Below are 144,179 nucleotides of genomic sequence, written 5' to 3'. Positions count from 1 at the left end.
GATTATATTGTCAGATTTTCATGTGTTGGAACATTCCTGCATCTCTGGGATAAAACCTACTTGATCATGGCGGATGATCTTTTTGGTGTTTTCTTGGATTTAGTTTGTGAGTATTTTTGGAGTATGTTTGCATCGATATTCATGGAGAAAATTGGTCTGTAATTCTCTTTCTTAGTTGAGTCTTTGTTTTGGTTTGGATATCAGGGTAACTGTGGCCTCATAAAATTAATTTAGAAATGTTCCTTCTGTTTCTAGCTTGTGGAATAATTTGAGGGCTATTAGTATTTCTTCTTCTTTGGAAGTCTGGTAGAATTCTGTTCTAAAGCCATCTGGCTCTGGGTTTTTTTGGGGGGACTTTTAATAACTCTTTCTATTTTCTTGGGGGTTATAGGTCTATTTAAGTTGCTCATCTGATTGTGATTTAACTTTGGTAAGTGGTATCTATCAAGAAAATTGTCCATTTTGTTAGAATTTCTAATTTTGTGGAGTACAGATTTTTTTGACATATGCCCTCATAGGTCTAAGGATTTCCTTAGTGTCTTTTGTTATATGCCTTTTTTTGTTTCTGGTTTTGTTGACTTGGATATTCTCTCTCTCTGCCTTTAGTTAGTTTGGTAAGGGTTTGACTATCTTGTTGATTTCTCGAAGAACCAATTCTTTATTTCAATGATTCTTTTCTTTGTTTCTGCTTTATAGATTTCTGCCCTCCATTTGATTATTCCGTGTCATCTACTCCTCCTGGGAATGCTTGATTCTTTTTGTTTTCTAGAGTTTTCTGGTGTGCTGTTAGGTAGCTAGTATGAGATCTCTCTTAATTCTTTAAGTAGCACTTAGAGCTATGAACTTTTCTTTTAGCACTGTTTTCTTTGTGCCCCATAAGTTTGGGTGTGTTATTGAATTCTAGGGAGCCTTTATTTGTTTATTCCTAACACAGTGTTGATTCTGTAGTGGGTTGTTCAGTTTCCATGCATTTGTAGGCTTTCTGTTGTTTCTGTTATTGTTTAAATCTAACTTGAACACATGGTGGTCTGATAAGGTACAGGGGCTCATTTCAATTATTTTGTATCTGTTGAGACTTCCTTTGTGACTGAATACATGGACAATTTTGGAGAATGTTCTGTGAGGTATTGGGAAGAAGCTGTGTTCTTTTTGTGTTTGGGAGAAATATTCAGTAGATCTTTGTTAGATCCATTAGAGTCATAATGTCTGTTAACTCAATTATTTCTGTTTAAGTTTCATCACAATGACCTGTTCATTGGTAAGAATGGGGTATTGAAGTCTCTCGCAATTACTGTGTGAGATTACATGTGTGATTTACATTTCAATAATGTTTCTTTTGCAAATGTAGGTGTCCTTGCATTTGGGGCATAGGCGTTAAGAACTGCAAAGTCCTCATGGTAGATTTTTTTTCTTGATGACTATAAAATGTTCTTTTCCATCTCTTGATTAATTTTGTTCGGAAGTTTATTTCATTAGATATTAGAATGGCTATATAAACTTCTTAGGTTCATTTGCTTGATTATTTTTTCTAACTCTATACACTGAGGTAATATATATCTTTGATGTTTAAGTGTGTTTCTTGTATGCAGAAGAAGGATGGTTCAAGTTTTCATATTCATTATGTTAGCCTATGTCTTTTTATTGGAGAATTGAGCCCACTAATATTGAGAGATATTAATGACCAATGATTGTTCATTCCTGGTATTTTGATGGTGGTGGTGGTGGTAATGCGTGTGTGTGTGTGTGTGTGTGTGTGTGTGTGTGTGTGTGTGTGTGTGTATGTTTCCCATTTTTGGGGCTTTGCTCATGTGAGGTTATTTATTGCCTGCTTTTTCAGGGGTGTAATTAACTTACTTAGCTTGGAATTTTTCTTCTAGTATCTTCTGTATGGCTGGGTTTCTGGATAGATATTGTTTAAATTTGACATTGTCACAAAGTATCTTGCTTTCTCTATTTATGGTAATTGAAAGTTTTGTTGGGTATAGCAGTTACCAGGATCTTCTGGCTTTTAGAATCTCCATTGAGAAGTCAGGTGTAATTCTAATAAGTCTGCCTTTATGGGTTATTTGGCCTTTTTCCTTTGCAAGTTTTAGTATTCTTTCTTGTGTATGCTTAATGTTTTGACTATTACGTTGTATGGAAACATTTTCTCTGGCCCAATGTATTTGGTATTCTGTAAGCTTCTTTTATCTTTATAGATGTGTCCTTCTTTAATTTAGGACGAGTTTCTTCTGTGATTTTGTTGAATATGTTTTCTGGGCCTTTTTGAGCTAGGGTTCTTCTCTTTCTTCAATTTCTATTGTTCTTAAGTTTGGTCTTTTCATAGATTCCTAGAAATTTTGTATTGAGAAGTTTTTTAGATTTTATATTTTCTTTGGCCAATGAACCTGTCTTCTATTGTATCTTCGACACCTGGGATTCTCTCTCCTGTCTCTTGTATTCTGTTAGTAATACTTTCATTTGTAGTTCCTGTTTGCTGACTCAGATTTTCCATTTCTAGAATTTTCTCTGGATTTGTTGTGGTTTGTTGTTACTGTTTTTGTTTTCTCGTTGCTTGCTTGCTTGCTTCTATTTCCGTTTTCAGGTCTTGAACAGTTTCCTTCATTTGAGTGTTTGTTTTTTCTTGGCTTTCTTGGCATTCCTTATGGGATTTATTAATTTCTACCAATTTTTTGTTTGTCTTTTCCGCAATAAGGATTTTTTAAATTTTCCTCTTTAAGACCTTTTATTATCTTCACAAAGTTGATTTTAAGATAATTTTTATTTTGCTTCAGGTCTTGTTTTAGTAGAATATCTAGGTTTTGGTGGTGCTGGATTGCCCTTTCTGTTACTGATTGTTTTCTTACAGTAGCATTTAGGCATCAGAGTTTGAGACAGTTCTAGGTTTGGGTGTTGGTTCCCGAATATGTTTTTGTTGGATGGGTATTTTGTTCCTTGATTTCTGTTTCTTCTTTAGTCTTCTGACCTAAGTGCCCAGGGTATCTGGTGACTAGTGAGACTTCAGGTCTATTAGGATGTCTCCAGTGAGGTTTTTGCACCCTGTAAGACCTATGGAGTTGTGGGTAACAACATTGTGTCTGTAGTTCCAAGTATATCTGTGTTCTCTGGGGTTCTGGGTACCTGCCTGAACTCTGGAGTTCATAGTAGGTCATGGCCTCCAGTACAGCTGAAGTTTTCTGCAGATACTGTATGCTGGGATATGGAACTCGGGTGGGGTGCATTTGGGGACTGTTGTGCCAGCTTTAGAAAATATTAGCTGTTTGGGGGCAGTGTTTGACCTTGGGTCCCTAGAATTGGCTTGGAATCAGGTAAAGCAGAAGTTTTCTGCTGAAATTGTGAACTGAAATATGGAGCCCAGGGGAAGGTGTCCAGTCTAAGGGCTGTTTGACAGGATGTAGGGATTGCTAGCAGGTGGTAGATGATGCCTTACCTAGGGACCTTGCTTCCAGTAAAGGGATTGGAGGTGTGGAGTATCTTGTAATCTCTTTAAGCTCATCATGCCCCATGAATGTCTGTCTGTTAATTGTGTCTTTCCTGAAAACCCTTAGTTTATCTGCGATAGCAGGCTCATATCTCACAGTCTTTGCTCTGCACCACAGGACATATATAAATATATAAAATATTGGAAATATATAATATATATTTCTAATAATTTATTAATATGCCTGGTGAATGCACTAATAGACCAATAATGCCACATACATTTCATCATTAAATATCCTTACTCTTCACTCTTATTTTTTTTTGGGGGGGGGGGGTTTGAGACAGAGTTTCTCTGTGGCTTTTTTGGAGCCGGTCCTGGAACTAGCTCTTGTAGACCAGGCTGGCCTCGAACTCACAGAGATCCTTCTGCCTCTGCCTCCCGAGTGCTGGGATTAAAGGCGTGCGCCACCACCACCCGGCTTACTCTTCACTCTTACACACAATTTCTTGCTCAACATCTTCACAGAATGTTTCAAGTCCTTAAAATACCGAACCAAGATGATTGGGCCCCATTTTTTTATTCAATAGATGATAGATAAATGATAGGTAGATAGGTAGGTAGATGATTAGTCAGACACAGACAGACAGACAGACAGACAGACAGACAGACAGACAGACAGACAGATAGATGATAGATAAGAAGACAAACCGATGAAAGATTACAGATAAATGACAGAAAGATTGATTATAGATAAGTAGATGATAGATACTCTCTTGAGACAGGTTTTCTCTGTGAGACAGTCCTGGCTGTCCTGGAACTCACTCTGTAGACCAGGCTGGCCTCCAGCTCACAGATATCCAACTGCCTTTGTTACCTGAGTAGTGGGATTAAAGGCCTGCACCTGCCCCACCCTTGTCCAGCCTTGGTCATGGTCTCTTACCACAGAAATAGAAAGCCTAAGATAGGTCCCCTATAGCACAAGTTCATAGAGTTATCTTGAACAGCACCTATTTTGTACCATCTGTACTATCAAGGAAAATGTCATTCCAGGAACCTTCTTCATCATTATCCTCCCACACACAACACATTATGTGAAGATTGACAATGAGTATGAATTTGTTGAATAGACACCTGGGATGCAATTTATACATGTTCAGTATCTCTCCATCTTCAAAGCTTCGACATATCCCTTTAAAGCTGGGTGTTGGCTTGTTTACTGTGGTTCGGGGAAAGGAGCAGTCCAAAGGTTGCGCATGCGCTAGGCAAGTACTTACCCTGGAGCTTCCCTCACACACTGAACGCCTGAAAAATGCTCTACCTGACTGAAACAGAGCTATGAGAAGAATCGGCAGCTCTGAGTCTTCCAAGCTCTAAAGCACAGCTTTCATTTTTGATTCACCTATGGGAACGATTTGCTTTAGATTCAGTCCTTTCGAACATGAACACAGCAACCGGCTCGTGGTTCAGGGACCCAGGTGGCAGCTCTACCAGTTGCTTAAGAGATTCATTTGAGTTGTGAAGTCAGAACAATAAACACGAGACTCAACCACCTAGAGGCCAACTGAGATCAAAATTCAATTTATAACCCAAAGTACAATTTGTTATTGTGATCAGTAGAGACAGTGGATTTTTCTCAGGGCGGCCGGAGTCAGAGTAGCTTAGAGTTAGAGTTTACCAATATCCCAAATCTTGAATCATCTCCCTCTCAGGTCACGTCTGTTGAGTGTATTTTCACTGCCTTGAGTCTTGCAGTTCTGTTGCTTTTTGTTAGCATCCCCATTGCATTCTGTTCACACAGAGACCAGCCCCTCCACAAAATGTCTGGGTAGCCAGATCTAGAAGGTATTTTAGATGCATGACCTGAAAGGTAAGCAGTCTATTTTGGTCACAGAGTCAAAACAATAACATTTGGTACTTGAACATGTTTATGTGAATGTTAACCCCTAAAAGAGCATCACCCTTAGAATGTAGTATCTCTGTGCATGGCGCTTAACTGATCATTGGTATGAAGGAGCATCGGCTCTTTAGAATGTTTTCTCCAAAAGGACAGCTTGTCACATCCATTGTGCATAAATCCTGGACAAAGAATAGGTTGGCCACATTAAGGACTATTTGTCTGCAAAGCTAGTAAGTACTCAAAGATCCCTTGCCTAAGGCCGGGGGAAGATTGACTGCACACACAGGGCTATTACTGCTGAATCCAATTTTAAAGGGTGTAACTCAAATCTGAGCTCAACCCCCTGTCACAGTGACGCTTTCCAGGGGTGGGGCACAGTGTTTTCTATAATGGGACCAGAAAGGACTATTGTACCATGACTTCTTTCAGTGATGAGGCTGATGACTACCAAAGATTCCTGCATATCAGAGCATAAAAAACCTGGGTTTGCCTTGAGGATCCTGTGGTGACCATAGCAAATGTGTCACCTGCCTGTGGGTGTGTAGGTAATGCTAGATGGTAGATGCTACCCTGTAATGGGCTCATCCTCTGTGCCATCAGGGAAGCCACTTCAACAGAAATATCTACCACTAGGGTAAGAACAGGAAATCAAATCTTATCCAAAACTGTGCCCTTCTCTCGACCAAAGACTTTGGTGAAAGACATCTTCCAGACCTCTTGGGATCAAATAAAGGGAAGAAGTTTAAATGTTATTCACCTTACAGGACATCCTTGTCTTCTGAACTACATCATTTAAAGGACTCCTGGGAACGCAACCTTCTTATCCAAAGCTCACCTCTAGTCAAGAACTAAACCATGATCAGACTCCTTCCCTTCACTCGGGCTAACACTTCCACTGCAGAATCTCAAAAAATCTAGCCCCTTTGTAAAGCTTGACACTGATATATGCCCAAGGTCAATTGTGCCTAGAAACCACTATTATTCTTACACAGAACTCCCAATTTTGTCATAAAAGAAAAGACTCTTTCCTGCTAGCTTTTACACTGCTAGTGACTCTCTTTGACACGTTGGGATCTGCCCCCTGGTTAAACGCCTGACGGTGACAGGGTAAATGTAAAGCGGTTTTGAGATGAACTGATTTTTCCCTTCCACAGTTGGCCCCCATGTTAATTTATTTACCTATCACTGTGATAAAGCACTCAATTAAGAAATAAGGGTATAAAGATTTATTTCTGCCCAGGATATAAGGAGATGTAGAAGGCATACTGGCAGGTGGCTCCGTGGTAGCCAGAATGTGAATCTGGGGATTATTAGCTCTTCAGTTCTTAGTAGTACAGAAAGGAAAGAGAGAGAGAGAGAGAGAGAGAGAGAGAGAGAGAGAGAGAGAGAGAGAGAGAGAGAGAGAGAGAGAGAGAGAGGAGGGCGGGTAGAAAGGCCAGAGTATAATCCCTAAGAGTAATCATGCAGTAGCTCACCTTCTCTATGTAGATGCTACTTCATGACGTTTCCATTTGAAGAAGCAAAATCAGCTGAGGACCAAGTGTCCAAACCATTTCACATTTAAGCAATACCTCTTTTGGTTATATACCCAAAGGATGCTTAATCATACCACAAGGACATGTTTTCAACTATGATCATAGCAGCACTATTTTTAAAAGCCAGAACCCAGAAACAATCTAAATGCCCCTTGACCAAAGAATGAATAAGGAAGATGTGATACATTTACACAATTGAGTACTACACAGTAGAAAAAAAATAACACCTTGAAATTTGCAGGCAAATGGATGAAGCTAGAAAACATCCTATTGAGTGAGGTAGACCAGACCCAGAAAGACAAATATCATATGTACTCACTCATAAGTGGCTTTTAGATATAAGAAAAAAAAAGCCTACAATTCATAATCCCAGAGAACCTAGACAACAAACAAAAAGGAGCCTAAGAGAGACATTCATGGATCTAATCTACATGGAAAGTAGAAAAAGACAAGATCTTCTGAGTAAATTTGGAGTGCGGGGTTCATAAGAGAGGGTAGAAGGGGAGGGGGAAAGAAAGAAGGGGCGAGGAGAAAAATATATAGCTCATAGCTCAATAAAAACCAAAACAGAAAATGCAAAAAAATGAAGAAAGAAAGAAAAAAGAGAAAAGAACTCTCTACAAAATAGAAACACAGCCTTCAAGCAAGAAAATAGACCCATCAAAGAAGGGGGCACACATTCTGATGCTCCAAAGAATACATATAAACTTAAAGATGAGCTCTCCAACAAAAAAAGACAAGTGATTTTGGATTTGTAGCTTTGTAATCTTTCTTTCGTGAGAAACTGTCCACGTGACATCCCTGAACACTGCTGGTAAGAAACAATGCAGTTGGCTTCTCAGAGACATGAAGCCTAGCTCAGCAATGGGGAGAAGGGCCATGAATCTAAGGCACCCTCAGTTTCTGGAATCTCTCATAGCTTCTGGTTCTGACATGCAGGATCCCTCACATCTGTAGAAATTGTCACTTTTATGTGAGAGAACCAGCAGGATGCAGATTAATTTGACAACACTGCCATTAATCTCTGAGGAAGATTTTAAACCATGCAGACTTCTGAAGCAGCAGAGAGAATGGATATTCCTAGGGCTGTCAGAGTTGCTGAAGTTTGGTCTTTGCCACACTGAAGAACTTTGGGATAAACCTATCTCCCATCTTTTCACTTGTCCATGGTACCCAGGATATCCTCCTGAAATCCTATACACGGTCACGACAGTGGCAACTTTCCCAAATGCTTCGCCTTAAATGAGTATTTAATTCCACAGGGGCCTTTTATTTTAGAGACCATGAACTTCATTTAATCTTCCCCTTCCCCACCACATGTACGGTTTCCAGAGACATGCCCACAAAGAGTGACAGTGTCACTGAGTACCTCTCCAGCCCGAAAATCAGTTCCTCATCCCCACATCTCACACCAGTTTTCCTAAGGCTTCAATACTTAGATGCACAACCCAGCTACTAGTGTTTGCATCCGAGAGGTGTATAACCCAAACCTGATATAACCGAGAGAAAAGAGTGAATTGTAGCAGAGCTGTTAGTTAGCTCACAGAATTTGTAGAAAATACAGGGACAAGAACAAAGGTAGGTCGGACTGCGGGGAAGCTCTGTACTTAGAGCTCCATAAAATAAATTCTACACTTAGCGCCTTCAACCAGCTTCCAGCTCCGTCTGCTGTGGATTCTACTGTTTCTCTGGATAATTTCCTTTCTCTCCCCAGATGGAACCATCTTGCTGCCAAGCCAAGACTATGTGCCTGTGACCTCACTGTCTAAGTGGAGAAAAGCAGCGCATGGGATCTGTTCGTGCTTATCCGCGACACCCTGCCTCCTGCCAAGACTTGAATACCCTGGGTGGGAAAGGCGTTCCAATGCCAAATGGTTTAACAGCATCACAACCGCAGTCAACAGACAGGCGCTGAATGCTTTCAGGGGAAATTTTTAGAGTGTCCAAAAAGAAAGCGAGATCCCATACAGAGAGAGAAGATTGAATTAAGTGAAGAAAAAAATGGCAGTAAACAGACTAATCTTTGAAGGAATTTTGTATTGATGGAAGGCTTAGTAGCTTGGAAGATGATGCAGGTGTAGAGGTAATGTTGTCTTTTCCATTGTAATGACTAAATGCAAGTCAATGGGAGTATTCATTTAAGGAAAAAGTTTAACTCTGCTGTCATTAAGGGGATAAACTAATGAATGAATGCATGTAGGTAAAATTAAGAGCAATGCATGTAGATCAAAGAGTGACTTTCCCCTTAGAATAGGACAAAAGGAAAGATGAATAAAGCAAAGAGAGGGGGCAGGTATTCGTTGCTTACTAAAGGTAGTGGGGACACCTGTATCTTTCTACCTTAATAGGCTATTTTAGGCTTAGGTGCCCAACGTTCAAAGAATGAAGCAGAATTTTAAATAAAAAAAAGGAAGGAAGGAAGGAAGGAAGGAAGGAAGGAAGGAAGGAAGGAAGGAAGGAAGGAAAACCTGGATGACTGGAAAACATTAAGAACCTCTACTATAAAAAGTGATAATAAACTAGGCATGAATAAAGGATCCAGTGGGAATGGAGAACCACTTCCCATCTGACTGCCTAAAAGCATGTAATAATAGTCACTAACATTGGGCTGATAGATTTTTCCAGTAGTAAAAAACCAGTATTCTTTCTACCCAGCTACCCGGCCTCTAGAAATCACCTCCCTACAATGTGATTATACACACAACAGATGCAAGAGCAGCTGTAGCCACGTACTCAGACACCTAAGATACAGCCCCCCACACACATTGTAGTTCCCATGATGAGGCACTTTTGACAGGTTATAAATGAGTTACAAATAAACCGCCTATTGCAGCCTCATCTGTGCTTTTGTGGTATCTTTGATGCTTGCTCAAGGAATCAGAATTTAATCACCCATTAAGAGTGCAGAACAGGCCTCGGATTCACCTCTGTCTTCTGAGGTTTGTCCCTTTTGCCGAGACTCTTCCAGATGCATTTCGGTAATGACACTCTATCTAGCTTCTGAGATCAACAGCCTGGGCTCAATCTGCTATAGGAATCTTCCCAGAAGAAAGGGATGTTTCATCACGCACAGTCATTCATCCTAGCCCGCACTCTCCTGCTTCTGATCTTCCACTGTTAAAAGCATAACACACTGGAGGAAGATTGTGCTATATTTCATGAGTGCTCCGTGCCGCCACCAAGGGACACTTCCATCTGTTATTCGCTCTCAGCTTTGCCTACTGATAAAACAGGAAGGACAGCTTGCTGATGGGCTCTTTGAAGCAAATGGCTCCGCTCATTCCTGCAATTAATGTTTGTAAATTATTTTCACAGTAGTCAGCAGGTAGGGTACCACAATTTCAAGATTAGTTTCAATAAATCAAGAGCCTGCCTTCTTTCTGAGAGGGCCTCCATTACAATGAGACTCATGGTTAGAGGCATGCTCTAGCCGTGATGAAAATTGCTGTGTGTAATTGAATACTCTCATTAATTCTGTCAATTATCATTCCCGCGTGGGAAGATCCAAAGGTTGTATGTTGGGTTGTTGAAATTTCATTTAGTCTGTAGTATGTACTGTTCACAGAATCTGGTATTTAGGGCACTTCAAAATTTCCCGGTAAATTAATGGTCCTTTGACAGCTATAGTGTGAGATGCTCATGACAACAAAGCAAACAATTTGGATTTTTTTCCCCAGGATTACTCTGTTGTTTCAATCATAAATCATTTTTAGAGCAGAGAAATAATTATATATTGTAGAGCCCTTACACTATTTTAAGAGGATTTTCTCTAGACCAATAGTATAAACCTTTTTTTCTAAATTGAAAAACTCTTTGATTTCAAATTCCATTTTTAATTTATTGACTCAGAAATCTTTGATTTAATTTTGACCCTAGTTTTGTGGTTTGTTTTTTAAAAATGATTGTTTCCCTATGTGCTGTGATGGTCTATTTTCAAGATAGAAAAATGGCCATACAACATACTTTAAGATGGCCCCTCTTCAAGTTGTAAACAAGGGATTTGAACTTAACAAACAACATCTCTCCTTTCAGAGTTGAAGCATAGGAAAGAGAAGGATGAATTCTCAAGATGACCCAGGTAGAAAGAGGCCACCGACCAAGACAGGGGACAGTAGAGAACTGATAAAAGCCTAAGGTGGCAACCACCTCCTCACCTGGGACTGAAGTCAGCTAAGAACTTGAACTCCTATCAAGAGAAAAGATGAAGGGAAAGATACCAAGACATCCCATAGCAAAAAGAATCACACCTTCACCTAAAGCAACTGAGTATGTCTTAATGAGGGGAAAGGCAGAGAATTACAGAAAGGTGTGGAAGGAAAATCCAGCCTGAAGCTGAATCATAGGAGCATGACCTTGCTCAGACAACAATTTGGGGGCCTTCGGAATCGTGTGAGCGCTCTGCAGCCATTCACTGTGTTTCACAGTAGTTCATGAAAGCCTTGGCCTGTGCCTCTGTGTTCGCAATACTGTGAGAGTAAACCAGAAAGCATGCCAGACATTAAAGACTAAACTAGATGTGTGAGAGATCACACACAAATGTTAAAGATTAATAGAGTTTCTTATTTTTTTAAAAAAACTCAGCTGTCTTTCAATGAGACAATCATCTTCTGAGAGAAGACTGTCCACACTACTACAGAGTATGAATAAAACATCCAGAGAGGCTTTCCTTTTCACCAAATCAGTCTCTGGGTGGTTTTTTTTTTTTTTAATTTTTATTCATTTTTACATACCAACTAAGTTCTCCCTCCCTCCCCTCTTCCGCTCCTTCCTTACCTCCCCACAACCCTCCTCCATCCACTCCTCAGGAAGGGTAAGGCCGGCCAAAGGGAGTCAACAAAGCCTGGCACATTCAGCTGAGGCAGGACCAAGTCCCTCTCCTCTGCATAGGCAGGACTTCTGGGCAGAGAGAGGAAGAGGAGATAATAGAGGTGGATGGGAAGTGACAATAGAAAAATCTTACGTATAGAACAGAGGAAAGGTAACCGAGCCATGTGATACAACATCGATTAATAAAAACAGGTTAATTAAGTTATAAGAGCTAGTTAGAAAAAAAGCCTAAGCTAAGGCCACGCTTTCATAATTAATAAGTCTCAGGGCTGTTATTTGTGAGCTGGTAGTCCAAAGGAAAGTCTGAGTACACACACACACACACATACACACATACACACGAACATACACACAAACACACACACACACACACACACACACACACACCCCACTGGATAAGTGAGTGAAAGAATGAATGAATAAATAAGATGGAGAAGCAACTGACTGAGTTAAGACACCCATTGTGGACCTTTGACCTCCACATACATGCTCACTCTCTTACACACGAACACATACACAAATGAAAATGTAACACTAAAGTTAGATCTAAGAAAATAACACAGAATTGAAAGAATACTGGCCATTCTTCCAGTCTTCAAAGCAAGCACTATCACTGGCTTCATGCAAATTTTTATGCCACCCTTCTTATGGCCCTAGTCATGACAACCTGCCCTAGCATGAGTCATGTAATACAGTGTAGAAACAGATCCATGTACTCAGTACATGGGTCAAATCACACCACTGCCTTTTCTTCCAGAGCTGGGTCCTTTGATTACTCCTGCATTTAATGATTCAACTTTAGGAAGAAAAACATGTTCTTTTTCCTTTGAAGAAACTAAATATCTGTTTGTAGAGAACTAAAACAATCGAAGCATCTTCTGTGTTATTTTCCCAAGAAAGTCGGTGTTTATGGGGGACTGGGAAGACACAATTGCCAGCGACAATTTACAGGGATTTTTTTTTTTCTTTTAACAGGGAATTTAAAAGAGTTTCTAGCACTTGATCTTAGAGTTTTCATTTTCTTTTTCTTTTTTTTTTTCTTTTCTTTTTTTTTTTTTTTGGTTTTTCGAGACAGGGTTTCTCTGTGGCTTTGGAGCCTGTCCTGGAACTAGCTCTTGTAGACCAGGCTGGTCTCGAACTCACAGAGACCCGCCTGCCTCTGCCTCCCGAGTGCTGGGATTAAAGGCGTGTGCCACCACCGCCCGGCGAGTTTTCATTTTCTAATGAAGACGCAGGAAAGTGGGCAGCATGGGCTGGTACGTAGGAAGAAACCAAGTTCTTCAGTGAGAGAAACAGCACGGTCTGTAAATGACAAAGGAATAGAATAGAATACATTGAAACTATCACAAGCCTGGTGCTTAATACCAGCACATGCCCTTAATACCAGCATTCAGGAGGCAGAGGTAGGTGGAACTTTGTGAGTTCCAGAACAGCTGGTCTACAAAGTGAGTTTTAGAATAGCCAGGGCTACACAGAGAAACCCTATCTTGAGAAACAAACAAAAGAAAAAAATAAAATAAACAACTATCTCTAATTTGTATGGGTAGTTTTCTTCATTGAACCTTCCCAACAAGTAATTATTACAATGATAATTTTGTTCTAAGTGTTTTGAAAATGCAGATCTCAGAGTCAATGTTGTATGCATTTCCACAAGCATAAAACAGGCATATATAATCTATTATATGATAATATAGATTCTGCCTCCTTTCCTTGGCATATTAAAATTAGAATTCTTTACTCAAAATTAACATTCTGTACTCAAAATATTTAATGCCTCCTCATTTCATTAATAGAGGTATTCAATTAAGTTGAAACTTGTATAAATATGTGTGTGTGTGTGTGTGTGTGTGTGTGTGTGTGTGTGTGTGTGTATCCCCCCATGCTGGTTTAGAACCACCAACCTAAATAAATAGAGGCAGTAAGTAAGATGGTTCAGTGTGTAAAATCTCTGTGGCATTCGTGTTTCTATATTTACATTCACAGAGAGAGAGAAAGAAGCTCATAAAGCAATAAAATGAAAATTTTAAATTAAATACAAACATCAAAAAATTTACATCATGATATTCCACAGAGACTTCTGAAGTAAACCAACCAATCCACCAATCCACTCTTGTTTTGCTATTGACTTGGACAAGAAGCTGCTTGTCACCACCTGATAAATATTTAGGAAAAAAAGCTACCTACATGGTTCAGATTACATATCACATCTTAGTTAACACATTTGGGCTCATGAATGTCACTTTGACTAGCTCAATACTAGTCCCCACTCTGCAGCTATCTTGGGGCTAGTTGTCAATCACTCGGCATAGTTGTTTGCAATTCAAAGAATGATAATGCTTCTCCATTTAAGAAGGCAAGAACTTGATGATCAGAACTGTACAATTTGGGTAACCTCAAAATTAAAATTAAGAATTTCATCTTTTATTATTATGATAACATTATCATAAAATTATTGTCTTTTAAGAATTCTTTTAAACTTGTTAAGAATCTTTAAAATCCTGGCTATTCGAGTGGCCAATGAACAGTGATGAGTAAGGACAAACTTTTTTTCTTTTCTTGTCAACATTTATATAGTAAATGGTGATGTGCAGTAAAATAATCCCCCAGTAGGTTATCACAGTATTCCCATAATTATTGTTTTCAATGTTTCCTCGTGCTTTTAGAAAGGATGTTGGCAAACATAACTAAAGCTGGTTTGTAAAATAACTGCATGTGTTACGCATCTACTGTGTGCTGTATTGTGATGGAAATTCTTCCTATGTTTGAAAAGGTACCCTAATCTAGATATGTTTTAGAGGCTATCTGATCCTCAGTTTATACATGCTAGGGAGACATTGCCAAATGTACTTTCAAGGTAAGTAAAATGAAGTTCAGAAAGATTAATAACTTCTTCTTGGTTAAGGGCAAGAGCCACAATTTACAAGTCTCATTCATATTGACTCTTTTGGGGAGGATGTTATTTGGCTTCCATGTACTGATTACAGACCATCGTTGAGGAACATGAGGGCAAAAATTCAAGGATGATCAGAGGCAGGACTAGGAGGAAAGCTGCTTACTGACTTTCACAGCTCCCCTTTTTACACACCCAGGCTCACGTGCCTAGGAATGGTCGTGCCCACAGTGGGCAGGGTCCTCCAACATAAATCAGGAATCAAGAAAATGCCCCACCACAGGCCAATCTTATGGAAGCTGTTCTTTAATTGAACTTTCCTTTTCCCAGGTGACTCTAGTTTGTATCAGTGTGAAAAACCTGACCACACAGAGTGTTAATGATCTATGATGTTGGTTCTCACTGTGCAGCAGAGTCTCCTAGAGGACTCTTCCAACATACATTGCTGGGCCTTATCCTCTAGAGTTTCAAACTCATTAGGTCTAGGAGGAGGTTTAAGAATGTGGAGTTCTGTTACTCAAGTGAAATCTTTGCAGCTGATCCTGGGACTCACACTTTGGAAACCATTGTTCTAAGGTTTTATTGACTTTTTAAAAAGTGTATTTTGTCTTTAATGTGTATGAGAATACCTGTGTGGACAAACGCACATGTGTGTGTAGTGCGCATGTAGTCCAGAAGAGGGTGCCAAGTTCTCTAGTGCTGGAGTTAGAGGTTGTTATGCGCTACCAGACCATATAGTGCTGACATCCAAACTTGGGTCTTCTGCAGGAGTAGTGTGCCCTCCTAACTTCTAAGCCATCTCTCCAGCCCCCCACCCCTTGACTATTTCTGAAACTATTCATTTTTATGAGTTTTAGCTATTGGAGTTTGTAAATAAAAATTAGTTTGTAAGAGTTGACATGCATAAACTTGAGGGTGACAGGATCTATCAGTTTAAGAACCATAGGGAAACAATGTTTAAAGTCTGAGATTAAATTCTTGAATCCGACTTCTTATTTCAAAATATGATTGACTATTTTCCTCCTGCTCAATTCTCACTGGAATGGCAGATGATACATGGAGAATCTGTAGCCTAGTCCCAAATGGCTAGGGGACAAAAGCTGCTTTCATGTCATTTCTGGGCAGAAGCTGAAAAGCCAGAAAAATCACTAGAGAAATTTGCTCGGGTGAGTTTTTTTTTTTTTTTTTCCAGTTCAATTCTATTCTCCCTCGAGGTTCCAACAAACTTCAGATAATCATCTTGAACTTGGTGACGAACCAAACTCAGATTAAGACTGTGGCTTCTCAGAGGGTCAGCCCTTCCATTTAGAATAAGGCACAGCTTAAAGTGACAAGCCAAATGGGGTCAAATGTTCAATGCTTGGTGAAAGACTCAGCTGTCGTATTGAAACAATGTTGACAAGATGGCAGGCTTTAAAATAAATCCCCGTGGAGGCTATTGATATCATTCTTGCCTTCCCTTCTGTCTCCTAGCCAGCTGCTTTCTACAGTGCTGCCAATCATGCCCAGTGCTTGCTAGAAGCAGCAAGGACTGTACAATATGTGCCTGTGCTGGCTCCAGAAACAGAAGCTCGCCCTGGGCGTGCATAGAAGGTGACAATCTTGATTCCTCAGTAAAAGAGGAAGTGAGCTGATAGACATCTACACAAACAATCAGGCAGGTACAGTCACCACAGTCCTTACTTGTCAACAGCTAACCCTTCTGGCTCAATGTCATTGAATAAAGTGACATTTGGTCACTGTGATGTGTGAAGCAATCCATCCATGTGTGACAAATAGTTTGAAGATGTTGAATAATTTCAGTTTGGCAACATGGTCAGATTTATCTGGAAAGCAGGAGGTTATGAATCATGAAGAGTTGAGCTTAGAGAGATGGCTCAGTTCATCAACCATTTGCCTGGCAAGCATAGGACCCAAGTTCAATTCCTTATATTTGTGTGAAAAGTTGGGTTGTGGTGGTGCACACCTCTAGTACCAGCACTAGATTGGTAGACTGGAAAATATCCGAGGTAAACATGGATAGCTTAGAACAAATCAGAGGGTTCAAAATTCTTTGTCTTCAGTAACACTGAGTCAAAAGTGTTAACTACTGGTGAGTGATAGCCATGGTGACTATAGCTGTCCATGACTATTTGGTCAGATACGTGTCACCTCACTTTGTCTGTACTGAGGAATCTAGAAAGTAGACTAATTGGCAAGTTAAAATTAAGAGACCAATTAAGGGTCACTAAGATGCATCAGAGGGTAAGGATGCCTGGCACCAAGCCTGAAGATATTAGTTCAATACCTGGAACCCACATGATAGAAAGAAAACTAACTCCATCACAATGTCCTTCAACTTCCACATGTGCGCCATGACATTCTTGCTTACATACGTGCAGATATACAAGCACACAAAATAAATTGATAAAAAATATAAAAACAATGTTTAAAGGTGGCCAACTAAGAGACCCTGTCTCAAAAAAAAAAGATGAATCCTAAGGCTACCCTCTGTTTTCTCCCCACATACACATACCATAACAAACAAGATGACAAGAGTTTAGAAACATATGTCAGCTAATCCTTAGAAGCAACGTCATCATCTGGTATGCACTTAGCTCAGCCCAAAGCATGACTCCACTAAAGCTTTGGACTTCATATCTCTGCCAACTGATGTTACCTGTTCAACTGACTCCCAGAACACTCGGTAAATAAATGCTTTCATATGTAACATATATGTGAAGGGGATTTCACAAGAGATTAGCATTTGAACTGATGAGCCAAGTAGGTAGCTAAACATATTCAATGAGGGTAGCATCAATTTTGGACCATTCAATGATAGTATCATCAACCAGAGGGTCCCTCAAAAGAACAGAAAAATGGAGTAAGGTTGAGTTACCTCTCCACCCAACTGCTGAGTTAATATATGGATCAACTATGTCTAATGCTCCTGTCAATATGGCCTGAAATTAAAACTATCAGCTGTCGGTCTCTCATATTGTTAAATAATAGACAAGCTTTCCTGGGTCTCTAGTGTGCAGACAGCAGATCACGGAGCTATTTGATGTATATAATCAAGTGAGTATTTTCCTTATATAAATTTTATTATATGTGTTTGATATATGTATATGTTATTGGTTCTGCTTCCCTGGAGAACTCCAACTAATACAATGATCCTTCAATGTACGTGAAGCATAATCAATGACACATTGAGATGTATCCATGCCTGCTGTGAAGAAAATTAGCTTTGGGATACACTGTTCCTGTTTCAAATTATGCCTTTTCCTGTAAATGTAATATGGGATACTAATAATGTTATAGGTATAAATTGAGGTTGGGATTATTTTCAGTGGCTTGGCTCACATTGTGTTTGCCTTTGAAATCTGCATAGCTTCTGGTCCTTAATGAATAATTTCTGGCTTGAGTCTCAAGGGAATTACTGGGGTGGATTATACTTTGGGGTGAGATATTAATTTGAAAAGCTATAAGTACCATAGACAGCAACAATATGGGGGCTCTAATGAGAGTTCACGTCCGCAAGGTATAGTGGGATTCCCTTTCTAGAGGTATCATAGGAGGGAGATTTCTTGCCATGTGATTGATGAGTAGCATAGGGCTTAGGTCTGCCAGGCTGTTCCTGGTATCCAGAGTGGGTAGAAGGGAACCTTCACTGTGGAGGAAGAAGTATGCCACTCTGGGGATGTGAAGGAAGGGAGGAGAATCTAACTGAGGTGCAACCATTAGAAGGGTAAGGACACAACATTACAGGCTGTCTTCTGATGTCGACAAGTCTGGCAAATTAATATCTGTGATTTCCTTGGCATATGATTGGGCATTTCTTTTTATTTTAATCAGAAGCTGTAAGAAAGAATCTGTAGCAGGTAGATGTGAACGAAGCAGCAATCCCGTCTGGATTCTAACAATCATCCCATGTATATTTTAGTTGCAATACTCTGAAGTTAGTATATATAAAAAGTTAGTATATATAAGATGATGATAACCAGGTACTATGGCTTTTTATAATAAAGTCCTCCAAATCCACATGTATAGGCTTGATTCCCAAAGTGGCTGGATTGGTTGGAATATGGGACTTTAAAAGGTGAGGCTGTATGGATGGTTCTTGGATGCATGCCTTAGTGGGATCTCTCTCTCTCTCTCTCTCTCTCTCTCTCTCTCCTCTCAAGTTCTTACTATGAAGCATACTCCAATTACAAAGGGTTTCCTTCAAAGAAATAACAAATGAGGATTCCCAATCTTGACCCAGACCTTCAGAACTTTGAGACAGAGTAAAAACCTCTCCTCTTCATACACTATGTCAGATATTTTACTATAGCTATGTTGATGTAGGATTCCCCTCTGAATGTTGTGAGAACTTTTTATTACCATTGATCAATAAAGAAGAATATTTGGGCCTATGACAGGGCAGAATAAAGTCAGAAGGGGAATCCAAAAAGAGATATAGAGAGAAAGTAGGCAGAGTCAAGGAGGTACCATGTAGCTGTCGAAGGAGACAGACCATGGAACCTCACCAGTAAATCATGAGCCTCATGGTAAAATAAAAAATAATAGGAATGGATTAATTTAAGATGTCAGAGTTAGTTAATAAGAAGCCTAAGCAATAGGCCAGGTTGGTGTAGGAGTTCCTTCTGTTTGTGTGTTGCTTTCATTGGCTAATCAATAAAGAAACTGCCTTGGCCTAGCTGATATAGGGGCAGAACTTAGGTAGGCGGAGAAAACAGAACTAAATGCTGGGAGGAAGAAGGGCAGTGTGAGAGAAGCCATGGATCCTCTGCCTCAGACAGACACGAGTTAGAATCTTGCTGGTAAGCCACAGCCATGTGGTGATACACAGATTAATGGAGATGGGTTAAACTAATATGTAAGAGTTAGTCAATAAGAAGTTAGAGCTAATGACCAAGCAGTGTTTTAATTAATACAGATTCTGTGTGGTTATTTTGGGTGTAAGCTAGCTGGGTGGCTGGGACAAACACGGAGCCCTCTCCTTGTAATACCAAGCAGTGTTTTAATTAATATAGTTTCTGTGTGATTATTTCAGGTCTGGGCAGCTGTGAAACTAACAAGCAGTCTCTGCCAACAAAATGGTGTGCCAACGTGGGCCAGCTACATCCACATAAAACCTGAGAGAGCTTGGAAAGGAATTCTAGACACACACACACACAAAAGAGTTAAGCACAGCTTCATGGTCGCAACATTTTCTCGGGTGGGCTCTGTTTGCTAGAAGCAAATCAAGGCATGATTCCTTTAAGAGAAGGTTTCCTGACTCAGTGGTAGCAACAGAAACTGTTCAGCTCCTTTAAGAAGTCTTTCTTGTTCATGAGAGCTGCACAAACACTTCTGTTTTTTTCTGGAGACCGAGTACTTGAATGGTGTTTGTGGCAGTGTGTTGCAAGTTATTTGGTGGCAGCATGGGCCAATTGCTTCTCTGAGTTGAGGTGGTGAGTTTGGCTCTCACCTGGTGGCCCCAGAGCTGGCAGTAAACATACCTCCACAAAACTGAAAGGCTGAGAGAGACAGAGCCAGCATCCAGGGCTGCTGCCAACTGCTAACCATTTTAAAAGCACTCTTGGTCAGAAAATGATTATAGATATGCAATAAAGACATATTCAAACAGAAATAAACTGAACATTTCAAAAGATGGGATGGTCCTTCAGGTTTCCTGCCTCATAGAAGAAACTGCCAGACATTCTGCAGGATACAGAAGAAAGTGACTGACAAACTGCCAATAGAAGTGAACAGTCCTTCAAATTTCCTGCTTCATGGAAAAGTCTGTCAGATACTATGGACTGTAGGCTCCCCAATGTTAACGAAAAACTTTGGGTGACTATGCAGGCAGCAAGATGTCTCTGTCAATTCTAGAGTTTTCAAAGTTACTAACAATGTACTTTCTGTTAACTTAAGTAATATAATATCCATTAGGGATCCTTGAAAAGATGAAGAAAGATAGTTATAGTTTTCCTTGGTTATGATAAAGGATAAATTTGATATAAAACTTTAGATTCACAAAGACAGGATAGATGATAGAGTATTTTCCTTAATTTGTCAAATGAAAATGGACTAAACATTTTAACTACAATTCTTGCTAGATACCTATTTTTATATGTAATTTTACTATGTTAAAGTTAAAAACCTTCCTTTTCATTTACACAGAAAGGGGGAGGTAATGTGGGATTCCCCTCTGTATGCTGTGAATATGTCTTATTGATATTGGTTAATAAAAAATCTTCTTTGGGCCTATGACTGGGCAGAATAAAGTCAGGCAGGAAATCTGAACAGAGATATCAAGAGAAAGTAGGCAGAGTCAAGGAGATGCCATGTAGCTGCTCAAGAAGACAGACACCATGGAATCTTACCAGTAAACTACGAGTCTCGTGGCAAAATATAAAATAATAGGAATAGATTAATTTAAGATATGAGAGTTAGTTAATAAGAAGTTTAAGAAATAAGCCAAGCAGTTTTTTAATTACCATAGTTTCTATGTAATTATTTTGGATCTAGGCAGCTGGGAAATGAATGAGCAGTCTCCTACTACACTATGTGAATCCAACTAATTTACCAATTAATGGCCTTGTTATACTCCAGAGCTGGGGAATGATTGAGTACAAATGGCAATTTTTTTCAGACGGAAAAGATGGTGAACTACTTGTCTTATATTTGTATTTATAAAGCCAAAATGGTGATATTTGGTCATACAGTTTCTCAGAAGTTTGTCATTGCATTACTGGCATCATTATCCAAGAGTTATTATTAAATGCCCTGAGAATAGAGTTCTAGAAAAATCTCATCTTGAGGCTAGTCATCTCTGTATGAATCTGGGAATATTAAAGCCAATTAAAAGATTAGCGTGTGGGGAGGGACCCTAAGACGATTTGATTCAGTTGTTCATTACACTGTGACACTTTTTTTCAGAAGCTACACCAAAGACTAGCAGAACAGATGACCACTCCTGCCCTGGCTTTATCTGTTAGCCTTATAGGTTTGGCTTTTTTTAGGAGAACAGCATTTTGCTTCTAGCAAGGCAATGAAAAGAATCTGTAGCTCCTGTTACTTGATTAGGTTGCGACTGCTGATCTAGATTCAGGTCAGAGGTGCAGTCTTCCTGCTCAGTGAGGTTCGAATGGATCACATGCTTTCAAAAGAGCTCAACTCTGTTTCCTGCTGCTGTTTTTTCCAGCATCACCCATGTCCTCTTTTCTTGCTGAATGGCCCCCTCATGTTTCCCAGCTTAAGTCCATGGATCTCTTTTGGAATCCAAGCCTCTTTCATCCCTGCATACACCAACTGTATGACTGTGGGAGGAGCCACAGTCATAACCAGGGATAAGCACTCATCTTAGGGTCACCATTGTTATTGTTGTGAGAACAATGACATCACCTGCCTGTATTTTATGCATATTATATTTGATGACTGCTCGTTAGGATGTATATGAACTCACTGGATTCCAGTCAGTCTTAACATACTGATTATGTGTGTGGACATCCAAAGTGAGTTCGAACTCTGCACTTTTAGACGCACTGCTTTGTGCTCATCTACCTGTACCTAAGTACGCAGGATTTCCCTCCCAGAGTAGATTTAAGTGTTGAAATCATGTACTATGTTTCCTGGCACTTTTGTATTCCCCTTGTACCTAACAGACATGTGTATGGCAAACAATCTAAAACTCGCTGGCTAGTGAAGCTAGAAATAAAACTAACACCCTTAACCTCAGGGCCCAGAGGCAAAGAGCAAAGAGCAGAGAGAAGATAGCAACAGCAGATAAACCACAGGAGGGCTGCAGCCTTGCATGACCTCCCTGCTGCGCTTGCTGCTAATGATCAGATCTTCCTTCTGGAACTTTCTGTTCCCTTTGTTTTATGTATCATGGCTCTTTTCTTACCTCTTTGAACTTTCCTGCTAAGTGGCATTTTGTGGTTTTGCTGACCCCCTGAAGATTTTCATGTGTTTCCTACAATTTCTCATGACATTTCTTTCTTTCTTCCTCTCTGCTTGAAACACTCATCTTCCAAGATTCAGTTCAAATAAAATTTCCTATTTTAAAGGAATCCAGGTTGGAATTATTTGTTTCTTTCATATAAAGTTTCTTTTGCCCTATTTTTTTTTAACATAACCCAGTTCCCTTTCTTATCAACTAATTTTATGTGTGTACTCCCAAAGATATTTATACATAAATAAGCGGAGATAAGCATATTTTTCCCTCTGCTTTAATGCAAATGATAGGGTATGATCAACCATGTTCTATACATTTCTGTTTTCACTTAATTATATGTTTGGGGGGGGGGGGATGTTTCAGTGTCATTCCCTGACAGCCATGTAGTTCTCTACTGGAGCATAACAGCATGTTTTATTTAATCACTTTGTGGCTAATGCAACTCAGATGGTTTCTAAATTTTACTATTATAAGGATGAAATTAAGAGCGCTGCACGCATGCCACCTTGAAAATGTGTAATAGTATGCCTCCAGAATAAATTAAAATTTTTACTTTTAGGTATGACATTTTAATAAACTTTCAATCGCTCTTCATACATGTTCTACTAATTTTCAAGCAATGTTGCTACCAAACCTGAAACTATCTTATGGTTCCAAAGCCAATATTCAGAAAAGGAGAGCAAATAGGAAAGCAATCTGTGGTATTCATGGCTGAACACCCAGAGAAGACAAGACTTCTCAACAAAGACAAGTATAAGGAGCTCAGATACCTGAAAAGGGCACTTTTTACGGGAAAAGAACAGACGTACAGAGGACTGCAAAGGAAGCTGTATGAAGAGTCTAACGTGCAGGCCGTGGTTGGGTCTGCTTGTTTTCTTTTTTTATGTGTGTTTCAGTTTTGATTTATTTCTCTTCATGTGTATGGGTGTGTCTGCTTTTCTCTACATGTCCATGTGCATGCAGGTACCCAACAAGGCCACAGAAAAGGGTGAGATTCTGTGAACTGGAGTAACAAATAGTGGCGAGCTGACTTTTGGATGTGGATGCTGGAAATTGCTCCCAGATCCTCTGGAAGAGCAGCAAGTACTCTTTCTTAACTGCTGAGCCAACTGTCCAGTGTGTGTGTGTGTGTGTGTGTGTGTGTGTGTGTGTGTGTGTGTTCTTGTTGTTGTCCTGCTTTTCTGCCCGTTAAACCTCATAGAAATGTTGACTCCTTGTGTTGGCTGGTGCATGGGACTAGAGTAAGGAAGCCGCTGTGCTCTCTGATGCTTCCTTGGAGCCATCACATCTTGGGTTTTGTAACATTAGAGAAAGATGAATTCGTAGTTAACAGTTGTCTGTTTTGTCTGTTTGGTTTTGTCTTTTTTGTTTGTTTCTGCTGTTGTTTGGGTTTTTGTTTTTGTGAGAAGCTCACTGCTACATAGCTGAGGTTGACCTTGAGATCTGCCTGTCTCCACTACTGAGTACCGGGATTAACAATTTACATCTTGGTTATTTTAGTGTAGCTCCTCCTCAGAGTTAAAAGAGGCTGGGAAAAGCCAATGGACACTCCACAAAGGGGTGGACACTGCTCAGGCATGAGATAGCTTATCCACCCCCCCACCCAAGCTATTGTCCCCATTGGTACACGAAACAGGAGTCCACCAATCTAAGTAAGGAAAAGTTTCTACTTTCATATAATTGTCCTTTTATGATTGAGGTTAAGAGTCGTTGAAGTTATACATGTCTCATTTTACTAAAGTATCTGTTTTATCATCACTTTTGTTCTGTAAGATAATTGGTTCTGTGCATTTAAAGGAAACTTTGCAGATGGAGAAGTTAGATGTTGCTGCTATTGTTGGTATAGAAGGGCAGGCTTCCTAGTGTGAGCTTTCGGGTTTGGAGCTCTTCTTATCATAATCATCCTCATTCTCTAGCTGTGGTGGAGTAGGAAAGTTAGCTTCCTTTTTAAAATTCATTTATGTAATTTTTTAAAACAATCTTTTTTGATTTTCTATACCAATCCCAGTTCCTACTCTCTCCCCTCCTCCTGCCTGCTCCCTCCACCTTCCCCCCACCTCACTCCTATCCACTCCTCAGAGAGAGTAAGACATCCCATGTGGAGTCAATAAAGTCTGGTACATCACTTGAGGCGGAAACAATGCCCTCCCATCTGTATCTAGGCTAAGCACGGAATCCTTCCATAAGAGTATGGGCTCCAAAATGCCAGTTCAAGCACTAGGGATAAATCCTAGTCCCACTACCAGTGGCCCCACAGACTGCCTAAGCCACAACACTGTCACCCACATTCAGTTGGCCTAATTTGGACTCCTACAGATTCCCCAGCTGTCAGCCTGGAGTCAGTAAGCTCCCACTAGCTCAGGTCAGCTGTTTCTCTGGGTTTTTCCACCATGGTCTTGACCCCTTTGCTCATATAATCGCTCCCGCTCTTCAGCTGGAGCTCAGGTAGGGTCAGCGCTTAGCTGAAGATCTCTGCATCTGCTTTCATCAGTTGCTGAATGAAGTTTCTATGATGTCAATTAAGGTAGTCATCAATCTAATTACAGGGAAAGGCCAGTTCAGACACCCTGAGGAGTTAGGTTTCTATGTCCTTTGTGTTTAGAAACTGAAACTCTGTGTAGGAAATGATGCATGAGTAAGAGAAACAAAGGAGTTCAGCTCTATTAGCTCATGTATTTTCTTAGGTACATAGGAGAATCCAGGAAGTGTGTGTAGACTCTAGACTTATTCTCAAAGAAAAAAATTAAACTTTTGTCTTAAATAGCATTGTTCTCTGAAACAAAGAAAGGATTGAGGGAAATGCCAGGAAGACTTAGGTGGCTAGGGCATTCGTGCCTTAGACAAAGGCAGGCTCCTTTCCACAGATCAAAGATTACCCCTTCTGCAGTTTGTCATCCTTGGAAGGTTCAGAGAGCAGTAACTTTATAAAAAGAAAATTCCAAAGATGGAGAGATGGCTCAGTTCGTAAGTGCCATGGTGCAAGCATGAGCACCTGAGTTTTGATCCCCTACACTCCTGTAAAAGTCAACGCCTGTAAACCAACACAGAGAAGCCAGACACAGGAGGATCCTTCGGCTTGCTGTTCAATCACTCTAGCTGAATCGGTGAGCTCCAGGTTCATTGAGAGACTCTGTTTCCAAATAATAGCAATGATGTTGTTGTTAATGATGATGACGTGGAGAAAGATTAAAGAAGGCAGTTGACATCAGCCTCTGGCCTCTACACTCACACATATTCAGGCACCCGCACTCAAAGGAACACGCACACAGCCACACAAACACACACACACACACACACACACACACACACACACAGGAGATTTCCTCTGTAGATATTAATTTCTCTTAAAAATAGGTAACTTTCCAGATATACCCCAACTGTAGCTGTTTCTCAAAATAATCAATATACTCTAGAGGTATATCTCCGAGTAGCATATTCTGTTCTGCTTTGGGGTATACTGCATCCTGAGTTCTATCATGGTCTACAAGCTGTTATTTTATTACAGAACTTATCATAGTATGTCACAATTGTTAGTGGATTTGCTATTCTACTTTGAAAAACTCAAGAAATGGTATCATCTTGTTCAGCTGTTGATGCCTTTCGTGCATTAACGTGATGCCAGGTGTTAAACATGACAATACTCAACTATCTTTCAATGATTTGTAGTTTTTCTATTTTTCTTTGGATCTTAAACTGTTGATGCATTGATATTGTTCTGGGAGATTTGAGGTCAGAGTCTGGGCCCTGACCACTCATCCTCAACAGGCCAATTTAAAAAAAATGAGTAATAGTTATAAAACAGGAATATAATTGATTTGGTGAGATGATTGGTACAGTGCAGTCATAATGAGGAGAGAAACAAATAACAGAGTCCAGAAACTCCCGAGTCTATCTTGGGCAGTAGGATGAGGTTGAGGCTTAATCAGAGGGTCAAGCTGCTCTGTCCACCACCGTCGTATTGGTGGGGTCTGACAAGTTATCAGATTGTGCTGTGAGAAGTCAGGTTTCTCCTCTAGGGGGCACCACAGTCCCCATTGTTTACTTTCTCAGCATAAGACTTCTGGGAAATCCCAATTTCTTAGACTGCATTTTTTAAAAGTCAGATAGCCAGAGGAAGAGCAAGTGTCTTTTTAGAATATCTTCATTCCTGCCAGAATGGCTACAAAGTGATTCCTTTGGTTCCAGCAGATCCCACAGATAATCATGGCCACCTTATTAATATCTAACTCTTCTACTGGGACTCAGAAAACAATATACCCAAAACAGTGTTGTTTGGGTCCACTTTTTGTGTTGAGACAAAAAAAGTTGAGCTTCTGAGTTCAGGTTCTGTCTTCTTGTTTCTGACATCTCTTTCTTCCCCAAGCCATGATGAGAACCTTTCTTTAAACTTAATGTCTTAGCTGACTAAATGCCAGGAGCATTCCCTCCTATCTTCCTATAACTGTCACCAGTTCTAAACTCTTCTTCCCCACCATAAATTTGGGCACTGTATGTGTTTTACCGATCTGGCTTTTCTATTAGTCTTCTATTTGTCAGTCTCCTGTGCATAGACCCATGATAAATTCCTATGCCTTTCTCCTGTTATGCTGTCTAACATCTGTTTGTACCAAAGAGTAGAGGAGAAAATTTAACTTCTTCATAGCTCCATTTCACCCATTTTGAAGATATTCAAATGATGAATAATTTAGATCAGAATATGATTGGGAGACCAAAAAGGGCCACCCCAAACATATCTCTTTTGAATAAGTTATTTTGAATATCAAGCATAAGCTTGAACTCTATCAACCTCTGAAGATTTACTTTATTTACTTTTATCTCTGAGAAGCTCCCATAAATACATGAGGAATAAATAGTAATGAACTTCTATTTTTCCTTCATACATCAATCTATATTTTATTGTGGGACATTCTGGCTGAGAATTCTGAGAGGATAGATACCAAAATAATTTTTATTCTATAACTAACAAAATTTTTTGACAGATTAATTTTTATTTACAGCATAAGTTCTTAAATTTCTTTAAGAAAGAGAACACAGGAAAATATAGTTGTGGGGAGTATATAGGCGGGGTTATATAGGTGTGGGGCAGATAGGGGTGTGTGGAAAGTTTATGTGGAGGAATATAGGTGTGTGGGGATGTGGGAGTTTGGAGGATGTGTACATGGATATATATGTGTGTGTGTTTATATGCATATGTATGTATATATACTTCTGTGTATCTTCATGTGTATGGGGAAGCGAACTAACATAAACCATTTAAAGGTTAGTTTCTTTTTTAATCTATAAAAGAATTAACTACAAAATAAAGCCTTCTATAAGACAGTCAAGAGTTGGTGCCAACATCCACACCTGAAAGCTGTCTATATATAATAGCTTTAAAGTAAGTCAGAAACCTGCCCAAGAGCAGTCAGTATAACTTTTGTGTGCTCTTTAGTTTCCTTTTGTACATACTCTATAAAACATTGGTAGGGCATCTCTCAAAAAGAAAATGTAAACATCAAGTATCCTAGGACATTAGCCTATTATGCTATTACTTCTCAAGTGTTTCCGCTTTAGCATGAGAACAAAGCGGTTTCTGAGCTTTCATAGCTACATTCATGGCCAGGAGGATTATGGAATCCCAGTTTACATGTCCGTCTATAATTTTCAGCTTTCTCTTTGCCTCAGGTCTTGCAGAAAAGCCGAGATAGTGTCTTGCTTTGTTTGGTCTTGAGGTCTCTGCCTACACACAATTGTGTAAAAGCAATGTACCATGACTCCCCTCCTCTTTTAGTTACTGATGGCTGCACAAAAAGTAAACATGTCTCCGACTGTGCTCTATAGCAACCAAATGTGCCGGGGCAAGGACCACTTTTCAAGTAAATGAAATAAAACGTATGGGAAGAAACTAGGAACTCTTGTCAAAATTATTCCACTGTGAAATTAGTTACATTCCACAAGAAAATATAATCATGCCAGGGGTGGCTTTTTTTCAGTGACTCTCACATAAACTGCAGCTGGGAAGAATTCCTAGTGTTCAGCTTCATCAGCTGTCAGTGCCATTGGCTACCTAGACTCATTCATATTTGATTATTTTCAGTCCACTGCCATTTCTATACAGCCCTGGTGGATATTTCTTTGGTTCATTGAATCAAACATTCTCATCAGTCTGTGATTGCGTTGCTGTTATCCCTGCTATAATTAACACAGCAACAAATTTAAAAAATATATATTACTTAAAGTCACTGGTGTAGAGTTCACTTCCAAACAGAATACACATTTAAAAAAAATAAGATTATCCGCTAGAGAGCTGCCAAATGTACTGTAAACTGGAAGAATTTCAGAGTCCTTTAAACACTTGGCTAGACGCTAGCTAAAGCGCCTCTATGCTGTCAACAAAGTATGAAACTCAGAGATTTGTTTCAACTTCCATCTAGTCCCTGCCAGTTCAAAGGAAAGACTTCCAAGGAGTGAGTTCAGAGTCCCAGTTTGAATGGCGCCGTCTACTTTCTTTGTCAAAAGTAATACACCTCCCTCTGAAAGATGTTTGAGCCCTTTCTAAACATGACATTCTAAAAAGTACTGTGAGAAGCTTTCCCAACTTCCAGCATCAGTTTTCTTCTTCACGAAGCCCTCCTCACATACTCAGAGCTGTGGATGGCACCATGGGAAGACAAAACAGTAGTTAGCCCCAATCCATATTTTTCTTATAACAATATGTTATGGGAAACTCCCTTGCAGATGTGTGTATATATACAGTAGTAACAGAGGAAAGGGGGTGGGGGTGGATGCAGACAGTAAACCCGCTGAAAAACTTGTCAAATACCCATTTCTAATCAAATCAAATGATATTTTCTGAGCCTGTCAAATACCGCTACAAGATGAGGCTAGAATATCTTTCAAGTCTATGTTTTACCAATTTCCTGTATGTTTCTCAAATTTTTAGTAATTGCTAAATTACTAAAATTTAATTTAATTTAATTGCTCACTGTTCCTGACCACCCCCATCCACAAGGTTGCCTTCCAACCCTGTGCTCTGGTCCCCTGGCTTAGCAGAGAATTGGGCCCTGCACTCAGCACCTCTGATGGAATGGATGTTAGTTAAGTGGCTAACCCTGACGGGCATCACAGGAGTAGAAACAGAGAAGCTTCCCTCTAATCTAACTGTATCAACTGGGGAATGGGAGGGGGGGAGTACTGGGGTGGACCTGAGGGAAGGATCTGCACCACATTCATATCACTGATGAGAAAAATTATGCCAAGAATGTAAGTTAGCAGCGCACTTCAGCGAAAGAGTACAGACCTAAGCAAAGAACTCTCAACAGTTTTTAAGACTCCCATAATGCAGTCGAGGAGACAGAAAGGGAAGAGGCGTGGATAGATTAGTAGCGTCTGAACCACCATCTGAGGGTGTGCAGAAGGGAGAAGTGAAATGACTTCTAACAGCAACTCCTCTGGTGGGCAAGAGTGAAATCAAAGACAGGAGGGGACCAGACGACAACCATGTGCTTAGACCCACAAAACGTTGTTCACATGGAGTGCCCTTGTCTTCCAGGTCCAACTCCATCAGTTTCTACAAAGCCCCTCAGATATCAATTCTTCTTCGAAATCTTTTCTTATCCCATCAAAAGAGCCCAGACTTTCCTCTTCCGCAAGTCATCCAACAGTGCTGGTACTTCTTGACGGCTTTCCTTAATACATGGTGGGTTACGTCATTTGTGCCAGGCCTTCGCTGCAGCATCTTCATTCTATTTCGTGGACGTGCTATCTTAATATTGCTGCAACCATTACATATTGTGGCATATAACTGCCTCTCAACAAATATGGCTACTATGATTTTAACATCTGGAGAAAGCAAGTATTTCCACACTCTGTTGATGGGGGAAAAAGAGGTGCCAAGGTCCAAATACATTCCTTGGATGCTCTCCCAGTTAGCCAATACTGTTAGTCATTCTCCAATATGTTCAATAGAGATAACTCAATTTGCTCGGCTTATATTGAATATTTACTTGCAATCCCCCTTGACCTAGTCAGTGAATGTGATAATTTATAATGATAAATTTATTCACCATCATCCCAAGTCATGTAAGGAATGTTGGATACACAATACCACAAAACAACAAGTAAAACAAAATTGTCTATTTCCCCCTCAAGTGTTCCTGGCACAACCAGGAGAACGTCTTACCCTACCAAAAATTATTGACACCGAGGTTAATTGACTTTCTAGTTAGATTAAAATACAGCTCATTTCCATAGTGGATTTAGCAATCTTTTCTTGCTATCTTAACCATGAATTAAACATACCATTTTGGAAGTATATATTGGAATATGTAAGCAATCTAATTTCATGGTAGGATACACAGGAAAATCAGTATTAAAAGTAAAATATTTCTTGAATGTTCTTTTTCTTAACTAGTGAGAAAAGTAAGGGATACATTTTCAGTCCAATCTACTAGAAATTGTGAAATGCATTTTATGATCTAATATTAAGTTTGACTCTATTTTCTGGTTAATTCTCATTTCTCCAATTTCTTAAAGATTGGAACCCTAAAAGCTTATTTGAGTACTTAAAAGGCAAGCATTGAATAAATATAAATATAAAATAGCAGTAATAAGCATAAAAACTCAATCAATCTGTTTTTTGGGATATTTCAATATCCTAAGGTTAAATATTTTACATGGTAATATAATACTAGCCAAAGAGGAAAAAAAATGACTGATTTTTGTCTCCTGAAAGTAAAATGATTTCAAAACTAAATGAGTATTCAAGGAAAATCTGTATTTATAGGTCCCTCGTTTTATTCTTTAACATCAAGGCAAGCCATTTACTTTCACCTCTCGTTTTCTTTTGTGAAAGGCATAGTAAATAAAACTCTCATTTGAGCATCCGCCTCACTTGGCAATTCTGTAATAAAGTAAAAAGGTGAGGAAGTCTGGTTTACAAACACCTCTTAATATTTACAGAGCGATACGAGTATAAAAACCCAGAGTGCTCCCATTCATTAAGGATGCTAGTCTCCAAGGCCACAGAAATGCATCAAGGAAATAAACCACCAACATGATTCATGGTGGGCCATTCAGTGCTCAACAGACTCTCCTTGAAACCCCACTTTCAAGTGCATGGTTCTTTCTTTAAATATGTGGAAAACTCAGAGTTTAAAGCTCCAAATTATTGCAAAATCTTAATCTGTTTTCTTTTTGGCAGTGATATTATGAGATACATTTATACACATATAAATTATTTAGGGTTTTTTTTTTGAGGGGAGATATTGAGACAGGATTTCTCTATGCAACATGTCCTGGATGTCTAGAAACTTGCTCTGTAGATCAGGCTGACTTCAAACTCACAGAGATCTGCCTACCTCTGCTAGGATTAAAGGCATGTGCCACCACCGCATGGCTAATTATTGAGTTTTTATTGACATCATTTCATTTCTAATTAGAATGTACCAAAATTAGCATTTTAACTGAAATTTAACGAGAATTAATTAGTTTATGATAAATATGAAGTTTCAAGAACGTCTTCTTTTTAATGTGTGGCTCTTTCTATGAAGTTATTTATGAAATGAAGTCAGTGGTACTACTGACTCACGTGAAGTCACTTGCTGTACGATCAGAGAGCATCGAAGTGATTCCTGAAGTGAGGAAAGTGACATCTTGTGTAAGATTCATCTCATAGGTGACCCCATTCTGCTCTGCCACCTTGCTGGAATGGGAAGAGGTTAACAGTCTACTAATGTAGGACGTACAGGTCACAGTTATCCACAAAAGGGATTATATCCCTTCATGTCTGGATGCAATGGCTCTCAGAATAGAAGCTTCTTTAAGAAACCAGTTAGTTCCTCAAGATTCTGAATCTGTCATTGAGCTTGAACAAATATGTCAAAGTCCTGCTTTCTGGCTTCTGATGGCAGCTATGGTCAGGACCCAGGTTCCGACAGGAACAATTGGGCACCTGAAGAGTCTGATTTCTGTTTCGTAGGCTTATTACTTCAGCACAAAACGTCGTTCGCTCCCTTGGGGTCTTTGACATTCTGCTCAATTAGACTTCTGAATGAAGTGAGAGCAACAAGTGGAGACACCAGTGAGGGGACACAGAGTCACAAACACACTTAGGGGGTCACCTTTTCACTCCAGTTCTCTCGCTTGTAATAATTATTTTCTCTTATGTGTATGAGTATTCTGCATGTATGTATACAGCCACGTGCATCATGTATGTGCCTGGTGCCTGCAGAAGTAAAAAGAGAACATCAGATTCCCTGGATCCACAGTTTCAGATGGGTGTGGGTACTGGGAACTGAATCTGAGGCTTTTGAAAGAGCCACCACTCCAAAATTCTGGTCGTTTTTAATTAAAGGTTATAATGTCATCTGTACTCACAGTAAGATCAGAAAAGATATTTCTAAATACCAAGGTTAGAACTTACCACATGGAGGAACTAATTATGATCGGCCATGAAAAATGAATATTGAAGAGATGAACGCATCCATCCCTGTGGGTTCATTTCCAACTGCAAACATATTCTTCAAACTGTTTGCATCCCAGGACCTTGAAGAAATGTGGTCTCATTCCAGCTCTAGAATTACCCTGGTTATGCATTGGGTTTGAAAACACAACAGGTCACACCATGAGGGTGGACTGTGCCAATTCTTTCCCACGTTTCAGGTTTAATATTTTTATTTATGTTTTCTTTGATTGCTAAATATTAAACATAGATATGTACCATAGGACAATATTTGGTCAATGACAGACCTCAAATATTGTGGTATTCCCATAGAATTACAATAACTGGAGTCCCCAAAGTTCAATGACATTGTGTACATGGCAACAGGTGTCACAACACATTCCTTGAGTCTGTAATGATGCAGAAGTAAATGGCCCACCCACTGGCAGCTGAATAGAAACACAGTAGTAGAATTACATATAGCAATGTCTGATAACAGTAACAATTTATTGTGCTTAGGGTTGTTGTATTTCCTATATATTGTTTTTCATAATTTCAGAGTGTACTGTTTCTTCTAAAACAAAAGAAGTTAACTATAATACAGCCTTAGCTTCTGTGGGTTCATAAATGCAAAAGCTATGTCATGTCAGAAAACAGCAAATAAAGCTCTCTCTCTCTCTCTCTCTCTCTCTCTCTCTCTCTCTCTCTCTCTCTCTCTCTCTCTCTCTCTCTCTCTCTCTCTCCCTCTCTCTCTCTCGGGTTTCTGTGTAACTTTGGAGCCTGTCCTGTCACTCACTCTGTAAACCTGGCTGACCTCTAACTCACAGAGATCTGCCTGCCTCTGCCTTCCCAAGTGCTGGGATTAATAGGTGTGTACCACCAATGTCCAGTGCTATTTATGTTTCTAAGACCATTTTTTTAGTCTTCTAAAAATGTTCATTAAGCCAATGAGTACATGTAGCGCTGTGATAGATTTTTATTATAAAAATATTGAGAATTTAATGCATACATTTGAGGATCTCGGGATTTTTCTAAAATCCTCAGTGAAAGCATATAACAGCTAGGAAGCTGTAAGTGCGCGAGAAGAGGTGAATGTGTCTGAGGAGGTGTGTGGTAGAAGGGCAGCCAATCAGGAAAAACAGAAGACAATTTGTGGAATAGGCCATCCTGGAAAGGGTCTTATAAATATCATTGCGTCCCCGACTTGGTATATATCCAAAGAAATCCTAATAGGGACATAAGAAATATCGACACTCTCGTGTTTTTCATCCACAAAAGCTAAAATATAGAAGTGACTAAGGTGGCCACAAATAGATGAACAGACCCAGCAATATACTTGGTGAACTCAATGGAAGTCCGTGTACTGAATTCAGCCATAAAGAAGAAATTGAATCATACACCCTAACATAAATACACATAGGGAAATAAGTAAAGGAAGAAGGCACATATCGGGTGATCCCACTTAAGCAGAAATCTACAATGCTGATCACAAGGATATGGAGTTGAAGAATACCAGAGGCATTGGAGTGGGGTAGAGAAAAAAGAAATTTGACCTAAAAGCATAAAATCTAGCCCACCCTGTAAGTATAAGCTTTAGTGGTCTATTGTCCTGCCTAATTACTTCCTAATTGCCACAAGGTAGTAAACATTTTACAGTGCTAGAAGAGTAGACCCTTAGCATTCAACAATAAATTAGTAAATAAGTGATGGATTGTCCAGGTGATATGCGTGTTATTCGGTCTTGATGTTATTTTCCTTTATAAAACATACACATAAATCAATGCATTTCCTTATAGCCCATAAACATACATAATTGTTATTTATTGATTTAACAACAAATTTTTAAAACTGTGATTATGTGAATTAATGTGTAAGTTTATGTGTGATTAACCTGTGGAATACAATGATTCACTGTCTTTCCTCACCAAGAGCGGGCACATTTAGGACTGGATTTACATCCTGTACTCTTGCACCGGTTCACAGACTTTATTTCATAACCTTGTGAGTTGATTGATCAGATTCCTGATCACCATGGATTGATGTTATCCCTGTTTTTGTATTTTTTATACTAAATGACAGAATCTCTGTAAACATCCTTTGTTGTGGGTTATATTTCCCAACAATTTTTTCATACCTCAATCTCACCTGGGGAATTTATAAATTCAGTGAAATGGACTCTCAAGAGGACAGAAGAATCAGAAATGTGTAGTGATGAGCTGCGAGCAGGCCTGCTTTTCGTCCCGCCCAGCTCCTGGCCGCCTGGCTAGATTATGCCCCGAAATAACAACACACAAACTATATTCATTTAAACACTGCCTGGCCCATTAGTTTCAGCCTCTTACTCACATCTTGACTAACCCATATCGAATAATCTGCGTAACACCACAAAGTGGTGTCTTACCGGGAAAGATTCAGCATGTCTAACCTGGTGGCTGGCTTCATGGCAACTGTCTGAGCCATCTACCTCACTTCCTTCTTCCTGTTCTGTCTACTCCACCCACCTAAGGGCTGACCTATTAAATGGGTCAAGGCAGTTTTTTATTAATGAATGAAATCAACACAAACAGAAGACTCTCCCACATCAGACATGGCCCATCCAACTTGGTTTCTTTTATTCTTTATGACAGGTGGTTGAAATAAACATTAAGAGAATCTATGTGGCACAAACCTAGAAGAAAGATCTCACAATGGTGTAGGAAATCCTTCTGTATACGTGTTGTTTTTATTAGTTAATGAATAAAGAATCTGTTTCAGCCTGTGGTAGAACAGTATAGAGCTAGGTGGGAAAACTAAACTAAATGCTGGGAGAAAGAAAACAGAGTTTGGGAGACATTGTGTAGACCCACCAGAGACAGACGCAGGGAATGGAACTTTACCTGGTAAGCCACAGCCACATGGTGACACACAAAATAATGGAAATGGGTTAATTTAAAATGTAAAAGTAAACCAGAAATACGCTTAAGCTATTGGCCAAACAGTATTGCAAATAATATAGTTTCTGTGTTTTTATTGTGGGACTAGGCAGACAGAAAGCTATGCCAACATCACAAAGTCCCCCAAATCACCAAGACAGTGGCCTGTTTCTTCAGTGCAAAGGAACACATGGTGTCCTTTCTATCTTCTTTCCTGAGCTTTTCTTATCTGTAAAACAGTCAAACCATTGGCACCTGCCTAGGCTGAATTTATAGCCATGAACTTGTCAATCTTGTCCCCCTGGACAGAACTCAGTTGTCTAGGTTACTGAATGGAAACAAGGATGTGTACAAGCCAAGGTGAGGTACAGACTGACATTGCTTCTGCTGTGGGATTTTTAGCAATGGGAATCAGGAGAAATCAAACAACCTCCATGTGGTCCACATTCATCACCCTCTCCTTCTCAGACAGCTCTCTCTACAATAACTTCAACAGACAAATTGATGCTATATGTAAGCCATTGCTTACATTTTTGTTTTTCCCAAACACACCTTATTTCTAACCCTTTACCTGTCTAAGAAACAGGATGGCAGAATGGCCACCAACCTACTAGAACATTGGCTCTACCTTCTTCAGTAGCTGACCAAAAGGTTGGTAGTAACTCACTCCCAATATCCTCTTTCAGGAACTCAAGGAAGGAACATTCCACCACTTTCAAAGAAAGGCGATTTTCCTGTGATTTCAAATATATGAAAAGAAAAATCTTTCTTGCAACATTGGCAGTAAACTGTACAAACAATAAATTGTTCTGAAGATTGATTATGCTCCCAAGTGTTCCCTTGGCCATTAATCAACAGCATCAGCAACTTACTACATTACCTGTCATAAGCAAGTAAGTGAAAAAAAAAAAAAAAGAAGGAAAAAGAAAAACCAACAAACACAGCTAAATTTGCCAGTAATTTTTTCAGGTAGTCTAAAGAATTCCCTGAAAATGGAAAGCAAAGCAGGTCCTAGATAAAACAAAAACCTGGGCACTCCCACTCCCGTTTTTATTAAGGTATCAGCAGAGCTTGATTTTCAATTGTAAATTTTATGATAGACTTTGGCTCCCAATGTGTTTTGGTTTTAAAAGATGTAGGATTTGCTATGTGCAAGCACAGTCTGTGGTTGCTATCATCCTCCACTGCTGTTATGTGTCTTTGAGAAAAAAAATATACCTTATTTCTCTATTTTTATATACCATCTTTCTGTTTTATAGGAATAAATTTAAGCTGAATATGTAATCTAGTCTCTTTAGCAAGCATTTCAATTACTACAAAGTTTATATGAGAGTAGTTGGATGTAACATGAGAAAACAAAATGTTTCAGTATAGTCAAATAAAGCTGGTCTCTCTCTAGCCAGAGGTTGTCCTTGCTCCCTGCTGCTTGTCTTCACAGGTTTTTGGACTTTTCAAAGTTCAATAGCAATGAGTATTCCTTCATTATGGGGATGCAGTAACCTGTATTTTGTCATTTCCCTCTAACAGCATGGTCTCTGGGGAGGTTAGAAGCTATTCAGCTTCTTGAGATGATGCCACAAAAAATTGGACATGCTAAAAGAGATGTCAATAGGCCATTTGTAAGATCAAAATGCTTTAATGTACAAAACCTGTTCAATGGCTGAAATTTAAAAAAAAAAAAAAAGAGCCTCTGAAGAAGGAATACGCACAGCAAAAGAAACACTGGTTGTTTCCTTTTGTTAGTAAACTTAGCCTACTGAAGCTTTCTTCTGATAAACAAATGAACGTGAGAAGTATAAGTCTTTAATAATAGCCTTCAATAGTTATTTAGCAGTAATTAAAATAAAACCATGATGAAATAAGATATATTATTTGAGTCCTTGAATAAGTTCTCATCTTTTCCCACAATCTTTGACCAACTTTCTTGTAGTAATAGTGTCTTTGCGACAAGAACACATTCATGCAAGTGTATGATGTGGGAAGTCCTTCTGTATACGTGTTGCTTTCGTTGGCTGATGAATAAAGCTGTTTTGACCAATGGCTTATCAGAGTAAAGCCAGGCAAGAAATCAAAACAGATTTATAGAGAGAGAGTAGGCAGAGTCAAAGAGACACCATGCCAGAAACATTACAGGTAAAGATGCCAGAACATTACAGGTAAGTCACAGCCTTGTGGCAATACATAGATTAATAGAATGTGCTAATTTAACATGCGAGACCTAGCTCGAAATACGCCTGATCCATTGGCCAAACAGTGTCATAATCAATATAGTTTTTGTGTGATTATTCTAGTCTGGGCAGCCAGGAAATGAAAGCACATTCTCTATCTACAAATGGTGCCCTAAAGTTTGGCAAGAATTTCTACATAAAGCCTGAGATAGCTTTAAAAAAAATAAGGATTCTAGAGAAAAAAAGAACAAAGTCAAGCACAGCTTCTTGATAGCAGCATTGTCTCGGGTGAGCTCTGTTTGTTAGAGGCAAATAGAGGCTCAACTCCTTTAACAGACACTTCCTGAGTCAGTGTTAGTGGCAAAAACATTGCAGCTTTCTTCTAAGGCTCTGCCACCAAACACTTAAATGGTGTTTATGAAGATCCAGCAGCAGGCTTCTTGGTGGTGGCATGGACCTTGAAACTTCACAGAGTTGTGTCGATAAACATGGCTCTCACCAGTACCTCTGCTATGAAGCTAGACTCTCAGAAAGCTAAGGAATAGGTGAAGCCAGCTGCCAAAGCTGCAGTTTTAATCCTAACCATGCTGTTTAGCAGATTAAAAACTCATGTGCTCAGAAAAAAAAGATGTTCAGTAAAGACAAATTCAGATGGAAATAAAAAAATAAAAATAAAATTTAAAAAGCCCTCTAAATAGTTTACAGTGTGTTTAAAAATATACTTAGGCTTGGGAGAAAAGAAAAAAAAGATAGAGAGAATCCTTTAAAAAAAAAAAAAGAATTAGAGTAGCCTGGTGTGGTGGCACACACCTTTAATCCCAGCACTTGGGAGGCAGAGGCAGGTAGATTTCTATGAGTTCAAGGACATCCTGGTCTAAAGAGTGAGATCTAAGACAGCAAAAGATACACAAATAAAACTTGTCTCACAAAACTTAAAATTAAAAAAATAAAAGTAAAAGAAATAGAGCTAAAAGAAAAGCCTCATAAAGATAGAAACTACCCAGAATCTGGATTATATATATTACTGTATTTTCTTTGAACATTTTGACTGTGAATGACCTAACTACAGAGAGACATTTCATTGTACAGGCTGCTAAACTAAGCCAACATACATATTTTAAAAGTATCTTGGCTTCAAAATTTGAGTCTAATGCTATGTTACTTTCAAAAGGAGGTTCTGCTTTTGTTTCCATAGAAGATGTGGATTTCTTCCAGGCTAATATGGCTTGATGGAACAAGACCCCCCAAAAGGTCTCCATGAACCCTAAAAATACTTTGCACAACAAACAGCAGGAAGCATCTTGGAGAAAACTATGCTCAAATTTCCAAAATGAATGCTTATTTTCATTTAAAAGAGGTAGATTATAAATGGTTAATGTTTACAGTCAATCTCTTATAAATGGTTAATGGTTATAGTCAATCTCTTTCCAAAAAAGAAAGGGGATGATATGATAGAAAAAATGAATACCTTGGTATGGACTTTGGTTTGCTAATACAAATTTAAGGTCAGTTTTGTTATCTGTTTATTTTTACTTTTGTTTAAGGTATTATGTTTATACTTATACAACTCATTTTAAAATGAAATGTATAATTAAAATTATGGATTAATAGACAGTCATCTATAATAGTCAAACCTTTAGTCATATTAATTAGGTTTTCTAGATGTACAGATATATATTTCAAATGGATGGGTATTCTTCGAATCTTTCAAAGACTATAGAATATGGAATTTAACATTTTTTTAAAACTTAGACTTTTCTTGACAGTGAGACATGTCTGCTTCTGGTGACACCAATTACTTCAGAGATGTTGATGGGCATCGAAGAAACTCATTATGGAATTTTCCTTCAGTGAGACAAGGATAGTCATTTGGGCAAGAAACTGTTCCTGCCTGGACTCTTAATGGTTTGCTGTATGAACTGGACATCCAGGACCCACAGAAAAATGACTGCTGAACTTTCTATAAGACAGGATGGTCCTTCAGGGTTCCTGTTTTACAAAAGAAACTGTCAGACATTCTGCAGGAAACAGAAGAAGGCAACTGAAAAATTTTGCCAATACAAGGCAGAACAGATCTTCAAATTTCATGCTTCACTGAAAAGACTGCCAGATATTATAGGTCTATAGACTTAATATGGATGCCCCAATATTACAAAAGAACTTTGGGTGAATGTCCAAACAGCGAGATATCTGTCATTTCTAGAGCTTTAGAAGTTGCTTACAATGCACTTCCTGTTTACTTAGGTAATATATCGCTCTAGGATCTTTGATGGAGTTGAAGACTAGATAGCTATGATTATAGTTTTTCTTAGTTATGACACAAGGTAAATTATACGTAAAACTTTAGATGCACAAAGGTAGAATAGATGATAGAGTGTTTTCCTTAATTTGTCAAATGTAAATGGACTAAATATTGTAAGTTTAATTCTTACTTAATAACTGTTTTGCATATGTAATTTTAGTATGTTACACTTAAAGTCTTCCTTTTTAATTAGACAGAAATGTGGAGATGATGTGGAATGTCCTTCTATCTATGTGTACTTTTATTGGTTGATGAATAAAGCTGTTTGGGCATTGGCTTAGCAAAGTAAAGCCAAGAAGGAAATCCAAACCGAGCTATAGAAAGAGTAAGCAGAGCCAAGGAGATGTCATGTAGCTGCTGAAGGAAAAATATGCCAGAACATTATCAGTAAGCCACAGTCTCATGGCAATACATAGATTAATAGGATGTGTTAATTTAAGATGTAAGAGCTAGCTAGGAATATGCCTGAGCCATTGGCCAAATAGTGTTGGAATTAATATAGTTTCTGTGTGATTATTCAGGTCTGGGAATTTGAGAAATGAAAGCACTGTCTCCATTTACAAGTATGGGCTCCTGCTTCAAGTCCTATGCATGCCTGGGTTCCTCCCTGTACAGGACACCACCTGAGCATGCATGATTCTTCACAGTTAATTTTCTCATCTCAAAACTTTCCAGACATTGACTTTCACTGTGGCCCCACATTTATTGTAGTCTAATTTCACTTAAAAGTTCTCTTTTATTCCTGCAGAATTATAGTGGCTCTTCTGCTAAAACCTGGCAGATACGATAGCTTTAAGTAGCAAATTGACCCTTAATTACTTTCAATCTTTTGAGCTTCACTGTACTTTAAAATTCCACAATAAACTAGACAAATGCAGCATCACTGCTAATCTATACATCTATTCTTCACCAGAAAAAAAAAATACCAAAGTCTCAAACCCTGCCTTCTGGGGTGGAGGGCAGGGTGGATGAGATATATTTATCCTGTCAATAAGAAAATAGAATTTTAGGAGAAAGAGACATGTTTCAGGGCAGTTCTCCCTCTAAGACCACTACTGAAACTATTCCAGAAGAAGACAAAAAGGGCAAAGAGAATGATTGGCAGGTAACTGCCCAGGACTCATTAGGGATTTTCAAATCCAGTCTTTTTCTCCTAGGAAAATTTATATTCAAACACAGAAAGTAATAAAAAAAAAGCTGCACAGTAGGAAGAAAAGATTTCACTATACATATAAGTATACATATGAAATAGCTACAGATTAAAAATAAGCTGTGTTTGACCATCCAAAAGTTAAGCAACACTGGAAGCATGCTTACTACTGGAGCGAGAGAAGACTTGACCAAGAACTCCCCTGAAAGACAAGACCTAACCACTCTGTCCTGCTTCCCTGGTTCACTTTCAAATGCTCACATGCACATGCTTACATTCAAACAATTGTCAACAATCATCTGAACTCTTTTTCATTCCCCTTACTTTGTAAATCACATTTATTTCATAACGTTAAACTCAAAGCAGCTGAAATCCCCTGACAGAAGAATCGAACAAGTCCAAATTGATCTCTTAAGTGGATCAATAGAAACTTAACCGAAATGGATTGGGGATTTTATCAAACTTGATGTAGTAGAACACTAATAAAATCACTTCCAATTCACACATATGGAGTTAAATTCTCCACACAAATTGATCTGATTACTAAGGATGAATGGTCACCTTTAATAATGGATTAAGGTGGTAAAGAATTCTTTCTCTGCACAGAAATGCTTTCCCTTTTTAAACTCAAGAAGAAACCTTTCTCTTTTTGACTTCCACGAAACTGTATTCACATCTTACATGGTCAGATCTGAATTTAGAACCATATCAACTTTTAAAATTTGGCTCAACTTGGAAGTGTTTTCAAGAGAGAATTTTGGAGCAGCTAAAGAAGCTATGGGACTTGTCTTGTCTTAGGAAATGATGTTATCCCTAAAAGCTACTTGTAAAAGAATATAAGTAATAAGAAATGTGTTAATATAACAGAAAACTGCCTATTGGAAGTGTTTGCTTTGCCTATTCTATGTTGATTAATTTGATAATTCATGTGTGTGGTTTTGAATATGGCATATATTACAATTTCTCAGTATTCCCCCCCCAAAGAATTTATACATGAAAAATTCCTGATCATTTTGACACTATGTTGGTGTAAAGATTTAACCACGGTAATGAATTAAGGCTGAGGACTGCATTTCTTCAAGAAAGAAAACCTCTATCTGCTCCTTCTCCCTTTGAAATATCAGAAGACTCCATCTCTTCAACATTCAACTACTGTGTCATTTGTGGCTGCAGAATCTACAAGCAAGCTTCACTTCTCCAATGGAGACCAAGAGTATTCTGGGCTATCTTCTCACTCAGATTCTGAGATATCTTCTAGACCCTGGGCTAATGAATGCATTTTAATGCAAGCCATTAAGAATCTTTTCCTTCCAGGGATCATTCTCTGTGATGTCATTGCTCTCTGAGTCTTTGATTTTTCTCTCTCTTAATCTTACCTCTGCTAAGGAAATAGGCCCCAACATTGAAGGTTCCTCTGTCCAAGGAAATATCTAAAATAAGAAGTCAAGGTTGAGCATAAGTCTGTGTTTCCAATGAAAGCAAGGCCCTCCAAATCAACAAGGAACAATGCACATATGAACTCACAGACACTGAGGGAGTATGTGCAGGCAGACAAGGGTCTGCAGCAGATGGGGTCCTAAAACTGAAAGATGTACACACATGCCTCTATTCTGAACGCAAAAGCAATCTCTAGTTGCAAATAACATTGCAAATACAAATTTAGTTTTCTCAGAGGGAGTCTCTTGGGGAACAAAACTACTTTTAATTAAGGGTAGGCTACATACCCAGCAGTAGAAGACTACAGAAAACAGACTCAAGAGCACCGTTGGCAGTTCCTTGTTTTGTAATGTTGTAACAGGACTTCTTCCCTTCTGTTTGTTTGTTTTGTCGTATTCCAAAATGTTAGCTTTTATTTTCTCTTATATTTTAAATAACTATCCCATAGAAGTCTGGTTGCTTTCTAATGAGAGATAGAAAGGAGGTGGATCCAAATGGGAGCAGAGGTAGAAAGAAACTAGGAGGAACAGAGAGAAGGAATACTATAATTGTCAGTTGTGCGTTGAATTAGGAATGTTTAAACATTGTTGTACCTTGTCAAAGGAAGAGCACAATAGAGTCATGTAGACTTGCTGTTGTTGTTTGTTTTATGACACAGAGTTTCATGATACAGGGCTATGTAGCCCTGGCTGTCATGAATTCACTCGGTAGACAAGGTTGACTTCAAACTCAGAGATCCTCCTGCCTTTACCTCTAAAGTGCTTGGAATAAAAGTGTGTTCCACCACTGTTTAGACTCCTCCCTCCCCACAGTATTTTCAGTACTGTTTTCAAATGTTCCCCATTCTTTCAGCTCAGGGTGACTCTGGAATTTTTCCCTGGAATGTGGTCTTTAGAAACAACTACGGCACTTTCTTTTGCGTTAGTTTCTCTGTTCATCCTCACCCAGAACTGCACAATATAGTTGACTGGTTCAGCGTAGATTCCAAACAGCTGTGACTCCATGGAACTAATATCACTAGATAGTTATACTCACACCTTTCTACCTGAGAACTATGAGACATAGAAGTGATAAGCTTTTCTACAGACTCTAAAATGGTTTCAAGCTATTCCCAGCTTCAGTAAAAGCTGTCTCTTCTAGTCAGTGTCTTCATTATTTTCTCCTATTGTATTTTAAATAACTACAAAAGTGGTTAAAAATTACTGTAAAATAAATATTTAGAAAACCTGGAAAGTTAGAAAAAATAAGTAAAATCTCAAATTCTCAAACCCATTTATAAATCTGCAAATATTATCACTCATATCTTTAAAAGTATGTAATCTTTGCCTAAGATGAACATTTGGAAATGGGGAGTTAAATAAGAAATCTTTATTTACTTTTAAACTCAATCACAAATAATTTTTAAGTTTTTTGGTTTATTTTTGCTTGTTTTGACAATCATAAATGGGAAAATAGAAGGTAAAAAACAAGACAAAAATAGGCTAGAGAATACATTTAAGAAGTTCAATGGAATGGGTCCTCGGTCGTTGCCTCAAAAGATAACTGGTTCTATTCTTAGTACCAGAAAGGATGGAGAAGAGAAAGTAGGTAAACATAAATGGTCCCCAGGATCTATGAGAAAGAGAATGGATGGTTCAGACTACAGCTACCGCCAGACCACTCTAGCTCAGAGAATGCCTTTTAGACATGGATCATGTGACATCTGCAACTTGGAACGATAGCTCCCAGATCTCATTCAAGAAAGGTACCACCATCTTTCCTCAGGAAGAAGTCACGAGATTTTTTTTTTTTTTTTTTGGTTTTTCGAGACAGGGTTTCTCTGTAGCTTTTTTAGAGCCTGTCCTGGAACTAGCTCTTGTAGACCAGGCTGACTTCTAACTCACAGAGATCCGGCTGCCTCTGCCTCCCGAGTGCTGGGATTAAAGGCGTGCGCCACCACCACCCCGCGAAGTCACGAGATTTTTGTAGGGAAATAATATGAACTTCTGAAAGAGGCAAAAATTATACTGCAAGATGACAGAATGGTAGATTAATTTCTGAACTTCAGGCACTGTAAGAGTAACTGACTGCACAAACATCTGGAGATGGGCATGGTGAAGTGGAGCCTTGGTGGACATAACCCGGTGTGACCAAGGGGAGAGTGAAAGCTGAAAGTGGTTGTTTCTTTGAAGATCAAATACACTTCCTTAGTTGGGTGGTAGCACACGCCTTAATCCCAGCACTTGGAAGGCAGAGGCAACTGGATCTCTGGGAGTTTGAGGCCAGACTGATCTACAGAGTGGGTTTCAAGACAGCCAAAGATACACAGAGAAACCCTGTCTCAAAACAAAACAAACAAACAAAAACAAACAAACAAAAAAAACCCACAACAAAACAAAACAAGATATAATTACTCCCCTACCTTTGGGACAGATGTTCTACATCTTGCTCTGCGAAGTTTGCAAGTTCATGTCCAACAGGTAAAAATGTAATGTGGATCAAATATGAGTTTATAGAGGCTTTGAGCACTCACTTGGTCTGTGTCTCTTCTGCAATGACAAAATCCCAGCTGTAATGGCTCAGTCACTTGAAGTAGGGATTAACTTGTAGGGACTAACGAAGGAGAAGAGCCAGAGCTAATACCTGAGAACATTCATATGAGAGAAACACTTGTCATCATAAGTCAATATGATTTTAGGGCCTTTCACCAACAATGTGGCAAAACCTGTTCAGCCAAATCTCCACTTGCCAAAGTTTTCACCGACTGATGGGAAAGATGATGCCAACAAAATGAGCCTCCTAGAGTTGCAAGGACCACACTATAAAAGAGAGTAGAGAGAGATAGTTTGCTATGCGAGGTTGAAAAGTGAATGTCAGGAAGCTATAATGCAGAAGCTCAGTGTATGTTTTCTCACCTGATTCATATTTTAAACTTCACAAATTATTATTTTATACCTTTTCTGATTTATTATTTCTTATTATTTATTGTTGTACCACTGGCAATTAATTTATCTCCTATTAAATCTTCCCTGTCAATGAAACTATAAAAGTTAACTTCACTCTGATAATCAAGTTTTTGATGCATCATCTTAAAAGCTTAGTTGGCTATAAATTTGACTGTTTTAAGGTAACATTTTGTATCACCCTTTGAATTAGCTGGAAACTTGATTATTTTCTGTGGATATCCTTCTGTATTTACTATGGTAGATTGCACAGAGCTAGTAGTAATTATACTAGCCAACTGAAAGTGTATCATAAATATATTTTATCTGACTCTTAAAGTCTTAACTGACAGGAGACAGAATAAATTATGAATGGTAATTGCATAAATATTTACATTCTATATGTAAGAAATCAAAGTCTAGCATGTGCACTTCATTTTATTCTACTTTTGACATAGATGGCCAGGCTTCAGAGTTCATTAGAAAACAGTGAAAGAAAATGTCACAAGCCAATATTTTAATACACCCAAATTCATTCCTTTCCTTTCCCAAGAAAGGAAACTATTAAGTGCGATGTGACCAGTCAAGATAATGACCATCTTAGTCATTGTCCTATTGCTTCAAAGAGACAACATGACCATGGCAACTGTTAAAAGAGAAAATTTTCAATTTGTGTCTTGATTACATTTTCAGAGGCTTAGATAATTACCATTAAGGCAGGAAGCATGTTGGCAGGCAGGATATCAGAGAAGTAGTTAAGAATTACATCCTGCTCAGCAGGCAGAGGGAGACGGGACCTGGCATGAACTTTTGGGACAGCAAAACTCACCCCACAATGACACATTTCCTCCACCAGGGCCTCACCTTCTAATCTTTCTAGTCTTATCAATGATTTCCACTCTCTGGGGACTAACATATGAGCCTATGTGGGCCTGTCTCATTCAAAGCACCACACTGACCTAATTGTGAAAAATATTAGGAATTAAAGAAAAATAAAAGCATGCATAATTCATCTATACATGATAGATTATCATGCATTTCATCTAGATAATTATGAAAAGAGGTACAGGGGAGAAATCTTAACATCACTCCAATTGTCTTCTCTGCAATATAGCTAAATTCCAAATTTACAATGATTATATATGTATAGAGTTTGGAGAGTAGTTAAGAAAATAGCCAAATTCTGGCTTGAGCAATGAGATAAATACTCATATGATTCTATATAGAGAGAGAACAGTGGAGAGACTTGAACTGAAAGGGGAGAGTCTCATAGAAAGATGGAAGCCAGAAGAAAAATCAGACATGGGAGCTGACATGTATATATTTGTTTGTGTGCCTGTAAGTGCAGGGGTAACGTCCTACACTTACCAAGTCAGTCGGAGCAGTGCTAATACCATTTATTAACTTGTTCCATTCTGTGATTTAAATTTCCAAGAGAAGAGAAAAGCAAAGGAGAAATCGGAAAATGTTTTACCAAGACAGTGAAGTAGTGAAAATAAATGCTTACACAATAACATGCTTTTACTCATTTGGAGTAAGTGCCGGCCATTAAATATAGTCAAAACAGACACCACCGTGCTGTGAATTACAAGGTCGTAAACATCCCTTTAACTGGTATTTGACTTGTTAGAGTGTAATGGTGGGTGGAGAGAAGTATCACAATAAATAATAGAAGACAAATTCTAGGCCTGTCAGCAAGGATTTCCTATGTGTTATTTTCACTTAACCATGGAAGGAAATGACAAAGGCTTGGATAGAGTGAAAGTCAGCTTAATTAAATTGTTATACAGCTCAGCAATAGTGAATCTAACCCATTTTCCACACAAGACAAATTTAAGCCAAATCTCAGCCCTGTGTTTTGGGGATGAAAACTTAGTCAGAGATCCTTCTTGCATAGTATTTTTTTCTATTAAAAGGGTCAAAATCCTCCTGTCATGAACTTTTTGCATTTTTCTCAATGCCAGAGTTGTCTGCAAAGTCCCTTAATATTTATTGGATTTGCTCCGTGGTGAAGATGTGTTAGGGGTTAACATGGACTTAGTCATGCTGAAGTTTTGAGTGCAGCAATAAATCTAAAGCAAATAAATACTATGAACTCCTGAAGGTTGGGAGGCCTTCAGACGAGCTCACCTGCCTTTACCTTCTAAAGATGAAGCTATTAGAATTGGAGTTGATCCAAATTTATGCTGTCATCGTAAAATCAAAGCATGTCAAAGACAGTCTTACATTCATTTCTCCAGTTCAATGGCTGTCTATAAATGAACACGCTTTAAGAAATTCTGTGGTTAATGGATTAATACCTCTTACCATATAACGATAGTTCTGTTTTTATGTCAGACACCCTATCATACACTAACAGCCTAAAAATTCAAATTCATCTTTCCTATACATCTTAGGGGCATAGCTATATGGCTTGAGTTGCAAATTCTAAAATAGAAAAAAAATCCAATTGTTATTCCACCATTGCTTTAATTCCAAAGACCAGCTAGAGCTCTGCCATCCTTGCAGGTGCATTAAAAAATGTTTCATGGGAAATGAACACACTCCCCACATGGCCTTGCTCGTTTTCTAGTTCAGTAATGCTGTTGAATGTGTCTATTCACATAAATGGAATATTTTGGCAAGATGTCCAGCTTTCTCCCATTTCTTACAGTCTCTGTGTGTCTGTGTATTCTACCCTTCTCCCCTCCCATATTCTTCTTCCTTTCTCAGGATCAAACAAATTGCTTTCTTACTTTCATATCTGACATCTCTGCCATATTTCACTAGAATAGTCTAACTGGAAATAAAGTCTTTCTTCTAGTTTGCAGCACCCAGTGCAAGCTCTAATCTCTAGGGCGGGAGTTTTCAACAGCAGCTTCTGAGATAACTAAATGATCTATATTCCTCTCATGCACACAATAGACACAAGGCATGTGTGGTATCTGAGCGTTGGAAATGTGGGCTAGGGCAAAGAAACACTGAATTTTTAACAATTTAAATTTAAAGACATTATTGAAGACATCCCAAGTGGTCAGGCATAAATATATGTACATATGGGCAACACTAAAGGAACTCAGCAGATGTATTTATAAAATATATATAAACACAATAATAATTAAAGAATAAAAGGCTATGAATATGAGAGGAAGGGACAATGTAAGTGCAGTTGGAGGAGGAAAGGAATGAGAAATCATGCAAATATAGTACTAATATATAAAATTCTCAAAATAAATAGGCATGAATGTAGATGGGAGGCTACTAGTTAGAAGATGAAAAGGATTAATGGCAGTGGATAAGAAATGATAATGGGGTGAATGTGGTCAAAACAGACTAGGTATATAAAAAACAAAGTCACTGCCCCTGAACATAAAATATCTTTCCTCTACTAGGTACTAAGTACTTACTTAATACCTTAATAGCCAGAGCTTATTTGCAATCAAACCATTAAACTTGCCTCCGTAGGATTCATTTTCTCTGTATGAATTATGAAACCACACACAAGCACACCATTTTTGTAGTATCTATTCAAAGTATTTCATAGGTAAAATTCTGTCCTTTCTACATAGAATCACTGTTATTTCTCAATAAGTCAATAACTAGGAGGCTTATCTTGATAAGAAGACTTGAAAAGCCTCACTTGTGCCCATCCCCCGGAGGTATTTCATAGATAAAGAAAGAGAAGTGAATCGAGAACCTAGTGTTTGACTATTTTTTTGATGTGAGAAACCATGTTCACAGATGTTAGGTTGAAGCAACCACTATTAGACTATAATGGGGAAAATGTGTTTCTGATTGTCATTCAAGATAGAGCTCACTGTTTGGTCCAAGTCCATCCATCATAAAGGAGCCCTTAAAATGAAATCTTAATATTCAATGCAAATCATCTATGTTACAGAGTTCTGCAGTTTTAATGTTGCAAAGACTATCCTTGTATGTATAAACTATATGTCATATCCCCAAGGCAGAATGTAAGACAATTATTTCCTTACAGACTATATACTGAGACAATGTTTTAGATATTGTCTTAGTTTGATTTCCATTACTAAGGGGGAGGTCCCGGTAGATGCTTTGGTCTATAGGGAAAGATTCGTGGAAATTAAGAAGGAAATTCTGTTCAGCATGACTTAGTTAGCCAATGCTGATTCAAACTTATAGAGTCTAACCCAGAGTAGTTTATTTCTGACATGTTTAAGCATAATACAGCTTTGAAAAGAGTTTCTTCATGCCAATTATCACAACAAAGCTTTAGGCATGACTACATCAGATCCCTTTAGCAAAGAACCTGTAATCTCCATAATAATAGGTTCTATTGACTGACAATGCTTAGGATAAGTGTCTAAGGAGGGAAACCTGGAATAAACCTAATAGTAGACTTTGCAAAAGTACATGAGACCTCTTTCATAAGAATGGGTTCTATTTACTGAGAAACAATGCTCAAAAGTCTGAGGGATTCAGATGAGGCAAGAGATCTCCAGGTTATTAACAACATCCACTCCTAACTTTCTGGGTGGAAAACAGGTGTGAATTCCTTCTGCTGATGAGAAAGGCCTGAGTGTTTAACATTCCTAGTTTCCCCAGTGTTTATCAGTTTGCATGAGGACCTCATGCCCTCTAGATATTGCTGTGATAAACACATGACCTCAGGCAACTTGGGAAAGAATCTGTTTATTCCATCTTACAGATTATAGTCTATTATGAAGGGAAACCAGGGCAGGAACTCAAAGTAAGACCCTGAAGGCAGGAACTGAAGCAGAGGCCATGGAGGAATGCTGTCTACTGACTTGCTCCTAAGGCTTGCTCCGCCTTATTTTTATACATCCCAGAGCCACATGCCCCATCTACGGAGGGCTGGGCCCACCCACATCACACCCACGTCAATCATCAATCAAGAAAATGCCCCCACAGACTTATCAATAGCCCAATTTAATGGAGGCAATTGATATTTCTCAATTGATATTCATTCCCTCTTCAAATATATGTCTAGGTTTGTATAAATTGACAAAACCAACCACCACAGTCATATTGTATTAAATTAAAATTTTCTTAAATTAATTGTCATCCATTTATCTTGATTTTAAATATGATTGGCAGAACACTTAAAGTGTATGCTTGGTTTATATTTTGTGGGTCACTTAGAACAGTAGCGCAAAGACTCATCTTACAAGCCAATTGAATGTCTCTTTATGGTTCATTTCAATTCCTAGCTATTCTATTTTATGGAATTTTTTCAGATATCTGCTCTTTATACACACAGTATTGGTTTTGTTTCAGCTCAACTTAAACTTCAGAAATCTTGACTGGGGGGATAGCTCAGTGGGTTAAATGCTGTCTACACAATGGATCCAGAACCCAGGTAGCGTTAGGTGTGGTCACGCCCATCTGCAATTTTGCTGCTTTTGCTGCATGCTGAGAAGAGGTGGAAGCAGCAGGATTGCTGGCCAGCTGGCCTAATGGTGGAAGATAAGGACTAGTGGCAGAATTTGTCCTCTGACCTCCACATGTGTGTTCAGGTCCATGGGTGCTCTAATCCATTTGCATTTGCACTCACACATCACAGACGCACAGACACACACATACCACACACACACACACACACACACACACACACACAAAGACTTTAAAAAGAAATTATCATAGATACATAGATACCTTTACCATTGACAGTGAACAGAAGGCAGAGTCATGAAAGCTTCCTCCTCTTTGGTTGCCACTCTCCCTCTACCTCCCGCTCCTCAGGAACATACCGCCTCTCCTCCCACACTTACTAAACTCCCTCTGTGAGTCTGTGGTTGACATCTGCCTCTCTCTTCCGAAGACAGACAGGTTTCTCTTTGTAAGAGAGTCTGATGAATAAAATTTCTTTTGCATTTTTATGCTTGTGATACAATAATGAAAGCTTTGAAACATGTTCAGGGTCTAGAGAAGTGAAAACCCAGATGAACTAGGAATGCCATGGCAGTGAAGTGGGTGCTCGCCACTGAGGGATGACTGTCCAGGGTCATCAGAAGCGCATCTTTGTGGTCGTGGTCACACTGTGCTCTAGCTCAGTGAGAAGGACCGTTTGTCACTCATTCCACATCAAATTACCTGAACAAGAAGTTTTCAAAATGTAAATACAGTTTTGATAGAAAACTCAGCAATTAGACAGAGTGCCATCAAAATACATAATGATAACCCCAAAACAGAATACCCTTCACATTTCTAAGAGATTGCTCTTATTCTTCTCTGCTGTTATCAAATGTAGTTATCCCAAGGGGGACTTTAGGAAGCCTGGTATCAAATCACTTCTCTGGCCTTACCTGTCTAGATCCTCACTCCCTACTGCCCCAATATCACAGTCCTCAGGTGTAATCATTGTGATCATTGGATGGCACCACCATCTTTGATGGCGGTGAAACTAAATACCAGCAAGTGATTTTTGTTGCTTCAGCTGTTTTTTGGTTTTGCATTTACGTTCCATCTTACTCATCTAGCACCACGTATGTAAATTACTAAACCCACCCAGATTTTTTTTTTCAGCTCATGCTTTTTGATAGATATCATATTGGTCCATCAAAGATCTCTGCACTCTCATCCCCTAAGACTATTAGTGTGTTGCTCTGCAGATGCAAATGATTGAGTTCGAGCCATTGAGATGCGGTGTCTTTGAGGTCCAGGTGGGTGAGCACAACTTGGGATGACTCCGACGGTCGTTGGAAGAGAGGAAGAAGAGTTAGTCAGTGAACGGGGCTGCGACCACATAAACAGGCCAGAGTGATGCAAGACTGAGGCCGTGAGCCAAGGAATGGAGAGACTGGAAAAATAGCCAGCAAACAGAAGAAACAAGTCCACTGAAACACTGATTCTAGCCCGTGGGCTTACTTCAGACTTCTGACCCCCAGAATTGCAAGAGAGTAAATCTGTACTGTCTCAAGTCATTTAACAGATGGTAATTTAGTATCAAGGCAATAAGAAGGGAATAGATTCTCTTATCTCAATTTCTGTGTCCACAGCCCTGGTTTATTCTACCTTGCCCAGAACACCTGCCAGATTTCACTGCAATCCTTCCTTTAAAAGCTTGTGTGTTTGTTTATTTTATGTGTCTGAGTGGTTTCCCTGCATGTGTGTCTGTGTTCCACGCACATGCCTGGTACCTGCAGAGAACAGAGAACATAGAAGTTACAGATGGCTGTAAACTGTCACGTCGATACTAGGACTCGAACCCAGAACCTCTGGAAAAACAAATGTTTTCAGCCACTGATAGATCTCTCTAGCCCCACTGTAAACATTCTTAGCATTAACGGTGGTTTCTCTACTATAATCAATGGTCTCAGTAAATACTTTCTGAATACTTTCTTTTATATCCCACCCCAAGTAATCACACAAGGATTTCTCATGACCTCCCTTTGCCTGTCTTAGCAAACTGCATTTTCCCTTCTTGCTTGTGAGCCCATTATATGTTCCTGTTTGACTTTCCAAGTGGTGCTAGGATTTTTTCACAATGCAACCCTTCATACTCCTTTGCACAGTGAGTTGCCAAGGCCTTGATGAATAATCACCCCTCCAGGGTCACATGCCTTGGTTTCTTAGAGGTCATGAGGTATGAGCAGGTGTTCCCACGTATGCCCCTCTAGAGCCTTCACCACGTACTTTGTACACATATACTTATGGATCTGTCTTTTGTCATTACTTAAGACGTGATGAAACCATTACTGTGGCAGGGGGAGCGCAGTTTATCTGCGATTGCATGGCATACATCTTGACACATAACAGTTGCTTGTTATTTGTTGAAATGAGTTAAATTATTGAATTAAACTTTATAGGATTGCGCATCCCTTAAAAGATTAGTTTTTAGCAAAGGAGGGGGTATTGTTTAACAGTTAATTGAAATAATACCGAGAAACTGTGATAGACTTATCTGTCGCCAGGGAAATAAATTTTAATGTGTGTTATAGAATGCCACAATTCATTCTGTCATTTATATCCTGGTAAACCTCCGCATGACAAGAGGTGGTGGAAAAGAAATCAGGATTCAGTGTCAGATTTTCAAGCTCAAAAATATAAATTAATAGGCTGGGGAGATGGCTCAGTGAATAAAAGGTTTGCCGCACAGGGATAAGGACCTGAGTTCAGATCCCAAGCATCCTTGTAAAAGCTGAAGGTGGCAGTGAGAACCTGTTTCTCAAGCCTTGGGTGATGACAGACAAAAGAGGATCCATGGAGGTCAAAGGCCAGGTAATCTAGCCAAAATAACAAGCCTTATGTTCAGTTAGAAAAAAAAAAAAAGACCATCCCTATAGCCTTTGCACATATATGCACAGGTATACATATACACGTGCACACAATACATATCACACACATACATACACACAAAGAGACACACACACACACACAGAGGGGGGCTGAGACGACAGAGACAGAGAGGTTGTGTCTGACACTGGTAAGATTGATTTAGCAAATGAAGGAGAAAGATGTTGCAGGATAATGCATAGTTTAAAATCTGTACTCATATTGAAATTCAATGAAACTTTCCATAATGATCGCTCATTGCCACACTCATTGTATTATATGGCTATAAGGTTAATAGGAGCTTCTTGAGCCTTATTTTTGTTGCTTCATTTACTGCAGAGCTAGAAATAAATTGTGGGAGCTATCTTACTTGAAAATTACTCTACCTGGGCACTGTAGATTATTAGGCCATAGATTCTACCAGAAAAGCTGGGAAGTGAGCAGGGCTAAGCTTTTCTCTATACCCCAGAACACACTAGCAAATTCCCTGAGCGGGGAGGGAGGGACTGGCAGTGTTCCACTGGTGAGATGGACTTTTTGCTGAAACAGCAGACTAAGCATCTTGGTCCTTTTTTCTTTATTGTCCCCTCTTTCCTTTTTAGACCTGAGATGCACAGACAACTGAGGTGGTCAGGTCTTTTGCAAGGTTTTTGAGGATGTTTCCATTAGCACGTACACACTTCTAAGGGCCTAGTGCTAGCCTCTTTTCCTGTTAAATTCTCTCCCTTCCTGCCTAAAACCTGGCATTGATGCAATGCACTCTTGATGCACTTAGCACAGTTCCTTCCAGTCAGTTGTCTTTAAAGTATTAAAAATACTATCCAGCGGTCCCTTGGCCCATGACCGTTCTTCTTGATGAACTCATTCAGTCTTCACTGTGTTGCCACCATTGTTCTTTACCCCACAGCCACACCTCCCTCTCTATGCCTTCCAAATTGCTCTGTGCAAACAGTTCTAACTATAGCTTAAACAGGGAAGGTTGCCATTTTCTTCATTGTCTTCTATTTCTAAATATTTTAAGGGTTCACGTGCCCCCTATGACTTTCTTAACATTTATTTATAAGCGCGTAGAAAAGCAAAAATGTAAGCCATCCTTTTAAAACATATTTATAATTCTGCTATATTTTTGCCATCGTCTCTATGATATCAGATCAGTGGCACTGAATAGCAAACCAGCAGCACAGTTCTTGTACAGGCTTCCAGTTTAGATAGCAACATGCCTGCTAGATTCCTGTCTTGACAGTTAGCCTGAATTGTCAGCTTAACTGGATTTAGAATCACACATAGGGTGAAGTACATCTTTGAGTGTTTTTATGAAGGTGTTTCCAGAGAGGTTTAATGGCTGTGGGCAATACCACCCCATGGGCTAGGATCCTAGGCTGCAATAAAGGAGAATGATAATAATTTAAGTGCTCAACTCAGTCTGCTTCCTGACTGTGGTTTCATAGTGACCAGTCACCCTACACTCCAGCTACTGTGCTTGTCTTGCTGTGACGGATGCACGCTCTCAAACCAGGCACCAAAATTACCCCTTCCTTCCTTCAGCTGCTTGGTCGGGTATTTTGTCATAGCAACAAGATAAGCAGCCAACATGCCTAAGTACCCATGGAAAACACACACACACACACACACACACACATATACAGACTATATAAACTGTATATTGGTAAACTTAATTAAATATGTGTGGCCACGCAGTTAAACATTTTGTACTTTTGCGCTTTGTCAGTTTGATCCAAATGATTTCTGGAAGTGCTAGCAACTCTAGTTCCAATGAGTAATGCATTCCAAACTCCCCATTATTCTGGCCTCTTCTCCCTCCCATTTGTACTTACCATCAAAGGAAATGAGAAACCAAAGCCATTATAATTGCTCATTAGAAATTAAATCATTTTTGTAAGCTACAGTTTCTTGGTTGGGGGATGAAAATGAAACCTATAATTTGATCTCAATGTCCTGATGTGAGAAAACTTCCCAAATTACAATTCTATCTTCCATATCCCCCAGAGTTCCATGAGGTAAGGTCCCAGTAAACACTGCTGTGCCCTGGGACCAATTCAGGTCTACAGGTCAAGAGGTCACCACCAATCTTATCATTTAGTGAAGTTCTTTCTGCTCTTGCACACTAGTAAAAAAAACTTCCAATATTTATGAATGAAATGAAATTTAAGCATTTATGTATAAGAGAACAAAAGTTAAAATCTTCAAAACCATTTACCCAGCTATTTGTATAGCAACTTTAGAGGCTATACTTTGGGGATTCAAATTAAGTACTTGTAATTATAACTGTATAATTTGATTTTTGAGTCATTTTCTTGATTGGAAAAGATACATAGCCTCAGGCACTGTGTAGAGAAAGTAGAACCTGTGTTGTAGAATATTATTTTAAGATGTGTTACATTTGGTTACACTGTGGAACATTTGTTTAATAACACAAAGTTGTGTTGCATTTTTTTATTTTTTTTTTTTTTTTGTTTTTAGCTCTGTGAAACTGTCACTTTGTCTAAAACAACTGATTGGTCTAATAAATGCTGAATGGCCAATAACAAGGCAGGAGAAGGGATAGGTGGGGCTGGCAGGCAGAGAGAATAAATAGGACAAAAAATTGGGAAGAAAGAGATTGAGAAGTGAGAGAAAGAGAATGAGAGGAAGACTCCAGAGGCCAACCACCCAGATACACAACCAGCAACAGAGTAAGAAGGAAACAAAGGTATACAGAAATAAAGATAAAAGCCCAGGGGCGAAAGATAGATGGAATAACTTAAAAGCTGGCTAGAAATAAGCCAAGCAAAGGCCAGGCATTCATAAGAAAGCATACGCCTCTGTGTGATTTAAGAGCTGGGCAGTTGCCCTCCACCCAAAGAACAAAAGAGCCAAAAGAATTTAAAAAATAAACAAACGAACTTGTGAGAATGGAAGTGTAATAATCATACAGACACATAAAGGTCAGTAGAGAAAGAGACTATCGCCTGGTTTTTATTGCTGTATTTGGAGCGCTTTCCCAGGCCAGCCTGCGTTGCTTCTCAAGTCATTAGTGTCCTCCGGCTCCATACTCGAATTAGGTTGGGCTTACAGTGGGCAAAAGATACAATTCGGAAGCTAAATTCACTTCTATACAGGATACTCGTAAGTATGATAAGGTAGGGAAAGGAAAAGATGGTGTTGTGTGTGGCATCAACTTCTATGTAGAAAGAAGCGCATTAAGGGAAATCCCATGACTTCTTTCTAGAAGAACATTGGCTTAACTGTGTTAATGACTTCAGAAGAAAGCAGAACAAACTATCCAAGTGGTTTCTGCTCCCCAAAGCAGCCCTGATCCTTTGTTTCACTGGGATTGGACATGGCGTAAGGTTTAGAGGGTTGGGAATCCGTGATGGGAAAGTCCTGAGATTTTAATCCTAGAATTCACTGTTAGGATGCTTGCTTGCCCAAGACCTTGATTGTCACTTTCTCCTGTCTTCTGTATCAGCAATAAAGGTATCATGTTTTTTTTTTTTTCTCCTGCTTGCCAAGCAATGTTGACATATGTCTTAATTGATTTATAATTTGAACCATAAGGAGAATACTAATGAGAGCTGGCTTAAGAATATTGCCAACGCATATGTCAAACCCTGCCCTCTCGCCCGAGACCTTGCCCTGTCATCTAATAACAAGGACATGAATCTTATGGACTAATAATCACTACCTCCAGTTCAGCACTTCACAAATAAAAGCATCCTCCAGTAACCAAATTCTGCATGAAAGACAAAAGGAAGTTTGCTCCAGGTATTTCTGGGTTAGCCAAAAGGCATCATTTCTCCAATGCTTTAGGTTTGGTGCCTGAGTCACAGATGACACTGTCTCATCTCTCCACAGTCACATTAGGTCTCCAACTTAGGCTTCTGCATGCCACACCCACCCCCATCTCTCAAGCTAGAGATTTGCAGATTCCAGACACCAGCTTGACTACACCATTCCCTTCCAAATTGCTTTCGGTGGCTGCCCTCTCCAAATCTAATCCTTTTTTTCCTGATACGAAAACACGTCTGGATGTGGCAATAAACCTTGTTTCCTCTGAACGGAACATTCCTTCCGGGGCTGGAGCTCCTGAAGATCCAGGAAGGAATTTTCTTAAAAGTAGAAGTAAATGAAACCTAAAAGGCCTGGAAAAGCAAACAAGTCACAGGTCTCAAACTGCTCTCGAATGCTGCAAAATTCACAGGTCCTTCCCAAAACTTACACAATAACCCTTACTTGGGAGAGGAGACACTCCCAACTGCTGAGCAGCCTGGAAATGAGACGTGGAGCTCCAGAGCTATAGCCTTCCTGAGCCGTTCTCATGCTGGATTGGGCATTTTAATTAGGTAGTTGTCTTGAGCCTCCTGAAAGTAACTCCTTCCCCATATGCCTGAAAAAAAAAAAAAAAAAAAAAAAAAAAAAAAAAAAAAAAAAAAAAAAAAAACCTTAGTAAGCTCACCAGCCCAGTAAGATAAGCTTAGGTGGAGTCATTTCTTTGGTTAGTTATCAATACTCTGACTGGGATGATAAGATGTTTGTTCCCACTGTCGTAGGAAAGTTCACCCAGTATGTTCCCGTTCTTCTGTATTTGTTACCCTCTGCACTTGATCTTAACCAAAGACAGAGGGGCGATTAGCCCTGTTCTACAGACTGAACCCTTTACGAAGCCATGTTTCTCCTCTCCGGCTTTGCTCAAGTTGTAATCCACCCACACATCATCACCCCAAAGCAGCCTCTCCACTCTGCCTCACTCCTCCAACTATTTAAGGGCAGATGGGAAGCCCAGCATTCTATCCTTAATGTTCCTTTTATAGCTGCAATGCAGGTTTTCAGTTAATCACACACTATATGAAATTGAGTGTTCCTGTGGTTTATTACAGCATCATTGTCTCCCAGGATGTAGTAATGAGAGTCTCTGTGGCTGAAGATTCAGGGCCTGCATCCCACATCATAAAATTCGCTGATGATCACACATTGGCTGTAAAAAAATTTAATGATTAATTGACTTATAAATAAAAACAAAGTAACTGTCTTCACCAAAATGATGGCTTGGTTCAGGACTCTGAAATTTTAGAGTAATTTAATCATCAGAATTTCTACTCTGACCTCTTTGACTTTCTGTATTGCTCCGGGCAGGCCATTTTAGTGATTTTGTATTCATTTTCTTAATCCAAAAGTGAAAGTAAGGCCTGTCATCTGTCTTATTCATAGAGAGTGGTGAGGAGTGTCCTAGTCGATGCAAGGCACATGGCTAATACAAAGTTTAATAAAAATGATAAATAACATCCATTATAAAATTGAACCATTGTTCAATTTCTACTGCCCTTTCTGTGCTTTGATTCAATTCTCCCTCACTGAAATTTGAGAACTTTAATCTGATGAAATGTTTTACTAATAACCATCGGCTTCTTGCATTAACCTTTTCTTATCATTAGGTACACCTGGATGGCATGAAATTATTCTTTTAAAGGAATCAATACATCACTGGAAGTGCATAGAAAACAGCTGGTAATGAGCTTCGGGTGAGAGAAATCTGTTTTAACACAATATAGGAGAAATTTTGAAAACTTTAATCAGATGAAATGTGTTTCATGGAATAACACTTTAAGTAATCTCAAGTAGTATTTTTCTTTAAATAGTTCTATAATTCCTTTAGGCAAAATTCTTGTTTTCTTGCCAGAGAAGTTAGTTTTCTTTTTCTGTGAATTTCAGAGTGCAAAACCAAAAACAAATCATTTTTTTATATTTCTACAGAAAAAGCAAAAAATAACTTCTATTAGATGACTTTATTACCTTTAAACTGTTTATGAAAAGCACTGGTCAAATAACAGTTTCTTGTGATAAATCAAAAGACCCAAGACGGAGTAGATTTTGGATGTTAGGATGAGACTTAACAAGGCACCAGGTGATCATTTCTAGAGAGAGTAGTTGGCAAGTGCTCAATAAAGTCAACTAAATATCACCTAGCCTAAAAGGAAGAAAGCAAATGTGTCAACAGAGACAGCTGTAAACATCTGGGGAGCAGATTCCCCACAGTTGTTGGTTATGTAATTCTTTGGGTTACATCCTCTTTCAAATGTATATCTTAAAGCCTATTTCAGTTTATAAACATTTTTGACAGTGTGAACTAATTAAGCAAAACATGAGAGTGATAAAAATGAAGTAAGCCTCAAATCTTTTTTCTAAAAAAATAATAATTCTATTTAGAGGCATTGGGAAAGAGAAAGATGTGAAGTTTGTTGTTGTTGTCGTTGAAAATAGATTCTTTTCTTACATAATATATCCTGATTGTAGTTTCCCCTCCCTCCATTCCTCCCCACCTACCTTTCCCTCTCGATCCACTCTCTTTCTGTCTCTCATTATAAAACAACAGTGACAGCAACCAAATGTGACAAAATGAAATGTCATAAGATGAAGCAAAAAAAAAAAAAAAAACCACATCATATTGAAGTTGGACACAGCAGTTAAACAGGAAGTAAAGAGTCCCCAAAGCAGGGACTCTTTATAAGAATCATAAATGATAAGAATCAGAGATCCACTCATATTCACAGTCAAAGTCCCATAAAAATATTAAGCTAATAGGTATACTATATACTCAGGGGACCTGGTGCAGACCAATGTAGGCCCTGTGCTATAATGTCTGGCTATGGATCTCTTCATCTTTTCTCATCTGATGATGACTGAATAAGGTACCAATCTATGAGTATAGCAAAATGTTGTTAGGAGTCAATTTAAAGATTGTGTGTGTGTGTGTGTGTGTGTGTGTGTGTGTGTGTGTGTGTGTGTGTAAATTTTTGGTTTTACTCCAGGTCTCTGTGCTGTTTAGTCTCTGGTTCTTAGTTACCCAAGCAATGTCAGGCATGTGTTCCTTCTTGCGGAGTGGGCCTTAAGTTAAATCAGACATTGGCTGGCTATGCCCACAAGTTCTATGCCGCCGTTACCCCAGCACATCTTGCAGGCAAGACAGATTGTAGGTCAAAGACTGTTGTGGCTTGGTTGGTTTCTATGTTTCTCTTTGGTACCCTATGGAGTACCTTCCCTGACTAAAGGGGCTAGGATGTAGTGGGAGAGGCTCCATGTAGGCACCACCTTGACTTCTTCTAGTTCAATGAGTTGTGTGAAGTCTGTTCTCAGCAATGGGGACATGCTGTCAGTTTGTGGAGTGCGACCTTTTGTCTTAGCGATGACCTGGGTTGTTTGAGTATTTTTATGGAACACCCTTGGCCAGCAATTCCATTGAATGCAACCTATCCCACCGAAGAAGCCTTACCTGGTGATAAGAGATGGCCATTTGAGGTTCCATCCTCCATTACTAGGAGTCCCCATCAGGATCAAATCCATAGATTCCAGTTTCTACTGCACTAGGTTTCCACGCACCCCCAAAGGTCTCTCAATTCTGTCTCTCCCCACACTCTCTCCCTCTACCCACCCCACCCCACACCTGATCCCCCATCTCTCGTCTCCACCTACCCCAACCTGCCTGTGAAGTTTTGAGACAGTTCAGCATCTCTATCGTATGTGAATTTCATCCTCCCTGGCATCTCTCCCTTATGCTGGATGCAGGCTCGAGTCTAGAGCATCTTCTCATGAGTCCTCCCTCCATGATTGTCCCACTTCTAGGCACATCTATCCCTTGCCCCAGGGCTCTAGCTGGACTGGGATTGCAGTTATTTCTTGGTAGAAAGGATAACACAGTCTGATCCATATTGGCTTTTAAGTTTTTTTTCTCTATGACTTTCTTGTATTGTTTGTCTGTTTTCTGGAGCCCTGGGGCTCACACCCAGAGCCTTGAGCGTGCTAGGCAAAGGCTTTATCACCGAGCCCACCCTCTTTAAACATGCATCTCTTTAAACAGTCTTTGCTTTCTCTGGCACACGGCCTTTGCCACACACTTTGCTGGTAACATCCCTTCCTTTACCTCCTGCTTGTTATCTGGCAACAGGCACGCACCCTTCATAATCAACTCAGCTCCTCCCAGCTCCAAGACCAAGTCATTCCCACCTAGTTACACTGACTTAAAGCACCCGAGACTCACTCTAATTAACAACAATGCTAATTAGTGTCACTAAAAAACATTGTTTCCCCAAATATTTATGTTCGTGAGCTGAAAAAGTATCTCAGCTGTTAAGTACTGAGCTCTGGCAGCCATTGTGGACTGAAGGTCAGGACTTGGTGATTTGTGCTAAATCAAAAACACAAACAGTTCACTGAGTAAAAAATTATAAAGGTAACGTAGCAGTGTGGGAATAAAAAATAACCATAAGTGAGTTTAAAGCAGAATTCAGAACATGAAAAAATAGAATGGTTTTAGATTTTAGGAAATTAAAAACACACAAAAATTACATTATGTAAATACTATGCTTATTACTATGATAAAATAAGATTAATACCCTTACTAAGAAATATTCAATAGGGGGAAATCACTAGTATTCTTATATTATACAGGATAATAATAATTTATTAAGTTTTTACTATAGCTGGAATGCATTTCAACTTTTATAGTGTTTAGCCTGCATTCGAAAATCCTCTTTCATGCCTTTCTGAATTAATAAAATTCAAAGGACCTTGAATTTTAATTATGTTTTATTTCAGAATTCTTTAAGTCCCAAACATTTCTTAGACCATAGTTTTAGCCACTGCCAGCTGGTGACCAGGTATTCTTAAAATTAAGACTGTAAAAACCAATAAGAGGGTTGTGAGGTTTCAACCTTCAAAGTCAGAGTTCCGGCAAGCCTGGACATGTAATTTAAGATGTGAAAACAGAAGAAAGGGTACATTTACTTACCCAACACCTGCCCACACATGATTAGCTCAAGCTCTTCCTCATTAAATGTAGCCTAGACTTCAAGTTGAAGACTGAACCTGAAACAGCATATTCAAAAGCTAACCGAGAGTTCCCAAACAGAACGCTGGCCATTGTGGATTTTCATTAGACATGCATTCGGTCATACTCACTGTTTTTAAAGTAAGAATAGACTGTTGCCACAGCATCAAATGGATTACTTAACATTAGATGTGCATAAAAATATTGCACAACCTCATTCATGATTTTATCATCTTATTAGTTAAATTTGTATTTTGATGCTTTCAGAAACATGTACACACTAACCTGCAGTGATATTTTGTTTGTACTTTAACAAATAAAGCTTATCTGAAGATCAGAGTACGAAGCTAGCCATACTAGTTATCCATAGAGTCCAGGCAGTGGTGGCATACATCTTTAATCCCAGCACTTGGGAGACAGAGGCAGAGGGATCTCTGTGAGTTCAAGGCCACCCTGGGTTACCCAAGATTGAATCAGTCTAAAAGATAAACAGAACCAAGCAGAAGTGGCTCACACCTTTGATCCCAGCACTAGGGAGGTGGAGATGTGAACTAATATGGCTGGGAGGAGATAGGAGTTCAGGATTCAGTCTGAGGTTTTGTAGAGAAAGCATCTTGCCCTTTTCAGTCTGAGGGTTTTGTAGAAGTAAGAACTTTAGTGACTGGCTGTTCTGCTTCTCTGGTCTTTCAGCTTTCACTCCCTAATATCTGACTCTGGATTTTTATTATCATTAAGACCAATTAGATTCAAGCAATACCAACCACTCTCATACCACCTCCTACCCACATCACTGAGATCACATAGTATGTTCGCATTTATTTTTAAAATGTAAAATTCAGTAAATCTTATAGGTGCCAAAATTATTAGGTTCCTTCAGTATTGTTTTCCCTTAACAAGCAAGGGAACTGCTATTTTGTGTCTTACATTTTCTTCATAATGAAGTCTGATCATCCACAGTTTAGGCTTCCTTCTGTTCTACACTTTAGATCATAACATTTTCAAGTTATTATGATTAAAATACATTATTCTATTATATACATGGACAGAGTACCCAAAGACAACCTGATTTTATATTCACAAAAAGAATCCATAGTGTATTCTTAAATGAGAATTTCTTCTTTCCTACAGAAGGAAAAAAGAAGAGAGAAAGAGAGGAAGGGAAAGGAACAGGAGAAAAGGAAAGGGACCGAGAAGAAAAGGGAAGAGATAGAAGGGAAGGCCAGAAAAGAGAGGAGAGGGGAGTAGGAGGCAAGAAAGGGGGAGGGAAGAGAAGGGATGAGAAAGGTGGCAAGGGGAAGAAAGGAAGTGAATGGGAGAAGAGAAGAATGAAAGGGAAGGGAGGGAAAGAGGGAAAGGAAGGGAAGGGAAGGGAACAAGAGGGAGGAGAGAGAATGGGGAGGGAAGGAGAAGCTCAACTTCTTAGTAGATCATTCACTTTTTTCTTAATGTAAGAGATTTCATAGCCCTTGTCACCATAGAAACTTGACTTTAGAATTGTAAAAGTATATTTCACAAATCCATTCATGCTTTGTTTTATTAGTTTGGTTGTTCATTGACAATTTTAGACATGTACAAAATACGTACTGACGACTCTCACCTCCCACCCTCTTTCATCTCTGCTGCTCCTGTGTACGTGCCTTCTTTCCTACAGATACATTCCTTTACATTCATGTCTCTAGTTAAGGCTGAGAGTGGCCTGTATCCACTCTAACGAAAAGTGTTTATCACCTCTCAGAATTTCCCTCGGGAATCCTAATATTTTTCCATGTTATCTTTGCTTCTTGTTTTCCTATCTATATTCTTATTTCCACCACTTGTCTAATTGTTCTCCATAAGACTTCAGGCACTTCAGTGAACAGGAGAGGCAAGTGGACTTCATTGTCTTCTTCCAAACCTTAGTGGAAATGCCACTTCACATGATGCTGGCTATAGGCTTATTGCACACGACTTTCGCTATGCTGAAATATACTCTCTACCCGTAGTAACTCCATGACTTTTACCATGAAGTGATGCTGGATTTAAAAAAAAAAAAAATTCTATTCTCATGATTACATGGTTTGAAATTAAGTATGTTAATTTTTAAGAATTACATTATTGATTTGTGTATGTTTAACCATCCTTGACTTATTATGTTTTTATTTTTATTTTTATATATTAATTAAACCCAACTGAGTTTTTTTTTTTTTTTTTTTTTTTTTTTTGTGGTTTTTCGAGACAGGCTTTCTCTGTAACTTCGGGGCCTGTCCCGGAACTAGCTTTTGTAGACCAAACTGACCTCAAATTCACAGAGATCCACCTGTCTCTGCCTCCTGAGTGCTGGGATTAAAGGTGTGCACCACTACCACCTGGCTCCACCCCAGTTTCTTAATTGTGGTTGCAATTCCATATAAGGTCACATAACTAGGTGTGATGATTATGGGAAAAATCTGGCAAGAGTAAAAGTTTTCTGAATGCAATACAACCAAAAAATGATTCAAAATCAAATGTTCAACAAGCCCATTCCATTGTGGTCTGGGCAGTATCCCCATTCTGCCTCACACAGCTTCCCTACAGTCTTGGTTATGAGCACACAGCACACGCACTTTGCACTGGGCATTGTCCTGCCACATAACACCAGCTCCTCCTCTGTAAAACAACTCAGCTCAGAATTGTGATTGCTCTATGCTATGAAATGCAGTGCTTTTACTATATATACAAGACTTTGCTTTGGGAGAAACATAATAGCCTAATTATAGAAGTTTAAATTTGTATTATGTTAAAATGTTTGGCTTTTAAAATTGTAGACTTGAAATTTTATTTTTAAAAAACTCAATGATATCTGCTTGGGATTAAGTTAGAATTTCCAATGTGTTCTTAAACTTATACCTTGTAGTCATGTGTATTTATGTAAAATGGCATTTTCAGCACTGGTGTTTATAAAATCAAACTATCAGTCAACTCTGAAAAACATTAAAGATCCTCTACATTCTGCAATATTAAATATTTAGGCAAGATTAAATTCTTTATGAAAACATAAACAAGCATGTCCACCTTATTAGTATACAAGTTTGCTTTCACATTTTATAAGTAGTAAAATCACACATGTCCCTAATAACTGTTTTTGAATTTTATTATTAACAGTAAATATTTAATTAATATACATATTTTATTCACCTTTATACTTAGAATTGTGTAAGACTTTATTGAAAGGAATATAGTTTCGAGTGGAAAAATATGAAGCCCCACTTTAGTCCATGAAAGACAAGTAGGCAAATCCTGCCAGAGAGAAAGTATCCAATCCAACAATTACAGTAGTAAACAGTGAGTTCTAAAGAGAGACATCCAGGATGATGACAATCAGGAACTGAGTCCTGAACCTACTTTGTTAGGATTTCTGAATGAAATCATTTTTTAACTCACTCTGTAATGTTGGGTAGAGGTTTTCTCTGTATGAAAAAGAATATAGCCCCCCCCCCCAAAAAAAAACGCCGGGCGGTGGTGGCGCACGCCTTTAATCCCAGCACTCGGGAGGCAGAGGCAGGCAGATCTCTGTGAGTTCGAGACCAGCCTGCTCTACAAGAGCTAGTTCCAGGACAGGCTCCAAAGCTACAGAGAAACCCTGTCTCGAAAAACCAAAAAAAAAAAAAAAAAGAATATAGGTGTTGGGAAGTAACATATAGTTTCTGTAAGAGTTTGCAATGGCATTAAGAAACAATAATGTTGATATCTGCTCTTCATTGAACCTCTGAGAAAATATTTAATATGGTTACAGAGACTGTAGGAGGTGGGTTAAGAACAGACTCTGGAAAGTCCAGCCCACTATGGAAAACTCTATACACTGTGGAAAAAAAAATCTATACACTATGGAAAGTTCTATACACTATGGAAAGTCCTACACATTATAGAAAGCCCTACACATTGTGGAAAACCTTGTATACATTAAAAAACCCTACAGACTATGGGTAAAGCTATGAATTATGGTAAACCCTATACACTATAGAAAGCCCTATACACTATGGAAAAACATATACATTACAGAAACCCCTATACACTATGGGAAAACCTACACACTGTGGATGGCCCTACATACTATATGAAGGAGTTTAAAGTTCATCCAGAAACAAGTAGGAAGTTGTTTTGAAAAAGTGACGTGATTTCAGTTCCACACAGAATATTCTAGTGAAACACAGGATTCTGAAGAAGAAGGAAATGAGAGACAACACTCTTGTCAAAGCTAACAAATGAAAAGACTTTGTCCCACGTGTGAAAATCAGACATTAGGTCAGAGAAAAGGCCAGGCAGACAAGAACCATGAAGATGTTGCAGAGATAGGATCTTTCACCACTGTTATTTTACATGCAGAGAATTAATGTCAAGATATGGCTCAACCCATGCACATAATCAGTGAGACAAATTCAATCACAAACACCAGAAACTTCGGTTTAAAGCAGTATTTATTATTGAAAAGAAAGCAAAACATAATGTTTAATAGGTAAACTATCAAAAAGCTATTAAAATGTCCATTTAAAGTATTTTCAAGTAAAAATATGTACAAGGCAGACATACATAGATATAACCAGCTAGAAGCACTAGTGGGCAGCTCCACAAATACAACTGAAATAAAATTCAATAATGTGAGTTGGAGTGACGTCATATTGCATCAAAATGCATTCCATATGAAAAGATGAACAAGAAGCATTTCCATCAGAAGGCACACACTTATACAACTATCCCACGAACAGCATCTAGCAAACTTAACTACTGCAGAACTCTCCCTAGAGGGAAGTCATTTAGCTGTAGAAGAACCCACTTTATTTCACATACCACATGTTGTTACAACACCAGCGCCAAGGAATTCGAAGACACAACACAATCCCCAAACAAGAGTTTCTCTGCACTGCTCACAGCTCATTATTCAGCGTTTCTGTAGCAAAGCCATCTTCCCCTTTAAGTAAGTATTCACCACTCAACATCAGACATTGTGTGTAGTTTGTGCAAACTATAGCCATCACCTTTCGCCAAGGTTCATCATCACAACACCAGAGTAAAGAACTCTGCCAGAGATGAGGGGTGCAGAGAGCATAGGGTATCACTCTGGCTCGGCAGCATGTTTCTAATCCTGGACTGAGATCGCCAGAACAAAGCTGCCTTGCTCCTTCCATGTGGATCGTGCTCCAAGGTCATGAGGACCACAGTTTAAATCCAACCTTGGTCTTAGCATGTTTGTAAGTGACAGCTGGAGCACAGATGAGATGACAGGTGTCACTCAGCTCAAGGGATTCCACCAGAACTACTTAATGACGTTCGCAGAAGAATGCAAGGAAGTTAAATACGTTTATCCACAGTGCCTGATACGCTAATGTGAACAAACCAACACGCAGAAGCATTTTTCTACTCCTTGACGAAAGAAGAAAAACTTAGTACGTCAAGTATCTCGATAAAATTTACAAACCCATATTTTAGCAAAGTAAATCCAGATATACTAAAATAAAGACACATGTAGTGACTAAATTGATGGAATTCTGAATTAATAGCTACGACTTCCCCTTCCCAGTGCATGACTACCATGTATGTCCCACTACAATAAGAACTACTCACTATGAAACACAGGGTTATAGTCTTATCTGTGAGGGAAGACAATTAAGTTCTCCAAGAACCCCGCACAAGGGGCCAGTTGTAGTGTGTTTTCTGGAATGTGCTTAGTATAAAACCACAGGCATTCAGCATTCAGTAATGGCACACTTCTTCATCCTGTTGGCACAGGTAGAAAACATGCCTGATGTTTATGCTTGCAAAATTCCTACATGTTGAAAAACACTGCTAACCTTCATTACTATGGTGCTGAAACCCATTGACAGAAACAGAAACTCAGGGCCTGTGTCTGCCTTCAAAGTATACATGCTGCTATTGCACTAATCCCAGGACATTCCTAAGTGTGAAACTCTCTGGACATGGGTCATATCAAGAAGAACCTAGTTAAAAATGTCTTTGCAGATTTTACAGCAGCAGTGATGAAATTCTCAGAGAAAAGGGCTGGCTAGCAAGTCTCAGGTGACTCAGAATCATAAGAGAATTCAGGTGGTTTCTCAAATAATCACTGTTATCATATATCTATACAGATATAGGAAAATATAGGCTTAATGATACAGGACTTTTTTGTTTTCAGAGTAATAAAAAGTGATATTGACAAGAACCTGAAATAATCAGAATGCAAAGTAATTTAATGTAAGTGATCTCTCTTGTTATCAACTTTCATTAATTGCAGATAAAGTGTATTTATTCTCCGCAGTACTTTTCTACTTTAAGATAATATTTTATTATATTGCTTAGTAAGTAGAATAGTAGAGAACTTCTAGAAAAAGATTAATTTGTAAATTCTTTGAAACAAGACCGTTCAATGCAGGGACCCATACTTTCTCATCATAAGATATGGCTATAGTTCTGAGTCTGTGGTTCCTAAGGGTCATTAGCAAGAACATGTGAGTCTGCCTTCAAAATGCACCTTCTAGTCAGACCACGCACAACCCACCTAGAGCTGTGACATCCAAAGACCTAACTCATTTTCCCACAAGATGCTGTGAAAGTACCCCGCAGGAAGTGCTCAAAATACAGTTATTGCTGCAAAAGAGGAAACTGAGCATTAGGCTTCTCGTTCTCGCCCTAGCCTTCAACACTGACGTCAGTGGTTTTTCCTCAAGAGGTAACAGGGACGTAGCAGGTCGTCTAAGCAATGATTACTTCAGTTCAAAACTCAGTAGTGTGCATGCTAAAGTGGCCAAGTGTGTTTACTTTTAAATTACTGCAGCCATCTCCGCGACTCTCACAGATGCTTAATGAGTCTCCATTTCTTTGAAAGTATCATCTATAAACCTGTGTGGGCAGTGATTGATACTATAAAAGTACCTTTGATCCAAACAGGCTGAAATACACACATGTAGCAGGTAGCTGTTTGGAGGCTGAAACCACCTTCTGCATTTAAAGCCAAGTGGAAAAAAGGAAGAGTAGTGGGTAATCCCAAGAAAATGAATAAAAGTGGAAGGTTTTCCCCCACTGAGAAAACCTTGGGACCTGAGTTTTTCTATAGTTATCATCTTAAAGGCATAGTGTCAAAAACTGAAACAGAAACATAGGGAACTGCTACTATGTAAATTAGGCAGAAATGGTTTTAAAAACAGAAGAAAAGAAAAAAATAACACTAACAGTATTGCCATGATCTGGTAAGGACAATGTCTCGGGATATAATGAAATGGTGAACTCTGTGGCTATAACCCATGCTTTTGCACCAATATGTGACATAAAGACAGAAAAAGCATTTATATTTAGATACCTAGTGATTTTAAAATTCAATAACATAAAAGATTACATATAAAAACTCGCTGTTAAATCATCTGTTTTAAAGAACCTTACTAGCAATCAGTGGCCTACTTTGCGGTCACACTTTCAGCTATGAAATATATTGAAATAGACTCTGGAAATTTTATTTATGGGAAAATTTAGCTGAACTACATGTGCAGGAAATAATTCTTTTACCCACATGTAATGTAAACAGAAGCTATGCAAATGACTCATCATTGCTCTAATTTATATCCTCTATGAGCTTCTTGCCATTACACCATGCCATGACTTAATGCCTGGCTTGATTGATTAGGGACATAAAACATCATCCTGCACTCTATGAACAATGACACACAGAACGTTTTGAAGCAAATGATATTCAAATCAAGTAAGGTTCTTGAGTCATGTTCACTGGAATCTCAAATCTATTTCTTTTCAAAGTAAGAGATGGAGCTACAAATAAAGGTTCATTCATAGCCTTTCTGTTACTCACAACCTAGCACAATTGAAACCATTGCTTTCTGTATCACATAGACCTTATGAGAAAGCCACTATAATAGTTTTTATGTGTACATTTCAATTGATATAGCATATAAGTATTTTAAAATATGTTTACAAATATTCTATGATTACTTTTAATGGAAAAATAATAAACTATTTTTACCTTATTTACAAAAATGTAGCTATCATAGTATATATTGTATATGCAATTTTCTTGGTCTTTAAAAATTGCATACATTTATTTTATTTTATATATATGAGTGTTTTGTCTGCATGTATGTGTGTGCACCATGTGCATGCCTTGTGCACACAGATGTCAGAAGAGGTTATTGGATCCCCTGGAACTGTAGTCACCCGTGGTTGTGAGCTACCATGTGGGTTGATGGGAACTGAACTGAGTTCCTCTGAAGGAGCAGTAATTTTTCTCAGAGGCTGAGCCATCCCTCCAGCCCCAGTTCTGGGTCTTTTTTTTAAAACACACAATTTTCCTAAAGTAGAAATAGGAACTCTGGAAGGAGCTTGGTTGCATGGGAGGCACCAAAGCCACTTAATTAGCTTCTCAAGGTACCCATTTGCATACAACAGACACACTTTGTTGTAGGACAGTGAAATTTCCACCTTCTGCTATCCTGACCCTGGGTTGTCTTTTCACACCTCACTTCTATCCACACAAGTGAGAGATGCTCACTTTCTTTGCATCCCATTCACCTGTAAATTGAGATGAAACAGGGAGTTTGCCAAAGGCTGATCCCAAGCTTATGAGGACTCCTGCTATTGTAATTGTCTTCATGAAAACCATCTGTTGCTGTTCACATGGCAATTGAGGAAACAATTTAAGCAGATGCATAAGTGGAACTGGACCCAGCCATGTTTGCTAGGACAACTGTTCAATCTTCTGAAGAAGGGGGAAGTGCTGGTCCTGCTGCCAGCTAAGCAAACCCACCATTTATACGAGCCACTTGGAATCAAAGGAGAGAATCCAGTGCTTTAAAAGAGGCAAAATAGCACTGTTAGAATGTTAATCAGTGGAAAACATAATTCTGTGAGGAAAAGAAAATTGCACCTAAATTTTGGAAATCTTTAAAAATGGCATGTTCAAGGCTTTGTGTACTAAACAAAAAATATCTGAAAATATAGTATTACATGTATTTCTTAAACTGTTTAGGTTTCACTAGTTTTGTGTTATAGTACTCAAACCATATTTTTATGTAAACATTCAAATATGTACACCAGCACAAACATTAACACACCTAATCACATGTGCATATAGATACATTAATCTAAAATAAGATAAAAGAATTTACTTTGTATAAACACACACAAGTGTGCAGCAGTATTTCTAAATAAAAAGATTTGCTTTACAAGCTCTCTAGAACAATTAGGGACATGAATTCCATGACTAAAGAAATGCTGTGCTCTCTTGGGATATAAGTTCAAAGTAAGTCGAAACGCAACTCTGTGGATTATATTTTAATGAAATACTGATTTTTTTTCCTGTGCTTAGTTAAAATAGTATTACAATGCCATTATAAATCTAACACTACCGAAAAGTCTTTGAAAAGAAAGGACGGGTGATAAAGTGTACTCTGATCAACTTGCACAAGGAAATATACATAGCACAATGAGACCCTGGAGCCAGGGAGCACAAGAGCCTTGGAAAGAACCAAGACCTGCAGGACTCTCTCCATGGCTTCACTCATTTCGTAGGTAAGAAGGCGCCACCATGTTAAATCTGTGGGTCTAGCGTAAAAAGAGCAATATAAAAATATGCACCCCCCCACTGATGGAGGAGTGTCTATGTGTTACTTTCATTTATTAATAAAGAAACTGCTTTGGCCCTTTAAGAGGATAGAAAATTAGTTAGGCGGAGTAGACAGAACAGAATTGTGGGAGAAAGGAAGCAGAGTTGGGGAGATGCTTCAGGCAGTCGCCATATGCAGTCGCCATGCCTCTCCTCTCTGAGATGGACGCAGGTTAAGATCTCTCCTGGTAAGCGATCCACCTCGTGGTGCTATATAAATTACTGAATATGGGTTAAAGCAAGATATGAGAAGCAACCAATAAGAAGCTACAGATAATGGGCCAGGGGCCAGGCAGTATTTAAATGAATACAGTCTCCATATAATTATTTTGGGTAAAGCTAGCCGGGTGGCGGGACACAGCCTGCCATTACATCTACACCCCACCCAGTGGCATCTGCTAGAAATAGATGTATCTTGGTAACGCTATTTTGGTTCTAGAGACCAGACATACAGTTTTGATAAGTCCATGTTAGTAAAAACAGAAGGAATTGTTACTGACTCACTTAGGAAAATAAACACTTAGTTTGGTCTTTTTTTTAAAAAAAAAAAAAAAAAAAGTCAACTTTCGATATACATAAAATGTCATTGAGGCTTTAAAAAACTGAACTGGTGAACTGTTCTGGATTAAAATCATCATTGGTACTTTGGGCAATTAACTATAAATGCAATGATTTTATTAATTACAATAATCTTTTAAACGTCTCATTTTTAAGCGGTCAGAATGTAAGAGACGAAAGTTACTGTGGCCATGCTAAGCATTTAATCTTTGGATGTTAGAAATAAGGGTTTGAAAAATCCCATCATAACCTTCATCCCCTTTGAAAATTGATCAATGTTATCTAACTCTGACCTAGAATCACCTAGCTGAACACATATACCGAAGATTCTCCTTCCAATAGGTTTGCCTGCAGTTACCTCTTTTGCAAGTTGAATCATAACTAAAGTGAAGAAATGATTGAAAAAGCCTAGATTTAGAAGTAAAACCTTTTTAAAAGCTAGGTTGAAAGTTGAACTATGCAGTGGCATATCTTCCATAGTTTTTATGGAAGTCTGTGTTTTTCCTAATTGATCTAGATAGTTTTGTCCAGAGACATATCTCAAAAGAACTGTAAAGGAAATGTAGACACTGTCAAAAGTCATCACCGTATAAAAATAGCCATGAATGAAAAGGAAAAGTGATTAGAATTACTAACACTAAGTATAACTGTGGCTATAGCGATAAAGCCTGACATTTAGAGTTCCGTGGGCAGTTTCTCCCATGTTGATGTTGTGCTATAGTGATTCAAATTGAGTTGTATTCATTAAGGAGTAAATTACCAAAGAGGTGGTTCATCAATGGATGTCAGAGCAAAAAGTATGCATTTTCCAGAACTCAGGGACCAGGATGAAAACAAAGTGACATTGCAAACAGCAAACCTCCTCACGACAAGTGAGGTCACACTTAACCTAACAGTCTCCATGATCTTTATTCAAACATAAATCCTAGGATTGCCTCTTAATAACAGCCTCAAGAAATGCTTCTTTAATGCATTCAAAAAAAGTACGGCATGTGGATGTAGCTTGATGGTAGAGTGCTTGCTTGGCTTTTGCAAAGCCCTGAGTATGATCTCAAGCTACACACACGCACACACACAAACACACACATACACACACACACACACACACACACACACACACACACTACTCTATTCCCCCCATCTTTTGTTCTGATGCTCTGAGTACAAGTCATTGAAAGATCAGTAACAGTCATGTTCGTCACTAGAGGAAAACAATCCAAGGTCTATGTAAAATAAAGTTATATCTGGACCCTTTGCCACAATAGTGACATTTTTCCCCAGTAAGACAGAAAACACTCTTCACAGTATAGATGTCCCAGTAGGTAAAGCTATGTTTACAGACCTCCCTTATAGACAGAAAACACTTTGGTCTTCTATTTGAAGGTTCTCAGTCAGGATAAAAAATGTTGCAGAGAATGATACCCCAGTAGTCAGCGCTCTTTGCCTTTCTCTCTTACCTCCACGGGTAAGCACCAGGCTCAAGAGCTGGGCCTGCCTCACTGTACGACTTGCATCTTTGCTTTCTACAAATACACTGTGTTACCAGTAAACTGCTCAGAGACTACTTTGAATACACTAGAGGATATGGATAGACATAATCACTTCCTTTAGTCCGTCACCAAAGTCGTGTCTTCTTGAAATAAAGATCCACTTTGTATCTTGGTCCTGGGCAGATGGCCAAGATTTTGATGCATTAAGTTCATAATTCTTTAGAGTCTTCTGGTACAACTTCTAGAATTATCTGCAATGTTCTGGTTATTCTGTCTATAAAGAGATAAAAAGAGATTAAAATGCATGAAAATCAGAATGGCATCAAAATAGCAAAATGTGAATTATTGGGGGATGGAGGCTGAGATGCACAGCCACCTTCTTTGTAGTACACTTTCGAGAATTATTTACTTCATTATAAACCTATCATGCTCAATTAATTTACTTGTCACTTCTACAACTTCCCATGATGCCTCCTCAGTAAGAATACATTAATGTTTTGCATTCAAATGGGAACATTTATTTATGAACCAGGAGGCTGAAAATATTTTGAGACAATGGAACCAAGATATAAATAAATGTTTACAAATATGTTCCATGTTGAGCTCAGAATGGGTTTGTTCTTTTCTCACATAGGGGATGACAACCAATTTCTCAGACAGTCAGGAGAAGAATATTATTTCCAGTGTCTAATGTGTAGTGTTGTTGAGCAAATTACCATATTTATCAAGGCCTCGGCTGTCTCATAAATAGAGGCAGAAACCTGGACTAGTCTGGGTCATTAAGGTCTGGTCATTAGACTGGTTACATTCAGCATCATCCACAACTCCAAATTTGCTTCAAATTCAATCCTTAGTCTCTTAATTTAGAAGCTGAGGGTTTAACACAGCAACAGGTTACTGTAATACACTAAAATAGAAGAACCCCTGAGCTGTATCATTTCTAATGATGCTTCCTAGCCACAGCCTTAGAGTGGGAAGCTCTGTGGTGATGGTTCCAGGGACATTCTTGCTTGCTCATTGTCACTAATGCCCACAGAACATCTTCAGAAGTCTCCTAATCCTCAAGAACCCCAAGTTCTGTCCCTTTAAAGGTTTAAGAACCAAATCACCTGTCCTCCAGGTGTGCTTTCTCTTTTCTGATGATTCATTCGAATAGGTCCTTGCACACAATATTCAACTACATTAAAAGAGCTATTTTCATCTTTTGCTCTCTGATCCTTGTAGCATCAATGCTAAATGTCCCCCAGAGAAGCATACATTTGAACACTTGGTCACCATCTGTTGGTACTGCTTAGGAAAGCTCTGGGAGGTTTAATGGGTGCAGCTTGACTGCCGAATGTGAGCTAACCGTGGCTGGCATGGAGACTATAGCCCAGCCTCACTTTCTGTGGAGTCTCTATGTGGTTTTGGCTTCCTCACTGCAAATGGTATGACCAGCCACTCGTGAAGCCCCTGCAGTCACGCCTTTTCTGCCACCATGGGCTGTAGTCACTCAAACTATAAACAGAACAATCTCTCCTTCCTTAAGATGCCTCTTCCCAGGTATGTTGTCACAGTACAAAGAAAAGTAAACAAATATTGTCATAGTCCCTGGGGGAATTACCTGGGCACATTGTATTTTTTAAATCTGTGTTTATTGTAAGGGGTCTTATATATACAATTGTTAATTAAATTAAACCTTTTATTATTTTTAAACAAATTGTATTTTATAACATCCACTCTGCCATGAGAGCAACAATCAAACAAGCGTTGTAAAGAAAAGCAATGCAAATGAAGAAACAATAACTCAAGCCATGATAAAATAACCCATGTTTAAAAGGTACCCTGTGTAGTTCCCTAAGCTAAACCCTAGGTTCTTGTCTTCTCGCTTAGCCCTGGTCCTCCACACCTGACATCAAAGTTTGTCCTAGTGTTCTCCCATAATGTGGGATCCCAACTGTTGTCTTCTTAGGTCTCTTGCTGGTATGGGAACTTTAGGTCCACTCCAGACACACGGAAGCCTCTGGGGTGCTCATGTTTGCATGTGTGCTTCTGAAAGCACAGTTTGGACTCTCCTTTCAGCAGAGCAAGACAGAGACCCAAACTGTGTGGTTCTGCCTACTCAACCCTGTTGACATTCTCCCCTGGAATTTTCTAAACTCTCCCCTTGGTGTTCCATTAGTGGCATAACTTGTATGATGGTGGAGTGTTCGGCGAAGGGATCGGCCTTGGCTTTAGGTACTCATTGGCTTCCCAACTTTTCCTTGTAGGCTGTCTTATGACAGTGGGGCTGGCATAGGTGCTCAGTGGAGGCGCTGCAGAACACGTGGCTTTGGAGTGCCATATATTCTATTTACATTAGCAATAAGATTAGTGGCCAGGCAATGATCCATCAATAAAGGTGAGGCAATGACCGACAGCTGGAGGTTTCCATAATGCAATGCAGTGGTTTCAGTTTTGTTTTTCATGTTCCCTGGTTATTCTTGAAGTAAACTGGAACACCCGACTTTGCAAAACCTCACTCACCCCATCACACCTGGTATCCACAGGAGAGCAACAGCCAAGAGTGAGTGAGTTTGGGAAACAGTGCAAAGTCACTCCAATCCCAGAAGTTATATTAAAAATAAGAATATGTTCTCTTAAAGATACTTTCATATGCATGATATTTATTTAGTGGAACATCGTCTGAGCTCCTAAGAATATAGGCAAACTTAATGAATTAAATAAGTACACTCTAATCTTTGGAAAAAGGCTGCAAATGGCCCATCCCAGATGAAGCGATCTTGATATATTTTGGGCAAGATATGCTTTCAGGCTCTGGATTTTCTAGCTTGCTGTCTAGAAAGATGGATTATAGGCATGCTGCTCATGTCAGCCAGAATGGGTTTTTGTTTGTTTGTTTGTACAATCAAAGATTATGTTTAAATACAGCTGCCACCCGATCTCCACCTGAGCAAGAGGGGCAGGCTGCTGGTCATCCCATTGCCTCTCATTTGAGCTAAAGTTGGACGGATAACTATCGAGTTCAATCGCTGCCACTAGCCCTGGCCTGTGTTTCCAGGGTCTGTTACCTCTGTGTCTCTGTACACATCAGGGTGGAACCTGCCCCCTTTTCCTCCCCCTGGAAAGTTTGCCTGTCTGTAGATAAATAAATCATATAAACAACCAAGCAGAAGAATTAACTGCCCTCTTAGAGATGTGGAGAAAGCTGTCGGCATATCTGACTAGCCCCTTAAGAGAATGCTTTCTTCTAGCTCTGGAAATACTATAACATAAAAAGTGGTTCAATACTGGCATCCTGTGGCCAGAGGTATTCATCAGAGCTCTAGAAATCTCACATCCTTGGGCTAAGAGACGAGGAGCACCCCCTGGCTGTCTGTGCCAACTAGCATTGCACCAGTTTCTGAATGGTGTCTAGATACAACTTCTAGAAACAGCCCCTGCGAGGGGCATTTTGCTAGACCGTCACTGTCACATTGTCCCAGGGTTGATCCATTCATACATACTGAGATTTAAAAGAAAATCAAACAGCATAATATAAAAACTAAACAATTTACCAAGCAAACATGATATTAAACTCCTGAACAAACTGCCGGAAGCAAGGCTCTCCTGCCTCCACGCTCACGTGGAGTTTCCTCTCTAACAGAAAGTATATCTTTGGGGGAAGGGCCCAGTACTGCTGTAGGAGGCTCTTGCTTCGTCTCTGTGTGTTTTGTTTTGGCCAAAGGCTACAAAAATACTTCCTACCGCAGCAATAAATACTATGAATTTTTTTTATTTTACTACAAGAACACTGCCTAAGAGGAAAATCAAACAGAATTACAGAGGACTGTTGTTTTTCCCTAGTCCCTTTCACAGCGTCTATAAAGATAAAGAGTTGTGATGATCACAGTATAAAGCAGAGCGGCTGGGTCCCTGGTAAGATGGCAGAGAGTCCCCGAGAACCAAACCACCGATGTGGGTCTCCACCGCCACAGTTTGTTTCCCAAAAGGCTAACACTAAATTCAGCAGCCTTGAATATGTTCAAAACATCATTCGAGGCAGAAAAATAGCAAAACCTCCAAAATTACATGAGCACAGAAGGGCAACAAAAAAAGATCATGTATGAAAATTCCTGATCTGAACTGACTGAGCAGCTTCAAGCACGCCTGTGGTAGTGAGACGAGAGACCAGCTAGAACTGGCTGCGCAGGGAAGGACAGAAAACCTTCTGGAGGGGATAAAATGGTTTTTTTTTCATTCCAGGCTCCTCCCAAAGACTGGTGGCTCTTTCTTCTAGGCCTTGGACAAGACATAAAGCCCTCAGTCTCAGGGATGACTCCCAATTTTTTGGGTCCCTGGTCCCAAAAAATATATATATATATATTTTTAATTTGGTTTTTTATGACAGGGTTTTTCTGTAGCTTTGGATCCTGTCCTGGAACTAGCTCTTGTGGTCCAGGCTGGCCTCAAACTCACAGAGATCCACCTGCCTCTGCCTTCCGATTGCTGGGATTAAAAGTGTACACCACCACCGTCCGGCTAATCCTAAATATTTTAACAAAATTTCTCCTCCCTTCAGAAGACCTATAGTTAGTGTCTCCAACAGAGAAAACCCTAACTAAATATGGGTTTGTTTGGAAGAATTAGGTGAGGGAGGACTACATTTATAAGGTTTTTTTTTTTATCCCTAGTCCCTCGTTCTGTGCAGTTCTCTGCATCCTGGCGACAGCTTCGCCTCATCAGGTACTCCCTGGTCCCTAAAAGCAATAGCCATCACCATCAGAGTGACATGAATCCTCTGGCGACATAACTCAGCATCCATGTAGTAGGGACAATGGCTTCTACTCCTTCAAATGGTTGTCAGAACTGAAAGCGGTCACACATGTGCAAGCACACAGAAAACATAAAAGAAATCCAAGTTCTCAGCCTCCTCATGGTCACCAGAGCCGTCTGCAGCACCCTTCCCTAACAAGGTAGTACTGTAGCAGTGCTGCCTAAGACATTTGCAGGCTTCCACCACACTCATCAAGAAATCTCACCTCATTGGTCAATTCAATGTTATGATAGTCTATGTATAGTATATATAAGCTTTGTCCCACCCAGGAGAACAAGCATTATGTCACTAAGGGATTCCAAAGAGCCGTGAGGCCATTTGCAGCACGAAAAAGACTCTGCCTAAAGAAACTATTCTCGAAATTGCCAATGGCTACAGCCACCCAAATGAAATGCCCAGCTGGATGCAATGGGGCTGCACTCTAAAAGCTTTCTGCTGCCTCTCTCCTCACAACCACAATTAAAATGCGGTAATTTAATAACAATGGTACCACACGTTGTTTTAAAGTTTAAGAGATGCATATTGGATGTATGTACCTTTATGGGTTCTCTATAGCAGTTTATTGCCAGGTCCAAGAGGCTTAAAAGTCTTACCTGATAATTGTCTGAACCACTTGGGTTTCTTATCCCACACAATGAAGAGATAATACGCAGGGACTCCGGTCAGTGTGATGAGGAAGCCAATCCCGGTGCTGAAGGGGTCCGAGTAGAGGGAGAGAACCACCATGAAGAGGCAGGTGAAGGAGAACAAGGCTGGGATGAACAGAGGCACCTGGAACACGGCCAAAAGAAAACAGCATCACCCAACTTCAGGAGACCAGGGGTGGAGGGTACCAGTCATGGGACCAGGCCATAGGCCTCCACCCATGTAAGCAGCAAAATCTCACCAAGCATCACAGAGCCTGTGTTAGGTGCAGTTTCTTAACTTTAACTCGTTTTTAGACTATCTGAACCAAGTCTAGGGCTAGTAGATGATCTCTTCAAATTCTTTCACTTGCGAAGGATCATTAGGATTTATGCTTTTCATCTGAAAAGATTGCTTACTTGGTAATCATGATTAGAACCCACTTTCACACGGAGTCAAGAGCGCCAGTGGCTTTGCTACGTGTTAACGCCTGTCAGCGAACATTGATTTCCTGTTGAGAGTCACACTCCGACCCGACGGGAATAAAGCAGGCCGACTCCTAGTCAACAGCTAATGAAGATGCTGCGGGCATGGTGGCAGCAAGATACTATCCAATGACATGACTGCAGCATTGTCTTAAAAGCAAACAAACCGTGAGATGCTGTTGACCCGTGGACAGCTGAGACTGGGGGAGACAACAAGCCAGCCCTCCAGCCCTCCCAAACAGGAAATGCTGGGCATGGTAAATGGCCGCCCCCAGCTGGTGGCAAGCTCTTCCTATTTCATGTTTCTTTAGAGCAGTCATCCTCAACCTTCTTAGTGCTGTGGCCCTTTAAGACATTTCCTCAGGGTTGTGGTGACCCCCTCCCACCCAACATGAGATTATCTATAATTTGTTAGCGCTATGAATCAGAATGTAAATATCTGTGTTTCCCAACGGTTTTAGGAGAACCCATGTGAAAGGGTCATTCAACCTCCTAGTTCCCCAGGGTTGAGAGCCATTGCTTTATCATGTTAATGCCATAATATAATATAATATAATATAATATAATGACTATAATGCTAAAAGTTAAAACTCTTCCTAACCCATAAGGCTGCACCTCTTCTCATGTTGTAATTAATGAAGTACTCTTTCTTTCCTAGCCCAGCTGTGTCAACAATTGGGCATGAAGACAAATGAGGGTATTCCACCCTCTGAACACACCAAGTCATGCATGAAAAAAGCAACGCAGAAAGTATCTTTAACACTATCTGTTCTCAACAAGGTAAAATCTGTGACGAATTCACTATATCTTACTTAAAATATGTGTATAATATATATATATATAATATACTATATATATATTATATATATGCTTTCCCTGAGTAAGACATATTAGAAAGCGCTCCCTATGAGAGTTAAATCTTTTACACTGCAGGACCCTGTTCTTCTCCCAACCTCCCCATCATCAAGTTATGACAAAAGAGGCCTAGGTATTAGGAGAGAGATTTATGCAAACCCATCAAGCTTGTCCAGGCTTACCTTGAAAGGACGATGCATATCTGGGCGTTGTATCGAAGATAAATCAACCCGGCAACTACCAGTCCCATAAAAAGCCACCTGGCAAAACTGAGGAAATTCAGAAGACTGTAGAGGTCTCCGGAGAAGAGCATTATCATCGTCAGAGGATGCTGGTGGTGGAGGAGAAGGAGACAAGGTTAACGCAGCGAACTGAGAGGGAGCAGGCAACCACCAAACAATAACACTGTCTCATTTTACATGGTTCTTTCCAATGGCTTATTTATAACAAGAAACCATTATCCTGACCGAAGCCAAGATCCCACACACATCTTTTCCATATTCTCTTCTTAGGTTATAACTAAGCTCAGTTGGGGATGTGGTCATCACCCCGGTTTCAGCTGGAGTTTTATGCGAATTCACTGTTTTGTTACTCTGTCTATTCCTTTTCTTCACTGGAGAGGAGACAATGTGTTTCTGTTGCTGTTCTATTGTTGTGTGCACGTGTGTCCATCTACATGTGTATAAATGCAGGGGTGTTTATAAATGCATGTGGAGGCCAGGGGAGAAACTTAGCTGCTGTTCTCAGTCTGTCTATACTTTCAGGTCACTTCTACCTTGTTTCTCATTGGCCCTAGAACTGGCCAGGTAGGCTAGGCTGGCCAGGTAGGCTAGGCTGGCCAGCCAGTGAGGCTTCAGGGATCTCCCTATCTCTGCCTCCCCCAGCACTGGGATTATGAACCCAAGCGGCGATGCCAGCACTTTATAAATATGGTTCTGAGGGACTAAAACTCAGGGTCCTTAAACTTTCAAGACTAGCAGTGTACCAGGGTCACCCTACCTCAGACAATGGTGTTCCAATAAATAAATAATAAATAAAAAACACTCAATCACTCAAATCAATGGGGATTCAATTATTAGTAGGGCGCCAATCATAAATATTAAATGCGGCTCCAGTAGAAACCTCCAAGGCTGCTCTGAGGTGATTTCTGAGATGCTCCTGGAGCCCCACACAGGAAGCAACCAGGATGAGGTGAATCTTTTGGCTCCTGAATGTAAGACATGGACCTCTTCTTTGCTCTAGGTTCGCTCTCCTCACGTGCTAACTGCACGTGACTCTCAAGACAGGAAAGAATGGAACCTACAGAACAGCAAGCGGCTGCTGCTGAGAAAGCCAAGGACGATGTGGCTGATGGCAGAGGGCTTCAAGATGAAAGCCCTCTTCATGGAATAATAATACATCCTATTCCCATAAGTGACGTTGGCTTCTTAGATTCCTCACAGAGTGTGTGCGTTACTTTAAAAAGAATTTCAGAGGATGCATTCTGAAACAAAATTAAATGCACGGAAGAAAAAAAACGTTCCATGCTTCCTAGGGCACTCTCAATAGCACATTTCAGTTGAGGGAAAAATGATGCGAACATGGCCGATGGGTATTTGAGGGCTCCTACACCTTTTATAGGTTTCTGTACCCCACTTTTCACAAAGAGTGTTCCTGCATTGAGAAACTCACAGCTTCAATTTACATGTGGGTTTATCCTTTCTTCTCCGTAGGTGGCTCTCGCAGGTCTTAGTTAACAACTGGAGAAACCATTTCACTGCTTAGTTGCTTATATCTATGCTTTGGATGGCGTTGGGTGGGTTTCATTATGATGGGAGCCAGGGAGAGACAACGGGTAATGTTTGCACAGCCTGCTTTCAGCTGCAGTCAGTAGTCGAAAATCTGTCCTTGTGGTTTTCCTTTCTCTCCTTTGAGGTTTCTCTGCCAAGCAAAGAAACCACCGGCACTACTTCCCATTATACCTAACAAATGTTCTCAAAGGTGAAACAGAAAATTGGGTGGGACGTACCCAGGGCATTCCACACCCACCAGAAACACGGAGTCAAAGGAAGTCTGTTCCGACTCCGTCTTTTGCTAAACCTTTTGTGAGGGTATTTATATATACACATATACTTGTTAATGTGCATTACCAAAACAATAACAAGCTGGCAAAGGAGTGTGCTGTGGACATGAATCATGGAAAGGATTTCCGGAAGGTGCCCTTCTCGTGATGCAACGTAAAATAACCTGGTGGAGGAAAAAAAATCATGGTGGAGTTTACACAGAATCTATCATTCGAAGTGGGAAAAAAAATCTGAAATCCCCAAGCAACATGTGTTGAATCTTTCTCACACTCAGATGTTACCGTTTCTTAGATGGTCATTTTAGCTGTGCTTTGCAGACAAAGGGCAGACTTCATAAGTCTCATGTCAAGACCTTACGATGGGACATAGCTTGTTATGCTTGAGGAAAAGCAAGAGCAACATCTCACTGAGTGGAGCTTTACATACACACGAAGAGCTTGTAGCAAGTCAAACTCTAGATTGCTAGTGTCGATCCCAATCTCGCACACAAACATCAAACACATATGTACATACATGTGGCGTTCACATTTATAAGATTTAAATTGTAACATAAGGAAACGAGATCTTCGTGCCATCAAAGCAAAAGGGTTACAGATGGTGGGTGGTATTTTCTGCTTTCTACTTACTCTTCTTTCGTGGCACCTTCAGGAAAACAAAGACTTTATCGCCAGAAATAAAGCTGTTATTAGACCCCCGTAGACGACTTAAAAATTCTGCATGGCCGGCTCAGAACGGGCTATGTGTAGACATGCAGCGCCCTCTACTGGGGAGAATCAAACAGGCTGCACTAGAATCTACTACAAACTTGTATAGCCCTTAAAAAACAACAGGGTCGGAGGCACTATTGCTTTTCTGTTAAAAGTTTCCTTATCACATCCAATCTCTAAAACAGAAATGTGTTTCTGAAAATACATGAACCCGCTCACCTGGAGACAGCGAACACGCACCGTTCATGGGCCGAAGCAGGAGAGAGGGCAACAAAGATCGGGACTGCTAATGAGAAATTTCCAGCAACGCTCAGAGAAGGTCTGGGAAAGAGAGAATGAAGCAAATTAATGCTTTCCCAGAAAGTGGAATAAAATGAAACAATTAGGCCAAACTTGCTCTTTGACTTCTATTAGCCTGGTTGCTATGTGAATGTTTTATAACCCTCTTTTCGGTTAGGGTCAGACTCCTCAGACAATCATCGGAAGCCGGGTACCATGGCATTGCTTGTTCAGTCAGACCTGTGAGCAAAGGTCTAACAGTGCCTTCTCTCTCCCTTCAAAGCGATGATCCATTACTGATCTTTATCAACCATGATGTATATCATCTCTGCCTGTGATCAGAAGAAGAGGCTCAATTCGGAAATTCTGCTTTTAGAGACAGAAATGGTTCGGTCCACTACCTGCTCTTTAGCCCAGAAAGCCACCTTTGTATGATGGGGTACAGACATGCATTCGCAAGAGTTACACGCCAGACGACAGAACAGAGACAACAGACAAGCTGAATCATTACGTCCTAGGAACGGTGTGTTATTTATGTCCCAGTCTGCAGCTGTTCCTTCCCCCAGGACAGTCCTACCAGCTGAACCAGTTCATGGAGTTAACCCTCCTCCACCCTAAAGCTGCCATTTTCTTCCAGGGTTTCCGGGTAAAAAGCTAGAACACGATTCCAATCCTGACAAGTGCAGGAAATAGAGAAGGTAGACAAGTTCTGAAATTTCCCTCCTTGCACATTTCTGTGAAGGCTAAACTTATTTTTAATGTAGGATTTTTTTTTTCATTGTAACTTGATGCAGCTGGGGCAATGCAATTAACAGATCCATTTTGTTTCTCCAAAATTTAGTGTTACCCTTTACCTAGAAAGGTGAGGCAACTGACCAGACACCTGGAAACTTTATACACGTCACTGCCTGATAGCCACGCCCAGCAGGGGACAATGCCCTTTTCATACAGTGAACTCATACGCAGGTTCAGTCAAACTGAGATGTTTATCCCGTGTGTGGCATTGATAGGAAGCAACACTGTTTTCAAAAGAATTGGCATTCATGGACGGGACGGTCCACTTGACGTTTTTAAGTTTTTCACACCCTTCCTTTTTTGATTTAATGCGGTGAATTCTTTCTTACAAGCTAAAACGTTTGAGCAAAAATAAAAGTCTTGTGTTCAAGAGAAACAATGGTATAGCATGGTCTTTGGAAACGGTGTGATCCCGGTGTCAATTAATGTAGGGAATGCTTTAGAGTTGTTGCTTGTATTTCTTAGGGAGTTAAAATACACACGGCATCTTCAAGTATTCCAGCAACAATCCTCTTTAACATTTAATCACCTAGTGTTTCTCAAATTTATGAATACCCCAACACTACTGTTCCAAGGTTATGCTGGAATAAATAGACTTGGTCCTCCTCAAAGTTCTGGAATGATCCTTCGGAGAGAGGATTCAAGTCAACATCTGTAAAGTTTATAACCCGAAACCTAGCAGGGTGGTTTGTACTTTTGCAAATCAAAACCTGCATTTATTTACATTCAGTAACTGTCCACCAGTCCTTAGAGCCAATGCTGGGAAAAGTAATTCCTCCCTTTTAAGAAAGCCTTGGAGGCGTTTTCAGCAGCTATCTGTGGAAATGTTTTCTAGGAGATTAATAAAAACAAAGCGAATCTATGGAAGAGCTTAGCTGTATCATATGATATATTGGTAAGTAAGGTGTGCTCAAAATTTTCAAAGTATTAGCATTCAGGCTGGGAAAAGATTACTGTCTTCCAAAACCCGTTCTCCTGGAGGGAATCACTATAAAGGACCATCAGCTCGTTAGCCTAAAGCCAAACTAGCATGATTTTAAGGTTGACTTACCCCACCGCCACGGCATGGATAGCAACAACTCCTCAGCGCTGATGGTCGTAAAATAGGCCACGTTTGTTAGCACATAGCCGACTGTGATGATGGCCATGGAAATGCAGATTGCCAGAGGGATGTTTCTGAAATACACACAGACATCACTTACGAATCAGTACCCGTTCTCTGCTACCAAAGAATAGAGAAGACTAATTCCAGTAAAAGGATGTCACAGTTTGGCCATGACTGAAGGCTCTATTGGCACATGGAAGGACATTTTACCGGAACAAAGTATCTTTGCAGTTTAATGAGATTCATGGAGGCGGGTATTTTGTATAACTTGTCTATTATTTCATCCCCAAATACAAAGGTCAGTCTCTTTCCTTATTTCATGAATGTCACTGCCACGCTTCTATTAACCTCACAGTCACACGGAAGGCCTGTGAAAGCGCAGGCCACTGAGCCCATCCCTGTGTTTCGGATTCAATGGAATAGCATCCTTCCTGTTTTCCTAAGCGTCTCTGATGCTGCTCACTGGTGACCACATACCTTTCTGCTATTAATCCACTGTACTGACATCTTTTGAAGGGGATCCCTCCAAAGCATCTCTCCTATTCAGTGTTTTCCCCCTGGGCAGCTTGTGGTGCAAACAAGCAAAGACTTTGCAAGCAGGGGAGTGGGCTGCATCTATCTTGGCAAAACGAAGGCAGTAAGAATCTTGTATGTGAGAGAAGTGTTCACAATAACGACTCTGCATGGCCCTGCTGTGAGTTCAAAGGACTCTCAAGATCAGGAGCATCTAATAAAGCAGCCGTGCAGATAATCCCACGAAATTAGAGGTGACACGCTGTGAAGTAGGGACGACCGGACAGAGCTGACACTGTGTGGCCTCAAGAAGTACCCGGCACAAATGCAATATTATGTCTTCATTTAATGCAGTGGGAAAGCCAGGAAGCCGCTGACCCTCATAATTTGATTCCATGTTACCGATACACATTACTTGCTTAACATAATCGCCTCTTCAGACCCTTTCCAGTTCAAGCAACTTAAACCTTCAACTTCCTGCACAAAGCTGGTCATTTTTTTTTCTCTAGCATTTGGCTATCAGGCCTCATACAGGCTTCCCCCTGCTGGGTGCCACTAATGAAGACCTCACATAATTTTCTTCCCGGATGAAAATGCAGTTCAGAGCCAGGAGGGGAAAGGCATAGCCGGCCTCACTGCCAAGCTAGATGTGTTTAACACCCTGAGTCCCAGCTCATTATCTGAACGGCGATTTTCCTGTGGAGAACAGGCAAAAGGAGCTAGTCAGACGGCTTGGCCATTCATTATGCTGCTTGCAGCCTTACACTCGCCCTGATCCCCAAAGCCTTCAGCCATTGACCCTCTAAATCCTGGCGATCCAAACATGAAGGAGCAGATGTTCTCCCTTCCTCCCCGGTGTGAAAAGGGTCCCATGGAATTTCCCGTGAGCACCGTGGCAGACCTTGCTAGCTGTAATTGATAGACGCTAAATTTAAGTCAAAAGGAAATAAAATAAAAATCACCAGGCCATGAAAGACAATGGGAGTGAAGCAATTAAAGATGAAGGTTCTGTTTTCTCTGAAAGACTAGAGAATGTCAATTGCAAAGGAGTAATAGGAAGAGATGAGGTGTAGATTCCCCTTCTCAGGGTTCTTTCAACTGGTATATAGCTTCCCACCTGGAAGCTACATGATGCTTTGGGTAAAGGAGAGGGGGAGAAACAGACCCTCCATTCCTTCCAAACACATGATTGATTAAGGTGTACATCAAGGTTCTAGCCATAAAAACTGAGGTGGCATTGCTCAGTGCAGTGGGATGAATAGCTTGCAGAAGATAGGGAACTTGGTTACACCATATAATGCAGAAAACAGCAGAAAAAAACACATCTGAAACTTGGGATTAGGGTCCTCCCAGCCAAGAACTGAGTTTTCTAGCCCTGTATCTGGAAACCAGAACCTGCTTGGTCCCTTCTTGGTATGTCTCTCACTAGGCTTTCCATACCCATCTTAGCAGAGGGCAGGCTTAGCTAACCCAGCCTTCTAGGTTAGCATCCCTTCTTTCTCAGTTTCCCACTAGCGAACCTAACAACAGCAGTTCTGGCCATTGGGCTGATACCAGCCCCAGCATCTATGAAGCTTCTGCGTATCTGCCTCATTTTATCCTTGGAAATTCCTGTAGTTTTTTATTTATAAAGAAATGGAATCTTTGGACTTTAAAAAAAACTGTCCAAGGACACCCAGCTGGTGAGTGGAATTCAGGATTTGGCTGTGCGCACGGCCTAACTTGAAATCAGGGCATTTTAACCCTGAGTGTGTACTCTCTCACACAAGTGTGGCTTCCTCAACTCTATTCATGGAATAGAAATAGTTCATGGAAATGAAACTGTAGAATATTGAGTTGGGGAAGTCTCGTCAAGACTACATTTCTTACAAGTTCCAATAAAAGGAGGAGGAGCATTCAGAGATTCTTGTCATGTTTCTGTAGAGCACAGACTGTAGTGTCAGGGGTGTTCTCAAACATCTTACCATTTTATGGAATAGATTATTATTATTTAAAAGAATAGATATTCACTTGATGAATTTCCCCAGACACGTTTGTATACAACAGAGAGAAGAGTCAACATGCTTGCCAAATAGTTTGTAAGTGTTGTTCTCAAATGTGCTGGTGGAGCCAAATATGCTAGGGTAGCTATTGGAGGGGCAACCAACCCTAAAATAAGGATCCAAAGAGCGAGAAGGCAGGCTGTGGTATACAATAAACCATGATATTCACTCTAATTAGATCAACAAAACCATGGGAATTAGAGACACTGTAAGCTACAGAGCACCTTGCATTCCTGAGCATCCTCAGGTTCCATTCCACTTTGAAGGAAGGGAAGAAAGTAGGGCAGATTCTGTGGTTGCCTTGCCATAAACGACACCAATTCACAAAGGTGACCAGCTGGTCTGATCAGAGCTGAGCACCATGTGGTTAAGTCCTGGTTACAAGGATCAAAGCCTATGAACTGATAACAGCTATTAGGTCAAGCCAGATCGATCTTTCAGATGCTTTACACGCCTTAGATCTGAGGGCAGATAATCACAGTTAGAGGCTCAAGAGGAAGGCCAGTGGCACAGGAAATGAAAAAAAAAATTAGAGGAAGGAGAGGAGAGGCAATGGGTATTTCAAAGCTTCTAAATTGCTGAGAGGTGGACACCAACCCAAATGGCAACAAAAGCATTAGCTTCATGATGAATGCAAATGGCACACACCTGTAAACCCTCCTCTTTCTCTAGTGTTTGAGCATGTTTGTGATGATGAACAAAACCCAAATTTAGTGAAAAGAGCTCCCTCATCCCCAAGAGCCTTCCATGATTGCATGTGCTTTTTCTGATTAACGGGCAATGAGTATGTCTATAATATTTTTATTAGCTGAAAATTGTCTTCAAAACTGTCATAGGTAGTCCTCCCACTTCTTCATTTAAGTTGGCATCTCTAGCCATTCTGGCACACTCAGAATAAATATTTGGTCCTTTGAAACTATTAAACTGAAAGTTGCCTGTTCAGGAGTTCCTTTTCCGTTTCTTTTTGTTATGGGTGATGACTTCTTTTAAAAAGTGATGGATGGATATTTGTCTTTGAAGAATCTGCATAGGCCCCACAAAGATACTTGATACTGAAGTAGATGTACTACATTTCAGACCATTGTAGAACAATATAGAAAATAAATCCATAAAACACACAATCATATCTTTAAGTGGTAGGTAGCTCCCATATTTTTTTAAGCAGAAAAGCCAAGGCTGGCAGAGGTTTGTGATGTGGATCAAGGTCACAGACACAGCAAGTAGAGAGCTGGAAATCAAACCTAGCTCTCCCAGTGCTTCAGAGTCCCATAATGTCTGTTGCAATGGCATCTTGACTGTATAGTGCTGACTTTTATCTCAAGTTCAAGATCCTCAGGGTCCTGGTGTGCCAACAGATGCACGCTATCGTTTATGCAAGCATCCCATTATCAGGCCAATTGTTTCTCTACACATCTTATGCCATGCATATGTGACTATGAACCCAACAGTCACTGAAAGTTGAGAGTTTGTTAAGCATGTTACTATTAAGTACCAGAGATACGGTTTCTAGAATTTCAGTTGGGCCACAAAGACTACCTGCTATAAAACTCAGCTGGATGCTTTGATCCTTCAAGGACACATCAAAGTGGAAGGGAGTTGTGTTTCTCAAGTGGCCAGAGTAATGCCTTAATTATTTGAATTTAGGATATCCCAAGCTTGTTTCATAACATGAACAAAATCTCCCAAGACTGTTGCGACCTAAGTCTGTTAATCTCCCCAGTCACCTTGAGGACCTAGAGCTCACTGACCCCTGTGTTATCGCCTCAGTCACCATGATAACCTAGAACTCATCCCATAAAGATGTGCTCTTATGTTTGTGATAAGGGCCAGGACACAGTGGCAGACATTTAAGTTAGAAGAAAGAAAGAAAGAAAGAAAGAAAGAAAGAAAGAAAGAAAGAAAGAAAGAAAGAAAGAAAAAAGGAAGAGAAAAAGAAAAGAAAAAAGAAACACACACTCACAAACAAAACCTACTCTTATGTGCTCTGGAACCTTCTAAGTGGTTCTTGTTCCAACTTTCTACTTAGAATGCATTAATATTTCAATATATGTATTTAGCATTCAGGGAAAGAAAGGATCATGACAATAAAAGTCATGATCAAGAAGAGCAAAAGAAGGGCAAACTTCTTAATGTAAAAAGCAAAAAAAGGGTAAGTGAATGAATGAATGAATAAATATTAAATAAATAAATAAATAAATAAATAAAACTAGCATTTTTCAAGGATTTTTAAAAGTCTTCTGGGAAACAAGGATTTGTACTTATGTACTTAAAATGCAGCCATGCTTCATTGCAACATAAAGTATTTATAATTATATTAAGTACCTTCTAATCCTACCCATTTACTTTAGAGACTTACTTGTTTCAGATTTTCTCTATAGTGACCCTGAAGGGACTTTGAAAGATTTATATCATTTTTTTACAGATTTGACCAAGAAATAATTCAGACATCATTACCCCTCTCTTTGGATTTACCAGCTTGCTTTTTGTAGAGTTATCATATTTCTTTTGTTATCACTGCTATTGATTTTTTAAATTCTTCAAACTTTGGTTGTGCATGACAGACCAGATACTAATAAGCTTATTTCAAGGATAAGCTTCCCCCACGTGTTTCATGCATGTGATTTTATGTCCACACATAGTACTCATGTTTCCTTCATTTTGTTCAAGGGAGCCCCTGGATGCTGGACTGTCCCATGTGGTCTTCAGGAGACCCTGGATACTGGACTGTCCCATGTGGTCTTCAGGAGCCCCTGGACTTTGGACTGTCCCAGGTGACCATGTACTCACTCACACTTAACAAAGGGTCCAATTATAACTGTTACTGACGATTTTCCATGGTTGAGTTCATATGCATCTTCTTCTGTTTTTTTTTTTTTTTTTTTCAGGGATTTTTTGCCTTGTTGTCATTTAGGGTAGTGTTGCTACGCCTCTAGCTATCCATTAAGAGTGGGAATGAGATATTAAAATGTATAAAAGAACACATTGGAGGAGGATGTAGAAAACAGAGGAGAAGGTGTAGTTTGACACTGAAAAAAAAATCACTATTAAGAGGAAGGAAATACCAGATGAACCTGTTTAACGTCTCAGAGGATTTGTGTTCACGCGTATGACCATTCTGGAGCCGTTGAACATCCTGGCCCAAGGAACTCATTGTAACCTGAGTGCACACAGTGATGCTACTGAGCTCAGTCCTATCTGCCCCACCCCGACTTCCCGTGGAACACAGGAAGACTATGGGCAGTTCTCTGCGGACACATTCCAAATCCAGCAATGTTGTCTCACCTACATCTCACCATTCTCTGTGTCCATGGATGAAGAGGTCCAGAAACAGAAAGAGAGATAGACAGACCTGAAAGGAGATGTGAGAAATTAGTAGAGACAGGGTGATATTGGAGGTCCGCATAAGAGGGCTCGGGGGGAAAGAAAACACATATATGGGACGCATCAAGGGGAGCACAGAAAGACAGCAGAGAAAAGGTGCAAGAAAGGATCAAGTTTCCCCCCAAACCTCACAGGATAAATGAAGAGAAACACAAACTTATAACTCAGAAACACAGGGCAATAAGCAATCACAAACATAAACTAAGCATTTTATCCCGCAAAACACTTAATTTTTTTGTCCTACTCCAGAATAAATTCATGACTAAATAAATCATGCAGCAAAATGTAGCATGAGCATAAATTTTCATTTGCTTCCACTTTATACAATCTCAAAAACTTTGCATGGTGCGCATCTCATTTTTTCTCATTTTCTGAAGATTTAGTATGTGTCCCCTGGATACATTATAGTTATCTATATTTATCATGAACAAACACAAGCATATTTTAGGTGAATTCTAGTTTATAAAGACAAAACTGGCTTTAGATTAAATGCTAGCAATTAAATCATAGAATGAAATATTTTAATAATAATAAATTAAATCCCATAGTAGTGGTTAGTTCTTACTTTTGTTATGACATGCGCATAATATTTCACTTAAAATTTCATTATTTTCCTCACGCACTGACCCAAAGTACACTGAGGTCTCATTGAACCACTTTTTACAGTGGTGTTCCTGAACTTCCGATTTATGAACAAGTCACATAACTACACATGAGTTTGTGTTCCTCTTTCAAAACTACATTATTGCTGAGAATTAGCCACCCAGAGACAGTCCAGTTACCGGGCTTCCTCATCTCTAGGAGGGACTGTGACTCGTTCTTCCTAACAGGATTTGGGTGATAAGTGGAGACAGAAGTTAAGGATGGCGGCCACCACCCCTGCCCTAGCAGGGATCTGGTTTCTATGTGAGCCAATGCCCTATCATTGTAGAGAACTCCTCCAGAGAACCATTATCTGAAGAGATGAGCCTTATCTGATGCACTGCTTAGAGATATCAGTGTATGGTCACCTGACCCTGTTGCCTGAGACAGTGGCAAGGCCACACTACATGGCTAGGGTGTGTAACAGGACAAAACCTTTCCTCTTGCATCATGGCCAAAAAGCAAAACTGAGGCAAAAGGAGGAAACAAGGTCACAAAATCTCCTTCAAAGGTCAAATTTCCATTGACCCAAAGACCTCCCAGGAGCCTGTGTGTAGCAGGTTTTTCCAGATAATGAGTTCCGTCTTGAAGAGAACCTTCAGTAAGACTCTAAGGAGAGATGAAAACTCCATCCTTTGGGGAAGATCATTAAAACTCAGAAAGAAAACAACTTTCTGAACTTTCGGGAAGTCCCTCCTTCTCCAAATACATTCAGGAAGGACTGCCAGGAGACAAGAGACCAGCCCAGCTGCCCGAAAGAGACACTTTCCAACTGTTGGCTGCCTGGAAATTCTGCAGTGCGCTCCAGGTTCCCAGCTTTTGTGAAAACCCTGAGTTAGAGTGGGTTTATGGTGACACAGATGTCTTGAGTCATTCTTGCTCCTGTAAGTAACCGCTCACCCATCTTCTTATAAGCAACCCCAGCGAGTTTATTGGTTCATCAAGAGCTATCCATACTTTAGTCTATTGCCAGCTCCCTACATTTGTTCAATTCTCCCCAGGAATAGTGTCACACAATAAGGCCACACCTCTTAATGATTATATCACCTCCTAATAGTACCACACTTGGACCAATTCTTCCTGGCCCTCAGTGGGAGGCATTTATTCTGAAAACTGAAGCAAAACTCTTTCCTGAAGAAGCCATACCATGGGAGGAACTCTGAATTGCAGAAGTAATATAAACCAAAGCCTACCAGGGAACCAGACACAAGCACAATGGTATAATATTTAAGAAGTAGCCTTTCGGTGGTCTAGAGCCATAGGCATTCTGTAGGTTGACTGTTAGTTCAAGAAGAATTAACCTAATAACCAAAGAATAAAGGACTTCCTTTGTATGAATCTACTTCTTCATAGTTACAGATTTTAATTAGGGTTGATAAGACTGAAAACATCACTTCATTAAGTAGGATTATATAATATATTATTTAATTTACAAAAGATGAGCAATTGACATAAGATTCTTAAAGACTTAAATGACAATGTCAAATCAAAATAAGTATTTGTCTGAACCAACTAGCATAGAAAAAAAATGAATCATTATTCAAACTTCCCCAGAAACAGTAGACATCTCTTATTATTTGCTGCTATTTTGAAGCAATACAATAATTTTGAATTCCTGAAAATTCCTACCAGTCTAACAAAGAGAAAAACACAATTACCCACTTTTCCCCCAAGGATGAAAATTAAATAAACTCCAATGATGAAAGCGCGGTGGTGTGCACTGAGTCTCCCCACTGTGGATGCTATATGCAAATTGAGGTCAAAAATTCCCCAAGCTGTAAATGTATACTTAGAAGGAAGTGCAATATTCTACACACATAAGCTAATTTCTCATTAGACAATGAGAAATGTGCAGACAGGCACGTAGCCATTCAAAATTTTGACAAATTATTGCTCCCGCCACCAAAGTTGCCTCCAATATCTGATGTCAGACCATTTTAATAACATCTTTTTAAATTTCATATCTGGTAGTCAGGTAGACAACTGATTTTCAAATTGGATCCCTAGGAATCAAATAGAAGGAAGACAGTGGACAAAATGATAGGGTACTCTTGAGTCACATCAACCAGTTAAATCAGATTCTGTTGCTTTTATGTATGATGCAATACATGAATAAATGAATGATGCAATACAGAATTCTAAGGTAATTTTATAATGATGGCCCTAAAAAGTTCTTTTATGCCTTAGTTAACATTTGGGGTTCAACTGTGGCTTTCTTAAGTACACCTTAAAAATAAAAATTACTCTAAAAAAGTGCCCGTATATGAATAACTACATTATTCGTATATAACTGACCCTGTAAAGTTGGAAATAATTTTAATACTATAATAACTGAGGAAAATAGTAAATAAAGTTAACTTAGCAAAGAAAGTGTAAAGTAGACTAAGAAGCCAATAGTTATGGTCTAACTTTAGTCAAAGTGACAAACCCCACACTGCAGGGCACATGACAAAGTAGTTTAGGAAAAGGTGGGAAAGAAAAAAAAATAAAGTTGATGGACTAAGCACCCTGCCAGTCTGGAGAGATAATATGTCATTGTCGAGAAAGTAAGGATAGAGACGCCTGGCTAGAACAGTTGACAGCTGCCTGAAAAGGTCACAGAGGCCCACAGAAAGGCAGCGCCTGGTCAAGCCCTCCCTTTCCTCTTCTCAAGCTGTCCAGCTATCAAGATTCATGTTCCCACAGGAAGCGGAATGCTGTGATCTCTTGCCTTTCAGCAAAAAGCAAAACCTTTTGAAAACTACACTTTCGTTCATTCCTCTTATATTTACTTATATTTATCTTTTCTTAGACCACAGTTTCACAGGCAAACCTCTCTCTGAAGGGAAAATATTATCAAGGCAAGCACACTGTCTGCTGGCTCAGTGACACGTGATCCAAGGGAAACAGAGGGGGGTGCACAAAACTATTGATCCCTCATGTCCCTTCCCTTCCATAATTCCCTTTGTCTTCTTTCTCCCAACCCAGAACTAAAGCTTTCCATATATACAATCCCAGTGTAAAGAGTTTGCAGGAGGTTTAAATGTCACCTCTGACTGACATTTATGCTAACTTGACTTCATTGGACCATTAGAAAGAAAGTCTCTACATTTCAGTCTGAGAGCTGGGCCTCACCCACATGTCCATTACTAGGAGAAATACAGGAATACCCACATGTCTATTACTCGGAGAAATACAGGAGTATTGGATTAATAGTTTACTTCCTAGAATGTTCGTTTCTCCACAATTCTTGAAAAAAAGCATCCCAGAGAATTCCCTGAAGCAGTGAGGTTCTTGCTCGTGGGCCAGAGCACCAGAGAAGTTTTACCTCTGTCTCTCAGAAGACAGAACAGGCACCAACTTTACAATCTTCTCTGTCCTCTAAAGATGTGTTGCTGTCGTCTGCAGGAACACAGCACATCAGAGCACCTTCCATCATTACTATCTAAACGTGCCAGCCTGACTAAAAGAAGAACGATCATCACAGAAGATAATTCAGTGGATAAGTGAGTTGTCTACCCTCCTGATTCTACACAGACTGTCTGTGATCAAATCAGACCTCCATGGCCCGCACCACCATAAACACTCATAGGCCCGGGGGTCGGGGGGCTTCATAAGTCATTGCATTTTATTACTTTGGCATTGTCAGACTTAATTGTGTTCATCATTATCATCCGAATTTCAGGAGAATATGTACAGCAATACTATAAAGGAAGCTGCCAATTGTGTCTAGAAAGTTAACCAAGCTCATGGATTTGACCAACACTTGCCAAATAATTTCTATTTGCTAATTGTTATAAGTAGAGTGATTAAAATATAAAACATTCAGATATTCTCTCATAGTGGAACCTAAACTTCAAACAGAACCAGGGGACTATCTCCTTAGAAGACTGCTCATTCCGCTTGGTCTTAGATCAAAGTGGCCCCCCCTTAGGGAACCTTTCCCTCATTTTCTAAATTAGCCTCAGAACAGTGTTTTTAAGTCTTTCTTTATGTGTTAATATACAACAAATTCCGCAAAGTAAATTAGTATTCCCTAAGTATTCTAAAGCACCCCGAGGATTTCCTCCAAGTCTCTAATGAAAACATCTCCGAAGAGCATTTTTAGGGCTGTTTGACCCTCTCAAGTAAAACTGATTTTTCGTGTGTCTGTGTGTTTGTGTGTGTGTGTGTGTGTGTGTGTGTGTGTGTGTGTGTATGTGTACATGTGTGTAGAGACCAGAGGACAACCTTGGGTATAGTTTCACAGGTATCTTCCACCTTCGTTTGATATGGAGTCTCTCTTAGCCTGGAACTTCTCCGAGTAGCCAGCCAACTAATTGCCTGGGGTCTACTTGTCTCTCACCATCTACAAGAGCAGGTTACTATCCTGTTTTTTTTTGGGGGGGGGGGATTTTTTTATCTTTGTTTGTTTGTTTGTTTGTTTGGTTGGTTGGTTGGTTGGTTGGTTGGTTGGATGGATGGATGTGTTGTTTTTATTTGTTTGGATAACCTGACACAAACTAGAGTTATATGTGAAGGTGAACCTCAATTAAGAAACCATCTTTATTAAATTGCTTTTAGATAGACAAGCCTATGTGCTGTGTAACAATCTTTGCACCCTGTAAATATGTATTGCTCTCATTATTAATATAAAAAAACTGATTTGCCAATGGTTAGGTAGGATTGGGGGGACAGAGCTCATGCTGGAAAGAAAAAGGGTGCAGTCAGAGGAGTGCTCATCTGGCAGCTAGATGAAAAGAAAGCAGGACGTGCAGGGGAGGTAAAAGTCACAAGCCTTGGGGCATCACATAGATTAATAGAAATGGGTTAATGTAAGTTGTAAGAGCTAGGTAGTGATAAGTCTGAGCTATCGGCCAAGTCATTTATAATTTATAATAAATCTCTGAATGGTTATTTGGGCAGCAACTGATAGAACAGAGCTGATCACTGTCCCGACAAAAGACTCCACCTACACCTGTGGGGCATTTTATTGACTGCTGAATGATGTAGGAGAGCCTAGATAGTTGTGGGTGGTTCTACCACTAGTCATGTAGTTTGGGGCTGTATAAGAAAACCTGCTGAGCAAGCCATAAGGAGCAAGCCAATAAGCAGCACTCCCAAGGCCTCTGCTTGCATTCTTGAATTCCTGTCCTGACTTTCCTCAGTGACGGAGTGTGACCTGAGAGCTGTAAGATGAAATAAGCCCTTTCCTCTCCACGTTGCTTTTGGTCATATGTTCATCGCAGCAATAGAAACCTAACAAGGACAGTCATGATGACCAACTCACACACCGTGGGTTCTAGGAATGAAATTAAATTCTCACATTTGGTAATCAAGTACTTAAGGACTGAGCCATTTCTCCAACCCAAATATAACCTACCTTTATGGCATTTCCAGTCATGAATGGAAAGAGCTTTTGGATTCTTTGGTTTCTGGTAATTTAAAAAAATATTCTATGGTATAGGTGCTCTCCCTCCATATTGTGTGTGTGTGTGTGTGTGTGTGTGTGTGTGTGTGTGTGTGCATCATGTGTCTGCAGTGCCTGAGGAGGCCAGAAGAGGGTACTGGATCACCTGGGAACTGGAGCCACAAATGGTTTTGAGTATCCCATGTAGGTAATGGAAATTTAACACAGGTTCTCTCTAAGAGTAACTGGTGCTCTTAACTGTTTAAGTAATCTCTCCAGTTCTGGTCTCTGTTAAATTTTAAACTTTTAATGTACTTTTTTTCTAGCACTTTTTATATAAGAAAAAAGTTCCTATTAAAACAGGAAGAAATAATTACCATTAGCGGTTAAAACTTAAATCTTTTTAAATCAATTAAAGTAAAAACTAAGTTTTATGATAGGAAGAAGACATAAAAGAGAGCAAATTTAGGTTACTTCAAACTACACCATTCCTTTAATTCATACGACTTTCACAACTCTATGAGAAGTCAGTGAAGCTACCAAAAGAAGATTCCAGAAAAGTACATGGAGACACTGAGGGAACTTTACCAGAGAAAGAAATGTTTGTTCTGCCAAAGTGTTGTATGCATCCCAAATTATAAAATCTCTCAGAACACCTGATTTATGGACAGGATAATGCTATGCCTAGCCAGGATCATTTTTAATAAAAAATCTCCTGGATTCATGCACCAGTCACACACAAACAATTCTCATTAAAACACAGACTGAACGGAAACCCAGGCTGGACCAGAAGAAGCACAAGGATATGTCACATCATTGCAAGGCTTCCTGTCAAACCAGTGCATGACTGGATACACATCACAACCCTGCTTGCTTGTGTTTAATCTTTTGCTGATGTATAATTTAAATATAACAAGTACCCCGGAACCATCACTGGAAACAGGCTGGTGAATAAATAAGCCAATATTACCATAACCACTTTGTAAGAAAAGTAGTAAACATGTAAGAAAGCGAGAAAAATATGATTTCCATATTTTTTCGATACATTTCTTCGAAAGAGAAGAAAGATGCCAAGAAGAAAAGTATGTGTTATTCCTTTTTAATGTAGAGTGGAATCTATGTAATTGTTTAGGAAATATGCTTATTACTTTTCCAACATATGATCAAAGATTTGTTCTCATGATTATAAACCCAAAGAATTGAGATGTATTTATACATACATAACAAACTTAACTAATATTTAATCCTCAATGGGCAAAAAAAAAAGTTTTGGCAATTTCAAATATCATAAGCAATATTTCTCCATGATACCATTTGGTACTTCTGTTAATAGTTTGGCATGTTGTCTTGTAAAAAGTATCCTGAAAATAGAAAACCATATTTTAAAAGTGACATAACTGTTTTCAGGGGGGTTAAGATGGCAAAAAAAAAATTAATGCCATCTACAGCTGACTTCATTCATTAATTTTCTTTTAACCAGAGACAGCAAAAAGAAGCAAACTTAATAATTAAGCATGCCACACAGAGAAAGAAATCTATGGAGAGAATATCTGCCACACGAATTACACCGTGGGGGCATTATTTATTATGAGAGATAATGCCTTCAAGATAACTTGAAAAGGCCATGGACTTTACATTTCAAAGCACTCTTCATATTATTTCCATATATAGGAAAAGCCGAAGAGAAATTCCTCTGTGCACACAGAAGTTGTGCCCAATAAGGGCTTGTTTAGAGTAATAGAGTAATAATTGAAGCAGCTTTTCTCTCCAGAGTAGAGATTTGGAAATTTTTTAATAAGAAAATTTGTATAGTAATTGGCTGCTATATCAATAGCATGATAAATGAAGTGGAATAAATTACCTGAAAATACCTTAGTATAGAACATAAAATTTAATGTATATTATCATATCATGACAATTGCCAGAATTTATGAGCTTCATAAACTTAGGAGTATTATCGCTTTATGTGTGCGTGTATGTGTGCATGTATGTGTGTGTGCTCTATATTTTCACCAAAAATAATATGTGTGTGAAAGAGAGATTTAAATGTTCTATACAATAAAAAGGCTGTGACCACAAAAGCAATATACATAAATGAAAACGCTTATTAAATGCAAAAGTTTAGCAAGCTGGCATCTCAAACAAACAAACAAAACAAAACAAGAGTGACCTGTGGGGGGGGGTGGGGAAGACAAAACGATTGCACTACGAGACTGTGTGCCCAGGCCCTAGAACCTCAGAGGAAGAACAGTGGAACCAACAGCAGAAGGCAGTGATGCCCAGGGCTGGTAGGTTACAGGGGAGCAACAACTCTTCTTCAAAAGGCAACACAAACAATGACCTTTCCATGCTCAGTGCATACTAAAAAGTAGACATGACCTGGTATTCAATCCTAAGGGAATGATTGGATATACAGACATACAGGAAGTCTATAACCTACCATCATGGCATCGAGGAAACATTGAAATGTTTTCAACATCCAACAAGAGAGAAACTAGAGATGCACTGTCCAGCATTAAAATGGTGTTCACTGAGAATGAAGGATATTGAAACCAAATGGAATAGTGTGAGATAAGAACCCAGGGCAGATCTGTAGCCACATAAGGAGAAAAAGCTGAGTGTGAGACACAGCAGGGCTATTAGGTAAGGCTGGGAATGAGGCATTGATGAGGTAGACAATAAATAAGCAAAAAGTAAATAGCAGAATGCCCAAAATGTAAAGAGAAATACTTATGTATCTTTAGTCCAAGGCAAACAATCCAGTACATAAGAATACACACACACACACACACACATACACACACACACACACACACGGATAGGGAAACTGAGGACCAAAATTATCCAAGTGGGTACTACTTTGATTCATAGACTACTAGTGGCTATACATTTCTCTTTCATGATTTGTTGGAATTTTCTAATTTGGCCGTCTGTTACTTTAAAAAGAAAAGTGCATATTACCATATTGGAAATCCAATGAAAATCATTTCCATTGCTATTGAAAATGTTACTTTCACTCTTCTAGTCGAGTATAAAATATATGGAAATTTTTTATCTTCTGACTAAATAGATTATTAGATGCCAACTGCTATTTTTTTGAGTCCCAGCTACTTTAAAATGAGATAAATAATATGTGCTCATTAGGAGAATTCAGAATCAAGATGATAGGGGGATTTGGGTGTTTAAGAGTCTCTGTTCAGAAGGGCAGAGTGGGCAGGCCGTGTTTAGAGTCCTGGAAATTCCACCCATCTGTCTCTATAGATATAGCAATAATAAGAGCTTCATTTGACACCATGTTTAGAGAACAGGGAGTCTAGCTACTCTGCTTAGCCGTAGATTTGTGTCATCAACCTGAGGGTTAGAAAGCACCTAGACACCCTGAGTGCAGCTGGCTCCATGCGGACTCGCAGCTCAGCTTGTGGTTTTGTACAATAGAGGAAAGCCCCATGACTCAGAGCATCCCTGAGTTCAGGGCACACTTTCTTTCTCCCAACACTGTCGCTTGGTCATCTTCCTAATGAGAGGGTACTGCATCCGGAGGATCAAGTAAATAAACACTTGCATACACTCTGGACATGTTTAACCTTGCCTGCCTAAAGCCCTACACAACTATAAAACACCATCTCAGGTCTCTGACTGCTACTCACCGTCTAGTTCATTATTGCTTTTCTCATTTCAGAGAGACAACAAAAGTTGACCGTGTCTTCTGTATCAATTTCGCTGTTTCTTCCCCCAGTACAAAATACAGAAAGTGGGAGACTGATTTGTTTGACGGTATCAATAACAGAAAAATTAAATACAGCTGTTCAGAGATACCAAATATCTAAGAGCCAGTGTACATGGGAAGATACCAGAGATAAAAGCAGCTATTCCTTTATAATATTCTGAACTTCAGCCTCTCCTCTTTATATTTCCCTCTTAATTTTAGAATCTCGTGATCTTTGCTGAACAACCTGGAATCGATTACTTACTTCTTCTAGTCTAGAAACCACATCCATTTTCTGCTTGCAGAATAATTTGAGAAATCTGCATTCCACTGTCTTAAGAGCAGTTTTATTAAATGCCACACAGGACTTGTCTAATGGTGACATTTCCCTACCAGCTAATTTCAAGGCTAAAATCTTGCCATAGTCACATTGTAGACCTGTGTGCTTTATTTTCTCAAATCAAATTTATCGTGGTTGAACCACGACAAGAGGCTATTCCATAAACTAAAACATGCAGGACCTGCCAATGGAAGATAATGCAAAGACAGATAAAGGAAGATAAATAAGAATAGAACTATTAATACAAGATGATAATACAAACACATTGAGACATTACTGTTTGTTCCAGAGAGAATGGGGATAGATTAAGAGCAGAATCAGAAGTAAAATGGAATCATGAAAAACCAGCAGAGCTGTCACTTTGGAAAGGCAAAACCTGGGATACCTACAGAAGCCCAGTGATATACAGATATCCCAAGCCTTAAAAAGCCACTTCACTTACAGAATCTTGCAATCCAATCTGCTCCTTCATTTTGTAGAAGAAGATACATCAGTTAAGTTTCAACTCTTCATATATGAATGCATATTTGAATGCTGTGCTTTAAAATTAAACTCATAAACAATTCTCCATATGGTACAATGTGACCTCTACAAAATATGAAAGTATTTGATTATAGCATTCACAACTCATATATACCAAGGCTGAGAGCTGGTAGGCCTTTCCCATGGGTAGAACTATATACTGTATCTACTTCTATAAAGAGAAAATGAATATAAGAAAAAGAAAGAAAATACAACACGCCAGCAAAGAGCCAACAAACTCAAAAAGCCATAAGCCTATTTCCTTAGAAAGCCAAGTACAAAAATATTCTAGGATTTTGTAAAAGAGCCACCAAGTCAAATATTGCAAATGATTAACTGAAAATGAGATAAACGCTGCTTCCTAGAGAGTGGCATTTCCAACAAGGGCGGCATTTACCTTGAGATAATGAGCAAATTGAACACTAAGTTAAGGCAAAGAAAAAGAAAGAAGTGACTCACTGCATACACAAACCCTGACCTAGTAATTCCTGAAGGTTGCAAATAGCTAATAGCATCATGTTGTTAAGAAAAATAAAACTCAAGCCTGGCGGGTTAGTGCACATCTTTAACCCTAGCATTTGGAAGGCAAAGGCAAGTGGATCTCTGCGAGTTTGAGGACACCAGGTCTAAAAAGTGAGTTCCAGGTCATCTGGAACTGCATAATAGGGAGACTTATCTCAAAGCACAAAATAAAAAAAAGAAAGAACAAAAAGAAAAAGAAAAATTGGATAGTCTATCATTAAATAAGTATCCACTGTAAGGATGGCACTGTCAAACATACAGATATATTATCCTCAGTTCCCACAATAATTTGGTGCGGGTCAGAGCACACAAACAACAGGTTAATAGCTGTAAAAAGCAAGATGGTAACTATTTCTGAAAGTTAAGACAAAGGGCTCGCCCTCTCTCCTATTATGCTAACTGTTGTAAATAAATAATGAGACCTAACTGGATTATTGAAGACATCGTCAGTAGTGCACGTTACTTCTTCAAAGATCCATTGCTACTTGGATTTATGCTTTTAAGAGACCCAATAAAACATGCAGAAACTAAAAATCTTCTAGACCACTGAGGTTTACCAGAAACTGTTTGTCTCCTGTAAGCCTATACCATAAAGAAAATAAATAGAATCGGGGATTCCTCACCAGAAAACATTATGGATTTCCTCACAAGTGATTCCTCCTGGCACACGCAGAGATCATGAGTCCTGTCCTGAGGTAGCCTCACTGAGTTAGATTCCTGGATACGGCCCTCCGTCTAAGGTCTAATAGACTAGTTCATTTCCCCATTCACCCACCTATGCCTCTAACCATCTTCTGAAGCTAACTCTGGCCACTCGGTATGGTTTCTTCTATCTCACCTCTTGGTGTGGTCCCCATGATGATCTGCTCTCCTTCCCACACTGTGCCATCTACATGGGTATGCTAGAGCTAAAAGGACACACACAGTCAGCTACCAAGCATCCCTCCCTAATAAACAAGATGGTGAGAAAGGACAAGGAACATAGATATCTAAGCCACAAATCAAAGTATTGTCAGAAGCAGAAATGGTATCTTGGCTGGTATGGTGGCCCTGTGTCTGTAATCCCAGTGCTGGGGAAGCTGAAGCAGCTACATTGTATGATCAAAACCATCCTGGGGTACATGCTGAAACCTTACCCTCCCCTAAAAGAAAACAAAAAAAGTCTGAAACATCTAGAACCCTGGCCATCTGATCCACATGGATCTTTGAACACAGCATCACTGTGAAGGTCACTATCCTGCAGTACCAATGGTCCACCAGCCTGTCTTCTGTCCTGTGCTCACAGTAATTTTTTCTTTGCCTATGCCCACCTTTTCCCTTAAATAGCAAAAGAATAAGAGATCCTTAAAGGATTTTGTTTGAAATGTTTCTAGACTCTAACCTAAGATTCTTATTTGATGGTAAAAGTCTTCTTTTCCCAAAGGCTTTCAAAATTGAGTGTGTGTGTGTGTGTGTGTGTGTGTGTGTGTGTGTGTGTGTGTGCTTGTGGTTAAGGCCATATGTGTGCAGATGCCCATGAAAGCCAGAGGGGCAGAGGATACCTTGGAGCTGGAAATGTTTGTAATTGTGATTCACTTGACATTCGTGCTGGGAACTAAACTTGGATCCTTTGAAACAGCAGCAAGCATTCTTAACCACTGAGCCATCTTTCCAGCCTTAGGGCTTTATCTATCTCACTAGATTGTGATACCTCCCTATTTCCAATAACACAAGCCATTAGCATGACTACTGACTTCTCTATACTCACACATCTAAAAGTAGAACTAGAATATCATAGAACTCAAGGCAACTTAGATATGAGCATGTCCCATTTTCCCAACTATAATGTCTAAAGAGTGTCACCAAACGAGAGTCCTTTCCATTTATATTTTGAACATTTCCATGACTAACCAAAGTCTCTTGTTTGGATACTTTTGAGTTATAAATTTTCTTTACAAATAAACTATCTCCTGTTAACTTATTTGCCCTTCCATTGGCAGAGAGAATAGGATGAACCTTTATCTCTAAATAAAGAAGCATCCTCAGCCCTGTATTTGTGAAGAACACACAGGGACACAGTGTTGATTCATCTTGTTGTCTAAGTAGGTGATGCTCTTTATTTTAGGGCAGAGATAGAGTGGTGATTATGTTGCGTTACCACATTCAATGTCACTCTGTCTCTTATAGCAATGGGACAAGTATAAAAGGCAATTATCAATGATGCTCTTTTATTACGATCAAACATGCAAAAGAAGGTTGAAGAATGTCCTATCACTGCAACTCCATTTAAACTCTGGTGTCACAGAAGAAAACCCTCTGGACTTGCCACTGGGTTAGTATTTTTCAGGCACTAATTCCCATGGCCCCCCAAAGACTTTCCTGCCTGCCAGTCTCATTGGCTGCTAGATAAGGTCCCAAGGCCTCATGATGCACGCTTACTGCAGCCCAACACCCACACTCCTACGCAGTGTCTTACACATTATTCTCTGAAACCAGTCACTCTTCTATAGTCTTGTGAATGCCAGTCACTGCCTCAGACACCTCCATTTCTCTGTTCTGCTTTTCACTTCCTCTTCTTCAGCAAAGATGCCTACTTAATTAGCACCGAAGGACAAGGATCACTTCTGCCTTTCTTTCCCCCCAAAGATTTGCAGTGTGTTAGAAAGCCTCTGAGCTCTAGAGCTAGAAAAATGTGGATTACTGCCCTAATCTTCTCACTGGCAAACTGCATGACCATAAGAATGCATACCACTCCTTTGAGCTCCAGCTTTCTTCCCTGAACAGGTCACATACCAAGCTATGAAAAAGAAAATCATCTGAGCTAAGAACCCTGCAACCCGTCTATAAGCCAGATTAAAATGCTGTTCATATATTTAATAAAGAACTAATTTTTAATCTAGGTATGGTAGCACACACCTCTTATTCCTAATCTTGGTATGTGGAGGCAGGAGTATTGCCCTGAATTCAAGGCCAACCTGGGCTACCAAGAGAATGCAAGACCAGCCTGGAAGATATAATGAAACCTGTCTCATATATATATATATATATATATATATATATATATATATATATATATATGTGTGTGTGTGTGTGTGTGTGTGTGTGTGTGTGTGTGTGTGTGTGTGTATCAAGATTTTATATCTTTGAATTATATAAAAATTCATAAGACTTTAGCTTGCATTCTCATGCAGTGTATTAGCTAGCTTCTTTATTGGAAAAAGTAAGAATAAAATCTTTAAAATACATGGTGTAGGCCCCTCAGACCAAGACCTTATTTCACAGATTCATAAAAGTATTTCTTGATAAAACAGTCAATCTAAAATAGGTAACTCTAGTCAAAATACAAGCAGTCCGCCCATTCTATCAGCATCATCAATCAAATGTGTGACAATAACTATCCAGGTATGAGCACAACACATTTATCACAAAAGAAAAAAAATGTCTTCCATGAAATTCCTTCTGACTCAGATGGGTGAGCCTGGTATCGCCATCCCCTCAGCCTTCTAACTATAAGTAGATGATTTTCTGATAGCACAGACAACATTCCAAGCTGATTATTAGGTCATGTGAGCAGAAAAGGCACCCCCTGTTCATGAAACAATTATGTTAATCCTTTAATTTTTTTCAGAGCTTATGCTTAAAAGGCATTCTAATCCTCCAAGAATATAGGTTTGGGTTGCGGCTAGTGTTTGTATACTACTTGTTGAGGTTATTAACATTTTCGAATTTCACATATGCTTCTCCACAACCTTGAGAAAAGCAAAACAGAGGATTATTACTTCCAATATTAAAGTGGCAAACACAGGCTCACCAAGCAATGTGAGGTGTGTATGAGGTCAAACAGCCCATTCAGGCCAGACAGGGCTTGAATTTTGATTGTCTGAACCAGCACTATTTACAATGACTCTATAGCAAATATAGTTCATAATAGTAGAGAAATTCCTCTTCCCCACTGGAAAGTCTTAACTTCCTTTGGTTTCTTTCAAGTTTATCCTGGGATTAGGTTATAATTGTGCCTGTACAAACACAAGGTCTTTTCTTTTCCCGAGTAGAATGATAAATGAAGTCAGTGTTTGAACAACTGGAAGAAATTATGAAAATAGTTTTGAGGCATGGTGTATGTGTGGACATAATGACTTTCTTATGTCATGACCTGGAGACGCAACGACATATCTGGCCTCTAACCATAAATAATCACATGAAAGATTGTTCTATTCTAGTGAGACTCTTAAGCAGAAGTGGGCCAACGTGATTGCCTAAGCAGCAACAGACCATAGGCTGGAGCTTACAGGTCTAAGAAGTTCGTCATGGATTACAACTCAGACTGTAAAACTTATTTCTGAACCACAGTTTGGGCACAGTTGCTTGACTTTCAAATGAAGACGTAGCAAAGAGTGAAGGTAGATTCTCTACATAAATGAGAACATGGATGGGGGGGGTTGTGAACATGTGACCTCAAAAATGGGAGACACGCTAATGGCTGACTTGATACTTCTAAATATGGAGGGAATGTCCACGTAGACTGTAGATGAAAACCGGAGTGGATGTGTGACTGTCACTATAGTGTGAGTGTCCAGAGACTCTGGCTGTAGAACCCCAAGTGTGAGATATTTTGTTCCTCGCTTGGGTAATAGCTACTGCAGTCAAGACATCAACAGCCACCCTACTTACATTGCTCAAACAATAATTTATCAAAACTAGAAACGGTTCTAAGTTACAAAGTGGCTGGTCAGCGTGCGCGCACACACACACACACACACACACACACACACACACACGTAAGGCAGAAAGGCAAAAAGGCAGGCCCAGAGCTTTCCCACCCACAGTCCCTAAACGGGGACGGATGGGTCTCTGTGACTTCACAGCCATCTCAGGGTACATAATGAGCTCCCCACTCCCATAGCTACATAGTGAGACTCCCCAACTCTAACTATAGCAGATATTATTAAGGTAGACTGATTCAAAGACAGCTCGTTTTGCTACATGACCAGCTGCTGGTTAAGATGGAACAGCTTCCTACTTAGGTTTCTAAGCTAAGTCAGAAACCCTCCTCCTTTCCTAGGCTCCCCAGGCCCTGTGCCTCTCTCTAGCCACTCTATCCACTCTACCAGTGGTGCTCTCTCATTTCGCCCTCTAAAAGAAACAGAAATTGGGTAAAGATAAATTAACCACTGTTATTGATCCCAAAATATGACTTTTTTTCTCTTCTGGATGTCAAATATAAACTTCAATGAGATTAAAAATAGAACTCAGAAATGACTGAACTGAAAGGAAGTGAGAACATTCAAAAGCATTCCCCTTCAAAACTCTGCTTTTTTTGATGTGGTTGGAATCCAAAAAAAAAAAAAAAAAAAAAAAAAAAAAGTACTGGGTCTCCCACAAAGCACTTGAAGGATTAATATCTGTTCTTTGATTATGCCATGAAAAAATATAATAATATAATCCTATAATTTCTGCACCACTTATTTGATGCTTAAGCCTTATATGAACAAAGGGTCTTGGAGCCAAATGTAATTTTTATGCATATGTGAAGCTAAGAAATGCAGGTTTTGATCCCAAGGTACATCAACCCCATGCTCTACTGGAAGAGGCTTCAGAGGTAGCAACAGCTAATAAAGGTACAACCATCTCTTCTTCCAATGTGGTCACACGCTGGCCTCTCTCTGCCTCAGTGGTCCCAATGATGGCATTATCTTTCTATTATGAAACACACTGGAACTAGAGCTACCAAACTTTGTGTTTATTCCCAGAGAAGCACAATATGGAAATATTTTAATTTAGGTAATAGTTATTTCAAAACTAAAGGACAGCATTCTCCTGATTTAAGATAAATCTAATGATGCATATTGATATTAATAGAGAAAAAATTTCATTTTTCCAAAGGGATGACCTTTTTGGACTTGAATGTAAATTCAGCTTTATAATTTGTATTACTTTTTAAGCTCATTACAATTTAAATTTTCTTGTATATCCTATTTATGAGAACTGTAATGTTGGGATAATTACCATACATTTAAAAGTAGTAAACAAAGGTTCAAACGTAATTTGCCTCATTGTGGGTTGAATCCTTAAAATCCTCTATTCAGAAATTCAGTTTTTAAGAGATTCACTTGGAAAATATGTTTGTAAGTCAAATTGGTGTAAAAATATGTTTTTTTCTATAAATTTATATTAAATGAGTCAGTTTTCTATAAAAACGGTTTAGAAACCCAAAGAACACCAAACATGAGGATATATAATAAAATCTGAATATATTATAGGATTATAAAATTAGAATATTTTGAATAAACAATTTCACAAACATTACCATAGCACACACACAGAAAACACTCTGCTATTTTCTAATGAGTTGTAATCTTCTAATTGAGCACATGAAGAGGAAGACCTAGCTCACATAAGGCTGGATCCTAAAAATGCCAAAATAAAAGATAAAAAGAACTCCAAGTTTATCTTCAGACTTTTCTCATGCAGTTTATACAAAACATTAATTTTTTTTTTTGCTTGCTTGCTTGTTTTGTTAACTTAAATCAAATTAGTGGTTTTATATACCTTGAACTTACAGGTCATATAAAACATTATAATAAGAAATAAAGCAGTCGGTACGAAATTAAATGCCTGTCTTAAAATTTTAAGAGTGTAACATCTGAACCAATTACAAACCTCAAGATTGTTTGGGGGACCAGTGTGGGCCAATCAAAGGGATTATTCTGCATCAGTGATCTCAGACTACTTTTCCCAAAGCAAGTTGCTCTTCTAAGTTATCATTGGTACAAGAAGTGATGACTTTGAGGTACCAATTAATATAAATTGGGAGCAGGAGAGATATTAATTAAATGTGACACTCTGATTATTTAAACCTTCTATTTGAGTTGATCATTCAGAGCACGGTGATGGCTTGTTCTTCAAAAGTGATGGATGGTATCAAGCTTTAGTGACTCCCTCTGTATCTGTGCTTCCCAATACTTCAGAAGGGAGGAGTAAATGATGTGAGAAGAACAGGAGAACAAGTCTGATAGACAGACTGGAGTAATCTCAGACCCCCAAGGTCAAAGCAAAGCAATCCATTTCTTTGCTTTCATCAACACAAGACATGATTTATCAATCGATGAACGGGATTGCAAACATTATACATCTAAATGATCTTTGTACTGTGTAACTTTTTGAACAATGATAGATTGTGTGATGTATTCCCTACAAAAGTAATGTCATGAGGCAAAATTCATTATATTCCCCAAAACGCATTTAAAAAAAAAGAATATGTCATCTGTCATTATTATTCCACATACCATATAGGGAGATTATATTTCCAAACTAGATTCCTAGGGGTTCTGTGCCCTTCATAGTCCAAACATTACGCATTAATGTCCTTGAAAATAGTATTCATATTCTAATACATTTATTATGTGGAGTTGGTCAACGAGTTACAGATAATTACTAAAGACAATATAAAACACCTCCTGATATTTCTTGTTTTGTTATAAAATTTAGTGGAGTTGGAGAGATGGCTCAGTTGGTCAAGTACCTGCAAACAAGCCCAGGGATTTGAGTCAGATCCCAGCATCTGTTTAGAATTCAGGTGTGGTGCTGCTGATGACAAGTCACTGAGATAAATGTGCCCCCGAAGCTCACCAGCTAGTCAGGCTAGCCAACCTGAGCCCCAGGTTCAGTGAGAGACTCCATCTCAGAAAAATGAGGGGGTGAGGGATTAGGGAAGACATTCAGTAGGGCCCTCTGGTGTCCATGGGCACACATACACACATCTGCATATGCCCCCGCACTGATTTTATAGAGGAAGAAGTATTGTTAACAAGAAAAAGTGCTATGAGAACATTTCTGAACTGTAACATAATGGAAATGTAAGCATAAATACTATTGTCAAGCTGTTCTCTCCCTCGTTACAGGACCTAAGGACTGTTTTATGAGGCATGCCTAGGATAGCTCAGAAATGAGCTCACAGTGTCATGTCAGGTATCTGGGAGATGTCTCAAAATGAGATTACGTGAGAAGAGTGGTCAGTGACATCATGCAACTTCACTTTTCATTGTACCTCCCTAGAATCACATTGCCTTGTTTCCACTGACTTAACTTAGTTATTGCCTTTTTCCCACCAGTTTGTGGAAGATCTGATTGCTCACATGGAGGAGGTTGTAAAAGGGCTATACCCTTGGCCGATGATTCATTGCACCAGCTGCCAGCAAGATGCATGTCTCGGCACACCTGGACACATGCACCGGTGACTGATTAGGAAACACATTTATCTTGGCGCATCGCAAAGGAGACGCAACCGTAATTACTCTCCCTTGTAATGAAAGGCATTCTGGAACCTGTGTCCACCTACAAAATAATAGAAAGTACGCTTTTGGACCAGATCCATATAATTGTGCCATCTGCTCTTGATACTTGGCTCTAAATATTTCCCAAATCATCCTGGTGTGTAAAAATAAAATGCAGTTTTGAAAAGACCTATGCTAACTGTTAAAATGGTCACACAAAGTCATTTTAAAATGGAATACTAATGAAAATGATCAAAACTCTGAGTTTCTTTGACTGATAAATATAGAACATTTCATTAACCTTCGCTATGTAGTTGAAAAATTTTGTGGATTTATTGTTTTTTTTTTTTTTTTAATTAAAGAAAATGACTATCCTGGCTAAGTTTTTCAGAGTCCTCTGAGAACTGACTTAACTAGGTATCCTGTGCAAAAGAAGAAAAAGGAATTAAAGCTTTTGTTATTCAACTTGTCTAATTATAATGACCCCAAAATTCTGGAGACTCTTAACTTGTGGTGTAGGATGTGTTGCTTTCATTGGTTGAATAAAGAGACTGCCTTGGTCTTTTGATAGGGCAGAAACTTAGGTAGGCGGGAAAGATAGAACTGGATGCGGGGAAGAAGAGAGAGCCACCCGCCATGAAGCTGCCAAGTCAGACATGCTGAATCTTTCCCAAAAGCCACAACCTCGTGGTGACATACAGATTATTAGAAATGGGTTGAATCAAGATGTGAGAGTTAGCCAAGAAGAGGCTAGATATAATGGGCCAGGCAGTGATTTAATTAATACAATTTCAGTGTAATTATTTCGGGAACTAAGCTAGCTGGGCTGTGGGACACAGCCCGCTTCTCCTTCATACTACAAACCTGTACTAAGAAATCCCGTAAATTAAGACCTTAAAGTGAGATGCTATATTAGGAGACTAGAGAGATTTCATGGCAGTTAAAAGTCTGTATCCGTATCTGAAACTGAGAGATGAAATACAGTTGAGGAAGAGGGGACTTCTTCACCCAAGAGCCACTCCAGGGCCATGTGTCAGGAACACATAATAGCAGTATGAAGTATTTAAAGACAAATACCCATACATACACATAAAATAGCAACAAGTGCCTAGCAAATGCATCTGTCTAAACTGTCAACTAACTAAACCTAGAACATGAACTGTGTCCGTAACACTGACACTGTGATCTAGAACATGTCTACAAACCATAACTTGCTATTTCTTCATAATAAATATTCTCTTACATTAGATTTAGCAATCAGTCTCTTTAAAATGTTTTAGCTTAGAAGGCTCCCTGGACCTGGGAGGAGTTGGGAGGACCTTGGACTTAGCATAGAGTGGGGAACCCTGATGGCTCCTTGGCCTTGAGAGGGAGGGAGGGGAGGTATGGGTGGAGGGAAGGGGAGGGAAGGGGGAGAAGGAGGGAAGGGAAGGGGGAGGAGGAGCGGAGGGAGGGGGGAGGAGGAGGGAAGGAGATGGAAATTTTTAAATATAAAAAAAAAAACCATGAGAAAAAAAATAAAATAAAATGTTTTAGCTTTAAATGCCATACTAAGTCTGAGTTCTTTGATTCACATAATCAGAATTCAATAAATACTGCTCATAAAACCTAGTACAAGCTGTCCTTTCTCTGGGTTGCAACATACGCACTAAGGAGCCCACAAAACTAAAAGGACAGGCCCACCTATTAATCTCTATAATCCATGTGCTTATAGTCACGAGGTAGCTTGCTTATCATCTCCAAGAAATGTAAGAACTTCTTCCTGAAATATTTACTCTACTTTTAATATCAGTAACAAATAAAAGTAGTCTTATAAATTGACCATATTTCTTAATGAACTGGTCTTCTTCATCCTGCAATTACATATTGGTTTACATAGCAGTTGAATCACATACTATGAGGCATCATGTTAACTTCCATTGTGGGCCTGTGAGTTCTAAACTCTGATATCTCTGATACTTCGCCAAATGCAACCAGCTAACCATCTCCCAAGATACCCAGGGTCATAATTTGATTTCATCCTACTTTGAACGGTCAACCTGTAGGCAAACTCTCTGATTCCAACCTGTTCCACAATGGTATACTTTCTTACCGCCATACTTCTGCTTTTTCCAACAGACCAGAGTGTGCCCTCTCTCTCTCTCTCTCTCTCTCTCTCTCTCTCTCTCTCTCTCTCTCTCTCTCTCTCTCTCTCTCTCTCTCTCTCCCTCCCCCTCCCTCCTTCCTTCTCTCTGTAACTGTCTGTCCCTCTCTCCTCTTTCTCTCTCCTCTCTCCTTCTCTCCTCCCACCCCCAACTCTGTTTACCTAGGGACACTTACTTGAGACTTGAACAACATGTCCTAGAATAAAGCTAAGAACATCTCGTTTTCTCTTTGCTAGCTGACACTCTGCTGTTGTGTCAGTCACACCGTCACACTTTTGTTTCCACACTTCCATTCATGGAGAACACAGTAAAAGGCTTGACGATGAACCTCATTCATCCTAAAGAAGGTGCTTAGCACAATGATTAGTAGATGGCCAATGTTGAATAAAAGCAAGATGAGTTAAGTATCATTATATTTTTAAATTTTTTCTTCTTTCATATATATATATATATATATTCTATACAAAGCCCAATGTTTATTCACAAATCGTGAAAATAATTTTGCAACCTATTTTGACATGTTTGATTAACATCAAATCATCTATCATTTTTTTAAGGAAGAAAAGGTAAAAAATAAATAAATGAAATCACTGAGCTCCCAGTTTTACAAGTTCCTAATCTTTCAGTTACTTCACAAAGTTTCCATTCATCATGTTATTCTCTCTAATTACAGAAATACTTTTAAGGAACATATGGAAGTAATCATCTCTTTTAATTCAAACTATACTTATAAAGAGTTCACATTATATTATATGTATATGTTTACATAAGATAGGTTTTATAAAAGATGCCTTTATTCTTTCCTGCATTCAGATTACTAGGCAATTTAGCATTGAATATTGTATATGATCATTTATAATGTATTTATTATATTAACATTGATATAAAATATATATTTGTGAGAGGATAATTTATTGTGAAAATTTAGGTCAGTTTACCTAAAAGAACAATGACAACAACAACAGTGAAATTAACCAATCCACATTGGGTTTCCTCCTCAAGCCTATGACTCGATTAGAAAACTCAAATTTTATTCCTAACAAAAATCTTATAGTAAATGAAGTTACTTACTTCTCAGGATTTTCGACTTCTTCGGTAATAAAGTTGAGGTAAAACCTGCATTAGAAGTAAAGAAACAACTATTAGTACATTTTACCACCATAATCCAAAGATTCACATGTTAAACTTTTTAAAATCAAACCAAGAATCATGAAAATTACATAGAAATGTATGCAGAAAGATGCAAATACAAAACCAGTCAGAACTCCCACAGAACACTTTCTGCTAAATCATAGGGGAGGCATTAAAACGTGTAAGACATGATGGTGATGACAGGGGAAAGGCTGTAATCTGTATGACATGCTTCACAGGACGGCTCAGAACAGCCTGACACAATTCCAGGAAAGGGCACCAGAGCTAGAAGAGCAGGGCCAGCCGTGAACTAAGGTTGAGGAAGCATTTCCGGAGGAAGTTCCTCCCAAGCTGAACCTTCAAGAACGAACATCATTTACCCTACTGAAGTGTTATGAGGCCATTCCAGCCAAGGTTGACCTGAAACACGGAGTGTACCATAATGACTACACACAGGGGAAGGAGGAATGCTATAGTATTCAGTCATACAAGTGTGTAAGAAAGCCTGAGGGGACAAATTAAGTATTAGGTGGCCTGTGCTTCCTGAAAATCTAAATTTAGAGTTAGAAACAAGAGGGTCCAAATTATACGAGAGCAGACTTGTAGGCAACTGCTATTGACTTCCTACACAGAGCACAGCATACAAGTTAGGGACCAAAATTTCTAGAAATGATAGTGTATTATATGCCTCAAATTTTCTAGAAGAGAAAATTCCAAATATTCTACCACAGAAAATTAAAAACTATATTTTGTTATTGAAATGTTAATTACTTTGATTAATTATTTCATGTTCCATTCCTAACCCATAACCTAATTTCTTTGTACCTCAGAACTGCATACTATTTGCCAATTTATAATTCTAAATTAAAATAAGAAGATTAAACCTTCCATTCATACTCCTTCCTTTAGAGCCACTGCCAGTGTTTGCCCTATATAACTAGATCCATAAGCCTATATAAGGGAGGTCAGTCTCTGGTCTGTTCAAGTAGTTAATTGTAGATACATTGTTACTACACTGTCCATCAAGAAAAAAAAAGTAAAGAATTTTGAACATTTCCCAGGTCCATGGTACTTTTCTGGGAAGTACATGTGAAAAGAAACATTTTAGGCACAAAATATTTTGCTTTCATTGTCAATGGGATCTCAAACTCTTACCCTAATGCTGGGGCCTGAGGAATTCTGAAGGCTTTCTTGACAGTGAGTTTCTCCCAGCCCACACAGATGTAGCTAATGCTGTCCATCCTTGATTTCATTTTCCAACTAAAAGGGACTGCTGGAGGCCCTTTAAGCCCTACTAAGTTCTTCCTAAGCCTCCTCAAAAACAACATTGAAGGAAATTAAGAATCCTCATGAGAACGTAACAACAGAAACTTGCTATATCTGCTTTCCATAAGCTCAGAGAACTCTTACAGAATAAAAGTCATGCATTCTATGGTCATTAGATGATGTGAGATTCCCCTCTGTATGCTGTGAATACCATTGGATAATAAAGGAACTCTCTTGGACCTCTGCAGAGAATAAAGGTAGGTGGGGAAAACTAAAGTGGGTGCTGGGAGAAGAGAGGAGGAGGTAGGGAGATGCCATGTAGCCCTGCAGGAAATAGATGCTGGAACTTTACCCAGTAAGTGGCAGCCATGTGGTGATACACAGATTAATAGAAATGGATTAAATTAATATATGAGTGTTAACCAATAAGAAGCTAGAGCTAACGGGCCAAGCAGTGATTTAAATACTACAGTTTCTATGTGATTATTTTAGGTCTGAGCTGCTGAGCAGCCAGGAACCAAAAAGCAGCCTCTCCCTCAACAACACTTAGGTACTAAAATAGCCTCTTACATGGCTCACGGGATCACAGATCTGAAAGTCAAATTTTCTTCTCTCTAAAAACACCCAGAATATTAGCCAATATCACCTGCCACATGCTTAAAGCACCTCGCAGAGTACAAGAAAGGTAAGGAAGTGGGTTTTGCCCCATGTTTGTGACAATCCTATCTGAATTCACTAGTCAGTGTTCGAGAACAAGCTGGCTACAGCCTTAATGACAGCTTCCACAAATCAATATTAGAAATACATTGACTGAAGAAAATAAGGCTGATATAAAAGGGCACACACACACACACACACACACACACATAGAACTAATGATACATTTTAACAACTAGAAAGTTAAATTTCTAAGAACAGCAGAGTGTACATGTAGCAGAATGCATGCAACATTGTTAGTACAGGAAAAGCAACAGTGAGTGAGATCCTTACTATGTGCATGTTCCATCTTCCACCATGTAATGCAAGACTGGCTGGAGGAATTATTAGTGTGGCTGAGCTACTATTCCTGCATTGAGTGTAGCAGAGATAGTGCTGTGGAATGTGCTATTTGAGACAGATTTGACAAGTGCATTAGAAGCCTGTGGCAACAGGAAGTACAGTAAACAAATGCAAATCAATAGGCAAATATATAAATAACACTCAAAACTGAACAAATCATGTGAATTAAGGAATAGAGCCAGGTTTTGCATGTCAGAGATAGCCAGTTACTCCTTAATAGTTGATGAACTGTTTAGTTTTTTTTCCAATAACCTTAAGGCAAGGAGGGGACTATTTGTGAAAAAGAATACAACTTCAAATATTTTTCCATAACCCTAGGGAACAGAGAGAAGGAAAGTGGTTAGGTGTAGTTTGTAGGGAAGAGGAGGACAGCAGATCACTTGAGTGCAGGGGTCCACACACTGTGGGACGTATACCTTGATATCTGTCCACTCACAGTATGGGATGAAGGCCACAGTAGTCCGTTTCCCCTGGTTTCCTTCTCAAGGCCCTGGAGAATACTTACAAAGTCTATTGTCCCGGGTTTTCTAGGACTGTGCACAAACTACACAGTTGACCCTGCACTGCAGCACCCAGCCTTGTACATGACTCTTTAAGGAAGAAGATTCTCGAGGTGAGATCTGATACAAAGGCATACAATAACCGTGCTTTGGGGAGACTAAATCCATTGAGGATCTGATTAAAGAAGGCAACAAAAGACAGTGAAAACCAATTTTCTATCACACGGTGAAAAGAGAGAAGAAAAATCTCACCACGCTGGACTTAGCTTTGGACCCAGATACAGGATTGAAATTGGTTGACTTCCCCAAGGCCACGGGCGAACTGGCAGATGTATTTCTCTGAATGCGGACATTGGCAATAATGTGAAAGTTGTTCTGACCCGACTCTGTGACCTGACTGAGTTAATGATTTCTTTTCCCCTAATCATGTTTCAGTGATGGGATTTTTATCATTCTGGATAGGTTCTGTGCTCCTTAGAGCCAAAACTTTACTCCGCTCATGGTCCCCAAGGGTTGGTGGTATCTTTTTCCTATTCAGCCTAACAGCTGGAGGTGACTGCTCTTAGAGCAAGGTATCCAGGACAACAGAGGGCTAGCATGCTGCCCATCCAAACAGGTAGCAGCCTGGCTTGCAACTCCTGACTATAACTACTTTGCTTTTGTCTCACTACAAAGCCTCCACATTGGATTTGTTTCTCACATTCATTCATTCTTCCTTCCTTCCTTCCTTCCTTCCTTCCTTCCTTCCTTCCTTCCTTTCTTCCTTCCTTTCTTTCTTTTTCTTTCTTTCTTTTTTCTTCCCTTAGTCAAATATTGTTCTACAGCAATTCAGGGAGTGGTAGCCATTTGCAGTCCTAAACTGATAAGTGTACAAGACAGTTTTGCAATCATGTCAAAAGATGGAGAAATTCACTGGGCAGCGGTGGTGCACACCTTTAATCCCAGCACTAGGGAGGCAGAGGCAAGCAGATCTCTGTGAGTTTGAGGCCAGCCTGGTCTACAGAGTGAGTTCTAGGACAGCCAAGCCTAGCAACACTGAGAAACCCTGTATAGAAAAACCAAAATAAATAAATAAATATGCAGAAATTCTGATAGCAAAAGTTGTTCTTACAACACTCCTGTGTTTGAGACCCATTTCAGACCCCACTTCGATCCATTTGCATGGAAATAACATTTGTACCTCTGGAGTGCCAAACCACAGACTCTTTCTTCTTCCGCTTCTGTTTTCTGAGACTGAGGGCCATAGATTAATAACCAGATCAATCCCCCTCTTCACAAAGCACCATTAAGCCATTATAACAACCTATAAAGCTAAATCGTTCCCTGTCATCCTCTGGCTAAGCCACTTGGATCACATAACCTCTCATTTACAATCCTAGACTTACTTTCTAATACTGTGACTGAACCCTCAAGAACACACACACACACACACACATATACACACACAATAGATGATTCTTGGCTCTTCAAGCTTGGGTGAAGGCACAAGAATTATTCAGGGGGAAAAGGTATAAATCAAATTTCCTGTAAACCTCCATCATAGGTGAAAACAGTGGCGCTTTGGACTTGGCATCAGTAAAATACAATATTAATAAGATAAGTCAAGATGAAAAGAGTCTTTTTTTCCAGAGAAAAATCAACCGCCCCTCAAAAACCTCAGAAGTGGAGAAAATTGGCGGTACATGAAGCAGGTGACCTGAATATTCAGTGCCGGGTGGTGGTGGAGTGAGGGTAAAAATGTTTTAATATTCCGTGGGAACAGATGCATGGTGCTCACAGGCAAAAGAAACTCCATTCAACAGAATTAATCAAATCTGCCTTGTGAAGATCACCGCATCCCACATTCTTGACAGAGTACAACAGGCTCCCAGCACCCAGCTGGAGCTGAAAGCTCTTGTTCCCTCCCCTACTTTGCTCTGGGGCTCCCAGGGACCCTCGCTGTGGCTTGGCTGCTGCCCCAGGGCATGGAGCCCTGAACCAGGCTCAAAAGACAGAAGAGTTGATTTTGCCTCTACCACTGTGATCACACTCAGTTCTTTTCTCTGCTTAGCACCACATTGTGCTTTGAACAAAAGTGAAAAGACTTCAAAACCACTGGGATTCGAAACCAAAGCGTGCACACAATGGCTGCAAAAATCTTCTTCGGATATACAAATAGTTTACACTGATCTTCTTATGCTGTAACCTAATAACCTTCAAACACATTTCACTTCAAAGCTATGCTAACCCTATGTAGCTATACTCTGCTGATTGCCTTCTAATGCCGTATTTTCACAATTTCTGAGATTAATAGAGTACATATGCTATTTATTTTGGAATGCATTTGTATATTCCCTGAAAGGTAAGATACAAAAACAAAAAAAAAAAAAGGAAAAAAAGAGGCAGAAAGAAGAGAAAATTATATTCATGTTAGATACATATTTACACAATTTTTGAGATAGCGAAGTTTCTTCATAGTATGTTTAGGTTCAGAGAGTGTTATCACATCTTTAACTACCTGTTTTATAAATAAGGAAAAAAGAACTATTACAATTATTTACTCCAAGACTATGAAAATTATTCTTCCTGCAATGATTCTAGTGTTTTGACAATATTGTTGTACCTAGTGGGGTTTCTGGAAATAGTCATTTCAACTAAAGCTTTCAAGGTCAATAAAATTTAGTCGCAGGAGGTTCCTTTTGGATATTTGGTCACTGTGACTCATGGAACTCACCAGAACACTGCTGCCCCAGGGTGAGGGGGAATCACAACAGACAGGCATGAAGGAAGTAAGCACATCCATGGCGTCACGGTGCCAAGCATCTCTGTTACCTGTTTGTGTTTTCACCTACTGAAAACATTGTAATGAAATGTGTCTGGACCCTTGAATATGCCCCATATTTGACCAGCTGACTTCATTATTGTGATTTCTCCTTCCCTGTCATTCTCATATGAACCATTCTGATCTTCTGAGACTATCTCATTTCTACATCTGAATTGTTTCTTCCTCATGATAGGGTAGACAAAATAAAAATCATCAACCGCTGTCTATAAATATCCTTGGTACGCTTGCACCAAAGCCTTTTGACAGGGCAGGTACTAACCCTGAGTTTCCCATGACACTATCTTGTCCTCACTGATGAATAATTAGAAGTAATGCATACTGGCTGCTAAAACCCAGCATCTGTTTGTTCGTTTTTCTGCCACTGAACTAAATCTAATAGCAACCGTGACTGTCTGGGGTCTCATAAAATGACACCGTAAGTTAAAGACTTTGCCACACTGAAGGAAATTGGAAGGACAGCGGAAGAAGGATCTCTTTCTAGTATCCTCCCACCTTTCCTTCATGCTTCTCTTTCTTCCCTCCCAGAGTAAACTGCAGAAGCTAGAATCTGTGTTCCCTAAATGCTCATGGAAACTGGAACCTCTCTCCGCAAAGCCAAGCGTAAAACCTAGAACTACGGCTCTCGCTTGCTCCTGACTTTCTGCAGAAAGCAGCTGCACAGTTCTCTGCTCCACCTTGTCTCATAATACATCCTAAGAGTCTTGGTTGAGAGAGGAAATGGTATACAAAGAAGTCAAGGAGAATCTAAACAAACACGCACTCTCCCTCCAGGTTATTACCATTGCATTATATCCTTTGGTCATAAAAAATATTTTTCCTAGCCGGGCGGTGGTGGCGCACGCCTTTAATCCCAGCACTCGGGAGGCAGAGGCAGGCGGATCTCTGTGAGTTTGAGGCCAGCCTGGTCTACAAGAGCTAGGTCCAGGACAGGCTCTAAAAAAGCTGCAGAGAAACCCTGTCTTGAAAAACCAAAAAAAAAAAAAAGAAAAAAAAATATTTTTCCTGACCTTTTAGGTCTTCACTTATGAGGATTCCATGTTATTTGAAACTTTGACTAAATAATCACTGTGCACGTGATATAATGAAAACCTAGTTGGGAGGAAACGTCTGATGGTTTCATTACTCATCACTAGAGTCAAAGCTGACGCTCCTATGATAACAGACAGATTAACAAGAGAAAAAGACAAATGGAGTAATTTAATAAAGTATCTGGGGATATCAACTTACCAACCAGCATATGCATACATCCCATAATAAAAAGCCAAGGGCAACCCCATTAGATTTGTATCTCTTCCTGAAAATGCATTTTCAAAGTGCTGTGTGTGCCCTGGAATTAGAATACAAGGATTTTTAGAGCTTTGCAAAGAATTGGTTATTATTTATCACAACCCTATACACAGTTGGGAGATGAACTACCCTGTTCTGACTCTCTGTTCATGGCCAACTCTATCTATTAATACCACACCCAAGGTAGAACAGAAATCTCAAACACACACTTGTCACCTAGACCATTTTCAAGTATTGTTGCACATGACCAACCTGATTTAATGGGGTACTTAAAATAAGTAACTCCATCTCCCTTGCTTGAGTGTCTTCTGTTTTAACCATGACAGTTGACTAAAGCATCTTCCATTAAATTGAAGTTTTAAGGATTTGGCAAAATTCTTAGAAGATAACAATGTGTCGTGGTAGAGGATGAGAAGAAATCTTGAGTGAGCAGGCATTAAGAAATGCCTGCACTGTCTCCTACATCACGTCACTTAGCATCCGGCTTTAACCCTATAGTCTGTTTATTCGACACACCTGCCTTCTAAAGCAGGGAAGGCTGAAGACAAAATCCATCATCCAAACCAAAAAAGCTTATTCATATAAAGGTTCCCTGGACCACAGTCCTGCCCAGTCACAAGAGTTTCTGTTGCCAATGTCACCCAGCAGCATAGTGTACCTAACTGTGAGAAGCCATTCTACCCAAAGGGCTTTCTTTATAGAAATAACTTATTGATATTGCTTTGGTCCATGCCACAATTTCTTCTAGAAAAATGAATAAAAAACTAGACCAAACCCCAAACCACGTTTTACCAATTTTGGCATCAACTTGGAGACTTTCTCCCCCTATTTTGTGAACAGTAAGTACCTTTTTCTTTTAGTCTTTTGGGTAGTTTAAGAGATTACAAAATCAGATTTTGGTTAGTAAGTACAGATTCAAAATTAGTACCAAAAAGTATCTGTGGCATCCAGCACCCCAAAAGAAAAACAGCAAATGATATTATTTAGGTAGTAAATGCTCCTGCTTAAAAAATGACTTTTAATAAGTAACAAAAGGGGGCTATGAGGGCAGAAGGTGGACGATATATATATATATATATATATATATATATATATATATATATATATATCGCTCTCTTATAAGTCAAATATCAGCTAAGGCTCACATCATGAGACAGAATTCATAGTGACAGAACGTGAGGGTGGGGGTCAAGATGAACATGTTTGTGCGACACGAAGACTGATATTTTTCTCAAAGCAACCAACTTCTAAATGTAGTTTCATGAAAACTTGACAGGGTAAATCAGAAATGCCCATTTTACTGAAATATTTCTGTGCCTTAATAGAAGGAAATTGTACAGACTAAGTGAGATTCAGAAGAAGAAAAACGAACATCTGTTGGGACTTAAGCTACTCAGCTCCTAAAGGCATGTGCTACTCTGGTAGAGGATCTGAGTTCAGTGCCAAGCATCCACAACAGTGGTCACAGTCACCTGCTGCGCTGGCTTCAGGGCATCTGATGCCCTCGTCTGGCCTTTGCAGGCACTTGTGCTCGTGTGCACATGACCATTTGTAGATACAAACATGTATACACACACACACACACACACACACACAATTACAAATAAAATATGTTTTAAAAGAAAGAAATATCTGTTGAGTACTTGTTTATGGCCCGTGGTCTCCTTTAGCCTGAGAAGAGAATATCCTTCAGAGTGTGGCAATTAGTAATTAATAAGAGAACAGATCTAAACTGTAAAGACTAGGCCACAGTTCTTCGAATGAGCCTCTTTGAGAGTTTTGCAACCAGGCACATTGTTTCTGAACTTCGGGAATGTTTTGGATGCAAAACACAGGCCTTGGGAAGATGAAAGCGGTATTCAAAGGGCAGCTCCAGGCTTCATAAGTGAATGCACAGGCTACTTTCAGAATCTGGTTCAAGTAGAAATAAATATATCACACTTATCAGTGATCTTTTTCTTCCTGGGGTCTCAGAAATGTGGAAAAACTAAGTGATTGGGATACAAATTCTAAAATCTCAATTTCATAAAATTTCATAGTAATAAGGAAAATATGTCTGGTCTCCAAAGTACTAAAATATGCTTCAATGCAGTAACATCCTAAGGGAATTTCTCTGTTGTGTAAGAAGCAAGAATTAGGGTGGGCCTATGTTCTGAATGCCATAGCAATAATTAAAATATCACCGTATTGTAACAGACAGGAAAGATTCAGGAGTTTCATCTGGCCTCTGTACTCAAGGAAATGGCAATGCAGTAGCAATTGCTAAGTATGCCCTACTTTGCACACATACATTAATGAGGGGTCAGAACCAACTGCAGCATATAAATACTTATCGTATTACACGAAAAAGGAAAACCCAGAAATCAGCCATATGTAGAAGGCCTCGGGACTCTTCCTTCTTCTCCTTTCCAGAATCTGAAAGGCTCTCTACAGAAGACTAAAAGTCAGCTCAGAAGATGAAAGCACCGAGAGAGAGTGGACCATTTTGCCTCCATTCATAGTGGATGTGAACTGGCCAGCTCCACAGAGACTGGGGAGAACTGGGACCACAAGCCCACATCTCACACACCGGCCCTACTGTTCAAATGATTCATTGTGTTTACTCTGGGGCAGAAGTTTTGGGATTCAATGAAAGCATTTTCCTGGCATGATTCTGAGATTGTCCACCAGGCTGGTTAAATGGACAAGAACAGTTCCCTCTCCCAGCTAGAGTGAGCAAGTTCTTGGTGTTGGGTGCCTCCACCGATGGCAATGATTTTGCTGAACTTTGTCACTTCCTTGTACGTTATGGCAATTCCTCCTGCAGGGTCATTAAATTTCTCTATAACTTCCTTTCCTTGGAACTGACAATGTCAATGCAGACAATACTTAGCATGCCCACATGATAAATCATGTCTTTCCCATTGATTTGCTCTAATCATTTCTTGTTATTTATAGAAGCAAATTCAGGCCCTTTTTCTCTTCCAGTCATTTCCACCAAATCTAAGCAAATGCACATACCATCATTACTAGGCCAACCCTAACTCTGTGATAGCGTTCCTCAAATTCTTATCTTAAGTAGGAAGTTCCATGACAAATAAATCCAGAAGTTGCCTCATTTCTTCAGAAATACAAATTTACAGAGAAAGTAATGTAACAATAAGAACTAAGTTTTGTTTCCATCAGTTGCTGGATGAAAGTTCTATGGTGATATTTAAGATATTCATCAGTCTGACTACAGGGCAAGGCCAGTTCCGGCACTCTCTCCTCTACTACTTAGGGTCTTAGCTGGGGTCATCCTTGTGGATTCCTGGGAATTTCTCTAGTGCCAGGTTTCTTGCTAGCCCCATAATGGCTCCCTCAATCAAAATATCTCTTTCCTTGCTCTCATCTCTGTTCTTCCTCCATCTCTACTATACTGTTCCCTCAAGTTCTCCTCCCTGCTTCCCTTCTCCCCTTGTCTTCCCCTTCCACCCTCCTTACTCCTCCCACCCCATGCTCCCAGGATTTATCCCTTCTGCTTGGACTGGCTGTTTTGGGAACCTGTTCTCTTTGCATGGATACCTTGCTCAGCCTAGATATAGTAGGGAGGGCCTTGGACCTTTCCCAAAGCAATGTGCCTTGCCCTCTGTGAGGAGTGAATGGGGTAGGGGGGTGGAGAGGATGGGAGAAGGGGAGGAAGTGGGAACTGGAAATGAAATGTAAAATTTAAAAAAGATAGATTGTTTTATTTTAAAAAAATAAGTAAATAAATAAATAAATTTGAAAAAAAATCCTAAGTTTTGCAACTCTTTTTTTTTGTTGTTGTCACATAGGATCTTGTTTTTAAGGATGTCAGTCCTACGCTTCACCGCTCTTCTGTGGACACTCATCTCAGAGCAAGGAAACACAAATGAGAAAATAGAGAATTATTAGTCATCTTCCATCATTTTCCAGAAATGTTTTTATCTTTCACATTTGTTGCTATTTTTGCAAAGTTCTGAGATGCACACAAAGGGTGTGTTGATCTGTACTTAAAGCGATAAAGCAAATTTATTTTTTTCTGTGTTTTTCAGAGGAGGGAGGTGGGTTTTTTTTATCTCCTTGGGTTTTTGCTCTAAGCAATTTTAATTTATACCAAAAGAATTCTCCGACCCCTTATTTTTGTTGCTTGGTCTACTCTTAATCCTCTGGCTGCCATTCGGCTATAAATACTAACATACCCTCAGTGCAGCCTTTCAAATCAATTAGATGACAGGACAGAGTTTAAGTTCCACAAGCGAAGACTAATTAAGGATTCTGCTAGACAAGCAAAAGCCAGTGTTGGAAGAGACCAGAAGCAGAGACGCAGTTTAAAACGCATTTACTTTTCAGTCCATACCTTTAATTAGCTGTATCACTCCAGGGACTATAATTATCAGAATCGCTGTGAGCTTGCAAAAGGTTAGGAAAATCTGGATCCGGGCACTCCAGCTGACACTCATGCTATTTAGGACCATCACCACAGCTGCAAACAAAAGGACAACGTCACAAAAGGCAAACCCCCATGAGCACATCAGTGTCTTAGGCCCTTTGTCAGTAGAAATGTGATCTATACACCCAGAGTGCTGGCATGAACTACCAGAACCTAGGAAGTTCGGAATCACAGGCTCTACCCCAGATCCAGTCTCTCCTCTATTAAAACTGTTCCTTGATATACATTCAAGCCTGAAAAGTTTAGATAAAACTCCTGCACAATCAGAGAACCTGTTTTGTTTCTTCGCACTTCGATAAGAATAAACATACATTGCAGTGTGATACCAATAAAGTAATGAAGAATAAAATAATCTTCATTCTAAAGTTATCCCGTGCATTGCGTTTCATTCTGAGGTCATCCAGTGGGCCATGGCAGTGTAGCATTTCACCCCGAAGTCATCCAGTGGGCCCTGAGAGGGTTGGGTTTCATCCTGAGTCTTCCATCAGGTCATGAGAATGCTGACTTTGACTCGGGAAAGGGTAAGAAGTGCTATGTATCAGGACCAGCCCGACCAGTACTCTTGGTGAACTTCCTCCCTGCTTTCCAAATAGATAATGAGGGGTGAGTTTTAACTACCCTACAAGTGTTGACTATTTGATCAAAAAATTTGGGGGGATTTTTTTCAAAGTAGTATGCACAGTGGGTCTGAAGCCAAGAGACTTTCTTCTTCTTAATGATAATGTTGACAGTTTCCCAAGAACCCACCCCTATCCACATCAAGGACAGAACAATGGCTGTTCATTCAGACACTGCCAGCAATCAGCTCTATCCCTGGCCCTGGTAGATAGCTAATATATTTTTGTTGTATGAATACATGTATGAATGAGTAAACAGGGTTATCAAAAATGTTAAGGAACAGTTTTAATAGTGATGTTCTAGGTTTTCCTTTTCCTATCTAATGGAAAATCTAGGGCTATTCTACACAGTGAATTTCAACTTTATGTTCTTGCAAAAAAGGTAGTAGGCACAGTGCAGCCAAAAGCAGTTGGCAACTATTTCATTCTGGACACATATGGTTTTCATCAATAAACATTTTTTTCTTTTTTTGTAAAGACGTATTCTCCCTTAGCAAAGATTTTTAAAATGTATGAAATTATTTCTCAGAAATTTAAAAATAAAACACTAGCAAAATTCTTATCATTCAAATGTGGAGAGTCAGGAGTTGTCAGGATGCTTCCCTTATATAATATAATCATTTCCTCAGTTCCCTGATTAGGAATTGCTGCAGCATTAGCAATACACAATAACTAATGGGAAAATTAAAGCAATCTATACCCAAACAGAACCTAATTAATGTACATTCTTTCAATGGTCTTGGGCAGCTATCTAAAATCAATATCCAATCAATTATGTATTACATGCAAAGGTGTTTATAGCAGCTACTGACCCACAGACTAGGGTAAAGAGCCATTGATGTGTGCATGGGGACATGACAAGTCAGGGATGGGAAAACAGGATGTCTGAGGATTATTTATAAAATAATAGCAAGTATCTAAAGATGACAAAAGATGAAAAATTTTCAAACTCGAAATTTAGTTTAGAGCAACATTTCACCAAATTTTACGGAGAAAAGAATGAGCAAACTATGTACATAAATGTGTATACACAACTAAAAACTAAAGAGGTAATGGGGGTGAGGTAAAAGAAACAGGAACAGACTTTCACTAGGAAACAATTCACATGGTATAGGCAGATTGCTACCACACTATACATACTAAAATAATACAATTTGTTTTGCAAAACATATTCCAGAGTAAAGGTAGACATTTTAATGAGTAAATGAAGCAGTGAGTTAAGTCTTACTGAGAAAAAGACAAATTCAGGGGACTCAGAAGAGTCCACTGAAAGTGTAATGGTGTACAATATTGTAGTATTTCAAAGTAATAAGGGCGGCAAATGGTCAAAAGGAAGGGCCTGAAGTAGGGGGCATCATAATTAAGTTATCTTTGAAGCTGAATATATGAGGAAATAAATAGATCCACTATCAGTGATCAAAGGCATTATTTTATCAGGAATGATTAAAAATAAAATAATTTATCTTTCTCTAATACGTACAGAGAAGTGACATATCAAAAAATAACGAAAGGCAACCCTGCTTTCTTCATATTGGATGAGTATCTATTTCCTTATGTCAATTCTTTTGTAATTAATGGCTCATCACATGAGAATGATAATTTTTTTTTAATTAAAGAGGTCCAACTTTGACATGAAGGTGGAAACAAAAAATACTTGCTCTTGGTTGTTCCCAACAACAAAGGAGCCCTGCACTTGCCTTTCTCAGGCGGTCCTAAGTAGAAAAGAGGCCCTGGAAGAAAGAGGAAAGGGGAGAAGAGGGAAGTAAAGAGGTGGACACACTGGGCAAGAAGAAATATTCTCATTTGAAGAACACCTGATCACATGCATATTTGGAAAAAGAAGGTCCACTGCCTCTTAAATGCTTGGTGTTCATTGAAATAGGAAAACCAATGGAGGATCGGGGATATGATTTTCTAAGCTTTTCCCAGACAAATGGAAGACACAAATCAATCACCAGGAATTGATCCTTTCACCTTGCTTTCTTCCCCTTAGCTAAGGAAGGAATTCTTAGTAAGATTGACGTCCCTCAAGCTTTCCTCCGAGGTCCGCTTTATCTGAGCGGCTAGCATTGTACTCGTCAGTAGCTACATCATCTTCCAGGAGGTGCCTGCCCCTCAGTGACCTGGAGGTACAGTCTAGTAAGTGACAAGGCCACCTAAGGGGCAGCCAGAAGAGGCTCTCAGGCCGCTATAACCGCTGCTTCATCCTGTGTCTACACGGCAGGATTTACGGCTGCATGTGCTATGTATCCAACAGTATTGAATAGGGATTTGGGATTCAGTAAACACAGGAGTGGTCCGAGTTTCTGACATAAACCATATCTGCCTCTTAAATGCACACCATCTACGCATATTGTATAGTAAAAGAAGTCTGAGCCAGCTGGCCTGGGTTTTACTCCCTTTGAGTAACAGTTAACTTCACACATGAGGGAGTTTTGGGGGGCTTATTTCAGATTTTTACCAAAACGAAAATTCAGCAAGCAACACATGGCCGCTATTTACTTATTTATGATGCAGGTTCCTAGAAATCAAAATGTAGCAGAAAAAGCTATATCCATAAATCCTAGAGATAAGGAACCCATTTTTGAGAGGCGTTGTATTTAAAAAAGGATGCTTAGGGAAATCTGAGGGGCTGATGCTCTGATTGAAGGACTAGCAAGTATTTCTTTCTGCGCACTCCATCATTTGCCTCTGTCTTTCATTTTGAAAAGAGAGGTTACAGATTGTTGTCTCTCAAAGCCATATTCTTTCGGGCTTCCGCCTTTGGAGCACTCCGTGCTAAACCGCTAACACATACAGATGCTATATATGAATGCTACATGATGAGATGAAGTGGGTGCCTCCACTGTTTCCTGCAGCAGCTGTTGGGTTCCTTTATCTCTCAGCATCCATTTCCCGGATGCACGGATCTCAGAAAGTACCTTTAGACGGCAGAGGGCCAACTCTGTATCTATGATCTCACTGTTGGGAATAAACAGAGCCAGCACCACAGAAATGTAAACTAGTATCGTTTAATCGGAGATGGTGCAAAGACTTCCACGGGTAGTGTTTGTCAATCCTCACGTTGCTATGACATGGCTGCGAGTATCGGTCATGTATTTCATATGAGCAGGTGAAACTCCAGCTTCTATTTAATTTGCTGGTGTTCATAAATAGGCAGTACGTGTTAAGATAAGATTAGAAGGCAGGTCGGTAAACTCCTGAGCTCAAGCCTTTACCACAAGCTCACAGGTGACACATGAGGAAATTGCTCAGAAGATATCTGTGAGCTCACTGATAGAACCAGTTTTCTTTACAACTTCTGCCTCTCTTTCTCATGGTTCTCTGGGGGGTGGGGTTCCTGTCTGTCTTAGGATCTCAGGGCACTTTGCGCATCATCCTCCTGAAGGAGAATGGCTGCTGTTCCTTGGTATATGTATATCTAGCTGTGCATATCTACCGAGAAGTCAGCTATATTGGGTTGTAATTTAGCTAGTGGAGAAAATGTGCAAGGATACCTAGGCTTCAGATTTAAAGAGAGCCACAGACACGCACTGTGACTGAATTGTCAACACAGGCTAGTTATCTATTTTCAATATAATTTGAAGGTGCCAGGAAAACAGAAATAATCATAACGTATTTGTAGCATTGGCTGGTTTGATTGTGTCTTTCTCTGTGTGTGCATGTCCTCGTGTGTTCCAGTGAGTGTGACCGCGAGGTATGCACATGCGTATATACATTAAGAGGCCAGAGACAGCTGGTGAGCCTTTCGCAGCTGCTCTCCACTCTATTCTGGAGATAGGATCTCTTATTGAAGTGGATGGAGCACACTGATTTAGCCCTGGAAGCTGTCCAGTCTCTTAATTCTTCAGTCCTGGAATTACAGGCTGGGGATGAAATTCAGGTCTTCATGCTTGCTTAGCAGACGTTTTACCTACTGAACCATCTTCTCAGTCTTAGCTATGCTTCATAATGACATACAAATGCCGTTTTCTTTGCCCCCCCCCCCCAATTACTTTCACAAGGTTTAAGCTGTACAACATGACTTTTATCTATACATGAAGCAAAGGATACGAGACTTAGAGATTTGTTAGGGTAGACGTGAGTACAACTCACAGCGTAAGAAGAAAGTGTTGCTGTGATATTATTCTACTTGAGAATATGCTTCTTTAGGGTCCAGCTTTGGCGACCAGAGCGATAGGCTCAATATTTTAAAACCTGAATAAACATCCCTGTTCCTTCAGGCTATGAGAGAAGTGGAAATTGTGATCTTCCACGGAAAGTCATTGATCATGTCAGAATCAGATTTGTGGACATAAAAGTCAAAGAGAATCTACAAGATTTTCCACTTACACTTTAGCATGCCTAACATTTTTGCTAAAATGGACGGCATTTTGTATAAACACAAGCACCTCTTCTTCATTATTTGCCGGAAATGGGGTACTTTGAAGAAAATGTGGGTAAATTAGCATTTAGATAAATCCCTCCCCTGCTCTGCTATTATTTTGCAAATGATGGTTAAAATTTTAAGAAAGTTGAAACTCTTTTGAAGTTTGACCTTTTTCTATACTTAACTAGAGATTTAAATTCCTCATTTCCCGCTAGGAACTCAGGAAGTAATTCGTGCAATTAAACTCCATTTTCTCCATCTCCTCAACCTTCCCCTATAACAGGCAGAACATCACCCATATTCACTTTGAAAAATAGAAAAATAAAGTCTTTGAGAGCTTTGCCCCAGGTAAATTACTCTTTATTTTTGTTTCCACCCCCTGTTGCTCCATTAAAAGCCAAATTCCTCTTAAAGGCAGTTTGACTTTTCCAATTAAGTCATTGACTTAAATTACTTCCTGCGGACTCAAGAGAATATTCTGGTTTTTCTTTCAGTACTTCTGAGTTTAAGAACTTGTCCCTGATCAGCATCTGTAGTTTACATCATAATTGACAAACTAATCCTATAGCTAGTGACAAAAATAAGATGAAATATCGAGGTCCCCTCACCCTTCAGGCTCTTCTCTAAAGACGGATTCCTCCTCCAAACTCCACCACAAATACGGGAGCCCAAACAGAGCTTGCTGATCCTTTCTTGCAGTTGTTTTAAATTTGGGGGAGAGGTTTGAAATTTTAAATTCTCTAAAATATAAAAGTCCCCTTTAGAGAGGTTGGCAAAATTGGGATTCATAACAGAGGCATTTAGACTTATAAAAATAAAAATAAAAACACATCATCATTATTTATCTAATTTCATGGCCAAAGGAGGTAAATGGTGTGGATGTGTAAATATTCCATCAGGATTTACTTTAAGATTTCTACTTATATTTTTAAATTAATAACATGTATGTATTAACAGTCTAAAGAGTTCTTTAAGATACTTTTTCTTTAAGATACTTTCTCTTCTTAGTCTTCATGAAACAACTGTGATGTGATTCAGTCTCATTCAGGGAAGGAGAATATATATGATAGATGGAAACATGGCTGTTCGTCTAACCCTTTAGTACAACATCAGAGTCGTCAAGAACCTTCCATGTGGAAGGAACACTTCAATCTTAAGTCTCTGATAAAATTTTACATTTCTATAGTCAATCAAGATACATTGTGATTTCACAGGCATTTTATCAATCAATGAAACAGACGCGTTTAATAGACCAAGATCACGTAACCAAGAAACCAGAGCACTTTGTTCCAGCTCCAAGTTGTTGGTCTATAGTAATTATAACCACTGTGTAAGATGATTCACCCCTCAAAAGTTCATGGCACCAGATCTAATATCTTGTCTAGCAAACTGTTTCTCTCTACTAATCATCCTGGTTCCTCAGAACTGAAATTTCCGAAGACTTAGGTTTAACAGGTCACAAACTACAAGTATTTCTGCCAAATTAAAAAAAAAGAAAAAGATCCTTAGAGCTCTTCTCATAAAGTCAGTCAGTTAACAGATACCTCCCGAGCACAAACAATCAACCTAAGTGCTGTTGAGGGGCTGCGGACGTAGCTTTGTAGAGGCCCCTGGTCCCAGGGGAATTCCACTGACATTTCTCCACAAAAGTATCAATACTCGACGCTTGCCCGGCATTCTTAATAAGCTGCAGGCATCATCACAAATACTCTCCGTACTGCTGAGTCCTCAAGGCCCCCACAACACGGGCATAAGCATCCAGTGACAACCCTGAGGTGCAGAGCACTGAGGTCAATTGTTCCTAGGTTTTCTGTCTATGGTGTCTAAAAAGGGAAGAATGTCATAGGCAGCTACATCTTAACCCTGAGAACTACAAAATGTATACTTTTCAGTCATTTTCTTTGTCTTTCCAGAGATGTCATAGAAACACTATGTGTTAAGGAGTAAACTGTTTTGTTGAGAAATCCAGGTGTATCGTCCCAGAGATGTTTTCACATAGGATCACTCACACTCTGTTACCTACTAGCCCTAAGAGTCTGCTGGCACAAGTGCGTTGAGCTTTGTGTTATTCTGTTTAGCCACCGTGGAAGGAGCGACCCTCTAAGCCGTCTTCCCTGAGTGTGCAACTCGCGTCTTCCCTGAGTGTGCAACTCGTTTGCTCCTGTGTACCAGTCTCTGGGTTGTTCAGCTTGGTCAACTATGATCCTAAGGATTCAGAAAACAATGATTCAATCAGCAATTTCTCTCCATGACATTCTAGAATGTTAGAGGAAAAGACCATCAGATTTGGCTCTGGATCGCTAATGGATTCTTGTGCGTGTTCCTCTTTTCACTTCATCTCTTTCTGCGATTTCTAAATGTCTATGCCCATTGATTCAAAAACAATGGACAACTTTCTAATTTGTAGTCCATAAACAAATCTTCTAGCTGAGAAGGGATACTAACTATCAAACCTTGAGAGAAAATTCTTATTGTGGCCAAAAATAGGCAGAGAAAAAATAACCCTGAGGGTGACAGTCAATATTACCAGAAACAATACAAACACAACATACACACCCAGCATATAAACACAACCCCAGAATCATTCATGAGTAATGATTTCACATAGCACTGGCACGGGGTAATTTCCAGTTCAAAAACAATCCCTCAGAAAAGTTCTTCATCTCTAAGAGTGTCTCCCGATACACTGTCCGTTTAATATTTCATTGCAGAAGGAGTTTTTATTCATCTGCTTTACAAGATCATCTCCCACATCTGTTGACGCAGTAAACAGTTGGCACACATTATGACAGCAGAGGCCACTTCGAATCCTGTGTCTCTGCCTCTAGTTCCCGACACCCATTTGAAATGGTAAGCACAAAGAACCCAATTTGGGGGATACTATGCAAAAAAAACACTAAAGAAAATTTGCCTCCAATCACTTGGTTACGTTGTTTTCTTATTTTCGGTTACAACTACAATACTCACTGATGCCCACAGCTGTTACGAGCTTGATTGCAAGTTCAGGGATTTCACATTGAACAAAAAACGGTTCCAGAATGTAGCGTCCAAAGGCCAAGGATATCACAGCCGTAGCTCCGGGGCTAAGAAGGAATATATGTAGGTTAACTACAGGCAGCAATAAGTAACAGTTTCACTAAAACATTTTTATCTTCAGGTCTTACTACCTAGCATGTGGAACCTATCTACGCAGACGTCTATTATGCTTAGAACTTTATATTTCATTATGTCGCAATACTTTCCATAGGAAATACTGTCTACACCAGAAATGGTTAATTTCTAAAAGCCTTTGTGAAAATCAGCGCTTGTAGGTGTTCACTGCCAAAATATGTCTAAATCTTTAATGTTGACTCTTAATTTTCTAGTTCAAAAGAAATCCCAAAGCCAAGGAAATATTCTTAACTTCTTAAGAATATGTATATAGAGAGAACCACAGAATAAGAAGACAAAAATCCCAGCCTGAGGACATAGAAACCAGACAATAAGTCATCCCACTCTAGTTCTTGAATATTCCATTTCATCTTCAATATGAGTACACAGTGTTGCCACACACAAGGAAATCCACAGAATTGCTAAACATCTCGAGTAAGAGCCCCTTTCAGCTTCTCTTCCTTATTGTGGTTACCTCATATCCAAGCTTGATCCCTGGATTACCAGAAACCAGCTACCATTATCTGTCTCCAACCTTGGTCTCCTCCCTATCTCCTGTCACCACCACAAACATTGTAACGTTCTTCTCTCCCTCTTCCAAAAGGGATGCTCTTCTTAGTTTTTTTTTTTTTTATCATTTATAAAAGTCTTTCATTTGCATGACATTTCAGTATCCTTAAAACAAGACCTTGGTCAGGTCTTGCACATATACTCAGATCCAAACTTCTCCTACCTCTTCTCTTGCCTTCTTCCCAGAATCAAGATGTGAATCACTTCCGCCCAGAGCCTTTACAAATAACTACTTTTGCTTCTGCTGTGAGTGGCACAGGTAGGGCAACTTGATTGTTCTGTGTGCAGAATCAGCATCAAATAGCTGCTTTTTGTACTATCTGGGTTCAGTCTTGGTCCAGAGAAGTGTCCTCAAGCCTCTGTCTGGGTCAGATCTGTCCAAGTGTCCTCTTACACAACGCCAAACCTGTCCCTTCCGCCGTGCATATCACAGAAGGGTTTCTATTCTACTTCTTGAGACTCCCAGGTTGAAATTCTTTCCCTCCGCTTGACTTTGAGTTCTATCAGAACAAGACTGTGTCTATTGCTAATCAGAATTTTATTCCAGTGCAGTGACTGTCACACAGCAGTCACTGAACATTTTGTGAATGAGTGAACTTAATTTTGAAGTCCCCACCGTGTTCTGCCGGGTGACTGTGCTTGGATTCGTTTTGCAGGTTACTTCTGGCAGCACAGACTTAATTTGCTAGTATAACTTTAACATCAGAGATCACAGATATTACTATTTAGATGTCATGAGTATTACTACTAGAAGAGAAGCATTTATGTACTGAGGGCACCATGTCCTTCTTAGTGTCGTTTGTTATTTTGTCTGTTTGAAAAACTACCCAGCAGCACGAGTCCAGTGTGACAGAGGGGAATACAAATGTATCTAAAAGCTTCCAGAATTTATCCTGGTAATTTGACTACACACACACACACACACACACACACACTAAAGCAGTTGTTTCACAACTAAGACAACATCTGATTATCACCTGTTTAGGAGCAGGAACTGTGGTTCATTCCAATTTAGATCTCTTTTATCTTGCCATTGGCTATTTGCAGCAATTTGTGGAGAGAATAAATTAATGAACCAGCACCATATCTGTCCATTGCGAATGGAATGATCACACCCACAGCAACACTGAGCATTAGATAAAGTTACACAGCAAGCGCATGGATGAAGATGCAGTGAAGTCGAAGGACATCAGGCTGGGAGGCCCAACAGCCTGATGGGCCAGCATTCTAAGTGTTCTTATTTCAGTGCTGAGCGTGTTACACTCAAAATAACATAATCTTGGACTTCCTGACACTTGTTAAGAAAGGATTCATAGCCAGGATTCACAGGTAGCTGATGTAAGTGGTGGGAAAGTCACATGAGGTGTAAGACAGCCTAGTGCAACATTGGTAGCTAACGTTGTAAATGAAGTACAGGGTGATGAGTTCAATGTTAGTGGGCTGTAGAGGCTACTTTCGTTTTTCAGAAGGATTAAGAGATGAAAGAAATGTAATAAACTAGGGATAAACCAAAAACTAACTGTTTTCTTTTTTAAAAAAAATTAAAAGGTGTGTAAGGATAAACTTTGAAGAGTACATGACTCATATATGAGAAAGTATACAGAAGCACATCCCAGATAAGGGACCTTGGGGAAACAATACGGATGCTCTTTTATTTTCATTTAATTCTAGCAATTTCTAAGCAACAAAGAACTGTCATGACCAATGAAGTGTGCCCTACCTTGTAGTTTGTCGTTAACTCCATAACAATCACTCCTGTTAATGAACACGTAAGAAAGAGCTCTGCTTTAGTCACGTGTGTTAAGAGCAGAATGAAAACTCACCTGAGACGTCAGCCCTGCGAGTCATGTGTTTACAGGGCGAGCAAGGTCCCCTGAGGATCCCTACTGAATTCTGCCATTAGAAAGTGCAAGTCACATCCTGTGGAGGAGTTAGCACAAAGCACCTGTGACACAAGCCACACACGTGACATCACAGACTCCCCACAATGCTGAAGGAAATTTGCTATTCAGAGTGACTTGGCGCTATTCCGTGCCAGGAGAACAAGGAAGGGGGACTGAGTCTTACAGCCATACAATCAAAAGACTTTCGCAACTGCAGATTGCTGGTGTGTTTAATGTAAGGAAATGAATCACTCGGGCTGTGTAAACTCGATCTTGTTCTTACTTTTCGTGAAGCATAAGACTTGATAATACACTCAGTTGTTTGGCACAGACATTTCTTAGTCACAAAAGTAAAGTTAAATGTCCTGATGACATCATCAGCAATAAGAAAAAACTCGGAATGCTGGCACATTAAACTGTGTCTGGTCAGTCAAAGGTGCAGGGTGTCAGAGTGGATTTTGAAGTTTCACCTCGTCTCTGATAAATACCTTTCCTATGAATTAAATTTGAAACTTAAAGAAAACTGTTTTTATGCCTTAGGGTCTTCATGTTTCCAACAAAGTCACATGACACACATTTGTTATTAGTTAAAAATAGTTGAGATGAACCTGAAAAGCGATGAAATGAATAGGGGTATTCTCCCTGAATTGTTGCCACATCCTTACCGTATTATGAGCAGTTCCACCCAGACTCGGACGAATGCTAGCAAAGGGCCAAAGACCTCCAGAATGTACGTGTAATGACCGCCAGATTTCTTTATGCTCGTCCCCAATTCGGCATAGGACAAGGCTCCTGCAAAAGGTTATAATAAAAAGGTATGAATTTGACACAAGCAGTCTTGTGACAGAATCACACAGCAGTGTTTGGGTTACATTCTTTTGGTCAGAATGACCTCCTTCTTGAGAACAATCATCGTCTTATAACCAAGACCCACCGAGTTTCTCTTTTAACCTCCTCACAACTGAGACCTGCCTCGTGGTAATAAAAAAAAAAAGAAGGAAGGAAGGAAGGAAGGAAAGGAAGGAAGGAAGGAAGGAAGGAAGGAAGGAAGGAAGGAAAAGCCAAGGACTGGAAAGATGGCTCATCAGTTATGAGCATTGACTGCTCTTCCAGAAGACCCAAACTTGATTCTCAGCATCCACATGGTGACTCACAGCCATCTGTGTCTCTAGGTCCAGATGATCCAACTCCCTCCTCTGGCCTCCTCCAGCACCAAGCATGTACATTGTACATAGATATGCACACAGGCAAAATAGCCATACACATAAAAACCAAATAAAATGAAATGAAAATAAATATAAGGGAAGGAATTTTGTTCAAAATGGTTGACTACAAACATGGTTGAGAATTTGTGGTCAGAAACCAGAGGGTAGAGGCAAAAGACAAGGCGGATGTCAAAGATACTGATCTGTTCTTTGAATAACAACACCACTTCATGCTAAGACAAGCTGTGCACTCAAACTGACCTAATTATGGCATTTTAATAAATTGTAAATAAATAATATTTCTGTGGCATATCAAAATATGGGTTATCTGTTCTTTGGAACAGAATGGACCACATGCCTTGTGAGACTTCCTTTAATTGGTTTTTCAGCAAAATGAATCTTGATTCAGTTGCTCTGTTCCTGGAAATGGTTATTAAGGATGTTTTCAAGAGGTACACCCAGAAAGTTGAAAGGACAACTGTTTCACAATGAGATTCCATATGTATAGTCATGTATGCAATGTAAAATCAATTATAAATTAAGTTGTGGGTAGAAACAATACTCAGATGAGATTGGAGAAGCTATTTTAACTACTCAAATCCTAATTTTCATCCCCTTTGAGGTGAAAAAATTGTATTTCATCTCATAAAAGACTTGTGTGTATAAAAGTGGTAAACTGTAGCACAGGTAGGACTGATTCTGTGAACACCACACAAAATTGCTATACTTACCAACTAGCTCATAGTCAATTACAAATGACATAAAAAATAAATTTTAATTTGATCTTTTTTAAAGAAAAACACTAAATACATTGCTTAGTGCTCAAAGAGTTCTGCCCAGGAACCTAAAGACACTCCAAGTGTGGAAAGTAATTCCTGATCAGTAGTGTCTCCTATAGAACACCCAAAATAAATATAATTTGGAAATGTAGTGAAGTTTGAATGTGACTTATCTGGTTCCTGAGCCTAGCATTATCTCAGAGTCACGTGGAGAATTATTTTAAAGAGGGAACGAATCAGGAAAGACTCTAAGACCATACCCTTGACTTATTCTCAGAGTCCAGACTCCATCCCAAAGAACACTCCAAGCAGCCCTAGTGTTTCTTAATGCCCAGGGATGCTAAAGTGATGAGTCTGCAGGTCGCTATTTAAGAACTTTTAGAGTAGTTCACTAATTTGGAACTAAAGGTTAACTAGCTACAGTAAGCTTCTTTTGAAAATGTCATTACCATGTTGGTAGGTTGGCCAGAAAAGCAACCAATATAACCTAGTCATTGGAAAGAGTCTCGAGCACCTTGGAATTTACTGTCAGGGAATCAATACCCAGACCTCTGTATGCTTTGCCCCAGGTTTAAATTGAGTTCTGGGAGAATGGAATTTTCATTTAAAGGTCTCAAACTCCATAACTATGTGCCCAGATGAAAAGAAGTTCAAAGCAGGCTATAAAAGTCCATGTGTTCACCTCAGTGCTCAAAAAATAGTAAACCAAATACAGATGCTGCTCCCCTTACAGAAGGTGACTTTGTCCCCCAACATATTCAAAACACTAGTCAGTGGGAACTTCGTTGGCAACACATAGCCTAGGGATCACCCTACACATTTGCTTTGAGCTAGACAAAAATCATCCTATTAAAAACTTCATTTTATAAATGCTAAAATATCTCCAGGAATTAACTGAATGACAAATACTTATCACCTCCTTCTGGAAGGTTAAAAAAATCATATGCTGAACCCAGAGTTGGGGACTCTCCTAGTCTACATTCTTGATTTGTATTCCCTGAGTTCTAGAGCTTCAAGAAAGAGAACTCGCTCCTTGTATCTCACTTGTTTCCTACTTGTAAAGACTTTACCACCAAAAAGCTCCCGGTAATTGAAGAGAAAACAATATGAGAGTTCATCTCCGAAGTCAGTGCCCAACCATCCACTCCAGCTCACAGCACCCCCTTAGGTGTTCTCTACAGTTTCCTGAGTTTCCTCTAAAGATGGCAGACTAATATATACATGCATATTTTTCACTGTGCAAGTCAACTAGCCCAGCTTTCAAAGTAATTCATTTTACCGCGTCTGAATAACCATTGATTGTATATGGAAATCAGCTCGCACAATGGGAGACGCCTATACGAAAGTCTGCAAAGTCCAAGAAACTGGTTGTAGTTTCTCTGATTAGATATTGATTTATTCTAAATATATCAAGTACTGTAAGGCGCTTAAAGCCCGAGGGGACGCTGTCATTTAAGATCAACAATTGAGTTTCTCTTTGCTTCTCTGTACCTGCATATGCCAGAACCACTTTAATATTAATAATGTAAGGAGCCCGCTGGAGTTTTGAACAACTGCATTACTGCAGAGAATGAAGAGAACTGGAAAGGGACTACACACAGCTGCCACCAAACATTTCAGAAGGCATAATCTAGTCACATAAATGATGTCACCAAGGTTTCCAGGTTCTTCATTGATCCATAGATCTTTCTATAGGAAGTCTGCTTTCAAAAGTAAATGAAATGCCCCCATCCTAAACACAGATATTTGTGTCCCCTCTGTAAGTAGCTCTCCCCAAACAGTGATTTAAAATATCACAAGACCTGAGCAGTTAGCACTCGGTCCCAGAGTAACTTGGTCCCAGGTTAACAGAATAACTTAAAAGTATGGGCTACTTTTGGACCAAAGTATAAATCAAGTCAAATAAATTGACCATGCACCACTTTTTGTCACCTTCACAATGAACTTGGGGAGTTTTCTGCTGATTCGCCCTCTTGATCAAGAGTCAATTATTTCCTCTACAGTATTAAGCCTCAAACCAATCAAAGAAACAGAACTTTTGAAGAGAAAATAAATAATAGCCAGTGAACGGGTAGAGAAATTATGTTTCCCCAGAGACGGAGTAAATCACAGATGAAGAAAACAGATCCAGGCAAAGGAGGGAAGACTGACACCCAGTGAAGCCTGGAGGCTCATGCTGAGAAATTATGAGAATTTCTCAAAGCTATTTTAGAAAGAGAAGAAGGGGGAGAAGTTCAAGTTATTGCCATTCAAGAGACTGAGTCACATCAAGTACTTATCTTTCCAAGGACTTTTGAAAGCATAATATTAGGAATGAACAAGCCTATGAATTAAAACTATCAAAAAGGCAAAGAGAACCACCCATTCGTTAAGCTAATAAAACGTCTGTGTCAGTGTTCTGAACATCCAGTTCTGCATGTAAATAGGCCATGGGGGCTGCACCTCACAGGTGTTTCAACCAGCGAGCCAGCTGCCACAACGCCCTAAGCATGCCTCCCAGACTCGGCAGAGAAGGCTTGCTCGGCTTTCTGGGTCATCAAAGTTAGTTTTTGCCCTTCTCACACCAGAGAAAAGTCAGAGAAGTCTGTCTCAGGCAGGAAAGGAGAGTGTAGCCTGAAGGAAAGAATCCGAGTGGATTCAGTCTATGCCAAGAGCGGACGGCGTGTTTGGGTAGTGCACATACCTGAACAACAACAACAAAAATTCAAAATATTTCCTGTAGTATTTGCCATTCATTTCCTCCTCAGAAATAACCCTTTGCTCTCCCGGAGAGCCCCACAGCCACACCCCCCAGAGAAGAAGCACACTCACCAAAAAGTGACAGTACTCCACAGGCCGACCAGAAAACCAGGGACATGCCCACGCTGCCCGTGTTCTGGAGTATGCCCTTTGGGGAGATGAAGATGCCCGATCCGATGACGGTGCCGATGATGATGGAGACCCCCCTCAGCAAAGTGATCTTCTTTTTCAGGACCACCTTCTCCTGCCCAGGTGGCTCTTGGTCTCCCATGGAGGGCAGCCTCCCACTCACATTGCCCTGCAGGTAACCTCCTTTGGAGATGGTGGCCACAACTGGCTTTCTGACCATGGTAGTGTCACACCAGGGGAGGGGAGTGAAGAAAAAGAAAAGAAAAGAAAAACACAAACTTTCAACTTTGGTTTCTCTAGATGTGACTGATCTTCCCCTTTGCTTTCACTGACTGGCTCGGTACTGGGATGTCCACAGGTGAAAACTCAAGAGGTGTGTGAGAGCCTTCGCGGCGCTCTAATTGCCCCCCTCGCTCCTCCGGAGCACCTGTGTGTGGCACCGGCTCCAGGAGCCGTCAGTTTGCTGCAGCCGCGGCGGCTGCCCTATCATGACACACCAGCTCAGCTTCCTCGTGGGCTCGTATTTATGCTACCGCCTGTCACACCAACTTACTGGGCTACAATGATGATGCAAATTCTCCAGGTTTGCATCAGCCACATGAGAAAGCTCCAGTTTGAGAAAGCGCCAACATTACTCAGCTTTTTTTTTTTTTTTTTTTAACAGTAGCGGGTGTGTTGCTCAACTGACCTAAAGCATTTCCCTGAACTAAGCATACTCTTAAAGAGGGGCTTAACCAATCCAAAAGAAGTAAACTGGGAACAGACTTTGTTCTGGTGGTGGCTTTAAGCAACTCGGGGCTCTCACAGAGAAAAGAAATGGAAAATGAAACAGGAAACGATTATTTCATTTTAAGGAGTTGCTTCTTAACTTTAACGCGTGCATAAAAACGTTGTACGCACAACTGTTTGGACAATAGAAAAGTGCCTTAGGGCTGCATCGTTGCAGCAGCAAAGTTTAGACTTTATAATTTGTATTCTACTTGCTTCCCGGGGTGTGTTTCCTAGCAACACTGTCAAATCTAATATTTACAAAGCTAGGAAGTTTCTGCACACGAGAGCGTGGCCACGCACAGCTCCCCACGAACAGCCGCAATTATTTCTTAAGACCTCTAACGCGCTGGTGTTTAAGATCGCCATCTGAGTCCAAGAAGCTGAACCACCGGTGGCTGGAGAAAATCGTCACTTTGGGATTCTCCTCAGCACAGCGCGATCGCCTGAACTAAGTAGAGGACTCCTTCATTTGCATGTGGCTCCGTCAAGTTAGAAAAGACTCTACTTTGAATCTTAGGCAATACTTACAATTGCAGGAAAGGCACACCTAGAGCAAACGCTAGAGAAGGAATTCACAGCATAATAGTTGGAGAAAGGAAGGGGATTATAGGGCATCTTTTTGGATCTGTAAGCCATTATGATTAAAATGTGAAGTGTATTCAAATCAACAAGTGCTAAGTTTTAGCTAGCTCGAAGTCGTAAGTTCTCGGTGACTATTAACAGAAGTACGCTGTCCATTTCATAAAACTAAAAGAATTTTTTTAAAACTAAGAAATACTGAAATTTTGAGGAGCTGGAAGTATTTAATCTAATTTAGTGTTCTACAATGTGCACATGTACTGAAACCTAACACCCTATTATAATATACACAGCTTTTATTTTTGTCTGTCAGTTAAAAAGAAATTTAAACATATAAAAGTGCATTGAGATTGCAAACTAGGGTTAAAATGTTTACATTGAAAAGATCAAAAGTAAATACTTAAACTTGAAACTTTCTCCTTCTAACCAAGTGTCTTATAAAAGCCAAATAAATACCAAGAGAAAAGGAATCTCAACTATATCAGCTTTGGCTCTGGTTTGCTGTGGTTTGAATTTAATGAGAAGAATCCGATGCCATCATTATCCTGAAGCTATGTTCAGACCCATGATCAAATATGCTTTAGAATCTCAGAACAGAAGCAACAAACAAAACCTCTGTGGAAGGAAGGTTGACCTGAGGGGAGAGAGCAGGGGGAGGGGGCATGACAGAGGCAGGAAATAACCTGGCTGGAGGGACTTGCAGGGAGGGGTGAGATTGGGGGGTGTGGGGGTGACCGAAGCAGGTAGCAACCATTGGAAAGAAATCCTGGAAAATCAGAGAAAATGTCTATAACATGATTTCGTCATCACACAAATAACCGAGGCCACACCATTGCCCTTTTACATGACCTACTCAAAGTCTGTATAGTGTGCTTTTATAAAGCCAAAATTAATACTTTTTCTCAGCTGTTGTGTATTTCAAAAAAATAATAAATGGGAAATGGTCCTCATTAAATCTTGTCCAAATTCCTCAGAAAGGAAAACAAAGGCTCTCCTGCCCTCTGTTCTATTTCTCTGGCTCTTGGCCTGAATTACCACTCACATAATTCTGCTGATGAATGAACAGAAGCAGGGAGGGGAAGTTGAGATCTCCTCAAAGAAGGACGTTAATTCTGAAGAAACAAGAGTTTAAAAGAAAGCACTAAGCCCCAGGCGACTGTGTCCTGTCCTTGCCAAGGCTCCATACTTGATGACTAGATTATAAATG

At 39.5% G+C, this 144,179-nt stretch overlaps 1 protein-coding gene across 1 annotated transcript; it reads right to left on the bottom strand.

The window, feature by feature from the left end:
* Positions 1 to 74,704: 74,704 nt before the first annotated feature.
* Positions 74,705 to 141,842, bottom strand: Slc7a11 (solute carrier family 7 member 11). The gene is given in 14 exon segments (XM_038348373.2): positions 74,705 to 74,816; positions 79,931 to 80,108; positions 81,484 to 81,509; positions 81,512 to 81,632; positions 83,431 to 83,527; positions 84,291 to 84,380; positions 85,081 to 85,098; positions 86,202 to 86,321; positions 114,754 to 114,798; positions 121,690 to 121,789; positions 126,089 to 126,214; positions 134,135 to 134,250; positions 137,436 to 137,562; positions 141,566 to 141,842. Coding segments are annotated over 14 exon segments (1,506 nt in total). The 3' UTR covers positions 74,705 to 74,751.
* Positions 141,843 to 144,179: the final 2,337 nt, after the last annotated feature.

This window comes from Arvicola amphibius, chromosome 11 (assembly GCF_903992535.2).
Source record: "Arvicola amphibius chromosome 11, mArvAmp1.2, whole genome shotgun sequence".
In the NCBI taxonomy this organism is placed as follows: Eukaryota; Metazoa; Chordata; class Mammalia; order Rodentia; family Cricetidae; genus Arvicola; species Arvicola amphibius.
Note: the sequence above shows the minus strand (reverse complement) of the source record. Positions and strands in the feature narration are given on the sequence as shown.